Here is a 110,816-nt window from a genome sequence, read left to right on the forward strand (position 1 = left end):
ATCCTTTCTAATAACCAAATGTACTGTGCAGGCAGTCTAAGTCATCCGGAAATGGACAGTGACTTTTGCAGGCCATGCAATACCACGGATGGTTAGTCCCAAAAAATATATATATTGTTTGCGTGGCCAATAATATTTTGCCATTATACAGTTAGGCCTACATTTACAGTTTGTGTAAAAATACAGCCAACATGCAGGAGATGATGCGTTCTCTTCCAGTGTACCTTGACCACTCTGGCCCTAGTGTCTAACCTGCATGAAATAGTTCTTCAGTGTGCAACATGAATGGGTGTGAAATATTGAATAGAGTTTGTGTGCTTGACTGACCCTCTCCACCAGGGCCAGTCGAAGCTCACGTGGAGCTCTAGGCAAACTGCTATCTTCCATAATGAATACATGAATGTTTTAATTCAGGGGTATCAAAAACCACATTTTTCCTATCAACTGGACTCAGAACTACATAGCCTGCTAAAATATGTAATCGTAATGATTGTAAACGAAAATAATGCAATATCCATTACTCACCAGCTTTTCACTAGTTTTGTCCGATGCATAACCGTGACTCTGAAAATAAAGATGTTCCTAAAATTTCATTTTGTCCCATAAATAGCATAATGTAGTGCGTGTTCAGTAATTTAATCAATGCTCACGCTGTCTGCGATGGACTCCAGACTCTCCCATCGCGAAACTTTCCAGGATATTATCAGGTTGAAAGATGAATGATTATCTCTAGATGAAAATTAAGTTTTAGCATAAATTATTACATTCATTGATCGTTGATCGTTTGAATTTTAATTTAGGAATTTAATTATTTAAGAGAAAACAAGCACTTGCACCACCATTAAAACTAAATGTAGGTTTATTTTCTCTATATGAAAGTCATTTTAAATTATATTTATCGTAGACTCAATGCTATGCCTGAGAAGAATGTTACGACCTGAGATCAAAAACTGGATTGTTATTTAATGACGATACTTTGGTTTCAACCAGTGTGGGTATTTGACACGGACTGCCCGGTGGATCGTATGTCGTCATTGTTTCAAGAAGAAGAAGAAGAAGACTGGCATCATGTTACTAAAATTTGGGATTAGTACTACGTACCTCCCCAACAAAGGCAGAACATTCCCAAACACGCATTTCGTTAACTACCATTCTCGTTGTACCACACGAGAGGCTTTCCTTAAAAAACTGAAAAAGTTGCTATTTTGGGGTGGGTGACATCCAAAGCCCGCGGTGTGACTGCATACAGGGCGGCAGCAACCTGGCCCATCTTATCTGACTCGGGAAATCAAATTCCAGCGTGTTTCGGTGTAATACAGCAAACGGGTACAAGGCGTTTCAACACAGCGCGCACACACCGATATTTATGTGTCCATATAGCCGTTATTCTGCAGTTATATATAATGACGTGACTGGTCATTTTTAACGTAATGCTGAACCACTGATGGAAGACCCATCTTTCCGGGAACATCTCAAATAAGACATCAGATCACGGAGCTGTAACATTAGATGTTCTTTGACTTTAGGTTCTTACTTGTTTTTTTAGTGTCCTGTACAGTTTTTGCTCGAATACTTACTGTACTTGCCCTTGTCATTCATTAGAAGCCCAGTCTAGCAGGTCTTATAGGCTACCTAAGCCTGTAAGCCTGTGATATACATATTATCTGCCTCCTATTACGGTGCTTTGGACAAAAGCAACCGTGAAATAAATTCACGTAAATGTAAAGTAAATATCCCTCACACTTAATCAGAGGTGTAGTATGTCTCAAGACCCAGATGAAATCAGGCTCTCGTAACATGATTCCTTTTATGAATTATGATTATTATAATTTGACGTAATATTCCAAGTATTTTCCATCTCTATACTTTCAATGATTTTCAGGAAAATCTGATCTCATTATTGTAATTTGTTCGTCTTCTTAACGTATTGACACTAATGGTTGGAATAAAGGTAGTGACGCAAGCCTCGCCAACAGGTGCTTTTCGCAGCTCCAGGATAAATAAAAGGCGACCCTCCTACCATCCCGTCCCACCGAACATCAGGCGTACGCAAACCAGAATGGAAACGGTCTCCCAGGAATACTCATTTTGAAAGTCTTATTTTACATAGATAATATATTTATGTTTAAGAGATAATCGGACGCTAAAGATTAGACTTTCCTAGTTCAGAATTTTTCTTCGACGGACCAGCTGAAGATCGCACAAGGTGAGTTTGAGATGTCTATTTGTTTTTTTGTTTTTTTTTTAAATAATAACAGGAATACTTAAAGATTTGCTTAAAATTATTCCGATACACAAACTTTATGATTCAATATACAATTGCTGCATATTTCTCTAGATATTACTTCTTTTCATAATGAAATTTACTGAATGAAAGACTTGACTGCGCTTCGTCTTCTTTTCTCACTTCCGTAGATGCAGAAGTCTGTTGGTGTTGTTTGCGTTTTCCTTGTCTTTTGCGCAGCGCTGTCGGAGACTATCGGATTAGTGATTGCGGTATGATCAATATTACTATAATATATACTTTCATGATGTCATCTCTTTATAAGAACAGCAATATTCGTAATAGAAAGTACTATTCATAACCAAGAAATTATTAAGCTATAAATCATTTCAATTTTCAAACAGGCCTACTAAAGTTTACTACTTTGGTTTGGAAAGAAAAAAAAATTGAATTTAATTTGTTGTATTTGAGCTTTCCAATAATACCACCGTATTCCGTCTTAAAATAATGTATAATTATGGGGTGGTTTAAGAAATGCTACAAAATAAATTGTTCTGAAAGCAAAGATTTTAAAACAAAAACTCTGTGGAGATTGGGACATTATTATTTGCTTCCCTCATGCCAGGCCAAAGAGAAGCGGGGCTGGACTCTGAACAGCGCTGGTTATCTCCTTGGTCCCCGTGAGTACCTCAACGAGTACATGACCTGCTATTTGCAGACAATTGCTGTTGGTGTCTTCTCCTCTCATTCACATCATTCAGCAAGTTGATTTTGTTCTTTATATATATTTTCGGTGATTTTTTTTATTTCCCCAAGAATGCCCGTCTACTTAAATTTTTTAAAAAGCGGACAGTTGCCTATATAATGTGCTATGATGGAGCCTAACTAGAAGTGTCCTCATTTCTCTTCTGTATTTTTTTTAACGTGTATCTATGTGAAAAGTGAACTTCCCACTGTTCATCATTGTTAATCCTGGTGCACAATTACTCTTCCCATGGTGCAGTAGAATCAGTCTCTTAATGAATCTACCGCTGACTTTAAAGAAAACAGAACCTTAACAGAGACGCAATGCTGCCAAGTGGAATTGTGTACACTGTAGGAGTGGAGTTTATCCGAATTCTTTGTAAAAGCAATTTTCTTTTAAGATTTAAGTCCAGAGGATACCATCTTGATATCTTGTTTTCTGATAAAGATTATAAATATATAGCCAAACTGTGAGATATGGGAATAATTCCTGAAATCGAGGATTCAGTCAGTGTGGTTTTGCGTGAACGTAGTTTTGTTATGACCAGCAGTTGAGACAAACAGCCAGCTAATGTCACTGGGAGAAAATGTGTAAAAATCACAAGAACTGCCATCACTGCTTCTCAAAGGAGCACATTTCCAGTAACCTCCAGAGAAGCTGACTTTTGCACTACTGAGCATCTGAATCGGCTCGGTCTCAGTCTTCAAAAAGGACTGAAACGAGTTTTTTTTCTCATAAAACGCTAAAAATACAAACCGGAGGAAGTGTTTAAAGCCCAGGTCAAACACAATCATCCCTTTGTTTCAGGTCGTATTGAGCACCTAATACAGATTAAGGATACTCCCAGTGCAAGGGGGAGAGAGGAGCTGCTTGGTGAATGTAAGATGCTCCTGCAGGTCGCTTGAAGTCAACAGAGAAACTGTTCCATGATGCGCTGCTTTCTGTGTCTGTTATTTAGCGTGTGTGGCCCGTGTTACATGGAGCAGGTGAATCACAGCCCAGAATCCTTAGGGGTAAATTAATAGAGATGGTCGTCTAGAACACACTGATGCATAGTACACCCCCTGTATATTTTCAAATGGATTTAATGTTTAGGCTACGTTTGTGAATGTATACTTCTGACAGCTCTTATAATAAGATAAACCATCAAATGTTTGAACCAGAAAAAGCATTTTGAGCTGGAGGGGAAACATTCACATTTGGTGATGCATTAAAACAGCAGCTATGTGACTGATTAAGACATTATTTAGCGTTACTGGTACTTAATCGCTGTAATTCTCTGTCCTAATTTGGGTGTCATACTCTAAGGGGGTTAAACTGGGGGGGTTACAGATTACAACTTTTAATGTTCAATAACAGGGAGGTGAGGATTTGCCTGAAAGTGTAATTCCTAGTTTGTGAAATAAGGATGCAAAGACGGCTACAGTTGTCTGGTTTCCTCCAGACCTTTGTGCCTTTATGTGTCCATCAAGAGGGTGAGGTTCAGGTGGGACTTCATGTCAGGTATGCAGTCCTCTCGTGTTCCGTTTGCCCGGTTCACCTCAGTGGAGCGTTTTTGCTTCTCCTTGTGTGTGAAATCCTTCCTACACACCCTCTGTCTGTTTCTGACGTTTCCCTGCATCCTCGCATCCCGTAGTCTGAACGCTTTTCTTTGACTCAAGGCCTGCAGGTTGCTTTGTCCCCCCCCTTTTTCCTAAAATGCTGTCTGAGGGTCATGGGTGCACAGACAGAGCAGAGGGATGGGGGGGGGGAGGTGGGGAGAGAGGTGGTGTCACCAGGTGGACCAGGTGTATTATCTGTGGCTTTGTTTTGGGGACAGATGCCATCGACAGCCACAGAAGCCTCAGCGACAAACACGGCTTAGCAGGGAAAAGGGACCTGTTCACAGAAGACGACTTCAAATCAGGTGAAGGGGAAGAAGCTGTGCTGAGGGACACCTATGACATCATTAATGTGTGATTTTAGGCCAATATTTATGGTAATATTGTGATGTTTGTACAGGACCTTTGAGAATAGCAAATGAGAATGAAATACACACCATCATTGACTTCTTATCCTACCTGAGGCTGAAAGGTACGATCACTGCACCTTCATCACTATTGTCATCATCTTTAAGTGCATGTGGAAAATTCCATAAGTTCACAACTTACCACCAATACTGTGACTTTCCAGATTTAACAAAGGGCCATTACACACTGACCAGTTTGGTTTCCCTTCTATCATAGAAAGGATGCCAGCAGTACTGTACATGTTGTTCTGCATGCAGATATGTGCAAAGCCACTAGAACTTTGAGCATGAACATCTAAGAACAGGAAGAGACAGTGGCAGGAAACCAAGGCCTGCGCAAGATCATATTGCTGATATTTTAACCACCTTCATCCGACACATTTACCATAAGAGTCACCAACCCGCTTGTTCCTTTTCCTCTTTCAGAAATGGGAGCCCTTGATAATTTGCCCTCCTCGCTCACATCAGATGAGATGGGCCAACCCTAGTCTGGTGCCAACCTGTACAGAGCTACTCCAGACCTCGGATTTCACTGCTTTGGCTCCACGCCATCTGTTTGTTCCTCTTCCTTTCATAGTAAAAGCTGCTGGTGCCTTCACTACCGTCTCTATTACCATAAAGAGACAGTTTTATTGATTTATTTTTCTTCGGTTGATGCAGAGGTTGAAACATCAATAAAAACTACTTAACAGCACTGCCTCCTTGCACTGCTTTTTTCAACATTTTTACAAAAAATGTAAACAATCCCAGAAGTCTCTGAATATCGAGCCAGTTTCATTTATTTCACAATTACAGGTACAGCATTAAAGCAGGTTGCAATAAAGAGGATGCAGGATGCAGCCAAAGGAAATATCACCAAGGCAGTGTCTTCCCTGTGTAATCCAGATATCCCCCGTGATCCTTTTCAGACAATCCAGCAAGCAGACTCAGGACTGAAGAAACACTCTCCTCCACACTCAGGTCAGCCTAGAAGCAAAAAAAGCCCCACAACCACACAGGATACCCAGATAGACTGTGAATTACGCCTGATGCTCACTATCAAGAGGGTCCACACATGAGCAAAATGACCTCAAAAGAGCATCCATCACTCACCCGTGGGCCCCCCATGTCAGTGCGCACCCAGCCCGGGTGAACGGCCACGCAGAGAATTCCCTCCGACTCCAGATCTACGGCTAGACACCTCGTCACCATGTTCAAGGCTGCCTGTGTTAGGAACCACATCAGAAGCGAGACAAAGCAGGTTCTGATCAGCTTAAGAATATTTCTATGACTGTGTTCCAAATGGTTCACTCATTCACTCAATATCCTCTACACAGGAAAACGTAATTTGCTACATAGGGAATTGGTGAAAGAAGACAACTTGCTAGGGATCCCTAGAATTAAAGTTATTAAAATCTTTGGAGCCTTTGACACAGTTGACCATTGTATTAAAACAATCACACAACACATCAAAAGTCACAATTCATTCAAGCTAAGCAGGCAGGTGAGGGGCTCAGATCTGCTTCTGGACGGTTAAGAACTTACCTTGGACACCTTATAGGGATACCACTTAAATTCTGCCAAAGGACCCAAAACCGAGCCAAAGTTGAGTTGGACGGAACCAAGAACAGTGGACATGTTGATCACAGCAGCTCTGTGGATCCCCATCCCAGAGCCACGTGTCGCAGCTGCTCGCAGAAGCGGCAAAAAGGCCTGCAACAGGAATATAGCAGCCTTAAAAATCAGAAAATTAAATGACAAGAAAATACCATTATCGACTTTTGGTAAAGAAAGAGCTGTCCAGTTCATTAAGTGTTGGGAAATTTGAAAACATTTATCTATATTAAATAGACCATTCAGTACATTTTCAGTTCAGTACGCACAATGAAATGAATGAATACATTTATGGACAGGCAGAATCTAAATGTACAGCACAGAGAACATTATGCTAATTGTGGCTGATTTGGTTATGGCTAATGCTGATTACAGTCAGTCATAATTGGCAGTTTGGGAACATTTTGATTTTCCAATTTATTACACTAGCACTGGAGGAAGTAGTTAAGACCAAGACTGTCTGTTGGCGCTGTTATACTGATCTGGATGTTGCTGGAAACACATCCAATGTGCTAACTCATTTGAGACAGAACCATTCAAGTGTGTGTACGACCGGAACAAGGCAAAAACGGCCACTGAAAGTTAGTTTCCCGGGGGCATTAAAGGCACTTTTGCCAGGAAATTTAAACTAGGCTGAAAAATACCTACAGACTACAGATGTGTGTCCATAGTCAGCAGCAGAGAACACAGAATTTAACAGGATGTAGTTCAGTACATTTGTTATACATTTACCTTCACAAGTGCAAATAAGCGTGTCTTAGTTTTATGATTCAAACTCATTAACTTTGGATTACGACTGTTTCTGACTTTTTAATTACTAGAAGCAAACATATTTCAAAACAAATCGCTTTCCCTGCTATACTGAAATTGCACCAAACAGTGAATTTTGTGTACCACAGCCCTAGTCACCAACCTAACTGCATCTCTCTGGACTGCATAAGGAAACCTTTGTGATGCTGAGAGAATATGGGAATTCCATACAGAGAATGAAGGTGGGATTCAAATCCCCAACCATGGAGGTGTGAGACCACAGTGCTACTCACAGAACCACTGTCGCACAAAACATACATCTATTATTGGTGTATTATAAAATTTCCAGAGGATCATATGACTTTTTACCTTAGTGACCATGAGAGGGGCCACAGTGTTACTTTCATATGTCTTCAGCATCTCTTCAGCTGTCACCGTCTTGAGGTTGATAGTCTTGCCAATGGCTGCATTGTTTATAAGGCAGTTCAGCCCCTCTGCCCCCACCAAAGGTGACACCTCCTCAACAGCAGCATCTATACTGGCTTGACTGGTCACATCTTAGAGGACGATAAATCACATTCATTTCATTCTTGGTGACTCAAAAACCTCGTACAAAGGTATTCAGCACAATTCTAAAATATCAGTATAAAAAAATAAGTCTTACAATAGTCTGTTAAAAATATACACTAAACAACAAAAACAATGATATGGCAAATGTCAGTTCCTGAGCTTGCATAATGAGTGGCACACTTTGTACTATTTCTACTTGTTACGCAATTACACTCAGTGACAAAATAAAGTTAAGCACCCAGAAGTAATGGTCTGATTTGGATGTAATCTGGGACATGTGCAGGCCAGCGATGGGTATGTGAATGATTTGATTTCGACGTCTAGTCACCAGACACAGAGGATGCCTCGTAGACGCATTACACAGCATTACCAGCACTTGATGGAGTCTGACAGGGGTCGCATTGTGGGTTTGCATGAGGCTGGGTGGTTGTATTGTGTAATTGGCCAGCATGTGGGGCATGCAGATGTCCCAGTCGCCCGATGTTGGAACCAATGGGCACGTGAGGGCACCCACACACGTCGTGAAGGTTCCGGTCGCCCAAGACAGACCACACCAAGGGAGGATCGTCGTATTGAGCGACAAGCATTACTGAACCCCATGACATCTGTGCCTGCCCTCCGGACACAGGTATTGGACTCTACAACACCCTGTGTCATCCTGCACCGTGACTCAATGACTGGCATCAGCTGGACTACGGGTTCACCATCCCATGCGTAGGCTGGCGTTAACACCAGTGCAAATGTCTGCATTTGGAGTGGTGCCGTAACCGGGAGGCATGGACTAATGAGGAGTGGCATTATGGTGTGGGGTATGACTTTAGGTCATCTCTGGTAGTAATTGGCGGGGGGGGGACCCTGATGGCACAGCGCTACGTCAGTGACATCCTGCGTCCGCATGCCTGACCCCTCCAGAGACAGCACCCTGGTATCGGCTTTCAACAAGACAACACCGGTCCACACATGGCACCTGTGTCTATTGCCTGTGTCATGTTGAGGTCCTCCTGCATCCAGCCAGGTCCCCCGATCTGTCCCCAATCAAACATGTGTGAGATCAGCTCAGATGTCAACTCAGATCCAGTGCCAGTCTGCAGGATCTCGAGGGCCAGTTACAGCAGCTGTGGGCTGACTTGCCACAAGAGGGGATACAATGGCTGTATGACTCCCTTCTGCAAGGAATCACCACATGTATCCAGGCCCAGGGGGGTGCCACACCCTACTGACATGGTGCCCATACTGCCAACTCTGTTGCCCATTTGATCGGATATTATAATCACTGAGATGGTTACATGACCTTTCAGCACATGTAGATTCATTTAATTTCCACCACTCCATCTGGATGCTTAACTTCTTTTCACTGAGTGCATTTACTTCGCGATCTCTACTATTAACTATCCGATTTAAACTACTACAACCACCATTAATGCATGTATAAAATGAAGAATTAAGTGCAAGAAAGGAGGAAGTGTAAGAAATGCACTTCAAGATATTTAGCTATCCGGTAAATTCAACTATCCTTTGGGTCCCTCCTTTGCCAGAACCTATGTTGGACAGAGCTGTTTATAAAACTAAAAGGAAGGGAAATCAATAGCGGGGGCAGCACAGAAATGCATTGTTGGCACAGTTCTCACATCTCTGGGTCTCTGCCAGGGTTCCATGTGTGTGTGGTTTGCATGTTCTCCCCGTGTCATCGTGGGGTTTCCTCCTGATACTCTGGTTCCCTCCCCACAGTCCAAAAACATGCTGAGGTTAACTGGAGTTACCAAATTGCCCAAAGGTGTGTGAGTGAATGGTGTGTGACTATGTACTGTGATGGGTTGGCACCCCAACCTGGGTTGTTCCCTGCCTTGTGCCCGTAGCCCCCCGCGACCCCGAATAGAACAATCGGTTGGATGGATTTCAATAGCATCTTTTTCAGGATAGTACGAGTGCCGATGCACCACTTACGCCATCTGCTGGCAGGATCATCTTACCAAGCGTTAGAACGTGGACGCCCGAGTACTCCTTAGCAACTCTTTGAAGTTCCTAAATCGCCAAAAAAAAAAAAAACGTCTTTCATTATATATTTATCAAGGTTGCGTGAAAAGATCAAATATCGGCCTAGTATTCCATACGAAATGAATGCCTTATACATACTATTACTCCGTATCTCTATTATTTAGATGACCGCAAACAATAGGCCTACATTCTAATATTAAATTCACGTTACGCCGTGACAAACGTGACCCACTAGAACATAAAAGTGATTAAAATATATAATCTAGAAAAAGTAAACACTACCATTACCCTTCTGAGCATGATCGATTACACAACAGTGATGATCTGTATGTTAAAGAGAAATAGTATAGTACCTCTGCAGCCGCTGGGTTACGGGCAGTCGCGATAATTAGCGCCGGCCTTTCGGTCTTTTTAGCCAAATCTTTAGCCATTTGCAAACCGATGCCCCTGCTCGCCCCGGTTAGCAGCACTGACCGACACTGGCTTAATGCTCCGCTCATTATTGTAATTGTACCATGCATACACTGCACTCGCAATGTATAGTTACTGCGGACCAGCCACAGCGTACTACTGTTATGACGTAATTTTCGTCACAGGGGTCGGCGCGGAGACGGCGTTTGTAGGCCGCGCGCCAGGGCAGTCTGATGGACAAGTCTAGATTTGGCAGATGCCAGAAGAACGTTACCTGACTGACTGCATTGTGCCAACTGTAAAGTTTGGTGGAGGAGGGATAAAGGTATGGGGTTGTGTTTCAGGGACTGGGCTAGGCCCCTTAGTTCCAGTGCAGGGAACTATTAATGCTTCAGCATACCAAGACATTTTGGACAATTATATGCTTCCAAGTTTGTGGGAACAGTTTGGGGAAGGCCCTTTTCTGTTCCTGCCTGACTGTGCCCCAGTGCACAAAGCTAGGTCCATAAACATATGGTTAGGTGAGTTTGGTGTGGTAGAACTCGACTGGCCTGTGCTGAACCTTGACCTCAACCCCATCTGACACCTTTGGGATGAACTAGAACAGACCTTCATGTCTGACACAAATGCTCTTCTAGATGAATGGGCAAAAATTCCCACAGATGCACTCCAAAGTCCTCTGGAAAGCCTTCCCAGAAGAGCGGCAGCTGTTATAGCTGCAAAGGGGGGATCAGCTCCATATTAATGTTTATGGATTTAGAATGGGATGTTATAAAAATTCCTGTAGGTGTAATGGCTAGGTGTCCCATTACTATTGCCCATATGGGGTATATATTAAAAATAAGTATTTTACTAAAACAAGCCTCACTTGTACGTCGCTTTGGATAAACACATCTGTTAAATAAAGCAGACGTAACGTAATCTCCTTTATTACTTTATGAATGATAGAGTCGCATTTGCTGTGGACCGTCCGCGTTGCGCGGCTTACAAACGCCGTCTCCGCGCCGACCCCTGTGACGAAAATTACGTCATAACAGCGGTACGGTGTGGCTAGTCCGCGGTAATGAACCAGCCTTTATAAACCACGCATACAGAGCAATGGCATTATTTTCTTTGCAATACATTGCGAGTGCGGTGTGTGCGTGGCACAATTACAACGATGAGCGGAGCATTACGCGAGTGTCGGTCAGTGCTGCTAACCGGGGCGAGCAGGGGCATCGGTCTGCAAATAGTTAAAGATTTGGCTAAAAAGACCGAAATGCCGGCGCTAATTATCGCGGCTGCCCGTAACCCAGAGGCTGCAGAGGTACTTTATTCTTTCTCTTCTTTAAAGTACAGATCATCACGATCATCACTGTTGTGTAATTGATCATGCTCAGAAGGGTAATGGTAGTGTGTTTTTCTAGACTATATAATTTAAGCGCTTTATTTTTAGCTAAAAAGATCAACAAGATGACCTGTTTCTAGTGGGTCCCATTTGTCACGGCATATTTACAATAGGTGAATTTGACATTAGAATGTGATGTTTGCGGTCATCTAAGAGAGACGGAGTAACGTTTCATATAAGCATTTATTTCGTATGGGATACTAGGTCCTATTTTTGATTGCTTCACGTAACCTGTAAAATGTGTCTTTTTTTTTTTTGGCGACTTTTAGGATCTTCAAAGAGTTGCTAAGGAGTACTCGGGCGTCCACGTTGTAACACTTGGTAAGTAGATGTTGTCAGCAGATGGCGCAAGTGGTGCATCGGCACTCGTACTGTCACACAATAAACACAAGAAATTGTCAACTAAACAATGGCGGAACAAGTGGAAAGGCGACTAAAGCGTGCAGCTCCGTGGGCATCCTTAGGAACTTGCATTTGTATCGCGCCGCAATGCTTTTCTTTGTATTAAAAACGATCAATATACATTTTTCAACACATGTAAGTTTTTTTGAAAGATTAGTTATGAATCTTTTATTTTAATACCGATTTTTATACTGATATATTAGAATTGTGCCGAGTACCCCAATATTTGAGTCACCAAAAATGAAATGAATGTGATTTATCTTTCTCTAAGATGTGACCAGTCAAATCAGTATAGATGCTGCTGTTGAGGAAGTGTCACCTTTGGTGGGGGCAGAGGGGCTGAACTGCCTTATAAACAATGCAGCCGTCCACAAGGCCACCGACCTAGAAATGGTGACAGCTGAAGAGATGCTGAAGACATTTGAATGTAACGCTGTGTCCCCTCTCATGGTCACTAAGGTAAAGTTGTGTGGTCCTCTGGAAACTTACAACCCACAGAGTTATTCATGTTTTATGTGTTTATTTTTTTCCTCTCTTTGCAACAATGGTTGTGTGAGTAGTGCTCACTGTTTTCATACTCCCATGGTTGGGGATTTGAATCCCACCCATATTCTCTGTATGGAATTTCCATATTCTCGCTGTATGACACATGTTACCTTCTGCAGTCCAGAGAGATGCAGTTGTGCTAATTCATTTCTGAGTTGCCTGTGGCTTGTAACTGCCATCCCATCCAAGGTGTTTCTGTTCCTTATGCTCAGTGTATGGACAGACATTTGTTCTCAAACTTCCCTTCACCAGTATGAACTGGACAGCTCTGTTCACCAAAAGTTGATAATAGTATTTTCTTATTTAATTAGATATTTCTGGGTGCTTTTTTTTTTTTTCCCTGTTGCAGGCCTTTTTGCCGCTTCTGCGGGCAGCTGCGATGCGTGGCTCTGGGATGGGGGTCCACAGGGCTGCTGTGATCAATGTGTCCTCCAGTCTCGGATCTGTTGAGCTCAACTGTGGAGCTTTGACAGAATTCAAGTGCTATCCCTATAGAGCTTCCAAGGTGAGCCTTGGAAGAATCAGATCGGAGTTCCTTGTCCGCCTGCTCAGCTTGAATGAATTGACTCATTTTAGTGTGCTATGGGCTGATTTACTTCAAAACGGCACATGAGATTATAAGCAACCTTGGTTTTCAAATGGTAAACCCCACAAACTGTATCCAACAATATAATGGTTACAGGATATTAATGACATGACATGACATGGTAACAAATCCAATTTTAAAGTAAAAAATTTTGCAGCAACTTTCCAAAGCTTTGTGTTTGCCGACAACAGCAAAAATGTCATAGCTTGTGTTCAAAATCAAGTCACTGCTGCAGATGTGCGACAATATGTAGTGCATTCACTCTTCTGTACTGCTGCTTGGATTCTCAATGGCAAATCTCACTCTAGGCTCCATGTATACCATAATGCAATGCAAAGGTGAGTGCTGTTGTCAACTGGCTACTTGTAATTCAAAGACAGAAAAAGAGAGCAACTTTTTATGCAAATGTAAGCTTTTTTAAAAAAAATAATGAAAGCAAGAATGATATTAATGATTTTTGCAGACACTGAAGATGTTTCAATTTTTAAATTCATATTAATCATGAACAGTACCTTAAATGGGGTGACATCCATATTCTCCTTTCTCGCGGAGTTTTGCTTTTTGAAAATACCAGGAGTTAGTCTTATTTCACCAATTACCTATAAAGTAAATGTTTCCATGTAGTGAACATTGAGGGAACTAATTGCTTGCAATGCAAAGTAGTGCAACAAAGCAACATTTTATACAAATGTAGGCATAATTTACTCTTGGCACTAGTGATCACTGCAGAGACTGAAGATGACAATTGTAAATATTTAGTATTGTTAACTTGAACAAAATGCTCACATATCCATATTCTCCTTTACCCCATTTGTTTTACTTTTTTACAAATGTCAGTTGTCAAAGGTTAGCATCTTAAGATGATTTGGGACGCTACTTCCTGTTTCACCAATTAAATTACATTTCTGCGTATGTAATATTGCATCAGAGTAAACCATTTCAGAACACAAACATAGATATCTTAAGCTGGTCAGAACCTGCTTTGTCTCACTTCTGATGTGGTTCCTAACACAGGCAGCCTTGAACATGGTGACGAGGTGTCTAGCCGAAGATCTGGAGTCGGAGGGAATTTTCTGTGTGGCCGTTCACCCGGGCTGGGTGCGTACTGACATGGGGGGGCCACAGGTCAGTGATACTCTTGAGGTCATTTTGCTGTGTGGACCCTGTTGATAGTGAGCACCAGGAACATCTGCATGATCCACACCCTTATATTCTGTGTGCTGTACTATTTTTAGGCTGACCTGAGTGTGGAGGAGAGTGTTTCCTCAATCCTGAGTCTGCTTGCTGGATTGTCTGAAAAGGATCATGGAGGATATCTGGACTATGCAGGGAAAACACTCCCTTGGTGATATTTCCTTTGGGAATATTTTGTGTGCATCCTCTGTATTGCTATCTGGCTGTGAATGTCCAATTCTGAAATAAATGAAACTGGCTAGATATTCATTGACTTCTGGTATTTATACTTTCTAAATACTGCGAAAAACATGGTAAAGCCATGGTCCATGAGGCAGCACTGTTAACTAGCTTTATTGATGGTTTAACCTCTCCAGCTAACAGGGAACTTTCCCAGAACGTGAGGTAACGTTCTGTGAAGGAACGCTCAAAGTTGGCAGAGAATATAATGCTAATTTCCACGTTTCTTTATGTTTCAATGAAGGTTCTGTCAATGTTAGCACAGCTATTTCCTCAACACCCTTTTAACGTGCTTAATGTTGAAATGGCTTTATTATACAATTATTATGAAACTGCTGTGTGGTTACTGGGAACACCCACCCCAGAGCCATGCTTTGCATGAAAATAAACTGTAGGAATGGGCAATACCACTGATTATCTTCCAGTTTCTTTTTGATTTCAGCCCAAGGTTGCTATTGCTGATCTATCCTTCCATTTCCCAAATGTCTCGGCCCCTTTCCCTTCTCCCCCCTTATGGGTAACCCAGCCAGCTAATAGTTCATTCCCTGTGGCCTATAATATGAACATCTAAATTACCAAGCAAAAATCGATAAGCTGGCAGGTCACAAGCCGCATCCAAGATGTCATGTTTTCATGGGACTGAACCTTGAGTTTCTTTGTATAAACATGAAGCCCTTATTTCCGGTTTCCTTTAGCAGCAAACTGGTTACCACAACAACATGCAGTGCCTCTTGCCCTGGTCCCAGCAAAGGTAGTGCAGCAGCCTGGAGAATAGGTTAAACATCATGCCTGAAGAGATCTTCAAAAGCAGCTTTCACTAGAACTAACATCAGCTCTGGTATTGACCTTAAAAGGAACACTCCTCTCTGATCGCCTTGCCGTTCCTGAGGAACACAACTTCTACTTCGATTTCATGCACAGTCTTTGATGCTGTGCATGCATGTCTGAAGTGGCCCTTCTCACCTCCGGAATGGCGTTTCACTCCATTCGTGGGACCGTGGTGCTTTGGCTGCAATGGAGAGCTCCCACATCTGTGGCACTGTCCACTTACAGGTGTTTTGTGAGGGCTGACCTGTGACTTTGGTTTGCCACCTATGTCTTTTGTTGTTTTGGTATTATTCCATTATTACACACTACCTCCCCTCACGCAGTGCATGTTGGTTTCCTGAGCGTGTTCAGAGTGGTTTCTCGACGCGTCGTCCAACACGTAAGGTGTATGATCCTATTGTTTTGTGTTGCCTGTCACCCATCGCTGTGGAGAACTTAAGGATTCTCTAGACCAGTCAGGGGAGAAGATAGAGGGGCTAAATATGTTGTGGTGAGATCATTGGTTTGATTGTTATGTTACACTTCTGGCTTTTGAATTGTCTTATTCGGTTCTTGTATCATTGGAAGATGATGCATAGCTCTTGCGTCTATATAACTTACACCTGTAGTTGGGCTTTAATTGGAAGCTCACCCTAGCTGCCCTTATGCCTAGTTGGTTCTGGTAGCATGTATGTTTGTAATGCGCTGTTCGCCTCACTTGTACGTCCCGAACCAGGAATGGTGACGTCATATTGACAAAGTGAGTCCTGCAGCCTTCCCAAGCTGATGGGCAATCCCTCTCTATCAGTATCATGGGCACTGCGAGCACTCGTGTTTTGCCCATCAGTAATGACCTTTGTGCTTTGCTAGCATTGTCTGATCATTATAGGTGATCTTACAAAGGAACCAGTTTCACCCTCTGTGCTAGTTTTAGAAAACGCTGTAGTCTTGTCACGGTGTACAATGGCTAAGTCAACAGTATCTTGTAAACATAACATCATACCCTCATCCTCCAGTACTAAGTGTTGGACTGTTAATATAAGTGGTAATGCACTCAACACAGCTCTCCTCCTCACCTCAGCTCCATTGAATCGAGTCCCTTCACTGGAACTTCATAAACTGTTAGAGTTTATGAAGACTAGTTTTTTCCTTTTGTTCCAGAAGTGAGACAACAGCCCCAACCACTACACCACCATGCCACCCCACACTTTCTTTCAGTCCTTCTAAATAATTGTATTATGTACTCTGTTATACTGTAATAGTAGTAACATTCTACTGTATTTCTATCAGTGAAGTTCTGGCAACCACATCTGTCAGTTTTTTTTCCCATTAAACAACAGTAGGATTAGTGTAGGAAAAGCCAAACATAGTGCTAAGAGAATCCAATATAACTTTCGCTAGGGTACACAATTATGGTGGATGTTATTGACACTGGTCTGCTGTGTGAATCTACAATATTCTGAAAACTAACTACAAATACGTGCATCTTCACCCTGTGTGTTCTTACTGTGTTGTTTCACGCAGGCTATAGAAACATGGAAAACATGGTGAAAAATATTACTTCATTACCAAGGTTAGAATTAAATTTTTGCAATTGTACAGTTTTGTGAGTCACAAAACTGGCGGTCACATTGAGAATGGTCACTCATTTTCTCCTTCCTGTCCATACATATTTATCAACATACATCCCAATTATTGTATGAAAGTAATAGTTAAATTATGCGAGATAGGCATATTAGGCTTAGAAATCTATTACATATCATCCTTCTTCTGTTTCAATCATGTTGTATCATCTGATTAAAAATGTTTCATGTTTCTTTATCAAGATAGACAGACTTCTGTTTTGTTTGATATGCTGATTAGGACCTGATATGATCTGTGCTGGTTTTGCAGTTTCAAGCATGCTGAATTAAAAACATGTTTAAAAAAAATGATCTCATATGCCTTTTTAGTGAAAGACAGATTTCCGTTTTGTGATAAATATGCTGATTATGATCTGTGCTGATGGTGCATCACTATAACTATTGGTGCTGCAAGGCATTGTGGGATGGCATTATCTCTGTGAAGGATCGTCCAGTGTACCCCAGTGTGGAGATATTTCACTCAGCCTTCCAAAGCCAAAAATGACTATTAGACTACAGCCAAAATTCATTTACACTGGGATACCTTGAGTCTGACAAATTATCTAGCTAAGCAAGAAATCCTGCTTTGTGATACCAGCCCCCTATCTACGCCTGTTCTTTTATATGTCTTGGGGACCAGGGACCCAAACACAGACCGAAAATGAAGACAAAACGTGAAGAATGAGTCACAGAAACTTCATTAAAGGTCACAAAGCCAGAATGTCAGGCCTGAGGGTGAAGGTAAAGGCAGGCACACATGCAGACATGGGGGAATCGGGACACAGACTCACACCAAGACAAGAAATGGACCACACACTATTTGAGAAGAAGAAATACATGTTAAAGCACACACAGGGAGAATCAAGTACACGAGGAAAGCAGGGATCTGAGATGCTCGGTGATTGGACACTGCTCAACAATTCTTTGCAGTGGGGATACCAGTGAGACTGGTTAAATAGGCTAGACAATGATCAGTACTCTGGGATGAGTGAGTGGAAACAGGGGCGTGGCTGTAGTGCAGATGGTGGGACTGAATCAAGGCATACAATCTCAGGTCTTGGAGGTATTGATTTTCAAGTGTAGATTTTCATCCATATAAAGTGGTGATAAGATTAATGTAACATCCATCCACCCATTTCTGCCACTCATCTGGGTACGGGTTGTGGGGGCTGCAGTCTGAGCAGCGATGCCAAGACTTCCTGCTCACCAGCCACCTCCTCCAGCCCCTCTAGGGGGATACCCAGATGTTCCCAGGCCAGCTGAAAGGTATAATCTCTCCAGCGTGTCCTGGGTCTGCCCAGGGGCCTCCTCCAAGTTGACCATGCCTGAAGCACCTCCCTAGGAAGGTGTCCAGGAGACATCCTAGATAGATGCTCACACCACATCACACCACATCAGCTGGCTCCTTTCAATACGGAGGAGCAGCAGCTCTGTTTTGAGCTCCTCCAGAATGTCCGAGCCTCTTACCTAGTCTCTAAGGCTGAGCCCAGACACCTAGACAGGAATAGGGAAGCTCATTGTTTCTAACCAAAGCTCCTGACCATAGGTGAGGGTAGGAACTTAGATTGGCTGGTACAGTAGACAGGGTAATAGTATCAAATACAGTTATTCCGCTCACAAAGTCTCGCGTCTTATCGAAGTCACCCTTCTGTTTGCTGTCACTAAGAACTGTTGCTTCAAAATTTGAACCGGTCCAGCTCTTCACCTACATAATGTGTCTGAAGTTTGGAAAAGATATTATGCCGACGATCAAGTGAGGCTGTCCTCCTCTTTGATATGTGGTGATGCATCAATTTTTCTGCAATTTGTCTCAAGTCACATCACCCTTACAATATGTCTGCAAAGGTTAAAAAAAGTCTCTGAAATATTTCTTGAGTTATCACACCAACGTGACCAAGTGTCACGTTTTGGCTCTCATTATGCAGCAGTGCTTCAATTTTGGGATGATGTGCCTTAAAACTTGATTAAATCCAGGTCCTAATCCCATCCATCAAATACTTTCTGACCTCACATTCACAAGGTGAAATGTCTGCTTTTGCTCATCTCTTTGATGCCACTAAGTGTCATTGATTCAAACTCTGAGAAAGGTGTCTCCGAACTGCCCTCTTCTTTGCTGTCATGATACGGCGCTGCTTTAAAACAGCAGCCTTTTCACAATGAAGTTCTGTGCTGCTTTGAGCAGCTGTTTAAAGCTAGGATGTTGGACATCTCTGGGTCCACAGTTCTCAAGGCTGATCCTCCGATTAGTTGTGAACCACCCAGTATCACTGAGACTGCACAGATGGTGAGGCAGCTTACCGTGGTATCCGCAGTGAATTTCTCCAGGCCTGTGGTAAGGCCGTCCTCCTGGCGTTGCAGACTATCTTTGCTTCCATTTAATAGACAGATGTCATCCTTGCATCCTTGCTAGGGTCATCCTCAACAAGATCCATGATCACTTGCTCGCCTATCAGCGGATAGCACAGTCTACCATCAACTGCATCCTAGCACTGAAGGTTCTCATCAAGCGCAAACATGAATATCGGTAGAGGTTCTTGACAGCTTGTGTCAATTTTTGCAAGGTGTTCAACTCAGTTGACAGAGCTGCACTGAGGGACACTTCACTGGACCCCCCTGAAGTTGCTAGACATCATGGATGGCCTGTACTTTGGTTACTGTAACTGCTGTACAGAGTGGAGGCAGAACCTCTGCATTCTTTCCAGGGAATTCTGGGGTTCATCAGGGGTGTGTTCTTGCTCTGTTCAATGCTGGCATTGACTGGGTGTTGGGCAGGGTAGCGAAAAATGATGTGATCTTAGCAGAATCAATGTAGGCTCTGATTGAGGCTCTCAAGAGACTGAGCGAGTGCCTGGGTTTGCGAGTGTCCTGGTTTAAAACCAAGATACAGGCCTTTAATAACCTCTTTAGGCACAGTTGTCACCAGTGTGTTTGTCTGCAGAGAGCATGTTGACCTCGTCGGAAGATTCACTTACTTTGGCAGCGACATTCATGTCTCTGGTGACTCTTCCTATAAAGTCAGTAGATGCATCGGGAGAGTGTGTGTGTGTGTGTGGGGGGGGGGGGGGGGGGGTCATATGGTGGCTGTACTGGGTTGTGTGGCGCTCCCAATATCTTTGTAAGAGGAAAAATGTCCAAGTTTTTAGAGTCCTTGTGCTCCCTGTCTTGCTGTACTGCTGCGAGACAGGGACACTGTCCAGTGACCTTGACCACCTTGGGTACACTGGTTTAACATTGTACTGAATGAGCTGTTGCTCAGGGAGGCACATTGCCTACATTGTGAGGGAGCGTCAGTTACGGCACTATGGCCATGTGGTGCAATTCCCTGAGGGTGATCTGGCTCGCAGGAGCCTCATTGCTGAGAACCCGAGTGGCTGGTCCAGGCCAAGTGGACACCCACGTACAGTAACACCTGGCTGCACCAGACAGATGGGCACTTTCAGAGGGTGGGAGTGGACCACATGTTGGCCTGGGGGGTCGCTCACCGGGATAGGTGATTGGTCATGGTAATGCACTGTACAAGTGCGTGCTTCCCAATCTGACCTGAGCTATGTACTGTATATGGTTCAGGTAACTTAGTCAATGCTATGGGCTGCAAATATGTTTCTTTTCTTGATTTAATGCAGGCACTAAAGTACAAGACACAAAGCTTACCAAAATAAATGGAACAGTGTCTATATTGCAGTGGTGGTTATATATGAACATGAACAAAATGGACAAATTACAATATTACTATATGCATAACAATTCTATTGGATAACAGCTCATTAGTAACATTGCGTGCGACTGTGTTCATTAACGTAGGGTGTTTTTGGCTTATGTCACATTAGTCTCTATTGACCCAGCAGGGCACCTGTACAATATTTTTTGCGCTGAATAAAGAGTCTGGATAATTAAGTTATAAAGCAGTTAGTCTATGTGTGAAATGTTTTCTATGTCCTGTTATGAATAAAATATGGGTTTATGAGATTTCCATGTCATTATATTCTGTTTTTATTTACATTTTTTTGGAATTGGGGGTGTATTTTGTTTCTAAGTATGCTTGTTTTTGTGGTTTGCACTCACCCCCATAGTTGGAGTCTGGAGAGATGTAGTTAGGTTGATTTACATTCAATTCACAGTTCAGTTTTCCACAGACCGTGCACAATATGGCATTTTGTCACTGCCTGCAGCCCAGATTTCAGGTGTAGCTGACTTTTTGTGCATAGTCATCACTGTGCATATCTTGTGCACGCAGTTCAATGACAATGGAAATGAAGGGTTAAAAACCACACCAACAGGAAATGCAACATTATATCTGCGTGTCACATAAATTGTGAGTGCAGTGTATGAGTGGCACAACTGCAACGATGTGCGGAGCATTCAGCCAGTGTCGGTCAGTGCTGGTAACCGGGGCGAGCAGGGGCCTGGGGCTACAACTGGTCAAAGACTTGGTGAAGAAGTCTGAAAGGCCGGCTGTGATTATCGCGACTGCCCGTGACCCAGCGGCTGCAGAGGTACTATACCTTTTCTACGCATCAGGGCACTGCACATCAGGGCTGTGCTGAGACTTTTTGGGGGGCAAGTGCTTAAAGGTTAAAATAGGGGCACTCAGTACCAGGGGTGTAAATTGTTCGCTACAAGTCGATTCAATTGCGATTATTGATTAAACGACTAGATGTATTGAAATTCTTTAATTTCTATCCCAATTAGACTTAGTTAATCAATTATTTGAGTAATTTGATAACCTAAATGGTAACCTTTCATTTTTGACTGAAGAAAATTTCACAAATATTACCATGGGAATTTAACTACATTTTATATGCATTAATATTGTACTAATAATAGGCTAAAACATAAATGGATAGGCAGAATGCACTCATTTAATTGTTGATGGTCAGTCTCCAATTTTGCATAACCTTTATATGTGTAATGCAGAAAAACAATGTTGCAGTTGCTGTTTTGGGGTGGTTTTACAAAGTTAGTTCATAGAATAGAGCAGGGTTCTTCAAAACTGCACCTCAATTCCAAATCCAGGCCTTATTTTCAGTTCTCGCAGGTAGTTAGTTTAATAATTACTGATTCTGATTGGTCAGAGGCTTCACACCTGACTGACAGGTAAAGGAAGGCTGGAAAACCAGCAGTGCTCGGACCTCGAGGACCGTGATTTAAATAATAGGGAAATAGAGAATAGAATAGAATAGAATAGCCACAGTATTGTTATTCAGAACATTAACAACCGGTTAGTGCACATCAGAACAAAATTACATTGCATTGACTCACCATTGGCGTAGCAGAGTGTGTTCATATTAGAAAAAACTTAAAAATATAGAGTCTAAATAGAGAATAAATAGGAAATAGAATATACATGAAACTAACATAAAATATATTAATAGCAGTATAGCAGCAAAAACCAGTGTACCTCAAAATTCCTGTTTGAATGTGTCTTGGTTAACTAAGAATCCTTCAGTGTTAAACTCACAAGTTCCAGAAGCTCTCTAGATACACCATCCGAAGCTCGTCGGTGCTCCATGCAGCTACCTATCTTCTGCTAGTCCTATTAGTACTAACAACATATTTGAATCTTTTTTCCCATAAAACAATCTGATCTTTTTAACTTCATTCCTGCTGCAAATCCTGTACTAGCCTTGCTGACCCAATTCCTACTCAACTTCTTCAGAAGACTGCGCCATTGATTAGTACTACACTGCCACTGATCAGTACTACACTGCCATTGATTAGTACTACACTGCCATTGATTAGTACTACACTGCCATTGATTAGTACTACACTCTTAAATTCGTTAAACTTGTCTCGTCGGTTTAAATATGTTCCAAAACCTTTTTAAAGTTGCTATTATTAGACCTGTTCTCAAGAAACCAAATCTAGAGTCTAGTGATGTAGAAAATCATCGACCTATCTCAAATCTTCCTTTTATTTCTAAGATCTTGGTTTGCTTAAAGTTGTTGCTCCTCAATTGCCTTCCTTTCTACAGAGAGACAATACCAAGGAATAGTTTCAGTCTCAGTACAGATCATGGCTGTGATCAGCTGTGATCAGCTTATGGCTTCTGATTGTGGCTACATACACTATATGGACAAAAGTATTGGGACACCTGGCCATTACACCTACAGGAACTTTTATGACACCCCATTGTAAATCCATAGGCATCAATATGGAGCTGGTCCCCCCTTAGAGGCTATAACAGCTGTCGCTCTTCTGGGAAGGCTTTCCACAAGATTCTGAAGTGTATCTGTGAGACTTTTTGCGCATTTACCCAGAAGAGCATTTGTGAGGTCAGGCACTGATGTCCTATCTCAGTGTCCTCCCTGACCTAGATTATCTGGTCATCCTGGAACTGTTACAATCTTCATTTTTTCACCTACTTCACAACTTGTCTTCTCTTCTTGCTCTGTCTAGCCTCTTAAGCACAGAATGTCTCAAACCACTTCCTCTGCTACACTTGAAAGGAATAATATTCAATTTAATAATATATATATTGCACTTACATCTCATTTGCATTTTAAGATATACAGTAATGTGAAAAAGAAAGTACATCCACTTTCAGTCCAATTCTAAAAAAAAATCGTCTGGTCCTTACCAGGTTCTTAAATGTACTTGAATCTAACCTCAGGTTATAAAACAACACAAATCAGATTCCGCCATTTCATTTTTTTTTTTTTTTAACAAAAATAAAGCGAAATCGGTGAAGCCATGTGTAACAAACTAAACACACCCCATGATTCAATAACTTACAGAACCACCTTTAGCAGCAATAACTTGAAATAATTGTCTTCTGCGTGGCCTTTTCAGTCTCACATTATTGTGGAGGAAGTTTGGCTCAGGAGTCTTTCCTTATCACTGTCACCTCTGACTTGCTTTCTGGCAGGGATAATGTATAGCGCATTGAGGCAATGTAACGTTCTGAAAATGCATTATATAAATACAATTGAATTGAAATGTAAAAATACTGTAGAGTACCTGTAGAGCTCACGCACAAATTTACATTAAATAGTTTGGGCAAAACGGGCGGGGGCTCAGGCACCCCCAGCCCCCAAACCCCCCTCCGTGCATGTTGCACATCATTTACGGGTGTCAAGGGAGGAGCTATCAATTTGCCGGAGACTCCCTGAACTTCCAGGAGAAGTGGGAGAGCACAAATTAATACGGCATAATTTTTTTAACACAACATGCCAAGAGCTCCATATAAGGGGCTTTTTAGTTATCTGATCACTGGATAAATGTATCTTGAATTAGGTTTTTTTTTTTTTTTTTGCAATTTTAGGAACTTCAGAGGGTTGTTAAAGAGCACTCCGGCATCCATGTCGTAACACTCGGTGAGTAGAGGGTGAAAGTGGCGCATTGGCACTTTCACCATCCTGAAAATGATTATATTAAACTCCCTTCATTTGTTTGCATAAAATGTTCTTCCAAAATACAGTAAGACCCAGTCCCAGGTCAGGTCCTCTCAGCGAATGAACCGCACTTGGCGCTGGCCCCTTTAAAAGCCTGAAGTAAATGGTGTGTGAGTAAATGGTGTGTGAGTAAATGGTGTGTGAGTGCGCCCTATGATGGGCTGGTGCCTCATTCCGGGTGTTTCACTACCTTGCACCCGTTGGCTCCAGACAACCTGAACAGAACAAGCAGCTACAGAAGATGGATGATGCTCAAACTATTATGTGTGCAAACTTCACATTTCTCAGTGTGATAAGACCATTTAACTGCTGTCTTCTCACAGCAGATAAACTTTTTAATTTTCTGAATAACTCATACAGTATTAAAGAAATGATAATTCAGCTTCTTTTTATGTCACAACATAATGCATTTCCATTCCTGTAAAGAAGACTGAACAAGGTGGGGTGAATGTGAGTCTGTCTCAAATCTTTCTTGTGAAAATTATCTTCAGTTTAAATGCATAGGGCCTGTTGTGAGGGTGACTCAGAGTGAGTGTAACGCGTAATGAAGGTGGGGTCTCGAGAGGATTGCTTGGGATTCAGCCTTGGAGTTTTCATATCCTGCAATGTGGAGCCCAAGGCACTGGCAGATTGTTGAATGTTACTCGTGAAAAACACTGAATTGTAACACATTAAGAAAGATTTAATGAAGACAGCACCAGACATTCATATGACAGTAGTCAGTGTTGTATGTTGGCAAAAATCTGGGAAATGTTATTAAATTTGTGTGTGTGTGTATGTGTGTGGCAAAATGGGCAGGTGCTCAGGCACCTCCAGCCCCCAACCCCCCCCCTCCACAAACTGTAATTGGAATTGATTGCAAAGGTAGGGAAACTAAACTCAGATTCAGTTTTTAACAGTTTTGGATCACCTGATATTTGAGTCACTATAAGAATGTAATGAATGTGATACTAATTATCATCCTCTAAGATGTGACCAGTCAAGCCAGTATAGATGCTGCTGTTGAGGAGGTGTCACCTTTGGTGGGGGCAGAGGGGCTGAACTGCCTTATAAACAATGCAGCCGTTGGCGGGTCCATCAACCTCAAGACGGTGACAGCTGAAGAGATGCTGAAGACATATGAAAGTAACACTGTGGCCCCTCTCATGGTCACTAAGGTAAAGTTGTGTGGTCCTCTGGTAATTAAGAAAGCGTAATTAACTGATATATGTTTATAGTTTTTTGGGGTAGCATTGTCATCTTACCAGTGGTGTCAGCAGAAAATTTTGATTGTGGTAGCCATCAAGGGCCAGTTATATTTTTAGGAATGGCTGCACTGCACTACAAAATAATGCATAGTTTTTTTTATATTATTTTGATATCTGGTGGCAAACGGGGGGGTTACTTATTTACTTGTCCCTTTGATCCAACGCTGCGTCTCACAGCTCTGTGACGGGGGGTTTGAATCCCACCCACAATCTTTATATGGAAATTCTGTTTTCTCCCCATTGAAAGGTTTTCTTCTGCAGTACAAAGACATGCAATTAGGTTCATTAGTATCTCTAAGTTGCCTGTAGCCTGTGATTGTTTGTGTGTGTGAGCTGCAATGGACAGGGTGTATCCGCTCCTTATGCTCTATGTATTTAAATGGACTAATGTTGATTTTTTTTTTCAAATTTCCCATCACTTGCATGAACTGGACAGCTCTGTCTCTACCAAAACTTGATAACAGTATTTCTTGTCATTTAATTTTCTGATTTTTAAGGCTGCTATATTCCTGTTGCAGGCCTTTTTGCCGCTTCTGCGAGCAGCTGCGACACGTGGCTCTGGAATGGGGATCCACAGAGCTGCTGTGATCAACATGTCCTCCATTCTTGCTTCCATTCAGCTAAACTCTGGAGCTTTGGCGGAATTCAAGTGTTATCCATACAGGGCCTCCAAGGTGAGCGCTCAACTGTTCCAGAATCAGATCTGAGCACCTCAGTCCTCTGCTCGCCTTGAATGAATTGTGACGTGTGTTTTGATGTGCCATGTGCTGAATGTTCTATCACAAGGATGTTACAGCTGCAGCATGGATGAGACTGGTTTGATGTAGACGTAGAATAATTTGTGTTCCAAAACAGTAACTTGGATTATAACCAAACCCAGTTTTCAACTTATACCGTAATGCAATGCAAAGGTGAGGTCTTTCAATGACTGACCACTCGTAATACAAACAAGATGGCGAAAGAGACCAACCTATTATACACACGTAGGAATAATAAAAAAAAAAAAAATACTAGCGAAATTTTTTCATTTTGAAATAATTAAAATAAATAATTAAATGATAAGATAAAAATAGTATGTTGTACCTGTATTTTACTTTTTGAAAAAGTCAGATGTCAGGGGTCCAAGTGTCTTGGAAAGTTGTGTCTTGAATCATCAAATTACATTTTTAATATAAAGAACATTGAGTGAAGGAATTAAATATTTCACACTACAACCATAAAATTTTTCTTAAGCTGATCAGAACCTGCTTTGTCTCCCTTCTGATGTGGTTCCTAACACAGGCAGCCTTGAACATGGTGACGAGGTGTCTAGCCGTAGATCTGGAGTCGGAGGGAATTCTCTGCGTGGCCGTTCACCCGGGCTGGGTGCGCACTGACATGGGGGGCCCACGGGTGAGTGATGGATGCTCTTTTGATGTTGTTTTTTGCTCATGTGTGGACCCTCTTGATAGTGAGCATCAGGAACTTCTGCATGATCCACACCCTTATATTCTGTGTGCTGTACTTTTTTTAGGGTGAACTGAGTGTGGAGGAGAGTGTTTCCTCAATCCTGAGTGCGCTTGCTGGATTGTCTGAAAAGGATCACGGGGGATATCTGGACTATGCAGGGAAAACACTCCCTTGGTGATATTTCCTTTGGGAATATATTGTGTGCATCCTCTGTATTGCTATCTGGCTGTGAATGTCCAATTCTGAAATAAATGAAACTGGCTAGATATTCATTGACTTCTGGTATTTATACTTTCTAAATACTGCGAAAAACATGGTAAAGCCATGGTCCATGAGGCAGCACTGTTAACTAGCTTTCTTGATGGTTTAACCTCTCCAGCTAACAGGGAACTTTCCCAGAACGTGAGGTAACGTTCTGTGAAGGAACGCTCAAAGTTGGCAGAGAATATAATGCAAATTTCCACGTTTCTTTATGTTTCAATGAAGATTCTGTCAATGTTAGCACAACTATTTCCTCAACACCCTTTTAACGTGGTTAATGTTGAAATGGCTTTATTAAACACTGCCTTGGTGATATTTCCTTTGGGAATATTCTGTGTGCATCCTAAAGTCCTCTTTATTGTAACCTGGCTGTAATCGTCTAATTCTGAAATAAATTAAACTAGCGAAATCTTTCTTCCTTTCTGTGTAAGTGATGTGATGGAGTTTAGCACATCGCTCTCAAGCTCCTTGGGGTGACTCTTGTGAAAGACGTTATATAAAAATTCATTGAACTGCAAAGCACAAGCAAGTCTAGAAAACTGAAGCATGGATGGGTGGATGGGGGTTGTTATTTACAGAGGTGGAGATTTCAGGTTCAGAGAGTACAAATCCAGACCAAGATTTTGTTTCAACCAAGCAGTTGAGTATAAAGAGTCACAGTCACAGAGTAACTCAGCTGGCTGGTTGAAAGAGGAAAAGGAGCAACTCGGCTGGTGACTGTTTTACAAGTAGAAAGGCAGCCTTATGATTAAATAGGTTATAGTAAATGTGTCGGATGAAGGTGGTTAAAATATCAGCAATATGATCTTGCGCAGGCCTTGGTTTCCTGCCACTGTCTCTTCCTGTTCTTAGATGTTCATGCTCGAAGTTCTAGTGGCTTTGCACATATCTGCATGCAGAACAACATGTACAGTCCTGCTGGCATCCTTTCTATGATAGAAGGGAAACCAAACTGGTCAGTGTGTAATGGCCCTTTGTTAAATCTGGAAAGACACAGTATTGGTGGTAAGTTGTGAACTTATGGAATTTTCCACATGCACTTAAAGATGATGACAATAGTGATGAAGGTGCAGTGATCGTACCTTTCAGCCTCAGGTAGGGTAAGAAGTCAATGATGGTGTGTCACAAAATTACCATAAATATTGGCCTAAAACCACACATTAATGATGTCATAGCTGTCCTTCAGAGAGGCTAAAGCAGCTCATAAGAGAAGAATTGAAGAACACTTTAAAAACAACAATCCAAAGTCTGCTTGGCGAGGCATCCAGCAGATCACAAACTACAGAAGTAACAGCAGAATGATTGACGGTGATATCTCCCTGGCAGAGAGATGAAACTATTTTTTTGCCAGCTTTGAGGCAAGCAGTGTGTTAAAAGAGGCAGCCATTACCTCTTCACCTACCTACAACAATGGGCTAACACTCACTGTGCAGGAGTATGAGGTGAGGCGAATACTTAGTAAAGTCAACCCAAGGAAAGCTGTAGGTCCAGATGGAGTCACAGGAAGGGTTCCAAGAGACTGTGCTGAACAACTCGCAGGGGTTTTCACAAGAATCTTTAATCAGTCACTCTCCAAATCTATCGTCCCATCATGTCTCAAATCTGCTACAATAATTCCCATACCCAAGAAAACGCCCATAAGCAGTCTTAACCCTCTGGAGGGCCTTTTTGTCCGTCACTGAGCAGTTGGTGTACCGAGTGGATATGCAGTAAGTCAGCACACTCTCAATGGAGCAGCGGAAGAAGGACACCAGCAAGTTCTTTTCCAGGTGGTTTTTCCTGAGGATTCTCAGGAAGTGTAGTCGTTGCTGGGCCTTCTTGACCATAGCGGTGGTATTGGTGGTCCAAGTGAGATCCCCCTCAATGTGTATGCCCAGAAACCCATTCCACGCACTCCCCATTAATGTGGAGTGGATCAATATCTACCTTTTTCCTACAGAAGTCAATGATGAGTTCTGTTGTTTTTGATGTGTCCAGGATTAGATTATTGTCCGTACACCACTCAGTCAGTCTGCGGACCTCCTCCCGATAGGCTGACTAGTCTGACTAGGCTGAGCGGTCTCCAACACCCAACTCCAGGGACTCCAAAAAGGGTGGGTATTCTGAACTGCCACTTGGCACATAAGCGCAAACAACAGTCAGGACCCATCACTCGACGGTGAATGGAGGCTACCCTCTCGTCCGCTGCGGTAAACCCCAATGTACGGGCGCCCAACCAGGGGGCAATAAGTATGCCCACCCCCGCTCGGCGCCTCTCCCCGCAGGCAACTCCAGAGTGGAAGAGGGTCCAACCCCCCTCAAGGAGACTGGTTCCAGATGCCAAGCCGTGTGTCGAGGTGACGGGGAAGGAGCCTGAGCTGGTGCACGAGGTTGTCAAGTTCCGACTAGATATATGTTTATACTTGTAATAGCGTCACTGGTTGAGGACCCTCTGTTCATCTCTCAGAAATCGGAGCCCTTGATAATTCACGGGACATTCTACAAGATACGTACATTAACTGTCCTGGATTGTATCACTGCAAAAAACTAGTATAATCAAAAACTGTCTAAAACTAACTGGATTCTTTATTTCTGTGAGTGTTTCTGTAAAGGAAACTCTTTGCAAGAATAAGAAAAACAATATGTAGGCTTTATTGTCACCGTTCTTCCATTTGATCAAATTTTGGCCACATTTCTTCCTTTTGCAGCTCATTTGATAAACATAGATTATAAAAATTGAAACAATGGAGATATGAGAGTAGACATATAGGAAGCAGTAAACAATTTGAGCAGCGGATTCTATAAATATGCGGGAAAATAGGTTACAGTGTGTTGAGTTGTGGTATTTGCAACTATATTTACAATATTTCCTGAGAAGCAAGATGTTGGTAAGTTTGCAGAGAGGAGAACAGACCTCTGGGAAATAAAGAGTTTCTCATTCTGTTTGTTTTATATTAAAGTTTATAATAATGATATTTCAATTCTTGTATATTGTCGTGACTCATTTCTGATAGAATGGCCCTTCTTCTGGTGACAGCCTGTACGGTGACAGACCTGGTGACAGACCTCGGATTTCACTGCTTTGGCTCCACGCCGTCTCTTTGTTCCTCATCCTTTCATTGTAAAAGCTGCCAGTACCTTCACTACCGTCTCTATTACCATACAGACACTGTTCTTATTCATTTTTCTTTGGTTAACACAGTGGTTTAAAAACATCAATAAAAATATTTAATAGCACTGCCTTGTGTTCCGTGGGTTTTTATTGTTTTTTTTTGCTGTATTTTTGAAAGTAAAAATAACACACAGAGGTCACTGAATATCTAAACGTTTTAATTTCAGTAGTTAGACCACTCACAGCAAGACTACAGCAAAGAGGACTTTATAAAGGATGCATAGAAAAATCCCAAAGACAATATCACCATGGCAGTGTATTCCCCGTGTAATCCAGATATCCCCCGTGATCCTTTTCAGACAATCCAGCAAGCAGACTCAGGATTGAAGAAACACTCTCCTCCACACTCAGGTCAGGCTAGAGGAGAAAAAAAAACAGACACACACACACACACACACACACACACACACAGAGAAAGGTTGTGAATCATGCTTATATTCATAATGCTCACTATGATAAAACTCCTCACATGAGCAAAATGACCTCAAAAGAGCATCCATCACTCACCTGTGCCCCCCCCATGTCAGTACGCACCCAGCCCGGGTGAACGGCCACGCAGAGAATTCCCTCCGACTCCAGATCTACGGCTAGACACCTTGTCACCATGTTCAAGGCTGCCTGTGTTAGGAACCACATCAGAAGTGAGACAACAAAGCAGGTTCTGATCAGCTTAAGAATATTTCTATGACTGTGTTCCAAATGGTTCACTCATTCAAACACTATTCCCTGCACAAAAAAAAAAAATTTGCTGTATAGGGAATTATGTTAATAAGAGGATAATTTGGAATACAACTCTCCGAGATGCTGACACCTGACATTTTCAAAAAGCAAAATTCATAAGCAACATAAATGAAATAATATAGAACATGGATGTGTGATTCTGGTAGGTTATTGTTTCATATATTTTTATCATATTGTACTAACTATTATTTAAGTAGTTGATATGTTATCTTCAGTAATTGCCAAGCTTGCTAGTATCATCATCCATCCATCCATTTTCTATTCCTGCTTATTCTACGCGGTGTTGCAGGGTCCAGAGTCTAACCTGGATACTATGGGCACAAGGCAAGGAGTAACTCAGGACAGGGTACTAACTCATTGCAGCTAGTTCTTAATGAAATAAATGTTATAACTGGCCAATGACATAATGTTTTTTGAATCAGACATTTTGTTATATTATTGGTAAGTTATCAGATTTTATTACATTAAGAATGGAACAATTATTATATTCCAGTTATTGCCTTAACAGTAGTTATTACGTTTTTGGCTGCCACACCAAAGTCACAATTCATACAAGCAGAGCAGAGGACTGAGGTGCTCAGATCTGATTCCGGAACAGTTGAGCGCTCACCTTGGAGGCCCTGTATGGATAACACTTGAATTCCGCCAAAGCTCCGCAGTTTAGCTGAATGGAAGCAAGAATGGAGGACATGTTGATCACAGCAGCTCTGTGGATCCCCATTCCAGAGCGACGCGTCGCAGCTGCCCGCAGAAGCGGCAAAAAGGCCTGCAGCAGGAATATAGCAGGAGGAAAAATCAAAATGAACTAGTAACTGCAGGCAGTAACGAACGGGTCCAAAGCGTAGGATGATCGTCCTGGTAGGACAAACAGTAGAGGAGGGAACTAACAAGTCAGACAGAAGTACAGGTCAGCAGATGTCAGACAGAACAGGACTGGTTTGGGTCAGATGGTCTGAGTAGTAGGTAGAAATCAGAATGGAGATTGTTGAGTGTCGGTCTAACAGGTCAGCAAATGTAGGGCAGAATGTAGAACCTTGTGGTGGAGTGCCTGAGCCTGACTGAATGCATGGTTTGGGTCCTATGGTCTGAGTAGTCGATAGATTTAAGCACCTTCATACCTGATCTGGTAAGTCTGGATGTTACAGGGTTGCTTTGTTTATACTGCCTGTGTTAACATGGGCTGTGTTGCATATTCTTAACAAAGTGCTGAGTTGCGGGACTGCTGCATGTAACAGCAGTGATGTCATGCTGTATCCTATTCTAGGCTGTTCATTTACACAGGAGAAAGGCTGGAAGTATTGAATGGCATTACTGAAATAGAGAACTGACTAATTTATTAAAAAATTGTAATTGCTGCAGTGTACACAGCCTGAAGTATCATTAAAGTTTGATAAATTTCTAAAAGTCATGAAAAATGAAAGTGAATGAAAAATATGGACTTAGATGAAGGGAAAGGTGATTAATCTTTGAATGTTTGATGAAAAATAAGGACATTTCAGCTGCATTACCAAAGGTGGGTCTTAGACATATTTGGACAGTGGCTGTAGCGCCCTGTTTTACCAATCATCACCAAAGTTGGAGGGTCTGTCTGTAGTCCAGTGATACAGAAGTGAGTCAAATTTTGTGAGGATTGGATGAAGCATGCCTGAGATTTAGGTGTTTGAATGAAATGGGCATGGAAATGGTGCGGCCAGCAGGTGGAGCCAGCGCTCCATTTGATAACTGCTGTTCAATACTGAGTCTGATAATGTTCGACGAGGCAAATGGGTGAAAAATGAAAGGAAATTAAAAATATGGACTTAGGTGAAGGGAAAGGTAGCAATTCTTTCAAGGTTTTATGAGAAATAAGGGCATTTCAGCTGAATTTGCTAAGGTGAGTCTTAGACATATATGGACAGTAGCTGTAGCGCCCCCGTTGGACCGATCGGCACCAAAGTTGGAGGGTCTGTCTGGGGTCCAGTGCTACTTTAGTGGGTCAAATTTGGTGAGGATTGGCTAAAGCACGGCTGAGATTGAGGTGGTTGATTGAAATGAGTATGGAAACAGTGCAGGTTGGGTGTGGCTGGTGACCATACTGTACAGGCAGGTCAAGTTATTTTTATAAATTATCCATAAGGGCAGTGTCTTGATTGATTAACAGAATGACCTAGGTGGGGTGGACATTGTAGGAGTTATAGGAATATGTCATTTATGGAGTTTTTAAACATCACGAGGGATTGCAAATCACTGTCATTGGACGGTACATATATCTTGATTTGGCATCATTCACAGAACTTGGAGAGTATAAAGGGTTTTGAGCAGAAAAGTCCTGTTTTCAGACCTATATAAATTATGCAAAAACGCAAAGATGGTGAACCAAGTTCTACATGTTGTTTGATTTGGCATGTCAAACTGAATTGGCCTGGTAATAAATGTCAACTGTAGGCTTGACAGTTTTGGAGAAATAGGCAGAAACACAAAAGTTGTCACTGTAGCGCCTCCATCTGGCAGACTGGGGTTCCCTTACCAGGGTGAGGTCAGGGTCTGTAGACACATGGATCATCCAGATTTAGTTGAGATTAGTGATTAGTAGGCCTGTCAAATGCATCCTTGAATTTCATTGGCTAATTATGGCCACCATTGTATGACTAATGACTGCCATACTACGGATCTGACTTCAGGCTTGGCCATAGTAGACATATGCCAAATTTCACTTGGATAGGCCAAGCAGTTCAGGAGATATTGGAAGTAGGTATTTGTAGCGCCCCCTATTGACTAAATGCGGGCAGCTTTGTATGGTGTCCCCAGAATGGAGCAGGGAGGTATGATTGTAAGTTTGGTTAAGGTAGGCTAAGGCAGGGAGAAGTTATAGCAGTCAGACTGAAACTGGCCAAATTTAGGTTGAGTTTGGGCGTGGCAAATGGCCGTATGATACAGAAACGTCAGACTTTTTTTTATAACAATTGATCAGCTCAGGGGACTGATCGGTTTGACACCTCATTTGTCTGATTTGGTCAGATAGTGTAGGACTTTAAGGCAGAAGTAAGTTTTGTACATTATGCAAATTAGCAAAAAATCTAAGTAGGCGGAGCCTAATAGTTTCACTCTGAAAGTTGTAGGAAATACCTGCATGCATCTGTAGAAAAAAAGAATTTTGATTGTAGGACTAACAGGACAGGAGATATTGGCCGAAAAGTGTATGGGGGCGCATCTGACTGACTGACTTGGGTTGGAGGGTCTGAGTAGTGGGTAGGAATTGACATCATCCTACCAAGTTTGGTCGGCCTCAGTCTTACGGTTTAGGCTGTCCATTCAGTTTTAGGGCAGAAAAATAATAAATACTCCTAAGAAAAACAATAATGGTCCATAGCACTTCGTGCTTTGGACCCTTAATTAAATAACAATTACTGTCATGACCTGCACATCCAGTCCTCGTGTGTGCCACGCCCACCTCGTTAACCGCGTGTGAATTCCCATCTTATCAGCTGTCTTGCGTTTATTCTGATGTCATGTCCTGTATTTAGTCCGCGTTCAAGTCTGTTTCCCCAGGTCTGTCATTAATGTTGCATGTCTGGAGTCTGTTTCCCTGCCAATAAACCCCGTTTTGTAGTATTTCCGGCTCCCTTCGCCTGCTTCCCCGTCCCGACACAACAATTGCCGTTATCAACATTTGATAAACAGAGCTATTCAGTTCATGCAGACAATGGGACATTTGAAAACAATAAATGTCTTTGAGGGAGAACATGACAACTGCATACAGAGAATGCGGGTGATACTCCATCAAAAATGTATGTATATAAAAAAAATAAAATCATGATTTCTTCATTTGCAGAGGATCGTACCTTTTCGGCTGCTACACTGAGTTTTTTTTTTTTTTTTTTACCACGGTGACCATGAGAGGGGACACAGTGTTACTTTCAAATGTCTTCAGCATCTCTTCAGCTGTCAAAATTTCAAGGTCTGTGTCCCCATCGATGGCTGCATTAATTGTTTATAAGGCAGTTCAGCCTCTCTGCCCCCACCAAAGGTGACACCTCCTCAACAGCAGCATCTATACTGGCTTGACTGGTCACATCTTAGAGGATAAGTATCACATTCATTACATTCTTAGTGACTCAAATATCAGGTGATCCAAAACAGTTCAAAACTGACTCTCAGTTTACTTTTCCCGACCTTTGCAAACGTTTCCAATTACAGATCACATTAGCAAGATTACTTTTTATTTAAAATCAGCTTAACAGTGATCGTTTTACTTAACAGTAAAACACTTTGTAATAAACATACATTTTCATTTGAAAATACTATTCATTCCCTTATCTTAAGATCATACACACCCCAAAATTAAAAACTTTTCTCAGATTTTTTCCCAACAAATAGGCCTATTAACTATTGTTATTTTAACATCCTACGCTGATTACGTTAAATCGTTGCTAAGCTTTCTAACAAAAAATGAACTGTTTTAAGTGTGTTTGAAAGAGAAGTAATCTATAAAAAATGAAAAGGAACGGAACTGAAAATTCTTTTCAGGACAGTACGAGTGCCGATGCACCACTTGCGCCATCTGCTGGCAGGATCAACTTACCAAGTGTTACAACGTGGACGCCCGAGTACTCCTTAGCAACTCTTTGAAGATCCTAAAATCGCCAAAAAAAAACGTCATTCAGTATACATTTATCAAGACTGCGTAAAGCGATCAAATGTCGACCTAGTATCCCATACGAAATGAATGCCTTTACGAATTATTACTCCGTGTCTCATTTATAAAAACGCATTCCAAACATCACGTAATATTTACTATAACCAATTGGGCCTGCTGGAAACAGGATAACATCTTCTTTAAATCTGCATTAAATCATGCTTATGCCATAGTACTAACCGAACTCAATTTGAGCAAAAAGTGGACATATATTTAGAAAGCATTTTAAATACACAACCTAGAAAAATGCTACAAAAACGCGCGTTACCTTTATGATTATGATCAGTTAACAAAACAGTAATTATCAGTATATGACAATGAAGAGTAAAGTACCTCTGCAGCCGCTGGGTTACGGGCAGTCGCAATAATTGGCGCCGACCTTTCGGTCTTTTTAGCCAAATCTTTAACTATTTGCAGACCGATGTCCCTGCTCGCCCCGGTTAGCAGCACTGACCGACACTCGCTTAATGCTCCACTCATCGTTGTAATTGTACCATGCATACACTGCACTCGCAATTAATTAATGTTATGCAGGGAAAATGTTGCAATTGCTATTAAGCATTTCAGTGAAAATGACGTCTTTAAATGATATAGTGTCATAGATTTTTGCGTTGATTAGCTTGGCCGTAGGTTAAATAAATTCACTGATGATAGATAGGCCTATACGGATCCACAATGGAAAATGTAAAAAATGCTCGATGTAAAAAATAATAGAAGTTATAATGCTTAAGTATTATGCTGTAAAGCATGCAAAATAATACAAGAATAATAGTAATAGTAATAATAATTGAAGAAATTATAGATAATATTAATAATCATCTGAATGCAGTTTAATGCTTTATGTTAAAAATATATAAAACTGTATTTGTTATGACGCTCTAAGACCCTTGATAAATGTGCATAACATTCCACTATTACATCATTTATACAAAGTGGTTCATGAAATGGGAAGGGGGAAAAAAGAATGCCAGAAGACAATGCGATAGAGGAATGAAAAAGTCCTGAGTAGGGAGAAAAACAATCTTCTGGTGGTTCAAGTTTCGCAGGCTGCTCAAAAGCCTCTGGGCATGTTAACACGATAGAAAACAGAGAAACTGGGCCTGCTTTAATAAAAGCAGGGTGTAAACTATCTCACAGTCGATGTCCATGGATGAGTTACTTTTCCAGGTAGGTCTGTGCAGGCTGCATCCACAATGAAACTCTCTCATGGAACTGAACCTTCTTTATGTGTCTTTGTATAAACATGTCCTGTTTTTTTTTACTAACAGATATAATTTGATTTCCTATATTGTCACCAGGTCAATAGTCAGGGAAAAGTTATGGCTTTTCCTTCTTTGTTTCTCTTCCTGCTTCCCACCAGGACATACGTGTCCCAGCTGCCTTTTCGGTTTTTGTCCCCTGTGCTTCTACCAAAATTTGCCTTATTTTTGTTCCACCCCACTGCTTTTGTTACACCCATTTCCACTGCTGTCCCAAAATAAAACTCCTGTTTGTTCCTCCTATTCCTGCGTCATGTTGCTTTGTTTGCCTTAAGGTCACTGCAGTTAATGTTGCAGACTAGTCCTGGATTCCTGTTGGAGGTTTTTCTGGAGACCCTGCATTGGTATCAGTGTGAACCAGACCTATATCTAGTGGCTTACATATCAGTGGAAGCCCAGTATAATTTCTAATGTATGTGCCATATGTCTAATTAAACAAGGCGAAGGAATGTTGTAGCACTTCATCTAAGAGCACTTCGCTGTCATGTTGTCATGGTCGGTACCTGTCTGGTCCTCTCCCATGTTACATCTCCCCATTTGGCCAGTAGTTCTCGCTGGCCATCCTGTTTGGTGTTATCCTAGTGTGTTTCCCTGCTTCTTGGGACACCATGTGGCTTAATAGGCTAAGTGGTCGGCTGTTTGTCTAGACTCCCCTTTTGATTATGGGTTCAAGGCTGTTATTTTATCATTAATCAATTATGACATTTCATGTATTCCATGCTGGAACTATATTAGTTAATTATTAACTAATTACTTAACTGCTATCTATTTTTGTTCCTAAATGGAATACATGAACCGTCAGGATTGATTAAAGATTAAAAACCATGGTATCAGTGTGTAACTAACACTCAGTTATTGGTTAATTAATGCATTTAGTAAGCATATACTACTACATTATTTGTGTCCCCTCAAGTAGTGACAGGCTGCATTAAATCATGCTTATGCCATAGTACTAACTGAACTCAGTTTGAAGGGTGATGATTAATTTTCTATAACTGCACACGTAGTTCCATCCAGGTGATTCAGAGTAGTAAATCAATGCGCAATTAAAATCTTTAATTGTAACGTTACTGTTAATTAACATAAACTATCAAAGCAAAGAAACTGCTACAAATCACTTACACAACAGCAGTGCTTCAGGCTGAATATCAGGACCAAAATTACTATTACTAGTAACAGTGTAGGTGCATATGAAGTTCAAACTGAAGTTGCATAGTTATATTTGTATTAAATAAACCTCAACTGCACTACTCAATTGTTCTAAGAATGCAGTTCATGTCTTGGAGCAAGAAATGGATTGGTGTCAACCCGTACATAGCTACAGCGATCCTTGGATTTCAGCCACTTTCCAGTCAGGCCTGAAGTTCACCTTCCTTTCACAGTAACAGCTGTTGGTGCCTTCATTAGTGTCGCTGTTAACATACAGAGACTTATTTTTCGTTTGTTCATGCACAGGTTTAAAAAACATCAATTAAACTAGTTAACAGCACTGTCTCATGTTCCTTGGTCTTTTATTGTTTTATTTTGCAGTATTTTTAGAAAGAATAAATAACAATCCCAGAGGTCACTGAATATCTAGCAATTTGATTTATTTCAGAAATTAAACAGTCACAGCAAGATTAGAATAGATGACTTTTTAAAGGATGCACACAAAATATTCCCAAAGGAAATATCACCAAGGCAGTGTTTTCCCTGTGTAATCCAGATATCCCCCGTGATCCTTTTCAGACAATCCAGCAAGCAGACTCAGGACTGAAGAAACACTCTCCTCCACACTCAGCTCACCCTAAAAATAATAGTACAGTACACAGAATAAATGGATAGGGCTTGAATTATACAGATATTCCTGATGCTCACAATCAACAGGATCCTCACATGAGCAATATGACCTCAAAAGACTATCACACCGCAGGAACTTTTTTCAAGAACCAGAACCTTTTTTCCTTTTGTTGTGTTCACACTGTAAGAACTGGCAATATAAATAAAATATAAATAAAAGGCTGAGTCCCATTTTTATCTTGATCGATCCCCCCAATAACTAACTAATAACTAATGAAACGACTTGTTTATCCTCTGTTGTTTTTGGTGATGTAGTTTCACATGAAATTATGTGTGAAGTTTAACCTATGACATTTTTGCATCTTCCATGCTTAGCTAGCATAAAGGTCCCAGTTCTTGTTTTGTGATGTGAAAGCGACAGACAAAAGTGACCCGGAGCTATAAAAGTCCCCAGTCAAGATGGCCCAGGAACTTGTAAACAGGGACCAGGTTCCGGAACTTCGGCGTGAAAGAGGCTTATCACTCACCCGTGGGCCCCCCAAGTCAGTGCGCACCCAGCCCGGGTGAACAGCCACACAGAGAATTCCCTCCGACTCCAGATCTATGGCTAGACACCTCGTCACCATGTTCAAGGCTGCCTGTGTTAGGAACCACATCAGAAGTGAGACAACAAAGCAGGTTCTGATCAGCTTAAGAAAATTTCTATGGCTGTGTTCCGAAATGGTTCACTCCCTGTCTCCCTATTCCTTACAGAGAAAAATGTAATGAGATGATTTGAGACACAACTTTTCAAGACACCTTGACCTTTGACACCTGACTCATTCGAAAAGTACAATACAGAAACTGGAAGAGAAGACAGGAGGAGATAGTAGAGTAAGGCTTTACTCGGATCCACCATTTGCCCCACAGCCACGCTCTTGTTGCCAGTCGCTCTCCCCGGAGTTCTGACAGCTGTAACTTATTGTCCTAACAGTCAAGGCTATTTAACCGGTCTAGCTGGTTTCCCCTGTGTTAGGAATTATGGTTTACTAAGTGTTTCAGATCTCTGCTTTTCCACAAGTCCTTGATTCTCCCTTTGTGTGGTTTGACAAGTGTGTTTCTCCTGTTACCCGGCAAGTGTGTGCCCTGATCCCTGTCTCAGTGTGTGTGCACTGTTTATTCTATGTGTTCACGTGTGCCTACCCTAGCCTTCACCCCCAAGTCTGACCGTCAGGCTTCGACAGCCTTAGGTTCTGGTTCTAAGACTCCTGCTTCGTGTATTGGTTTCCTGTTCTGTGTTTGGGTCCCCTGTGCCTGAGATATCTCGTTAGAGAGAATATGAAAGTCTGGGCCTCTTGTTTAAGTTATCGTTTAATATTATTTTTATTGTTTAATCATTGATACGATAACACTTTACTTGATGGGGCACAAATAATACAGTATTATACTATTACTTATGCATTAATTAACCAAGAAACTAAGTCTTAGTTTCTGATCTCATGTTAATTAATCATTAATGAATCGTGATGCATGTTATGTGTCATGATCTGCTCCGTCTGATCCTAATGTGTGCCATGCCCACCTCATTACCTCGTGTTCATCCCTGATTGTTCTCACCTGTGGCTCGTTACCCTTAGCTTGTCTTTTGTATTTAGTCCCTGTCTGAGTTAGTCTTCCCAGATTAGTCACTGATGTTGTCCTGCGTAGTGCCTGGTCTTGTCCGTGTCTGCCCGTCTGTGACCAATAAAACCACGTGTATTAGACTTCACGGCTCCGCTTGCCTGCTTCCCCGTTCGCCTGCATGCCGGATCGTGACATTATGTCTCAAGCAGTCACTATATCTGTTAATTCTGTAAACTTTTCTGAATTACTGAAGGAAATACTGAAGGAACTACTAAGGAACTGCTGAAGGAACAAGTAATGAATGATGCAAGTGAAATACTGATCATGTTTGTACATCATTTATGAATCATAACGTATCTTTTATCTCAAGTAGTGACTGTATCTGTTCAGCATTTGTTCATAATTTGTATTTCAGTAGTAACTGAGTAATTGTGCCCCATCAAGTAACATGTTACCATCAATACCTATTATTCAAAACTGAAATGCCATCTTCAGTGATTGCAAAGATCATGAGTATCATCATGTTACTTAATGTTTTATAATTATGCCTGTATTTCCACCATTTTGTTTGTATAACAAGTAGTCTGTTGACAAAAGCTGTCACCATTGCAATGCAATATGGTATTCATTGAACATGGGGTCAGATTTGCCTAAGCAGAGGAGTGTGGTGCTCAGATCTGATTCTGGAACAGTTGAGCGCTCACCTTGGAGGCCCTGTAGCCATAGTACTTGATGTGCGCTAAAGCTCCCTGGTTGAGCTGGATGGATCCGAGACTGGAGGACATGTTGATCACAGCAGCTCTGTGGATTCCCACCCCAGAGCCACGCGTCGCAGCTGCTCGCAGAAGCGGCAAAAAGGCCTGCAACAGGAATATAGCAGGAGGAAAAATCAAAATTAAATATCAAGAAATCATGATTTCATCATGCTTTCTTAATTACCAAAGGACCACACAACTTCTTTTTACCTTAGTGACCATGAGAGGGGCCACAGTGTTACTTTCATATGTCTTCAGCAAATCTTCAGCTGTCACTGTTTCAAGGTTGATGGACCCGCCAATGGCTGCATTGTTTATAAGGCAGTTCAGCCCCTCTGCCCCCACCAAAGGTGACACCTTCTCAACAGCAGCATCTATACTGGCTTGATTGGTCACATCTTAGAGGATGATAAATATCACATTCATATTCAGATTATCTTAACAGCAATAATTTTTTAAAGAAACATTTTGCTATAAACATATATTTTCATACATTAATTTTCCCAGTTTTAGATGATACACATCCACAAATTAAATTCAAATTTAATAACTTTCACAGATTTTTGCCAACATATAACATTAAGTATTGTTAAAACAACAGTCCATGCTGATTTTGTAATATTTTTGTTGAGCTTCTTAAGAAAGATTGTTGTAAAAGTATTCCCTGCCTTGCGGCCTTAGCTTCTAAGATAAGCTCTGGATCCCAGCAACCTTGCACAGGAGAAGCGGGTACACAAAATGGCCGGATGGATGGATGGATGGACAGAGGGAAGGATGGATTGAAGTTGGAAAAGGGATCCAGAGCTTATGAAAATCCGATTCAGGACAGTACGAGTGCCGATGCACCACTTGCGCCACCTGCTGGCATGATCTACTTACCAAGTGTTACAACGTGGACGCCCGAGTACTCCTTAGCAACTCTTTGAAGTTCCTACAATCACCAAAAAAAAAAAACGTCATTCAAGATACATTTATCAACGTTGCATCTAGCGATTAACGCCTTGCATGTAGGCTAGTATTTTATTTACAAAACTGCATTCAAACATCACATCAAATTCGGAGGCGGTTCTAAGGACACGGGGGGGGGGGGGGCTCCACAGACATGACAAAATGTATTACCATTATTTTACCGTATGGTCTAAGTTAATAATATCAACAGATATTTTTCTGAAAAACAGAATACACAAATAAAGCAGATTTGTCGTGGCAGTGTACTATGTAATCGGCCGTCGAGGGGGCCCTCCCAGCTTGGGGCCCCAGGCAACTGCCTCCCTTGCCTGTCCAGTCTCTACGCATCTGGTCAAATTCACTTACCGCGACAATTGTAACTTCCTGAGGCCTGTATCACAAAGCAGGATTTCTTGCTTAGCGAAAAGACACTGTCGAATTTAAGGTAGTATCAGCTAAATGTATGTCTAAGAAAATGCAAGAAATCCTGCATCGCGATACAGATCACTGGAAACAGGTCAATATTTTGTTGATCTTTTAACTATTTAATGGACTTAATCAGAAAGCGTTTTCAATACATAGGCTAGAAAACCGCTATATAAAAAACACGCCTTACCTTTCTAATTATGATCAGTTATACAACAATAATTATCAGCATATAATAATGAAAATATAGGATATACTACCTCTGCAGCCGCTGGGTTACGGGCAGTTGCGATAGTAATCGCCGGCCCTTCGGACCTTTTAGCCATGCTTTTAACTATTTGCAGACCGATGCCCCTGCTCGCCCCGGTTACCAGCACTGACCGACACTCGCTTAATGCTCCGCTCATCATTGTAATTAAACCATGCATACACTGCACTCGCAATGTATCTGTTATGAAGAGAAAATGTCGTAATTGCTGTTTAGGCGTGGTTTTTATACTTCATCGACATTGTCATTACGTTGGGCGTACATAAAATGCACAGTGACGAGTAAGATGTTATCCTGGGTTTTTACATTGAACAGTTGTGCCCATAACATCTTAATGCAACAAATCTGCCTTTAAACCTTAAAGTTGCGTGTGATTTTAGCGTTGTTTTACAAGGCCTTATCTTAAATATATGTATTGATGAGATTTGTAGGGAACTACATTGGAAAATAAAATGGGAATAATCTTCCATAGTTAATTCATCCAGATTAATCCAGAAAAGCGATATAAAAGTTTTATTGTTCAAATATTATACTATTAATAATACAATAATAATATTAGATATGTAAAACCATATGAATGCAGTTTAACAGATATAGTAACAAATATAGTAACTGCTTAGAATAAAAGTTACATCATTTTTCACTAATGAACAAATATGAGATCATTATGTAACTTGTATTTTTCATGACTTGTTCCTTGTTCCTCGTGACCTGTGCCCAACGTCATGCAGGTGCTCCAATACAGGCCAACAAGTTCATAAACAATCACAACACATCTCCCTTTCTAGAGTAGAGTGGACCGTCTTTGTCTCAATAGACCTGTCTCTGTGGCAGGAAGGTCTGATCCTGCCTGAACTTGAAAATTAACCTCAATCTAGAAAAACTCTTAACCAGGGGGTCACCAACCTTTTTGAAACTGAGCGCTACTTCATGGGTACTGAGCCATACGAAGGGCTACCACTTTAAGTTTAGGTCCTAAACTTATGTAAACTTCATGTATAATAAACATGTTTTAAATGCTTTTTAGATATTGTCATTTTCAAATTTATATAAATGCAAATGTGATTTAAGAAGAATAACAACAGGATAAAATGAAATTTTAGACGCTGCTCACTGGTGAGTTGCGCTATTTTTAGAACAGGTGACCCCTGCTCTTAATTAACTCATTGTTCTGTACCACACTGTACCTACCATGATGGCCTGGGGTCCAACCATTCATTGTTCAAGGTGAGCAATACAGTACAATGATTGTCCAACATACACTCCATCAACCTCTGAAACATGGTTCTGAAACATTTCAGAACCCGAACAGCACCGACTGGAGGTGCCATAGACTGCAACTGATAGCGAACAGGGCCTTTGATGTTGGAGGTCTGGAGAGCTAAAACACGTCGACCTGACAATGTCATCCAGTGCATCATCGATCTGGAGCACTGGTTATGAGTCTTTCCAGGTCACAGAAAGTATGAGGTAGTATGATGATGCAATGATACAAGTGCAAACTGGAGAAATACAATGTCCAAATTGATCAGTTGGTGTAAACAAATGAGCAGACAGCAAACAAAAGCAATGTTCAGTCGAAGAACCAAGTTCTGTGTGAAGGGTGGCGAGGTGGAGATTCAGCGTTGCCCAGTATTATTGTCAATCACATTGACAGCTGAGGGGAAGAAGTTCTCAGCCTAACCCCTAAATTCCATCGTAGAATCAGCCTTCAGGTGAAACTTTGTGTGGCTACTTGTCAGAATATTCTCAAGATGGAATGGGAGACATTGTATGGCACTTTATTACAAAGAATTGTGCGAATAAATTTATTACCGTGAAACAGTGAAATAGCATTCACGTACAAACATGTGCGAATGGCATGACCGAAGTCTCGTCCCCAGCATGAAGTAAAATTTGATCAAATCATGTAAACGAATGAACACAATATACCCATTACGTCATAAGGAGAAACATTTGTCATTTAACAAAATAATTTAGATTCTCATTTTAGCACGATAAATTAGTATTGTTATAACGTAACCATTTCTCGTTCTGACCTGACCCCTTCTAGTTATAACGATATACTTTGGTATATTGAGGTCGTTCTCACATTTTAATGGTGGTAACAATACGCTCGATCCAGCCCAAAGAGTGGTCAATACCACTAATTTTCTTTTCGATTCTATCCAGCACCACGGTGGATGTTGAGGATACCGATATTCGATACCATACAAACCCTGGTGGGGGTGGTATCGATTATCCTATTTCACTAGTCACTACTGTCTGCATGTTTGTTGTCCTGATCTCTATAATAACATATACATATAAATAACAAGGAAAATAAACATTTTATCGTTAAAATCGATTCTCAAAGTGAAACACTGGGGTCGAAAAAAATCTTGCTTTATGACATTTCAGCGATCGATCCACGTATCCTTCCTTTTCAGTCGATAGCACGTGACGACGGTTACCGGACGTCAAGTCGTTCCAGCGCACGAAGGTTACGCTGCTTACGAATATTTTAGGCCTTCTGTACTGTCACAAGCTGCATCATTTAAAAATATCATAACTGCCAGGCCATCGATTATCACCACAGTAACAGTTTTGTATTGGGCCTGGTTTATTCTATGAAACGAGAAAAGCCCGTCCATACTTATTTTGGTGATTAGCGATTTTTTTTCATTTCGCTGGCTTACAGTGGATAGCTGAACTGCTAATCTGCCGATAATCGTGTATTTCAGTAACCACAGTATAAGTTCATTAATAATTATCTAATTATTTTACAGATTTTGACAGCAGTAGATTATGAAGTGAATATATCCTGTGCTAAGTGTATGTGTAGGACGTTTACAAATTATCGCTAAACAAAATAATCGCATGAAACTAACACGACGTGTGTGTTAAGTTGTTATTAACAGCATCTACGAAACATTTCAGCAATTGAAATCTGATGAGATTTTGTTTTCAGACGAGTAGAATGGAGAGATCTAAAGATCAGGAGTATTATGGCGTCTACAGTGATATGTCCCAGACCTATTTCATATTTCCCTATGAAGACGACGGTATTCTGACCTGTTTACAAGCTTTCATCGATGAATCGAGTGGGACACATTCAGATGTCAGAGCAGATGGAGATCCCCATACCAGTGTAGCTGAACGAGGTGCAGTGGGTGAGACCCTTTATAAGCAATGTGGTGGATGGCGCTGAAGGAAATATTCAAGTTTCACAAATTGCTTCCAAAAGATTCCCTCTCTACACTGCTGTTTGCCACCTGTCAGCCTTTTCAATAGCATCTCAGAGCACCATGTTCCTCTGCTTCTAGAACCTGTAACAGAGCTGGAAAGCAGCACTGCAGCTGGTTGTGCATGGACACCTGAAGGGGAGGGTCACTATAGCTTGATGTCAGTAAGTGAAACAAATCTTGGGAGAAACATATCATTCGTAGTATTTTAAGAAAACAGAGGTCACGTGTAATATCCTTAAAATCATAGGATTTTCAAAGGCAAATGTGCATTAGTTCTTCACTTAATTTTATATACTTATATATTCTGCATGGTACATTATCGCTAAGCCATAAAACTTGAGAGAATTCAAATTAACATGGAATTATTATTCTTCAGGTTGTAGTATCAAACTTGAACTTGAAAATTGTTAGAATAATTGCAAGTTATTTTGGGTTATTTCTCAGATTTTATGATTTAGTGTCCATATAAAGTAGGTGTTGCATGATATGTGGTTGCAAATGTTTTTTTGTTTTCTTATTCAAATGTTATTTCTGCTGATATGCTGTAAGCTGGATGGGATAGAGTTGTATAACTGTTATCCATTCAGGGAAGAGCGCCTCACTTGACGTATTGTATGACAGTTTTCTGTGTGTTTTCTTTATTCAATTCAATTTGTCCAAACTTGTATGGTGTATGACATTACTTTCTGCTTGGGGTTGCTTGTTATCCAGCACTGTGGAGCACTTTTTTTAGAGTGTCTAGACCAGCCGGGGGAGAAAATAACCACACAGGGGTTGAATATTTGTCAGGTGAGCTCGTGTTGGTTTGATAGCATTCAATTACTTATCTTGAGTAGGTCCAGGGAAAGTTGTAATGGTGTGGGTTCTTATTGGACAGTCGTTAACATGTTTGGATTTCATTGGTTGACACTAGGTACTGTATATGCACAAGGGAGTTTGTTAAAATCTCAGTATTTCATTGTTGATTTCAGGCTGTTGGTGGAGGTAATGGGCCTGGACAGACTGTGGCTCTAAACATCTGCGATTTGAGTCCCCATTCTCTGCGATCTGGGCAAACCTTTCCTGTCACAGAGCTTCAGTTTGAGTCGATGTCCCAGGAAGAAACAACAGAGCTCAGTGCTACTCGTGGAAAAGGTCAGCACCACATTAAATCATACATGTTTAATTGCATCAGTTAGGCCTGTTATTACTAATGACAATATTGGTGCACATAAATTTAAACTTTCATGTATTTGTATAATTATAACTCGGTGTAATTGGATTCCTGATATCAGAAATTGTATTTTCAACTAGTTTAAATTTAATTTTTGACATCAACACTTGGCATTACGACTAGTTAAAACTGAATTCCTGATATCAGAAACTGATATTTCAACTAAACTTAAATTTATGATATCAGAAATACACAGTTTAACTGGTTAAAATTGAATTTTTGATATTAAGAATTTGTATTCTAACCAGTTACAACTGCTTTCCTCTAGAAATGAATTAAAGCGCAAACTAATGTGCTATAACAATGTGACTCCAACCTTTCCTTTGGCCTTATTGTTAGTGTTTACCTTATTTATTTGAAAGTTAATTGTCATTCGATATATTTATCTGTCACCCAGTAGTAAAAGTGTACCAAGCAGGCAATGTGTGGGCTCATCTACGAAAGTAAAAGACCAAGATGTGAAAAACTGTAGAAAATGACATTTCTCAGACCTATACATTGTAAATAAATTAATAGAAGCAGCATAAAATATACACTCAGCACTGGAAATTAGTTTGGTATCAGGAGAAAATTTTTATTTTCTTTAGCAATTTTCAGTTTTTACAGGTATTTTAAAAAGAAAAAATAGATTTTTGGGGTTACCGCGGGGGTGCTGTGGTCATTGTTGGAGGGGCTAGAGCACATTAAAACTTCTCCCTATCGCTGCCACTGGCTATCAGAAAAAACTTAACTGCGCTGTTCAGTTGTTGTAATGCAGGCTCTATCAGAGCAAGAAACCTACTGTTGACTCCACCAAGTGGTTGTATAATGTACTGCAGTTAAGCCATGTTAGCTGTTTTTTTTAACTAAACCTATATATAATCATTTTATTTTTCCATTTGTCTGTCACATGAACAGTTATGACTAATTTAGAAAACATTAAAAAGGAAAACCTACCAGCAGAGGGCTCCACGATGGCTCCACCCTACCTGCCTCCATCCATCATCCCCCCCCCGCAGCCTGGGCCCGACTCCCTCTCCTCCACATGCTTTATCCCACCAGTGTCTCTTGGAGCAGAACTGAGCTACAGTACCCTGCCCAGGTCCTATGTCCCTCAGGTAGCTTGTGTTCCAGAATTGAAACTTGTTGTGCTCACATGTGAGTATTCTTAAACATTCAGAAAATAATGGAGATAAAAACATATCCCTTAATTAAAAAGTCGCTTTTCTGTTCCTTTGAACCATTCCAGCAGACTCCCTGTGCAGTGTACGACAACTCAGTAGTACTAGCAACACAGAGAAAGCCCGAAACATCACTTATTCGGTGAGAATTACCTGTGCAGAAACGTTTAAGCTCGTATAAATAATTCCAGTTTATAGTAGCAGCAGAGAGAGTTTGACTGAAATAAATGTTTTATGAAAGAATTTCAGAATTTCCCGGGGACTCCAGATCGAAAAGGCCGTGCAACTGCACTAAATCCCAGTGCCTGAAATTGTAAGCATTTTTTTAACCGATGAGTTGTAGTTTGTTGTGTGTGTAGGTTGCTGTTTTCAGTCCGCCAGTCGATATCTAGCTTCATGTCAGGGCTTATTATGGAGTTTGGGGATAGGGACACAGCAGGTGGATATGACAACAAAAATGAGGTTTTTCTCCAAGCTGAACGTGTAATGGAGATGCTGAATGACTCTGACTAAGTGTTTTATGTAATCATGACCAGTTAGCTAATTACTTATGATTTGCACAAATGTAATTGTTCACCATTGCCATGTCCCTCATGCACAGAACCTGATGTAACTATTACTTAGTTATTACTTTATAGTAACCCCAATAAAGGCTCATTAATTATGACTTATGAGGCTGGAAAAACTGCATTGACCAAGTGTATAACTTTGGATTGAGTACTGGGGGGGTTGAGTAAGGGGGTCCAGTGGGTGATATTGGCTGGTTTTGATGATCTCCCCCATAATTTACAGCCATGGCGTCGGCGGGGGAAGTTGTGTACTACCTTTTTTGTTGCCAGAATGGAGTATTTCATTGTTAATGTTAATGAACCTTAACACATTTCTTTATATCCTAAAGCTACTGTGACTGCTTTGCAAATGGGGAGATCTGCAGCAACTGCAACTGTATCAATTGCCACAACAACACTGTACATGAGTCAGAGAGAATTAAGGCCATCAAGGTACGACATGCTTGTGTCATGGTGCTGTGCTACTGTTTGGCTTATACATGTTTCTATAGCATGTTCTACTGACCTACCTGACCTGTACACCCTTGTCCTGTATTGCCATATCATTCGGTGCCAAAATCAGATCAAACCATTAATGATATATCTTTATGTAAAGTTATTTATATTTTGCATTCTAAAACAGCAGTACGTAAGTGTTGTTGTATAAGGAATAATCAAACAGAAAATACACTTTGATAAGAAAAACACTTTGGTGGGAAAAAAACCCCTAAAACCATTGCTCTAATACTAGGAATCTAGTATCTGAATTACTATTACTATTACTGTTTATTACTGTTTATTATGTAAAGTGTCAGACAGTGTGCAGTTATTGTAGTTAGTTACATACAGTGTGCAGTTACGGTAGTTAGTTATATACAGTGTGCTTTTCTGTCGTCTTCCTTAAAATCATGTTTCTTTGGGAAACAACACCAGACATATCTAAAGAGGAATCCGGAGGCCTTCCAACCAAAAATCGCTAGTGGAATCCTGGGGGAGCTTAATGGCCGTCATAACAAGGGCTGCAATTGCAAGAGATCTGGCTGCTTGAAGAACTACTGTGAGTGCTATGAGGTGAGGGGCCATGTGCCAGGCCAGTTGGGAGTGGGTATGAGGGGAGGGGGCGCGTGCCAGGCCGGGCGGGAGTGGGTATGAGGGGAGGGGGCGCGTGCCAGGCCGGGAGGGAGTGGGTATGAGGGGAGGGCGCGTGCCAGGCCGGGCGGTAGTGGGTATGAGGGGAGGGGGCACGTGCCAGGCCAGGTGGGAGTGGGTATAAGGGGAGGGGGCACGTGCCAGGCCAGGTGGGAGTGGGTATGAGGGGAGGGGGCGCGTGCCAGGCCAGGTGGGAGTGGGTATGAGGGGAGGGGGCGCGTGCCAGGCCGGGTGGGAGTGGGTATGAGGGGAGGGGGCACGTGCCAGGCCGGGTGGGAGTGGGTATAAGGGGAGGGGGCACGTGCCAGGCCAGGTGGGAGTGGGTATAAGGGGAGGGGGCACGTGCCAGGCCGGGCGGGAGTGGGTATAAGGGGAGGGGGCACCACTGTGCATTCTGCTGACTTGTATGACTTCCTACAGGCCAAGATCATGTGTTCCTACATCTGCAAGTGTGTCAGCTGTAAGAACTATGATCTGCGTCTAGAGCGTAAGATGGGCTTTTCCGAGGACTGGAGCAACAAGCAGGACACCAACCTTTACGGTATAGACACAGATCAAAGATGCAAGTAAGGATCTTGTTTAAAAATATGTATTTTATAGTGACAACCCTCTCAAGATATAACGGACAACATAAACAAGTTTTTACTGTGTTAATGTCTTTAATTTTTTTCTTTGATACTTGTCCTCATCACCTCAGTATTCAGTAAGTATATACACTATTTACAAATGTATTTATAACATAGCATAATCCACACCAATAGCTATGTAGTAATATAACAGATTTGAACCCCCCAGCAAAATCTGCGGGGCAGGCTACGGGCCAACACCACTGGTGTCAATCTAAGGTGGGGGGAGGTGGGGAGGGGGGGCAACAGCAGTACAGCTAGAAGGAGAGAACCCAGAAAGATTATATGGCTGAGCAAAACACCCAAAATATCAAAGATCATGAACATCTTGTGATGAATAAAACAAACCATTACACTGAAATTACACATACTAGTATTCAGCAATAATAGTATCTGTATGTGAGAAGAATGTAGGTGTGTCCATAAAAAGAGTAGCTCAACCAGTAGTATAAAAACAGCAAATCAGAATTTTGTCATGAAGTGTTACAGTAGGAGAACAGAAAGGACATGAATCTGCACAGTTTATTCATGTTCACTCATTTGTTTTAGTCTTGCAGTTTTCAACTTGTCAGCTCCACCCTCTATATTACTGTTAAGGACAATCTGAGAGATGTCAGACATTGTTGTGATCTTCAAGGGGATTTTTTACTGTTTCACCAGTGATCTGATTCTCAAAAATATCCTGTTATATCAGCAAAGAACTGAAGAAACCTTATGAGCCGATTCAATGTTTTGTAGTAATTTTCATTGATTCAATTGGGAAAATGTTGTTGAGGTTCTTTGGTGTCTTCTGTGTTTTTTCATGCCGCAACTCAAGTGAACCTGGATGAATTAATTAATTCATTAATTGAATGGCTTGACCGTTAAAAAAATTAAAATAATTTAATACTTCTAGAAAGGCTTGTATGAGTCCAAGGAGTAGAGTGATTGAATAATATGGGATTAAATGTGTTGTTTATTTTATTCATCTCTGAGCTGACAACTTGAATTATATACAGAAGTACAACAGCACATGACGTTTAACAGTATAAATGAGTTAAAGGTGTGAATAAATGAAATACATGGATTACAAAAGGATGGAGTCTTGCACTAGCCGTGTTTGATTTTTGATCTTTTTCTTAGTGTCCCAATCAATGGATTGCAGATGATGGCAGGTGCATCCCTGTTTGCTTAGACTTCATCGATCGCTGTGTTTAACAGGTGTCCTCTGGCGTGTGTCACGCTCGACGCCGTAAAAGCGACATGTGGCTGCCTCATCGCTCGAGCAGAGGAGGCAGAAAAGGAAGGCTTCACTTTGCCTCAAGCTGAGGCAGTGATCTTGTGGGAGTTTGGCCAGTGCCTGATGCAAATAATCCAGTCAATTTTTAAACACAAGGACCTGCAGGTCTAGTTTGAATGGATGCAACATGACTGGTTTCTTTAAAGCATTTAATTCATGAGAAGAGCCCTTCTTATGCTTTAAAACACTTGTTTTATTACTTATAAGAAAATGTTTGCTGTACTCTGTATTATTTGTTTGTAACCATACAGTGTTTTGTTAGTTATTTATTTCTGAATGTAACTCTATGCATGTTTTATTTATTCCCATTTAATCAACATGCATGTGCAAGATACATGTGCAATAACACAGATTTTCACTTTTAAAATAACTTGCCAAAGTATGTTGTTTTAAGAAATTCCATTTTTTTTCCTAACAAGGATTTACTAAATTCCACCTTTGTAAAATTGTCTTATCATATTTATGAGGTAGATAGTGCAGTAAAGTTCAATAAAAATATTGAATTCAAAATTATGGTTGAATATTTATTGCATCAAATTTTCAGTTTCAAGAAACTCCAACAAGCATTAATTGCTAATAACTTAGGAATTCTTTCTTATATTCCTATTATATATTAAGTTATATTGCATTGGAATGTCGAAGCTAGTTCCCACGTATCTGTGTGTGTTACATCCCAAGACCTACCGCCGATAGCCAATGGCCGATAGCCAATGGCCGATAGCTGCAAATACCCGAAACCGTGAATAAAAGCGAACTATCTGAGGACCCCATATAGAATGTGATTTTTGTGTACTTACATATGGAAATTGATCAGTCACATACAGTAAGACATTATCAACAAATACAAATTACAGTACTGCAGGCCAATTCTCTCATATGAAAGGGATTGTGACGTTTAGCCTAATTCTCAACAGATAGTACAACAATGAAGAAGTATGTATCAAGGGATGAGGGAGCAATGAAAATCATGCTTTTTATGCCTCTTAAATGACAAAGTAACGATGAAAAAACATACTGTTACACATTTTACAATGTGACACTGGATATAATGGTACTACTGTATTCAGGATTTTTCCACTACTCCTCCTAGTGGCCAAGACTATTATGCATCACTGCTGAGAGTACGCCCATCCATCCATCTTCTAACTGCTTTTCAACTCAAATAGAAGTTCATTTATGCGCAACAGTATAGCATATAATAGTAGATGCTGGCAATTAAATATTAAATAAGTTTTTCTTTTTCCTAGTACGGACTGGGGGGCGGTGGTCTTCAAATTATCCAAACACTCGGGCACAACATAAAGGAGTATCCTGGATGGAATCTCAGTCTATCACAAGGCCTACACGGTATGAGCAATTTAGAAACACCAGTTCCTGTAACTGCGGGAGGAATCCCATAATACATCGGGAGAACATGAAAAATCACACGTTCACACACCCAAAAGTGCAACCAATAGAGCCACGTACTCTACTATTATAATTAGAACCTCTTACAGAGCTCATTCAATGTATGCAATATGACCTTCATATTTTTCCAGCTGATGATCCAACAATATTTGACAATTGCCAAATTAAAAGGGATAAAAGGGAGAAAGTAGAAAAAAACAAGAAATTACTTCAAACCCTAAGGTCACGCCATGCCATGTATTTGGATTAAAATTTATGGATGAAAGATAGTCTTGCTATGTTAAGCACATGTATACTCTTTTTCTTGTTAAATATAGGCCTACAAGTAAAAATATAGATACATTAATTTAATCTATACTTCATTAAATTATTAACCTGGCATTTTGGCAGTCAAAATATCTGATCTGGTGATCCGCGTACCAACACAGAATAATATTAAGACTTTTTGCTTTTTGAATATTAATTTCTTTAGGGCAATACATAACACAAATATATAACTTCATGCATTAAAGTTCGTTATATTGCAGTTGATCTTTATATAGTTACGCTGTTTTTCTTTTCCAGCACTTTGGAAAAGTTTACTGAAGGCAAATACTGGAAAATCGTTATGTCATTCGTTTTCATTACCGGCATTATGGATTTGACGTTAGCTTTTGTTTTCGCGTTTCCCCACCTGAGGATATGTGCCTTCAAGACTTACCGCGCACGGTTGGAGGTATTGAACCCGAGATCCCGTTGTTTTGAGTCACAAATGTGAATAAAAAGCACAACCGCTGGAAAGCAAGAGATTATTCCAGTGATCCAAAACAAGCGTCGTTCTGGGAGAAATGGTAAGTGCAGTGTATGTACTGAGTAATTAGCAGTGTACCTACTGAGTAATTATAGCAGTGAATGTACTGAGTATAATTAGCTTTGTGGGAATGTTCAGATATGTTAAATTTCATATAAAGTAGCCATATCTCTTTTCAGAAGACTAGGTCAAGGTTGATGTTCATTTGCACAATAATATTGGTTTTCCTGGTGGTCCCTTCAAACTCAACACCGAAGGTAAAATATTAGAATTAAAATCTGAAATAAGTGTAGAATTTGTGGACTTCGTATAACTAATACTCAGAAACATAATGATTAGTGTGCCGTGTGTGCTTCCAGCAGAGTAAACTGCACGTAAAAAACTGGGGCCCGCAGTCAATGATGTATCTCAAGGGAAAATGTAAGTTGCACCTCTTACATGTATATTGTGCTTCACTGTCAATCACTAGCCCTACATCACACAGTAAACCTCTGGAAATTATTTTTTAAAGTACTTATTTACTTACAGATGGCAGAAGATATGTGAATGACTACGAAGAAAATAATACGTACAGATTAGGACTGAATAGCTGGTATACGGTTCTAAAAGGTAGGAACCCCAAACCTACATTGTTAATCGAAAAAAATTACGTATGTCCATGATACTTTTGAGTACGGCATTGCTTCACGACACCTACTTGATGTTTTCAACATTTGTTTCAGGACTTAAAAATGTGAAACCAGTGGAGATCAGAAAAATCCGAAGACTGCTGACGGCAGAAAATGTAGTGTTCCGCTATTTATAGAATTAACTTTCATTTATGGTTAAAATGTATGTACGTCTTCACTATTAAATTCACAACGGGACTTCATTGTGTCAATGTATTGTTTTTGTGCTCTTCGTACCGTAATTTTTACAGTACCGAAATGAGAGCATCTTTTTTTCCTCATAGCAACAGATCAGCCGTGGCGATTCTTACATAACCAATTAACTTGAACTTTGAACATTTTGGGGTTTGCATATACTGTGGGATAGGGGATCGATTTGTGAAAATTCATGCATTTATTAATTCAGTATCTGGCGATATAGATATGTATATATGTAGTCTCAGAAGAGCAAATAAAGTGAAACTGTTCTCGTATAATAATTAAATAACTGGTCTATAACCTAGAACATACTGACCAATTAAAATGCAGGATACAGTTTAACCCGTAGCCGAATGGGATATAGAGGCTGGGCTTTTTTTTATCTTGACCTTATATTACACTTGGCAGATAAATGCTAAGCTGTTTTTGAAGGGCATTCAAGCTCTCCGACAACTGGTGGGAGCCGCGATCCTTCACGCTTCGGCCTTTGGTGTTAAAACTGAACGAGAAACGCTAGTGAAAAGGACCATGTCTGCGTTCAGTCGCTGCTTTTTCTTTCTCCGACCTACTCTGCGATCCCTGATCGCCTCCAAAGCCGGCATTTCGTCCAAACCTGCGAAACACAACTTAACAGTCGCTGTAAGTAGCCCGGCGCAAGTTTCTCAGTGGAGTTATTGCGCATGTTCTTAAAGTGGAGAAGTGCGGTTTGATCAGATGTTTACGAGTTCGTGCGGTTTTTAATTGCTGCTTTTGGATACATAATTTATTAATATTTCATTTTAGCGTTTATTTTTTCCGGCTGACGTCTAAAAATAGTTTTGAAACCTCTGACGTTTCCAAAATACGATTTTAGTACCTGCTTATGTAGAGATATAAATGGTATCTTCATTTGGGCGAAATGCGTCTGGAACTCTGGACATTTACAAGATGCCAGAATACGCGTAAACGCCATTGCATCTGTATTTCACGTCTGCCGAAAGCACCAAAAAAACAAGCTTTGTGGAAATTAAGTATATTCCCTAAATCTCATCGGTTCTTCTGAAATGTTAGTTTCGTTTAAACTTAAGAGTTTCCTACAATTGTGCTGTTGGAATTTAATATATGTGCGTGTCTTCCGGCGTGGTAGCTTACTGCTGGTGAATTGTGTTGATCACTATAATGACCTTGCAGTATAACTTTTTTTTTTTCGTTAATTAATTTAACTTTAAGATTCAAAAACCTTAAATCGACCGTGATTCATTGCATTATAACGCATAACTTATCAATTCCATAAGATCCGCACAACCTGGTGCGTTATCAGTGTGATTGCGAGAGACGGTGTATATAACATTCGTTTGGCTTTATACATAGAATTTTACTTGTATTACAGAAACGTTACCAATCGTGCTTACCGCTGCCAATATCTGCCCTCCAGGAGCAAACCATTGCGATGGTTTCCTTTTTTGCTGCAGTCATGGTTCCCTCGGGATGGATCCTGGCCAACTTGGAGGAGTACAAAAAACGCTGAGGAAATGGAATGACGGGAACCCCAACAAGATCCCCCCCCTGAAGTCATTTCTCCAATAAAAAAGCGAATGCTTATGCACCAACTTTCTAATAAATGTTCCTAAAACAGTTTCTTGCTTGGGTTCATTGTCAGTTTTGAATACCTTGCTAGGTGTTTGTCCTCTCAGGGGTCTAAATATGATGCAAGATTTGACCTAGTACAAAATTGATAAATTGTGTTTCTGGCAACATTTCTAGATGGTGAGACCTAAAAATGCCACATAGGGAGCTTGAACTATTCTGCTATATTGATATAGACAGTTTAGATACACGAATCTACATGGTTTTAGACTGAAAGACTAACCCAAAGACAGCAAAGATCAACAGGCATGAGAACAAACTCCTAAGTGTGATTCAACCCCCTAACTGTCAGAGTAAGGCTATAGTACTGCCTACTGACCCACTGTGTCTATTTCCCAATAGTTAAGGATATCTATTTTAATTAGATGTTTTTTATATATATGGTCACCCATTTAATTATAATTTGAGCTATAGTGATTCATTTAATTTGGCCAGTTTGTTAGTGGACGTGAATCGGGTATCTCCCATTGAAATGGTCCTATGATCTTAAAATAGATACTAAATAAAACATAATACTCAAGTAAATAACGGTGACATGAAGTAGGTTTCCTTTATTGAATCTGGGAAAAAAAACAACATTCCCTGTCAGTAAGTGGTGGTTTTAGCAAACTGACTTGCTCAGTACAAAAAAAAATAATTACATATTTTAGTATCTATCTTGAACTGAACATGGGCAGTTACCGACATGAACTGTATCCGCAGTAATGAACAGATTAAACACTGGGCTGCGTATGTTTTCAGTAAAATGTGGTTGGCTGTCTGATTTTAACTGGGCAAAAAACACATGGATTAAAAAAAAGAGATACATGGTCCAAAACATTTTTTTTAAAGAAATAAAAAAAAAAAAAAAGAGTAAAACATGGCACCCAACTTTAAATATAAAACAGTACTCAGAAGAGTTTAACGTGTTGGGTGCTGCAGTTCCTCTTAGTCACTATTCCAAAATACAGTCAGAGATGATGCCCCAGGGGTTGTTGAAGAGGTCTGAAGGACCCAGGTAAAAGCTGGACAGCCATGCAGAACCTGCAGGATGCCTGCTCTAGGTGAGAATGTCGTGGGCCTGCTGCTCCACCAGCATAGCCATGTTCTTCACATCGCCACACCATAAGTCCAGGCGATCCTTCATGCCCTTGATCTGGAGCCGCAGGAGGGAGAATCGAATGTCAGGGGAGGCGCAGAGACCTCTACACAGAAACCTGTACCTGGAGCTACAAGCTTACCTGTTGCAGATCCAATACCCTTGGCTGTACCCAGGTCATCTGAACCCTTTGATCCACCTCGTCGATATTGCCTTTGATCAGCCCCACAGAGAGAGCCTTCATCACCAGCAGCTCCACCTGTGGGCAGTTGGACAGAAGCACTTGTGCCGTTTACATGTTCGACACGCTTGCGACCACATATTAAGTGAGAGAACGCCAAGGAAATAAACCAGTATACATGAGAAGAGAAAAAAAAAAACATCCAACTTAAAACGATGCAACTGACTAACCTCCTCCACTGGGATTTTGGCACTGTGTGCGATTTCATGGAAAGTCAGCTGTCTGTGATTGGCTGGACGCGTGAACGTCATCTTGAAAGAAAGAAAAAACAAGTCAGGGACCTTATGTAAACCGAGATTAAAAAATGAAACCCCTTAAAAAGTCCAAGTACCTCCATCACACAAAGGAGCTGGATCTTCTGCATTAGCTTGTGTTCCTGTGCTGCCAGATCAGGCTGTGGAGAAAAATGTATTAGTAACATTTATACAAACACATAACCTATGAGAATTCTGCCTTGCTATGGCATGTATAAAAAATGAGTACAGACGCTCCTCTGCTTACGAACTTTCAGACATACGAACGAAGAGGACTGTAAGTTCAAATTGTGTTCGTGGGCTCCCATTTCCTGTCCGCAACATTTTTTTTTTCTGCGCGCTAATTCCACCTAGTACGACTTCTGGCTGCTGCTCCCGCCGTGCAGCAGCGTAGCGTGCGTACTCCCAGCATCCTAGTTCTTTGTACTTGCGCATAGCCTTAAAATGATGTTGAATAACGACTTACGAACATTTCAAGTTACGAATGGCCGTTTGGAATGCAACTCGTGCGTAAGTAGTGGAGCGTCTGTATATGCTTCCATGCAAGGTTTTTGACTTTGGTGCAAATGTCTTGTTGCTGTAAAAAGACCCTCCCTCACCTGTTGACCCCAAGCAGTCTTGTAGGCCTGGAATTTCTCCACATTGCCCGCGTTGAAGGCATAAAGTGTGTCGATCAGCCACTGCTTGTCTGTATTCCTGAGAGACTCCAGCACTGGATGCATGAGCTGCAGGGAACAGCACACGTTCCACCACTGCTCATATCACTATTAAAAGCACGGCTTTAAAACACGCCATAATTAATTCCGGAATACTGGCTTCAATTACTCCATATTAATCAACAGTTGGTTCTGACCCCGTGGGATTGATGGGCCAGGATTTGCAATATTAAGGCTGCCAAATTCACTTCAGAGGCTCTGTTTTTATCGCCAGTAGCAGGTTCTGATGCAGATTCATCGAATGCTCTTAGCATATAAATGGATCACATTTTGGATTTTTTTTTTTTTTTTTTTTTAAAGTGATTTACCAGTTCTCCAAAGTTATAAACTCCCTCTCCTAAGAGTCCTGCCAGCCCCAATGTGAAGGCTCTCTCCTGTTGCTCAGCCTCTGTGGGTGGGAAGAAGGGGGGGTTCTAATAAATCATGTACAAAACAGTTCTTCCCCATTTTAAAGCAGCCAGTCATACATTTAAAACACATAATAATACAAAAACGAGCACAAGACTGATGTACACCAGCCCAGGCAGTATTTACATTTGCACTAAAATCCATTTCTCTTCTCTGGCTACCTGTAGGAATAAATTACCTGAAAGGTCCTTAACATCCACACATCCCAGGTATCGGAGAGCATCTTTGTAGTAAGACGCATGGTTCCCGATGATGCGGTAGTACTTGCTGGAGAGGTCGTAGAAACGCCCGTGCACAGATGTCACGCCAGGCAGGTTATTCAACATCTCCTCCACCTCCTCAATTAGTTTCTGGGGGGGGGGGGGAAGCAAAGAACATTTCAAAATACATTTAGAATTTGCAAGAAATATGTGGTACAAGTACAGGCCGGAAACTTTAAAAACAATTGTGGGTGGGGGGGGGGGCTGTTACCTTAGTGGCGGGAAGGTCATTTATTTCCAGCTTGAGACTACCAATGGAGGTCTTACAGAGGATCACAGCTTCGTCGCTGCTTTTCACCTAGTTGAATGAACAAGGCATACTGAATGGCAGGCTTTCGAAGACATGTAACAATACAAAATCTCACGCCACATGCATGCTGTATTTAATTTAGATAACAGGCATAGATCATAGTCGTCATAGTTGTTATTAATTAAAAACAAATCACCTTTTCCTTTGTTTTTTCAAGGAAGGTGATGGCAACATTTGGATCTGTAAAGATTCACAGTTCAGCATATTGTTTCACGGCATGTAATAACGTCAAAGTCTATGTAACAAATGAGAGAGAACGTCTGCATCCCTACCTATCATCTGGCGGGCTACATGGAGAATGATTTCCACCAGGGACAGTGGGTTGATTCTGAATTCATGAGAATAGAGAAATCACGATTATGCCATTGAAAATGGGCAAGAGAAAATGAGCTGCAGTTTCCTTTAGTTTCAAACTACTGAACTGCCATCAATGTGCATCTTAAGCCTTGGGCCACATGCCTGCTATCCCATCTGACCAAAATTACAGACATGGGTACTTTAGTATCAGAAGGATGTGATTCCTTAGTAGTAAACTAATCAGATGTTGATTAATCAGGACTGACTAACCTGTGCTCAAAGTCACTGAGGAAGTTTTCATACAGCTGTAAGAGATTGAAAAGACAAGAATAAGCCAACCGCCGGGGGTTTACTCGAAAAGACAGGATACAGGAATTTGCTTCATATAGATATGAGAGGCATTTCTATGCCCTTTCAAGTCCTGCACTTACCTGAATGAGTCCATCACCAGTGGCAAAGCAAGGCTCCTGTACAAAAACCAGTAGCTTCAGTGTAAGCTGGTGCCACAACCTGATTATTTCAAAGAAAAAAAGTAATACTTCAGTGAATTTGTCTTCTTTGTCACAGACATCATACTACGGTGTTCAAGTAGTCAAATAAATACAACTTTGAGTCTTAAGAAAAACTCAGTTAAGACAATTTTAGATAATAGTGGGAACATCTGCATTGTTATTGATATAATCCATATTTATTAAAAAAAAAAAAGTCACTATAAAGGACAACGTAAAATGTTGCTCATTACTTTCAAAGCGTTATAATTTATGAAAACATATATTTAAGGGAAAATTGGTTTTCAGAGGAACACCAAGTCAATCGAAATACGCCACATAATGACAATATTGCACTGAATTAATTTTGCATAAATAACCGCGTCTTAAAAAGTCCACAACGAAGATCCGGACAAGCAGAGTTTGTCTGAAGCCAAGCGACCGAAAGCATTAGGCAGTGTGCTGGACCGCAACACAGGGGCCCGTGTGATACACCAAAAACCGAAAACTGCATGTCTTGCAGAGTCACTAATGTAGACAGTGTTCCTAAAATGTCTGTTGCAAGATCAATCAAGTAACACATTAACAAAGTCAGTGGGCCTGCTCATGTCAAGCGGCTTTTCTGTAGCTAGCTACATGACTCAGCGCATGTTTCTGACTGTGACAGAAGTATATTTGCCTTTTCTACTCCTTACTTTTTGTTGTAAAGCTCCTCCAAAGTGTGCCATTCCGTTGCCATTTCTGGCGTTGAGCTCTTGCTCTGCTGCTGTTTAAGGTACCCGGTGACATCTTTCATTGTAATCGCCGGTCTGTTACAACGTATCGCTCCGTAAAATTAAAAAGAAAATAGTACTGTATCTCAAACATACACACGGCTTTTGCAATGGTCTCTGGGTAATGACCTGGCAGCCATTACTACCGTAGTGTAGGCAATATAGGGGAAGAAAATAATTTGTTTAAATTGTTCCTCCTAGGTTTGTGTTGTTCTAAATAAAAACAACAATAAATAACGAATACAACAACTAAAACAACAGTAACAGTAGCACTTAACATTAAAATGGAAATGGAGAAATAGTAATATATAATTATACATTTCATTTCCCTGAGATCAAATTAAGGGATATTACGGTATTTATACTATTTTTGTCCCTTGGTTTAGTGACCCATCTAAGAGCGCAAAAGCTCTGTTTTTGTAGTTGCGTGAGTATTTTATTTTCCTCGTTATGGGGTTCAATCTAATTCAGTAAAGTCCAAGTTTTGTAAACTAAATAAATTATTCTATGAATAAATGAAGCGAACATGATGACTTCCACGTTGATTCGGCTTCCGCGCTTAAGATTTTGTGAAAATATAAGGTCAAAGGCAATACGAATTTCTTCTATGAAAGGTAAAACATATATGACAGTGTGTGTGATTTGTGAAATATATATAGCCTTGGATGACATATGTATTGTATATAATGATCAATGTAATAACTGTTAATATTCCATTTTTCATTTTATAATGCTATTGTAATTTGTGGTTAAACACTACAGATATATTCTACTTAATTTATACCTTTAACCTCGACAGTATCAGAATCAAATGTATTCACCAAGGATATTACACATATATTCGAGGGATTTGTTTTGGTGACGTCCTACATTAAATGCAGAACAAAATAAATACAATTTATTAGAACACTACACTGTATCAGTATTCGCCAACAGGTCGATGTCCAAGGCATCTCTAATCGATCGCGATACAACTTACAATCAATCCCACCCCCCCCCCAAAAAATAAAAAATAAAATAAAAAAAATACCGAGGGACCCCGAGTCGTGGCAAGCCAGGGTATTTTCTTTGCAAAAGTAGCTCATTGCAAAAAGAGGTTGGAGACCCCTTAACTGTACAGTTCTCTATCCTCTCAGGGTACACTGCTTAGTAGTGCAAAAAGGAATGCAGTTTGGCCCCCAGGATGTCCATATGCATGTTGCACTGTGGTCGCCCTAATTAGAATCCTGGCCAGTTCTGCTTAATTAGAAGCTCAGGCACGAGGGAAGAATCTGTTCCAGTGGCAACTTGATTTACTACTTCTGTTCTGTAGGCGTTTACCAGAGGGGAGTTTTTGGAGCGGGTGTTACTTCTCACAGCAGATATCAGCCATGCTTTTCCCAGTACACCTCCTTATCCTGTATTCATACAGTTCCTGGATTGAAAGAAAGCTGCAGGTGGTAATCATTTCTGCAGATCGGACAACATGCTTCAGAGGAACATTATATGCTATTGTGTTTTTGTGATGATGGTGATGTGCTTATCCCTCTTGACTGACAGTGTTCAAGAACTTGAATGACTCAACCAGGATGGCAGATATTCCACCTCTTGTCAGTATATGGAATCATCCCCATTAGAAATAAAGTCTATCCGAATGAAGTCATCAGCACATTTCAGCAGTGTGTCAGACTGGTCACCAGATATTCAATCATTTGTGTACGGAGACAAAATGAAGGTAGAACGCACATACTCCAGCATCAGTTTGCCCAACCACACATATGCTGTCCTGTCTGTCAGAAGCCAGATGGAGCCTAACATGTTTAGCTGAATAAGTTTCACACTTGATAGATATAGAGTTAAAGTTCATAACAGGACCCTTGCATGCCGTTCTGGAGGATGCAGTGCACACCCCGGTATCTAGGTCATCGTTTTACCCAACCTTTCACCTGCCATGGTACACCGTCCATAAGGCAGCATTTTTCAGCTGCTGTAAGAACACTGATTTATGTCATCCCTTGTTAACATCTGTGTAGTGTTCAGACTGCATGAGTTCAAGAAGAAAATTGTTTTTTGCTTTGAGGTACGGCAAGATGTGACGCACAGGTGTCTTTGTCATTTCTTTATTATTTATATTCTAGGGGGCCATAAAAGTGTCAAGTCAGGGGCCCTAAAAAATTGGAACATAATTTCATTGGTCTGCATTGGGGGCCCAATATGATATGATTTCATTGGGCCCAAAATAGCACGGCTGTCTATGTTTACATACATCCTGAAATGTAAAATGTAACTGCTTTGCTCCTCCCTGAACTAGAATGTTCAATCTTCTTTTCAGAATCCACTCATAACCCTCACAATCCACCTCTGTGTTTCAGAACATCACTTTACTTTTGCGGCGAAGCAGAGGGGGCTGTCGTGCTTTGCGTCAGAGAGAGCTACTGCCCTTCACCTTAAACATGACTGCTTAGGAAGCTTAGGAACAAGACTTCGGCAGCTTCTCGCTCCATCTGATGGGTGTGTAGCCGCCAGCTGTCAATCTGCAGTTTGATCCCCCCCCCCTTCACTTTTGCTGCATTTGAGATAACGTGTAGCAAGCAGTCCTCTCTTCATTCTCAGGAGGCATTTTCGTTTTTGGAGCTGCGACCGGGGACAGTTCACACTAGGAGGTGGTACCCCCCCAACACAGAAAACCTTGGAGGATATTGCCCGGGGCATTAGAGAGCGGGAATATGAGAAGATAGTGGTTATGGTGGGAGCGGGAATCAGCACACCAAGCGGAATCCCAGACTTCAGGTGAATATTCTCCTTTAATTCCTCTATATAGTGAAATGACTTATGGATTGCATGTGGATGTGTTTGGCCAAGCCCCCATATTGAATTATAAATATTATTTGTATTTTTTTTATGCGTACAGATCGCCTGGCAGCGGTCTGTATGACAACCTGCAGCAGTACAACCTACCATACGCTGAAGCCATCTTTGATATCAGTTACTTCCAGCATAATCCCAACCCCTTTTTCGCATTGGCCAAGGAGCTGTACCCGGGGAACTACCGGCCCAACGTGGCGCATTACTTCGTGCGACTCCTGCATGATAAAGGCCAGCTGCTGAAGCTGTACACGCAGAACATCGACGGGCTGGAGCGGAGTGAGTAACCTGCCGCAGTCTGCAGGCGTGTGCTCCAATAGATAGGTAGATATACAGATAGATAGACAGATAGATAGCAGTAAAACAGCTCGCTAATTTATCTGTTTTGGACTTTTGTTGTGCTGGGTGTCAGTAACCATTTATTGTATTACTAATATTCAGTGGAATTCCCACCTAAGCCATGTGTGTAAAATATGCCGTGTGATTGCAGTGGCTGGGATACCTCCTCGGAAGCTGGTGGAAGCCCACGGAACATTTTCCACAGCCACCTGCACTGTTTGCCGGAAGGAATACCCCGGCGAGGAGCTGCGGGTGAGTGTCCCGTGCGGTACTGCCCCCGTGCGGTACTGCCCTCGTGTGGAACTGCCCCCGTGCTGTACTGCCCCCGTGCTGTACTGCCCCCGTGCTGTACTGCCCTCGGATGCTGGTCGCTGGGTAGAGGGACGCCCTGGCACCAAGCCTATTTCAGGCGAAATCTGGGATTCGTAAAAATGATCTTTTGCAGTGGCATTATCCCACCTGTCCACCATCCAGTGCTTATGCAGTACAGGGCCCATGGAGAATGTTTAAAAATAACCACAAACATCGAACTCGTTTTTCCACCTATGTAGTTATGCAGTCATTTTTTACCGGGAGGCGTAAGAGAACATTAATAAAATCATTCAAATCAGCTTTTAAATCAAGTGTGGAGTTTAAATGTTCAAATTGTGAGTTAAATAATTAAAATGACTTACTTGATTCTGTACTTGTATATATTTTTAAAAATATTTAATAACTACTTCTTCTTCCTGATGCCTGACAGCCTGGCATAATGGCAGGGACAGTCCCCAAGTGCTCTACCTGCAAGGGTGTCATCAAGCCCGATATCATTTTCTTTGGTGAGGAGCTTCCTCTCCAGTTCTTCTCGTACCTCACCGACTTCCCCGTCGCTGACCTACTCATCGTCATGGGGACAGCACTGGAGGTGAGTCCGACCAGTCAAAGAACCGTGGAGTTCAGGAAGAAAATGGAAAACCTGAAGTTCACATTATAAAGAAAGTTCTGGAGACGGCAGTAGGTCATGATTTGTGAGCACTGGGGCCTCAGCCATTAACTGATACCATCTTGTAATGATCTGGTGCAGGTGGAGCCTTTTGCCAGCCTGGCCTATGCCGTTCGCAACTCTGTGCCGCGTCTCCTGATCAATCGAGATCTCGTAGGGCCCTTTGCCAGCCGCTCCCCTCGGCACAACGACGTGATCCAGTTGGGTGACATCGTGGATGGAGTCCGCAGGCTGGTGGACGCTATGGACTGCAAGGAGGAGCTGGATTCGCTGATGACTAACAGCAATCAAAAGCTGTGATGCTCACACACACACACACACACACAAACACATGCACCTATTAAGGCATGTAGGCATTAAGGTGCTGCACACCCTGAATGGATGGCCAGCCCATCATGTGATACTCTTACACTTTAGCCATTTTCGATTCACCAGTTCACCTGAACTGAAAATCTGTTGGCTGTGAAACTTGAGTTTTTGGCTGTTTGTTTTATTTTGTTAGTTGAACCTGGGGCCTGTATCACAAAGCTGGATTTCTTGCTTAGCCAGATGACTTGTTGGATTTAAGGTAGTCTGGGCTAAGTGTAAGTGAATGAGGAAAAAGTCCATTTAAACTGGGGTACCTTAAATCCAACAAGTTATCTGGCTCACAAAGAAATCCTGCTTAGTGATGCAGTCCCTTGGTAGAAGATTCATGTTTAGACACACTTATGTTCCTATAGGGAGTGGTGTGTAGTTCAGGAGGCTAACACATACTGTATCCTTGGACCCTTGAGTGAGGCCCTTAACCCCCAGCTCCAGGGGTGCTGCTCACTGACTGACCCTGTGCTCTGACCCCCAAGTTCGCTCTCCCCTGTATATGTGCCTGTGTGTCTCATCGAGAGCAAGATGGGGTTTATACTGATGAGTATTTAATATAGAATCCCATATGTAAATAAAGACCTTGAAAAGCTGAGGAAACCAAGGAAATAATGTTCGTGACTAAATGCACTTTTCTCATTTGTCCTAATCGAGGCTAAGGATGTACAGGATATTTGAATTTTTCTGTATCTGTATTCAGTCCCCTGGGAAGCCCTACACAAGCGTTTCCCAATCCGATCCTCAGACACCCACAGTCGATCCATGTTTTTGCTCCCTCCCAGCTCCTTGCCAGACAATCCGCAATACATGGGCTGTCTGTGGGTCCCTGAGGGCCTGATTGGGAAACTCTGCCCTACACAATCTATATTGTCCATTTGTGCTACCTACAAATGGCAACCAATCACCAAGCATCCTTCTCTGAGCCCCAGACAGGAGGACATTGGACTGGCCAGCTCCCTCCGTGTCTGAGCCTGCCATGCTGTCACCCTGCACACCTGTGACATGTGCATGTGACACGACTGTCCATGATGTGGGAAGAGCTGAAGCAGCCCCATCTCCGCAGCAGGGATGCACCTGCTTGGTCCAGCTTTAAATTATTAGTAATTACTGATAACTTTCCACCAAGAATGTTTCTCTCCTTCAGTAGCATTTCATCCAAATAAATGCAGAATTGGTCATTATAAATGTTTAAACTGCTGCTTTAATCTTTTATTAGATCAGGAGAAAATAGGAATGTGAGGTGACAATTCTGAAACTTTTTTCAAAAGTTTCAATTAAACATAAATACAGATATTTTGTCTTTTACTATATTTTCCTCATCTTTCTGCCTTTAGTTTTTGCCTAATTCCTGAATTATTCTAAATAATACAGCTCCCAAAAACATTTTGATAAAATGAAATTCTTCTGAGATGACTTAAGTTCAACACTTCACTAAAAATATTAAACGTTTTTGTTCTGTGATATTTCAAGAAACAAACAGTAAATCGATAACTCATTTTAAAAGGGCTAAATTGTGGATTGTGTGTCACCTGCTTCATTAATTTATTCATGTATCTGAACTGAAGATTAAACTCAGTAAAACCTGATCATTTACGAACTATGCAAAATAAGAGAAAAAGAAGTTGGACGTTGAATTACCAGTGCTGTTCTAAAGTGCTGCTTGTGGATAGCCAATGGGAGCACAGCACTGGGCATGCTTAGCCAATGGGACCACAGTAAGAGGGGAAAGGGGGAGGGTCAGAGGTGTTACACTTTTTACCGTGTCATTTCTCTGTCTGTTCTGAAAATGAGGTGATTTCTTGGAAACAAACAGTTTTTGCACAGCGAAAAAGAGATTATCTAGTATCTTTTTGTCCGATAGTCATATTCACGCTGTGCAAGAGTTCAGAACCCAGTCTCCAGGCTGGTGACATAAGCACAACAGTGTAAATCTTTTTTTTTTTTTTTTACATAGCTCTACCTAATACAGCATCTGATCTATTTGAGGAAAAAACCCCGAGTCCCTCCCCACTTCCTAATTGCTGTCCTCATCACTGACGGAGTTGTGTGGCCTTGGTTGTTGGGGCTTCAGCATCTCTAAGTCGGCGGCTTCCAGGGCAGTCATTTGTCCATCAGCTGTCAGTTTCATGGGCTGGATCACATGACCTCTGCAAATATAACGTCACAACTTGATTAAGTCGTGTATTAAGTCATGTAAGCCTGTATCTAGCCAGATTATGTCTATTCTAAGTAATTTTTCATTTTCAAAACACCACAGAATGCTTGCTTGGCCACCATGAAAGGAAGACATAGGCTTTCGGGTTCCACTGTCCTCAGTGCTCTGACCTCTGGTGTCCAGAGAGGGAACTGCGTCGAGCAGATGGCCTATTTTTCACACTGCAGTTCACATGACAGTTCACATGATCTAGAGAGGAGCCCAGCAGCAACTTAGGGAGTGTTGTTTTTCCTTCCCTCCTGGTGACCGGACACTGTCAAGCCCACGAGTCTGTAGGAAGGCGCTGAGAAGCAGTTGGCCAGAAAACACCCGCCCCCCCCCCCCCCCCCGAGGAAGCTGGGAATGCAGCACTGCCACGAAACAAACAAGCGTGACAACTGAAGCGTTAGGGCTGAAAAAGACCTGCCGCACTGGCTGAGCCACTTGGGGGCACATAAATCAAGGCATACAGGGTTGTACTTACGTCTCCTTGCAGAAATGCATGCGGATATTTTTAGCAGTTAGGGGCTGGAGCCCACAGAGTTGGTGTATGGAAGGGGAGGGGGTGGGTTTGTGCGCATGTGCTGTTTGAGGCCCTGTCAGCCACAGCCCGTCGATTGGCTCTTACCGAGAGGCAGGGCACGGGCCATGAAGGGGTGCCTGCGTGCCTGTTGGCATGCTGCAGCTCTTTGTGGCACCGCCCGTAATCCTAGAGCATGTGTCCTTATCGCACTGGCATGGACCGGCAGTCAGCCAATCACCCTAAAGACACTGCCCCTAGTGTTCGGAGGATGAATGGCTACTGAATAGTCAGAATGTGGATAAATTACTGGAAGTGTAATAAGTGCTGTTATTGTCATGAGGGCCATGTGTTTCTGGACACCACACAGAATTCATTGATGTCTCAAATTGTGCCCAGGTGGTTAAAAATGACCTAAATAACAGGTTGACCAATAACTGAAGATTAAAGTGTGTCTGTCGAATCAGAAAGGAAGCCAAAAGCAGCGAGTCCATATGGTTGGGCTGCCCTGGGGATGGAGGTGTCCTCTCACCTGGACAGCTTGTCAAACATCTTCACTAGCTTCATGGCCTCCAGCTCCTTCTGCTCCTCCGTCATGCCCTCCATAGGGTTCGGCTGCTCGTCCTCCACGCGCCCGGTCACAGGGTTTATGCTGACGGGGAAGGAGGATGAGGCAGAATGACGTCATGACAGGAACTTCCGGGATCCAACAGTATCTCCTGGATGTACAGTGACCCCCCCCGACCCCCCCCAACCTTACACACACATGATGTGATGTCACTCACTGGGGTTTGGCCTCCCTGTACTCCTCCGTGTCACTGTCGTCATCCTCAGAGTAATGGGTGGGGTTACTTCCGCCTCGCATCAAGCCCCGAGCTGCCAGCAGTCCAGCTGCATTGCCGTAGCCCGTGTACTTGATGAACCGAGATACTACAGTGGGGATGGGGGGGGGGGGATCCAACACACAGCTGAGTAAAAAGTGCCACAACACGGAACTGGAAAATGGTCATTTATGTTATGTATCCCATAATACATATCACATATCAGGGCAACTGTTATAATTTTACCCACTTACAAAACTGAATTGTTTTACAAAAATTTTAAACCGCAGACCCCCCCTGCAATTTAATCCGACATCATTGTCCGTGTTCTTGAAACTGAACTGTGCAATAATCTGCCTGTGCTAAGGAAAGTTGGCTGATGGGAACCCTGTGCTGCCCTCCCAAGGCTGGGGTGCCAGTCCATCACAGGCCACACACTACGGATAATTTAGAGGTGTCATTTCGTGAAATTCATATCTTTGGACTATAGGAGGAGGTTGGAGTATGCAAAGCATCATGGGAAAAGCATCACCACACACACAGTAGGAGTGGGATCTAAACCCCAAACCCTGGAGGTGTGAGGTTACAGTGCTGTCCACTGAGCCGTCAGCTGATCACTCTCAGAAGTTGGGCGTGTCATTTACAAAATGCATTTTGTGTGTGACAGAAAACCAGTTCTTTTCTAAACTGGAAGAGGTGTCACCGTTGCCATGCGACCGCGAGTCCTGAACCAAGGCGGCACCTGCGTACCGCTCTCCTTGCAGAGTACGAAGAGGAACTCGGCGGCACAGTGCTTGACGTCGGTGTCAATGTAGGTCATCAGACGCACCAGCTTGTTACGCGGGGCGCTGCCCACCTCGGGCCGGTTCTTGACGTCGCGCAGTGGGGGCAGCACCTGCTCACGTGCACGGTCCCACAAGAAAAACAAGCATACTCACAATAGCACGCCGTATCTACTCACAGCCAGATACACGGAGTAGGTGGGGGATAGTGTAGTAGGCCCCACCTTCATCCTCAGGAACTTCCTGGTCTCTCTGTGGATGCGGGCACTCTCTGTCAGGAGATTCAAGGAAGGTAGAAGGGTCTCTTTCACCTTTTTTCCCTGGAGATAAAACATACAGCACAAAAAAATACATTTTATGATCTGCTGCAGAAAATGGCAGAAATGGCCAATTCATAGGCAGTGGCTTAAGCTCTGATGGTGGTGATCATACACCAAACTCCTGAAGCTGTACCTACTTGTTCCTAGTTTTATGCTCCAGTCTTTGGATGGAAACTGTCAGCAGCCCTGCGGCCAATGTGACTGTCTTAGCTTGTCTACGGTGTCCCCAACTTCAGTCAGATGACTGGCATGAGATCTTCAATTCAGGCAAGTCTGCACACACATTTACATGTCTGTAACAGTTTTATTACCTTATAAATAGCCTGTAGGGTTTGCAAACTACCCTAGTGCTTTTGATATAGCAAATTTTACATTTATAATGGAATAATATAGATTTGACATTGAGTGAGTGTCTGAAAGCCTGAGTGTCTCGCCAGACGCGTGACAGCAACCATAAATCTACCACCCTGCATTGGTAACATGGCCAGCTGCGATCTACCTGGGCAATCCCCTTAGGGCGTTAAGGTATCTTTCATAATACGTTTGAAAACAACAACAGACAGCCTAGCTCCTAACCCACAAGCACCTTGCAGGTGTCTGCACAGATAAATAACTAAAAGTTCCTCTCTAAGGATTGGGGAGATGGTGATAGCAATACTGAAAATGAAGACAGTGTTGTAATAAGCATATTACCAAAGTACTGTGACTTAATGGGTCATGCAATCAGACTAGAGTGCACTAATCCTTGAGGGCCTTACCGCGGCTGCCAACTCGCTCACATCTGCCATGACACGCATGCTTTCAGATACTCACACTCACGTAAGAAATCTTACGGCAAATCTATATTATTCCATTATAAACCTAAAATTAGCCACACCAAAAGCGTTGGAATAATTTGCAAACCCTACAACTAGGTAATAAAACTGTTACATACATGTACATTCATGCGCTAGTGTGTGCAAACTTGAATATCTCACCCCAGCCACCTGACCAAAGTCGGAAGCCTGGCCTTTTGGTTACGACACACTCGCTTGTCATGTGCAAAGAGCCTCCAGCGAATCCGGACTCTGCTGTCACCGATGATGCTCACCCGATCCAGCCTCTTCTCCATGAACTCCAGTAGCATGTTGACGGTATCCATGTTGACGCCCATGTACTCGATGGAACCCTGCTGCACCTTGGGAATGAGTAGCACATCCAAACAAGGTAGTGGCAGGTTCCCCAGCAGATTCACCGTGTGGCTGTGAAGGGGGACGGAGACGAGGTCACACTTCAGCAAGGTCACACACACACTGGCATTGCATGTTTGGCTCAGGCCAGTTTAATCCAACAAGGCATCTCCACCGGCTAATTTTTTAGGTTATTACCGTGAAGCAAATGGCCAGTGAGTCAGTCTTTGTAAATGTCTAGGGATCTTTTATTTTTACAGATCACATTTGAGGAACTGCAGAAAGCATTTTTATCCAGTTTCTTTAAATCAACTTTGTGCTTTCTGCTCTGCGATTCAATATAAATGATGATTTAATATAAAAAATATCTATCTTCATACCAGTTGATAGAAATGTCATCAGACCAAATTGCTAATATTTGTGAAAGGTTTTAGGTAAACATAATATAGTTAATTTATAATTGAATTCTGAGAAATTCTAGACCGATCAACAAATGTGTGAAACGGGTCTTGGTGTTAAAGACAAGCGGCACGAATACAGCGAGCACAGAAAAGCCACAGCACTGGATTCCATTGACTCACTATCTGTTGACTCACTCCTTCATCGCTTGGCAAACAGGAAATAATGCAAAGCTGTCGGTGAGGGATTGTGGGCCCCCCTCGGCGGTGCTGACGACGCGGTTCCTCAGCACGACCGAAACCCCAGCCAACTCTGTGTGCTCTTTATAACGGCAATCATATTTCGATTGGGAATATTCCCTTTGAGACTGCATAATAGAGTCTCGCGAGCAAATCTCCATAGACATCCAATTTCCTCCGTTCCAATTTTCAGGAAAGACAAACGCTATAAATGGTGACAAATTGCTCCCTTTATAAGAAACCCCACAATGGTGGTAAGTGTGACTGTCGCATCTGTGTTTCCCCCACCTATGTAAATCCTCGGTGCGGTCCTCCCCGTCAGCCGAGCTCATCAGGCAGTGTCTGAGGATGGCTCCAAGGTGCCTGTACGTGGCCGCTTCCTCCTACCAAGGAAATGAAGAGCCAAAAACCTAATCAGAAGTACAATGTAGGAGAAGATCCCCACAATGTGGGATTTTATACGCAATGGGCAGATGGATGCTACCATACGAGTCTCACCTCGTCTACCTTGCGGCGGTTGGTGTCGTAGGTGATGTTGAAGAGAATCTTGAGGATCTCCATCGTCCGCTCTGTCTCCTCTCGGCCGAGCAACGGGGGCGGGGTCCCTTCCTCCGCATCGACCCGTGCCACCTCGAAGGTATCCACCCAGCGCAGGCCCAGCGTGGCATCCAGGGCATGCGCCAGGAGGCTGACCCCCCGCAGCTCACGGGCCAGCTGAACGCGGGCATCCACACGGAGAGCCGTCAGCAGGAAGGTCAGCCGGAGGTCGAAGAAGCGTACCTCGTGGCTCCACTCCCGCCCGCGACACTGCTTCAGCCGCTCGGCCAGGCTGCCCATCAGGCCCAGCCGGGCTCCAGCCTCCTGCGCCGCCTCGCTGTTGAAGACCACGTTACACAGGCACTTGAGGGCCTCCACGATCACGTCCAGGTCGGGGATCTCGAGCGTGGCGCCCTCGCTGTGCGCCAACCCCGCGTGCCGACTCAGCGTCTGGATCGCGCCTCTCGTGACGAAAGGCCCCAGACTGTTCTTATCCCGCGACAGGATGCGGATGGTCTCCAGGCAGGCCAGCTGGCAGGACGGCTGCAGGTCCCTCCCCAGGAAGCCCAGGACCAGCTCCCCCAGCCGCTGAGGGCACAAGCACAGTGGTAACCATCCCCCTCATCCCTACTACCAGCACAAGGGAAGTGGAGAAGAGCTAAGTAGAGATGGCAGGAGGCTGGGCAAAGACCTTGTTTTTAAATGGCTCAGATCGATGTCAGATCGATGCTTAGGGACAAAGAGCTTTCAGTGATAATGTCCCACAGCCACAGCAGTTGTACCTGGGGGCAATATGCTATTTAAGGACTCGATCATGAAAGCACCTAGTGACAGATTCATGCGGACAGTGCCCACTGCACTGGCTTTAAGGTTTAGTCAGGGCAGATCTTTGACTGTTAAGAATATGGTGAAAGTAAGACAGACCGTCTCAATGGCCTACAGAAGTGATTCACTTAATAAGAGCATCTTATACAATCTGTTCTAAATCTTAAAGCTCTATCATTCTTTATGCTGAGCTTCTAACTTCCTTTCAAACCAGCAGTACCCATGCTGCATCAGTATTGCTGCTTTGCATTGCTGGATGAGACTGGATGATGAAATTTCTGTGCATTTTCACCTTCTCAGTGCTGATCTTAAGCACTGATTGGCTATGAGTGAAAACCGGTGTAATGCCGTGAATATCAAAACACCAAGCCTTGTCATTTTTGAGTTCTCTCAAAGGCTGTTGAAATTGTTGCAAAAATTACAATTAGCTTCTAAAAGGGTACTGTGGGCAGGACCATTGGATTGATGAAGTTTAGCTCTGTGATTGGAAATTTAGCTCTGTGATTAGTAAACAGACTGCCTGAAGCTTCAGAAGGGTTTTTTGGCAACTGTTTCCACCATGACTGGGGAAGGAGACAGGAAGTGCTTTGAAATCCAAGGAAATCTAAACCTTGGTCTGTCTTTCTCTTCTTCTCAGGCTAACTTGTATCGTTGCTGTATGGGACTGAAGATGGCAGAACAGTTAACTACTCTTGTTCCAGATAAAGCTCTGCTGCAGGAAATTTCAGCAAAGCATTTATAATGAATGACTTCAGTAAAATGTGCAACTCAATAAAGACTGTAAATTGTTTTGTGGGGACACAGTGTCTGCACTTATCTTGTATTGGAAAGATCAGTCATTTTTCTTGTGGTCACACTAAGCACATGCGGAACAGAGGAGCAGATATTGATTAGAGGGTTATTTGTAGTAAATTAGAATTTACATTTCTCCTTTGCTCAATTACACACCTGTCATCTGTGGATTCTGGTTTAATTGATGTTTGTGGATGTGTTATTCCAAGCCATAGAAGAGACAATACCACAGAGAACAATACAACAGGTATAGAGAATAAAATGCTAGGACATCCAGCTCTGCTTGGCTCTTTGTAAATCATTGATGTCATTCCAGAAAAGCCAGGCAAGAAGCCAGAAACGACTTGTGGGGCATCCAGGTTCCCTACTGATGTAAACCCAAAGCAAGCCAGATCTGCTAAGCTGCTTTGCTTAAACTCCTAGATTAGAGAGACCAAGTAGACAGTATCCTGTCTTTGGTTAACCTAGTAATCATTTTGTTCATCCTCTGGATTTTAGTGCACAGGGGAATTAAAAACTGCAGATGAATGACAATCATTCAGTGCGGGTGACAGTAGCTGACGGGCCGAATGTGTCAGGAGTAGATTTTGAGACAGGTGCTGAAAATGAAAGAGTGGGTCGCTCCTTATGCGTTAACAGAAATCAGCTAAATCTTTTGCTAGCTACAGAGGAAACGTGCTCCAATTATGTTTTGATAATGAAAATACCCTGAAACAAAATTTAACAATTCCATTGTGTAAAGACGCATTATAAAACTTCCATAGAGCCTATAAATAGATTAGCTTGGACTATTTGAAACATAGAAAATATAACGTAAACCTAGGGCTTATTCATTTTGCTGTGTAATAAAACCCTCTGGTTCTTATTCACAATTTCAAAAAAGCCAATCGTGGTCAGTATTCCCATAGATTTTGAATGATTCGCCATTTTCTCACTGAAAGTAAAGCCTTACTGTCATTCTGGAATAAGCCTTGGGTTTTACAGCCACGCTGAACTACAACGTTAAACATCTTCTACTTTTATACCTCTTGCAACTGGCCATCCTAACACAAAGGCAGGCAAGAAAGGGGTAAAGATGAGAAGAGAGTTAAAAAATAATCAACAGTTGAAACCATTGATAGTTATTACAGTACTCATTCTAAAAACATATTTGTAAACCCTTATTTGATTATGATTTCCACAAGAAGTGCCAACATGTGCAGGACTCCCTAGTCCTGTCCATCTTATAACATTTCATGTTCCTGCAGTTATAAAATATGATGTGTTTCAGACTGACTTAAACTCAGAACCTGTTTCTGTGGAAACAGGCTTAATGGCCAAATTCCCTTTTCCAAGAGTTCTGATACTGTAAATGAAATATGTTGCTTGCACATAAATGGAAATTTCGATGAATATATCCATACCTCTCTCTCTTCTTGTTCGTTAGTGTTAAACATGAAGCACTGGCTTTTCTAAAAGAGACACACAAAAAGAGAAAACCATCTGTCAGTAAATTGCTGCTTGTTTGTGGATTAAATCATTCAGTCAGGTTATTTAATGAGAAGTTTTGCCGTTATATTGGTAATTAATGAGGCTCACCACTTTTGTCCCTGAGCTGAATGTGTAGCAAACAGGAAATGGCGTGTGAGTCAGAAAAATACTTCGAGGCCACAGACTGAGTAACCTCCTAATGAACATTGGCTTGTCTCATTGCATAGTCCTTGACTATCCAGGGAGGTTTCTATAAAAGAGGCATCAGTTGGATCCCGGCAGCATCCAAAATTTGATAAAACCATTTACCTGACAGGATGCTCGTGATGAAAAAGCTCACTTACTGGGCTAAAACGGGTGACGGTCAGGCGTGCAGGATTTAGTAGGGCCCGAGGAATTATTTGTGCTGATCGTTCAGCTTAATCCAATTGTGGTGACACCACACACTCAAAGGTACATGCACAGACACACGGATGAAAGGACAGATGGATGGCCCCAGTGACATCAAGTTTCAAACAGTCATTTCTCTCTGTTGGTAGATACAGGATTTCCAAGAATGAAGCCCGCAATGGAAAACTGACATAGTTTGCAACCATAAAGGTGCCCATCCATTATAGCACAGATAAGATCAATTTCTTTGGAATATTCCTTTTAATTAAAAGTTAAAACAATTTTAAATTAGATTTTCATATTACAATATGCCACTAAAAATATTTTATTATTCCCATGTGCAAAACATATCCACCATCCTCATGATGCTGCTGCAAATTAACTAGGAGTCATTAGAATGACAATTTCTTGAACTGCTTCTCCCGTTATTACAGATATATTAATCAAAGAGTTGGAAACCGAGTTAATCAAAGGATACCGTAGTAAGAGTATGGTAACAGTACGCTACTCATTTTGTCATCAAGGCACCGCTGCTGTAGCCTGTACCGCCACAATAACAAGTAGAGTTTAGATTATAAACATTATAATATATAGATAATAATTTTTAAAAAAATCATGTCCTGCTGTACTGTTTACTAGCGCACATAACGTGCCGTATCGTCGTTCAACAAGTTACACCGATTCTACTCTAAAAACCTTTATGCGGCTTCGGCAGAATTAATTTTTTACAATAAGGCGGCACAAAAATACATAGGCTATTGACACGACTGTTAGCCTACGTGTAGTTATTACAGTTCTGTTCATTTCAGTAAACATTGTTGTGTTACATGACAGCACCGATAACTACATCATCTATAGTTTATTATAGGCTATATAATGCATCTACCCTTGCGTTGAAGGCTAAAACCGGCATGGAAACAGCTGTTGACGAAGGCAAGAACAAGGAGAGAAAAAAAACTCAGAATAAACACAATGTCTCTTACATTAATGATCATACATTGTGCAAAACATGTTTACATGTAGCGCATGATATGCAGCTACGATGACATGTTGCTTAATGTAGAATTAACAAATAACGCGATATCCCTGTCGTTTGCGGTCGATTATATGTTTTGGCAACACAATTCTTTTAATGAAGACTACTTTTCGTTTAATGTTAATTTTGGGTCAGTATGATGTTGGAACTTAATACGTGCCAATTTCTTAGTAATTAATCTGCTTTGCTTAGTTGCTGTAAGATTTGTATATATGCATATATAATTCTCCACAGTGTATTTATTTATGGTAATTTATAACCTACATGAATTTTAAACACAATATAATTAATTGCAAGTTAATAACGCACATTTACCTCCTTATTATACGCCTGCAATGCCATCAATGCGGCATCTTGTTCGCCAGTTTTCATCTTCTCTATAATGGTATTTAAGTCCATTTTCATTGCTCTGTCTCAGATTCAGCCCTTTTCCCCAGCTCGATCTAAATCTTGCAAGATCCCAAAGCAATAATACGATTCGCTTATCTTCACTCTTCGGCTCTGATCCATGGAACTCAAAAGCTCTGGGATGATGAGATTAGTGGGGTTTTACAGAGGTGCATTCTGGGAGATGAAGTTTTCCTTATGTCTTAACGTTTCCAGTACCAGGACGTTTCTCAATAACGCCGTTTTTTTCTGCATAGATCAGAAAATCCATTTGATATGTTCACCACACGCCCCAAAAAGATAATCCTTTAGACTTAAAAACTATGAGCAATGGCTTGCATTCAACTGTCTGTCACTTTCATTTTCGAATTATATCTGAGTGGGGAACAGACTGCTTATACACACCTGTAACATTTTTAGTGTTACATTATACAATATTTCTTACAAGCAACGGGAATGTTTTACATGCCATTATTGCACTGGCATTGAAAACTTGACACTCACTGACTATATTAATGTATAGACAGGTAGACAGCACACCACCTGCTCCTTTGATTGGGAGGCTTTATTTTAATACCATTTAAATCATATTAAAAGATTATTTGGGGTCAAGTAGTCATATATGATAATTATTGTTTTTCTGGTACAGAAGAGTAAGCAAGGCTGATCCCTTTGGTGGGTCTCATCAAGTGCTGAGTGTCAGAGGCAGTAAATATATCATTCTGAAAAGTTATTAGATTCAAGATTCAAGAGGTTTATAAAATAAAAAATATATGAAACATACTCACCTGTACATAATCTCTATACAGCCTGATCAGAGCGATCAGGAGGGTGTCTGAGCTTGGCTGCGCCATCTTGAAACTTGGACTATTACTCAATATATTTAATATATATATATATATATTAATGATGCAGAGGGAAAGGCTTTATATTAAGAAAGTTTAGATGAAGTGTTGCAGGAAGTGAAGATCATAATATAACAGATATTGAAACAATGATTTAACGATGATCATTAACATTGATTCAGGGTGGACTCTTTGGTCAGCTGGCTGGAGTGAGATTTTCAATTTGAGATAATAATTAATTATTAACCTAGGCCAAAATACATACACATGCACTTACATGTATGTAAGAGTTTTATTACCTTGTAAATAGTCTGTAGGGTTTGCAAACTACCCCAATGTTTTTGTTGTAGCTAACTTTAGGTTTTTAATGGAATAATACAGATTAGCCAGAAGATTTCTTGTGCGAGAGTGAGAGTCTGAAAGCATGAGTGTCACGCCTGATGCAAGAGAGTTGGCAGCCCTGTTGTATCATTTTTCTTGATCATAAATATCACCAGCTGTCTCATGACTTCGTATTGCTATCGCTTTGTATCGTCTCTTGTTGTTTTTGTTCTATCAATTGATGTTTTCATCAATACAATAGTTCTTTATTATGTGAAATACAAAGAAAAGAGGGTCCTCTGGGTCATTTACAGATTCTTTTTCTTATAATTCCCATTAAACTCTGGTGTTATGAAAAGGTAAAACTTAATGCTACCTATGTGACTAGATTTTGAGAGGCTGAAAACCTTTTCAGAACTGTGATGTCCTATGTTTCAGAAGCCGGGAAAATTATTATTTTATTATTTTCCCAATGTAAAAATGTTTTGTTTAGTGTAACATCAGGTATTTTGGGGACAAATATGAGAAATAACATGAAATCCTCTTTTTAGTATTGGGCAGCATGGTGGCTCAGTGGCTGTACTGTTGCCAGGGTTACAGAGGTGAATCTTCCCCCTGTTCTGCGTGTGGAGTGTTACATGTTTGCCTGTTCTCCACGTGTTGAACAGGCTTCCTCCGGGTACTCCAGTTTCCTTCCCCCCCTACTGGTGCAACTGATTAAATAAATCAAATGGACAGAGTAATTACGCTGATATGTATGGGCATTATCTGCCAGAAATCTTCCATTTCTACATGGAAAACGGACATGTAATAAGTAAGTTTATAACTGGAATCAGTATTATTAATATACAAATCCAGAGCACCATATAGCGTTTCATTATTAAAACATTTCAAATGATTTTGGTTGACTCTACTTTTAAAAGTACAAATGTAGTTACTGGCTACTGTGATGTCAATATAATTGCAAATATAAAGTAAAGCTGCACACTATTAAAGGATTCAAAGGATTTGAAGGGTTTGCTGTTGTTTGTACTAATACCAGTACCGAGTACAATTACATGGCTACTTCTGTTTCCTGCAGCCTGGCAGAGGGTAAGAAGACAAGGACACTCAGTTACAGGACACAGGACAACACTTAGGAAAAATTCATATAAGAATAAATATGAATATGAACATATAAGCAGGATATGGGGAATTTGCATGTTCTCCCCATGTCATCATGGGGTTTTCTCTGAGTACTCTGGTTTCTCCCCACAGTCCAAAAACATGCTGAGGCTAATTGGAGTTACCAAGTTGCCTACAGGTGTGCAAATGTGAGCGAATGGTGTGTGAATGTGCCCTGCAATGAGTTGGCAGCCCGTCCTGGAGTTGTTCCCTGCCTTGCGCCTTAGTCTTTGAGATTTCCTGCGACCATTAATAGGACATGCAGTTACAGAAAATGGATGGTTGGAAGCAGGATATAGAAATATGAATGTATCTGGGCAATTAAATATGGTATGTATAATACACATGCATTGCGGCAGACAATAGTGCAAACATAGTGCAAGGCCGGAAAAAATTGGGTGTTCTGGGTTGTAAATACAAGAAAACACCTTACAGAATGTAAAGCATCTAAAATAAAATACTGCCCTTTACAGCTATTTCTAAAGATTTGGGTCACTTATATATGTGCTGTTTTGGCAAGTTGGAAACCTCCTATTTAAATAAGACTGTAGAGACCCCATTTTGCATAGCCCACCAAGAAATTATTAAATTTAGGTCCTTATATGTTAGCAGTTCTGTGCCACTGAATGATAAATTTCTTCATGATAAATGTGAAGTCCCCTACACACCCAAAACATGAACATATAATTTATAAATGAGTGTTGTGAACCTGACAAACAAATAGGCTTACTTAATAGCTGATAAATGAGCTTTAATATTTTATAAAACGGGTGCCTTGATATGTCGCTGAATAAGTGTCATTATCTACATTTCTCTATGTTATAAAACAAAGTGCTGGTAGCCTGGAGACTTTGCACATGGACAACCGGTAAGGTCTCTACTATTGCGAACTTGAGAAAATAGTGCATATAAAACTGATTCAAGGTAGCAAAGGTGCCGTGTATAAAAACGTCCGCTAGCATAAATTATATCATTTTGATTTAAAATAATTGTAACTGAGCAGAAACACAAAGAAACTGCCGTTAAAGAAATCTCGTGTCATTTCGTTTTCTTTCGACAATTTCCGTTCCGCCTCCTTCCTGTCGGGCCATCGGCAGCAACAAAAAGGGAGAAGGAAGCCATTAAGCCATTGCTTTTCGACTTTCATTTTGGCGTACAAGTATATGATATTATATTTTAACAGGCTGATTCGGTGAGAGTGTTTTTTTGTGGCTTAATTTTTTGCGGTCCTTAATTTGCCAAGCCGCGTTTGCAGTCTGACGACTTTCCCCTCGGACGCTTTCGGCCCAAATCGGCAGAGGCCGGAGAAATGGACGAGTCCGAATCGGCGGCGAAGGAACTCGGGCTGGAGGAGGCGCCCGAAGCCACCGCCGTTGTGCCGGGAGAGGAGGGGGAGAACTCGGATACCGAGTCGGAGGCCGAAGTTACTACGATGGCCGTAATGGGGGAACCGGGGAACATCGAGATCGGAGCCGAGTCCTTGCCGAACCCAGACGAGGCCGCGTTTGCAGGAAAGTTACGAATTGGCGGCGGCGTGACTGTGAGATCAGTACGCATAGGCTAGTTTAAACACCATTATAAATCAGCCCGTACACCGATGTTCTTAGTTTGTTTCTCAGCTGTGTGTCTGCATGAAATATGAAATTAAATAGCCACACAATTAGATTATGCACTCTCACAAAATTAACCTTAGTGAAAGTGTATTAAACTGACTGAGCAATAAATTTAATTTGTTGCTAAGTGGTCAGCTAGTTAGCACAACAGCGCGCGTTATATAAAAAATACAGTGCATATTGCAGTCAGTCAGTGTTTAAAGTGTTACGCATTGTAGGAATATTTAAATTTGGTTCAGTTTTACAGGGTTGGTTATTTATGCATTATTATGAGTAACCGGTGTGATTAATTCTGAATGCAAATTAATGTTTTTAATTCATATTTAATACATATTTCATACCTCAGAAATTTCGTTGTATGTTTTTGCGAAATTCACGCATTAAGAGAACTTGTTAAAATATATCCCAACAGATATGAACACTTATCCATTACAACAACTCAGTTATTGTTAAAATATAATATATATTGTTAAAAAAAGAAAGAGTTTATGGCAGTTCCATGCATTCTAACCATTTATCCTGGTGAGGGTCATGGGTTAGCCTGAAGTTTATCCCAAGCAACAAAGGACACAAAGCAGGGGTACACCCTGGATATATTTGCAGCTCATTACCCCTGGGCCTGGGACAGACTTAATTCAACCCCCATGATGCACAACACGTCTCACTTAGGCCAGGGCTTGGGACAATTTCCCCAGTTGTCCCCCCGAGACGGCAGGCACCTGTATGTGCATGATGGTGATATGAGCTAAGTGTAATTTCCATGTTCTAAGCAGAAGTGACAACAGTGACGATGGGGGATGTCCAGGGCTCCGGGGACAACGTATTTACTACATCTGTCGCCACAGCAGCTTCTCTCTCAGAACACGTCCTTGTAAGTAGTTCTTGCTTCCTCTTGGATGACAGTCTCACCAGCTTATAGTCATTTTTGGAGTGTGAACAGTCTGACTCCATTTACTCAAGGATGATCTGGGTCCAGGTTCTTGTATCGTCTGCTCTCTGTCTTTTTCTAGACCGGCAGGACCACCTTACAGATTGCGGACAGCCTCAACACCCAGAAGGCCACCCTGATTGTGGTCCACACTGACGGGAGCATCGTGGGAGCTACGGGACTGAAGGGGGCAGCCACACCCATGACCCCTGGTGTGTGTGTGTGTATATATATCCACACAGACAATACTGCTGTTTTGCCTATAAATCCATAATGCTTAACTCTATAGTTATTAATGCAAGGTTGACAGAAATTAGGAACGTTTAGTAGAGTTGTAGTAGTAAGTGCTTTGAATTTTTATTTAATTTCAGGTATATTTAGTACATTTTGATGTAATTCCCAATAAAACACAATTAATGAAAAATAGCGGATACATTTATTTTGTAGTTAAAGAAACAGAGTATAGGTGAGGCCTCTGTGGAGTAACATCGACGTTAACGATCGGTGACCACCTTGTCCCTGCAGGTCCCCATATGCCCACGACTACTCTGCCTCCCGAGCACGAAAAGGACGGCTCCAAGTATAACTGGGACCCCTCGGTGTATGACAACGAGCTGCCAGTGCGGTGCCGAAACACCAGCGGCATCCTGTACAAGAACCGGCTGGGCTCAGGTGTGCTTCCACGCGGCCTTGGCTTGGCATGCAGGAGCTGACATGGGGGAGACTTTAAACATCTGATTGCATCTGATTCAGGCATTCATGACAAAAAGCTGATCAGAAGTGTCCTTACTGCAAATTTGGCTCCTTATTAAATTAGAATGTTTGTTTTAATTAATCACTTGGATGTAATATTATATCCCTGGTTCTTTACGAAGCACAGGTGGGAAAGGGCGATGCATCAGGCATAACAACAGCTGGTACACACCCACCGAGTTTGAGGGCATGTCGGGCCGGGCGAGCAGCAAGGACTGGAAGAGGAGCATCCGCTACGCAGGCCGTCCGCTACAGTGCCTCATACAGGTGGGGGGGGGGGGGCTGCCCTGCGTGAGCCTGGCACAGTGTTGCTTCACAGATCCCTTTATAGTATGAGAAATAACATCCATCCATCTACAATAACAGTAACAATGACGTCATAGGGTGGACCAGAGCCCCCTCGCTCCTGTGTGGACCTGGGTCCAGACCTGGAATATGGTTGCATGTTTGGGTGTCTGAGGTATTTCTCATAGTGTGTTCTTTCAGGAGCGTATCCTAAACCCGCACGCAGCCTCCTGCACGTGTGCGGCCTGCTGCGATGACCTTTCCTTGGTGAGTCCGTTTCTGATGGCCCTGATACCCCAGGTGAACAAAATTCATTGCAGAATGAAAAAATATATAAACCCTAAAAAGGATTATATAGAACCTACAAGTTTGGCAATTGAGAATTTTGTCCTATCCCATTGATTAACTTTTAAATATTTTTAATCTGTTTATGTACTTTTTTTGAACTATGGTTTCTGTCTAATTAACGCCATATAAAAACTTTGTAAGCGTTTTTTTGTAAGCATTTTGCATTATGACTTGTCGTCCAGTAGAGGGGGCTAGACTCTTTGTATTTTACATTTGTCTGAGCATAGCTTCCACCCTGGTTTAAAAAGTGACTTCTCCAGTCTTGTGTTGAGGTGACATTCTCCAAGGTTATGGGTATTTTTCTCTGAGAAAACAGTCCAAACGTATTACCCGCAAGATTGTCTTTGCATTACAGTTTCAGAAAAAAATCTGATTGTCTGCCTGCCTTTGCACCGATGAACAATTCTCGATGTAAAATTCTGGTCCCACACATTCCTTCCTTCCCCTTATACTTCCTCTCTAATACTTTTTCAGTGTGCCAAGGATGGGGCGTCTTTCAGAGGGGAGAACGTAAATATGGTAATTAGAATCTGTGACTTAATTTCTTGACCTGAAAAACAGACTTGTATTGTATTGTCCCTTCATCCACTTCCACGCACGTCAGTGATCGTTAGGGCCTGATAGACCTTTTCTCACAGCGACCAACAGCCTCGAGTTGAAGGTTCTAGGTCTAAAGAAATGTGCTGTGCTCTTTATAATGGAAGCGTGTGCTATCTCCCTGGGCTTGATGCTCGTTTGCAGATTACAGATTAATGGGGGGTGGCAGCTGCCACATTTCTGGAGGCAAGACACCTTTCATATCATGTCTCTGTGACCATCCATTTTTGGAAAAGGCAGGTATAAAATTGAGAGAATCTTGTGTGGCCCGGCCCGGCACGCGATAATGAAGCGTCAGACCTCTCCAGATTTCTGATGTCGGTCTCACTATCACTATTTTTAAATCACGTTTTTTTTTTTTTTTTTTTGTGCAAGAACACTGTGTCGCAGTTCATCTTCAGATTCTAGAGATGTTTGTTTCGGCGCTTTTTGGCAAAAACCCTGCAGTGGACCCAGCAGCAGAGGGAAGAACAAGGCTTCAAAGACCTATATTGGGCGGAATAATAACGTTGGTTAAATTAGTCACAAACTTATTTGACTGGCTAGACACCAATTATTTTACAGGTTGCCATTGCAACAAACCTGGATTGTAATGGACAGCACTATGTAATCCCATCCACTGGGGGGGTTCAAAACCTTATTTCTCCCATTGCTGGTCAGCAGTATTCAAATCAACCTGCTAACGTTAACCCACGGATAACCTTAACACTTGAAGTGTGACATTTTCTAAGGAGCCCGCATCACCGCTAAGATTATGGCTGTATAAGCTGTTGGTGTTTTTTCTTGGTTTATTCTGTTTCCTGCAGTGAGAGAGATCACTATGTCCCTCACCCCCCCCCCTCCCCCATTTAATTATTATTTTATTTTTTTTACAGACCGGCCCTGTGAGGCTGTTTGTCCCCTACAAGAGACGAAAGAAGGAGAGCGACCGGCCTGCTACCCCCGAGAAAAAGGACATCCAGACTCCAAAGAACATCACCTTCGCACCTGGTGCCACCAGTGAGTGGACACACACTGATTCACTCACACACACTCAACACACGCCAGTGCACACATTCTAACACACAGAGTCACGCATCTTCGTGTGCTCTCATGGGGAAGTAAAAAACCATTTGTGTTTGGAAATAACTGCCTAGGGAGTCTGTCTGTGGCTCAGCTGGGCTTGTCAACGCTTTCGTCACCGTTTCATGGAGAGACGTCTGCCATTCTAAAGCCAGAGGGCGCTGTGTAGCCCTTACGTTCCATGCTAGATGCCCTTCGTCAGTTCAGAATAATTTGGGTCTTGAGACCAACTGACAAATTTCATTCCCCAAGAGGTAGCATAGTTTTCGGAGCCCTCTGATAGATCCCGTTGTCTTAAGTAATCACCTTAAGTCTTTGCTAAGGGAGCTTGGGGCAAGGTTTTGTTATATTCCACTGTGGTGTAAGTGTAGCTAATGGACTTAGACGTCAGGCATATGAGTCAGACTGGGAGCTATGAAGAATGTCAGCTCTATGTAATGTGGGCTCAAACTGACCAAATCACTTGGGATCCTGACTGAAATCCGAAGTCCAGAAAGTCCTTAAAACGTGGGCTACCCCTGTTTTTCCTCCCACTTTTATTTTGATATCATCATCCACAGTCTCTTAGTTATATATCCAGGGGTTTTATTTGTAACATGCAAAGCAAATAGTCCAGCCATAACCTGCAGTGAAATGCAAGGCGATCAACTGCGCCATTTAAAAAAAAAAAAAAAACAGTGAAAGCAGTAACACATAAAAGTTAAAGTATAGTAAATATGCAATAAATTAGGAGTAGTAAAGTTATACTGAAAAGAAAGAAAAAATAGAGATGTGCAACATAGATAAAGTGCATGATGCATGAGTAAGGAGCAGGTGTTAAATTACAACTGTCAGTTAAGTGTTAGGTATTCTGATGACTTGAGGATAGAGAATCCATATGGGCCTCTCAGTTCTCACTGAAACAGCAGAAGTGCTTTCTGGACCTTAGCCTGGTGAAGAGGTAGTTGTTAGGTTGGGTACATATAGCTAACAAATGAATGTACTGTATGGCTTGAGAAATGAGGCAAGTCCTGGGGTGAAGATAGGACCTCACCCCTCGAGGGGTTTGTAGAACGAGAGAGGGCAAAGGATTCATTTGAAGGTGAGACTGGCAGCAGGGCTCACCCTGGAAACTCATCCCAAAGGCAAACGTAAACGCCGGAGGGGAATGTGAAAGAGCTGCCCTGGCGTATCCTGGACTCGGCTACACGGCGGCTATGAGACAGCCGAGTGTCAGGGAGTAGCACACTCGCTCTTGTGTTGTCGCTCTTCCACGAGTGATTGTGCCAAATGAGTAAACTCAGCAGAGGCAGGCGTAAACATGGAGGAGACGTCTCCTATTATTGGCTCTCACGCTTCGTTTTCTCTCAAGGCGAAAGCTGTTTTTTCTCTTACAGGTGTTATGCATGTGACTTGGCATCAATGCAGAAGAGCTGCTTCACAACTAGCAATTTTCAATGTGATTTTTTTTTTTAAATTCATTAACAGTCATTTAAAAATCTTGTGATTTCATGAAAAACATATTCTTTTAGCACAGAGATAAATAGTTACTAAAGTTATTCTAAGGTTCTGCTGATGAGCATATGCTACGCTAGTGTATGCATGGGTTATTTGGATTAATTGGTGTTTCTTCTCCAGTCACCGTTTCGCCGTCAGGGCAAATCACCACCTCTGGCACGCTGACGTTTGACAGGACCCCGGCAGGTGATGCTGCCACCATAATATCTGAGAGCCCTGCCCAGGCAGATGTCTTCACCAGTACAGCAGGTGGGTCAGGCACCGGGGGCCCACAAAGCCATGGTTCCTTCCCATGACCCTCACCCTGGCAGAGCTATGCCCACCCTCCAGCTTTATAGAGCTTCTATTCAGAGTTAAGGCCCAAATGGGGCCTCAGCTCGGGGTTAAGGCTCAAACAGGGCCTCAGCTCGGTGTTAAGGCCCAAACAGACCCTTAGCTTGGGGTTAAGGCCCAGATGGTACCTTAATTTGAGGTTAAGGCCCAAACCAGACCTCATCTCAGGGTTCAGGCCCAAACGGGACCACAGCTTGGGGTTCAGGCCCAAATGGAGCCTCAGCTCGGGGCTAAAGCCCAAATAGGGCCTCAGCTCGGGGTACAGCCCAAATAGGGCCTCAGCTTGAGGGTAAGGCCCAAACGCGGCCTCACATTGAGCCTTTGTGAGCCTACTGTGTAGCTTAAACTGCCTGGCTTGTTTTTGCCTGTCGCTGTACTTGGTATCGTTTGTTATAGTTTTCTTTCTGTACAGAGTGATGTTTGTGTGGTGTTTCCTTATTGAGCAGAAAAATGGATACATTTCTACAGGTAAAACAATTATTTTGTGCTCCTTTTTGTATCATCCTATAAACTCTGGGGATTCCGTTTAACTAGGCCATGTGCATCTATCAGGATCTGGTGTCAGTGATACCATATAACTAGGGCTGGGCAATATCACATCAATATTATATCGCGCATGCGCAATAATCACTGGGGCTTCAGATGACGAGCAAAACATCTGGCTGGACGCCAGCCTTTCGGTACTACAGACGTTTATTTACATCTATAATTTGGTAAGCAGATTAGTAGTGCACCTAAAATATTAAGAGGCATTTTATGACACCCCAAAGTTAGTAATCAGTATAAATTCATATCCTTATGTTTAATAACCGTGTCAGATTTCAAACTGCAAAAAGTTCCAGCACACCACTGATGTCTTTTTACCTTATTTAACCAAAAGATCTCCTCTTTTAAAGGTTGTCGTGGCTGCTGAGCTGTTCCTTTCTTCACTGGCACTTCAGTGCATATCGCATTGAAGTATACCAAACCATAGTATACCAGAACAGTATTATGTGGTGTACCCCGCTACAGTGCATATCGCATTGAAGTATACTAAACCATAGTATACCAGAACAGTATTATGTGGTGTACCCCGCTACAGTGCATATCGCATTGAAGTACACCAAACTATAGTATACCAGAACAGTATTATGTGGTGTGCCCCGCTATGGTGCATATGGCACTGAAGTATACCAAGCCATAGTATACCAAAGCAGTATTATGTGGTGTGCTCCACTAACCGAATTTAATAAACATAAAGATACACCAAGTTTATGCAGATTACTAACTTTTGGGTGTCACAAAACATCTGCTCAACAAATTGAAGGTGTAAAAAAAAACACGTATAGCACAGAAAAGCTGGTGTCCCGCTACGTGTTTCTGCCGTCCTCTGAAGCCCTGGTGATCATTGCACATGATCGTTGCACATAATATTCATGTGACATCTCCCAGCCCTACCTACAACTACAGTCAACCAGAGCCATTCCTGAAAAATGATTCATTATTTAATCCACCGAGCACAGGAAAATTTGGATGGGACACCAGTTTGTCACAGGACAGCCATCATACTAACAGTCACTAACTATGGGCAGCTTAGAGTTACTGATTCACCTAGTTTGGTGTTTTAAGAAAACCAGAATAAAAAATAAAACTAAACACATTGAGCAGGCGGTGGAATTCAAGCTTCCAGCCCTGGAGGCACGAGGCTTTTGTTTTTATTAATGTTTCATATTTTTAATTTAATTTTAATCTCCGTTATTTAGCTGTAATTTGTTGTCTGTGCCAGGCTGGTCCTTGCCTTGGACCTGCTGTTTTCTGCTTGGACACGTGGCTAAGCAATAGAAAAAGTGGGTTTCGATTCAGGCAAAAGCTTAGTCACTAACGGGTTGAGACACGCGTTCGTGGTGTGAGGCTTCCTGGCTGCTGTAATCTTAGTGGTCTTGCTTTATTTCCTATAAAAGCTACATAAATGATACTTAACAAGGGAGGATAATTGCTTTAGTGTGACTGCAGATGACGTTCCCTGTAACCAGCTGTGACAGGTTGCTGTAGACTGCGTAGGAGGGGGGGGGGGGGAAGCGTGTAAAAGAGGCTCACATAGATGCTCACAGGCAGCAGGTGCTAGTCTGCTGAGGCTGAAGTTCATACTGAAATCCAACAGGGGAGCCTGTTGTTGTACCGTTAGATGGGATGCTTATGCTCGAGGCCCACCAGTAGTGAAAAGTCCTCCATTCCGAGGCTGCGGCGGCTCACAGCCGTGCAGCAGTCCTGCGGTGTGGCCACCCCCCCGCGGCTGCTTCATCCCACACCTGCCGGAAATCGCTTGACACTCTCATGTGACCCCGCGATTTCACCGCACAATTTAGTGTTACAGCCAAGGCTTCTTGGTCACGGCCCCTCACCAGTTTAATCACAGTTTGCCTCCTTCCTAACCTGTTTAAGCCCTGATGCACATAAACCCTGTGACAAAGATGGATGTTTTGTTATTTTTAGGAGGAAGAGGAGGTGTATTCTGTCTGCGTGTGTGAGCGTGCGTGTGGGGGGCTGGGTAGTGTTTTCGATGTTCTCTGTCTCTGATGGTGTCATGTGTGTAAGTGTGCGTGTGTGTGAGGGGGTGTGTTTGATGATCTCTCTCTTTGATGGTATGATGCATGTAAACATGCGTGTGTGTGAGGGGGTGTTTTTGATGATCTCTCTCTCTCTCTAATGATTTGATGCCAGTGGCCTGTGTTGCAAATGAAAATTACAGCTTCGTAAAGCAGCTTTTGTCTGAACCTTGGAGTGGAATGCGGTGCGGATTTGACAAACGGCTGCATTCAGACGTTCAGACTGGTCGCTTTTCGTCTGTCGTGCAACCTTTCAGCACGACAGACTGTGGCACCTGGAGCCCGATAAGGGATCCGAGTGAATGGCGATCAGTGCAGACAGCAGCCGCTTTGCCCCGTGGCTTCAGGTCTTGTGACGAGCTGAGAGAAGCCTGGACCCATCGTGTCGCTCTGCGTTCCCCTCATTTCACTGTGCTGGCAGCAAACAGGGTCAGCGCACTGACTGTTTTTTAGATACATTTCATACAGCATGCAATTCAGTTCCTCTGTCTCTTCCTGAGTCATTTGTCTTGCTGTTTTCTGGAAGTTTCCTGGAACCATTTGTTTATTAAAGCAGACACATTTAATATGATGTGGTGGCACAGTAGCCCAGTGGTTAGCACCATTGGCTCACACCTTTAGGACCTGGGTTTGAGTCTCCGCCCACAGTTCCTTGCTTTGCGCCTGTAACTTCTGGGATAGGTTCCAGACCCCCTTTGACCCTGCATTGCACAATCAGGTATAGAAAATGGATGGACGGGCCTTAACTACATCTTTAAAAATAACTCACTTTTCATTTTTAGAGCAATAGCAGCTTGCTTATCTCTCTAGCATTTTCATATTTCTAAAAGCATTTAATTACCGTTGAAATGTCACCACAGAACAACTACTTAGAAGACAAAATTGATTGCAGCGACACCACTCCTGCCTCCTCTTAGAATTACAAGACCTACAATGCATTCTAAATTAGAGTGAAGCACATCACGTTATACAATGACATTTCCAGTGAAGACTGTGTTCCTGTTTGTTGCGGGTACATTGTCCATACAGGGACTGATCAGAGTGTGTGCTTGAGGATGCAGGTATTTATTGTACTTGTTAAATATGGTGTGGGGACTGTTGACCTTCAGTTTTGTTTCAGGAGTGCTGAATTCTGCTGTTAAATGCTAAGTAATGCTAAAGCAGCGTTCCCTGGTCATTTTCAGCTTTTGTATACACATGAGAGCAGGGATTTCAGTGTATCTCTCTTCCAGTGAGACTGACACTCCTGCTGTTTCCATCTCCCTCCCGCCTCCCAGTCGCCGTGTCTCCCTTGGGCCTCCTTGACATCGTTCTGTAGGGTGGATGGGGATGTGTATGTGGCTTTCTGGAGTCTTTTATTTCCATTCCCACTGCGCTCACGCAGAAGATGGAGAGATCTGGACTGGATTTCGGAGGTGCCTGATTAATGCCGTCGGCCTGCAGAAGTGTCCCTGTCCTCGGCACCGTTTTCAGACTTTGTGTCCTGATTGCATCGTGTTTCATTTGAAGACATTGAGCTGGAGTGAGAGAGCAGAGCCCCAGCAGATGCAGAGGGTGTTGTTCAGGCCTTAGCTGGGCAGCTGTTGTTGTTACAGCCATACTGTTCATAAAAGATGATTTCAGTGCTCAGTAGACAGTATATCAAAATGAATTGAAGTGAACAGATTTGAACTCTCCCTGCACTGTAAACAAAATGAATAGTAGCTTAAATAAACCGAATAATCGGCCCTCTGCTGATCCCAGTGTGCTGATCCCTTCGCTTTCCCTTCCACAGTCCTGACATCTCTACCGGCGCTGGCTGTGGCCCCCCAGCCGGTCCAGGCCAAAGCTCCCTCCCCCGGTCTGCCCGGTGGGCTGGAGACGGGGGAACAGCGCACCTGGCTGTACCTGGAGGAGATAGCCAACAGCCTGCAGAGCAGCGTGCAGCAGCTGAAAGCACTGATCGACCACGCCAAGCAGGCCAGCCAGGCCGGCCAGGAAGCCCTCGTGACCCAGGACAAGGCATCTTCCGAAAGGAAGGAGGTAAGGGCAGCTTTATTTAATTGTGACTTGAATTCAATGGCAATGCCAATGCCAATAGTAATTTATTTATAAAGCACATTTACAACAGTAACCATGGTGTCGTACCCAAAGTGCTTCACAGTCAGTAACATAAAAAATTAAATAAAAACCACAGCAATAAAAAGCAATGAAAAACACCACTGTGATACAATTAAAAAGAAAACGCCCAAAATAAAACAAAAACCCGCAGCATAACAGAAGCACGATGTCGTCAAGACGGAGCAGCATTGAAGATCACAAAAGGCTGTAGAGTAAAAGTCAGTCTTTAGTTTGGTTTTAAATTGTTTCCTTGTTGAAGTTGGGATGGGAGTTCCATAACTGAGATGCAACAGCCACAAATGCCTGTCCTCTGTTTTTCACTTAGTTCGCTAACAATCTAACGATCAGTAAATAACGATAAGACCAGATACCCTGTAGCAGCTTTTCCTTATTTCCCTGTTCATCCTTTCCAATTTTTTGCTATATTTTTACTTACGCTGCCAACCTGTATCATCTCTGTGCATCTCTCTAAGTTTTATGCTATAGGTGTTGCTCTCAATCAGAGTGAGCTTGGAGTGATTGTTCTCTCTCTCTCTCTCTCTCCCTCTCCCTCTCTCTCTCTGCAGTCTTTCCCAGGTCAGCTATCCTTCCAGCATGCAGATGACCCCGAGGGGAAAACAACAGAGATCATCATAAAGGTAAAAGCAGCCGCCACAGGCTGCAGGCCTGTTTACTCTGCCTGGGGATTTCTGGAGGGCTTTAGCCATTGAGTGAGTACTTGTTGGTGCCCCTGAAGTTAGGCAGGCTGTTTTCGATGCGTGAGATGGGCTAACGGCTAACAGCCTTGGAGGAACAGGACACCTTGCCTCGTCTTGATGATGAACACACCTTACTGCAGATCTGTTGCTTTGGGGGAAAAAATATCCGCTATGACAGTCGTCACATGCTTTGCCCCACGGAGATCTTTGGGAACAACACTGTTGTGACACATTTTAGCTCTGCCCTGTTAATGACTCAGTGTCAGAAAAAAAAAATCTGACTTATGAAGGCCTTGATATATATGTCTGTGTGAGGCATCAGGGGCGTGATTGGCTAAGGTAATTTCTTGTCGTAATCAGCATGAGGGTATTTGTTCAGAAATCTCATTTGTCTTACTGAACACTGCTGGTGATTAGGGCTCCCGTGGGCTTGGAATGCTAACATGCTAACGTGGATTTTTAACGTAATCGTGGATCTGTTGCCATAAGTAGTGGCCCTGGCAGACTTGGAAGGAAGGTTGTATTATTTTTGCCTGTGGAATTATGGCTAGGTTGGGGAGGGGACCCCGATATAATCATTCTGTCTTTGTCTGTGTTGGAGTGGAACAATAAGCTTGAAACACATGACTGCCCTGCTTCCCAGTCATGCCTGTCATTGTCACCAAGGGAACCCAGCCGACCTGAGGGCTAGCTAACTTCATGCAAAAGAGAGCATCTGGAGCTGACGACATCGTCTGGCTTAGTAACGAGTTATTTAATTGTATTTTTGGCGACTGCAGCAAATGTGCGTCAACTGCGGAAGGGAGGCCATGAGTGAATGCACTGGCTGCCGGAAGGTCAACTACTGCTCCACATTCTGCCAGAGAAAGGTAAGTGCAAGCTGAAGAGATACAGGGGCCCTATTGTAGGGCATGGCTCCAAATGTCAACCATGGAGGTGTGAGCATCCATGCATAGTCAGAACTTGTTTCCATAAATACCTTAAAAATAAATAAATACTTAAATTTAAAATTAAAAAAGTAATTAAAAATTAAATACTTAAAATGTTGTGATAGCATGACCTTCTCGGATTAGTCATAATAATTAGCAGTTTCAGTCAGTTAAGTACAGCATGGGCAGAGGTGGAGATTTCAGGTCCAGAGAGTACAAATCCAGACCAAGATTTTGTTTCAACCACCCAATTGAGTATAAAAAGTCTCAGTCACAGAGTACTCAGCTGGTTGGTTGAAACAAAATCTTAGCCTGGATTTGTACTCTCTGGACCTGAAATCTCCACCTCTGAGCATGGTTTCAGTCTCAGTTTTGCGAACCCAAGGGGATGGTTTGGCATGACAAAATGGCTAAGATGTTTTGGTATAAACTGAGATACTCATGACCTCAGGGTAAGGCTCAGTGCAGGGTAAGTCAGATCGGTCTGCGTGTTTTTCTGTTGTTGTGTAGGAATTTAAGGTGCTATTGCTTTCTTCTCATTCCCATTCTGTGTTGGGTTTCCCAGGACTGGAAGGACCATCAGCTCTGCTGCCAGCCTGCTGCTGCTGTGTCTATCCAGGGGGAGGACCAGATGCCCCCAATGGACATGGAGAAGGTTAAGGTGTAACGTGCTGCTGAGGCACGTCGGTGCCCATGGCAACGTGTGACAGCGGACAGGCGTGTGGGAGCCACCGTCCTGATAAGCGCACAGTCCTCACTGTCCTGCTAGCAAAGACTTTGATGAAAACCCCGCATCTGGAGAGAGGATTACATCAGCCCTGTCAGATTTTGTTAGGTATAAATTTGCTCTCTTTTTGGGTGCAATGGAGGCAAGATAAAGTTCATTGCCATTTGGGTCGGTATGCTGGATGATTGCCTCTCTTCATGAAACAGAAGTTTCCATATTTGACAAGCTTTGATTGGATATCTGGAACCCATTTTTCCTGATCAGGAAAATTAGGTTTTTTTTTTTTAAAAAAGCTTTACGCATTTGCTGATTGTTGACTCTCACCTACTTGACCCTCACGAAAAGGAAGCAATTTTCTCATCCCCTGCACATATCGTAGCAGTACGATGCTATGACTCATATTCAGACAAATGTCCCAGACAATCTGAGCATGGGCTGATCATCTGGAACACACTGCACTATTGATCGGAACACAAACGGATCTGTGCCATCTGACAAGCAGACAGAGCCAGTGCGGGGCCTGTTTCTTGGAATTTACTTTGGAATTTGGAACATTATTTTTTTAATGTATTTATTTAAGTGAAATATATTTTCTACAGTTTATTGGGGAGGGATTAATCTTTGAGGTATGACTCCTTGTGACCAGAATTGGTTTGTGGTCGCCTTGGGTCTTCTGTGTGTTCTTCTGTTGATCTGTTTGGAAAATCTACCAAAGAAGCGTAGTGTTACGCTGAAAACAACGGAAGTGGTGAAAAGTGAGGAAAAAAACACAACTGACACTTATTGAAATTAAAGAAAACCATGTGAAACATTCTTTGTGTGTGTGTGTGTGTGTGTGTGTGTGTGTGTGTCGAACTGAGAGTGTGAAAGCCTCATTGGTAAGTGTGTTAAATGCTTTCCACTGGGAAAATACTTTAAACGATCTGTGTGTGTATGGGCATGTGCGCCAGATCAGCGAAAATGGGTATTCATTAGATAGAAGATGGACAACCCCAGCTACCCAATCAGCTACTCCCTCTTTCCTGGTTGCCTGCTCAGAATAAACATGTATCAGTATGATCATCACAATGGACTGGACAGGCCCTGTTAGCAGGCCGCCTTGAGGTGCTTTCGGTGTTCGCACCACACATGCTGTTCAAATTCTGAACTAACTCCTGAAGTGTTACATTTGGGCCAGCAGGGGTCCAGTGTCACCCCATCAACTCACTTGTGTGCCAAAGTCTTGACTTCATCTCCCAGCCCAGCTTGGCTCCAGTGCTTTGCCACATCCAGCAGTCCCAGTATATGTATATTTTGGTCAGTATCGCTGTGCAGATTCAGAAGTTGCGCGGTTAATGCAAAGCAGATACCTCAGCTTAATATGAACTTGCATTACATTAGCAGTCTAAGTCAGGGTTAGGTAAACCTGATCCCGGAGTACTGGTGTTCTATCCTACCTGATGAGTTACTATCTGGCTGAAATCAGGCGTGGTTCATCAGAGACCCCTGATCTAAATAAATATTTTTGCCTGATTCCTCACAGGCACATTTTGCATTGTTTTCAGGACTGAAGGGTTTTGAGTGAAGTCTTCTGACCTAATTTGGAGTGCCTAAATATGTGTCACTGCACATGGCAACCTTGACGCTTATGTGTAGCTCAATAAAAAAAAAAATCGTAGCCTATTAGAACTCGCCCTTGCATATACTGTAGTACCAGGCTAAAAACAGCTTTGCTTCTCCTGCCCTTCTGAAAACTTTGGGAAAGTTTGTCATCTGACCTATTTATTTTTTGGGGGGGGTGGGGAATAGCCTATCCTTTTGAAAGACGAGAGCTGATTTCTGTTTCAGACTGCGAGTGTGTCGCCTCAGTCCGTGTCTTCCCTGCTTTCTAATCTTGATTAGCTGTTAGAAGTTTGTCCCTCGACCAAAAATATAATGAAACTAGTGGTACGGTTGGGTTCAGAGGGTGTTGAAAGAAGCTCCCATCAAACTTGGGCTGCATGAAGGGCACAAATGAACAGATAGTGGCTGGTAGCTGGGCACATTCAACTGGATCTGCCCTCCCTGGTTGGCATAGTGGCACAGTGGTTGGCACTGTTGGCAAACACTTCTAGAGTCCAGGGTTAAAGTCTCTGCCCTTGCTCCATGCATGTGGAATTTGCTCATTCTCCCTGTGTCGTCATGGAGTTTCATCTAGATACTCCAGTTTCTGGCCCACAGGTTAAGGTGTATTGGAGTTCACACTGTAGGTGTGAATGGGGTATGAGTGTTCTGTGCTGGGTTATTGCCGGACTTGTGCCTGTAGCTTCCGGGTTAGGCTCCAGAACCCTGTGATTCTGCATATTTTAGTGGGTACAGAAAATGGATGGATCTACCTAGCCTGTGAGTGTTCTTGCTGTATACATAGTCACCTGAAGTTATAAAAGGGCAATGTCTTCTGGGTTCTTCAATGTCTTACTTAAAGAATGTCAAAGTATAGATGAAACCAGGCACTTCTGACTTTAAAACTTGTAGTGCCTAGAGGAGTGTAGAGCCAAAGCTTTTCTGAGCTGGTGAGGCTGGATTTTTGTCTTTGATACCCTTTATCGCAAGTTCTTTTCATTGTCTCATCCCTCCTGCAATCAATGGATTCGTTGTTTCAATACACCTGCAACATTCTGATTAAATAAAGCTGTCCTTATAACACAAACATTTAGAATGTAGAGGAAGTCGACTCATTGAGGTATCTAATTTTGATTAGATACCCGACTATAAAGGCCAATGGGTTTACGAACACAAAACATGCAGGTATAATGAATCGTGAACCCAATTTGTTCAGGTGAAAAGGCATGACCCATCAAAAGTAGTCACTCCTGACCTCTAGGGAATGTAGAAAATATAATACAGACACCAAGGTTACTGTCTGATATTGATGTCCTCTGTTTGTATTTGTAAGTGCTTTTCAGAATTCATGTATTTAAAAGCACAACTGGTCAATTGCATCTGTCTAGAGAAGATGAGATATGGCTGGCATCGTCAGAGGTTGTTTGTCTGTCTGCATTAGCGGGGATGCTGACAGTTATCGCTAGGGAGTGGATTCCGGAATGAGCAGGTCTCTCTGTGGACATTTAAGCATCTGGCAAGATATTTGAAATATCTTCTCTTTTTCTCTCCAACACAAGGTCAAAATAGCTCCTCACACCTTTGACGTAAAAAAACGATGCTAATCTGCATTCTCTTTTCATTCCTCATGATGAGAGGTGAAAGACATTATAATTACTTTAGTTTTGTTTCTTTTTCTCCAGGAAAAGGTGATATTGAAGCTTTACGGTTTCAGCAACCTAAGTCAAGTTTCTGCATAGCTAGGATTAGGTGCACCTTGTCACGGTTCAACGCTTATCTGTGACCAGTCTCTGGATGAGCTGGTTCAGCTTTGTTACTCTAAAACAGGAGTGGCCAATCTTATCCAGAAAGGACCGTTGTGTATGCGGGTTTTCACTGCAACTCCCTAATTAGATTGCTAATTAGAGGACTGATTGGCTGCAGAGCCCTCACACCTGGGTTTGAACAGCCGACCTAAAGACCCTTTGCGGATAAGATTGCCCACCCCTGCTTTAAAAGGTCTCCTGGGCTAATGTAATGGTTTTCAATCCTGTTCCTGGCACCCCAAGGGGAATGTGTTCATTAAACGCCATCAACCAGAATTTTTCTTTGACCTTTACAATAAACCAAACTATTACGCATAGAATCTTAGAGGGATCTTGGGTGGGCAGGAGATCCTGTCTTCCATATTTTCTGTCACTCGCTGGCTCCTTGGGATGATGTTCCTTCCTTTGGTCCATCTCTGTTGGCACAACAAAGCAGTAAAAGATGACTTCCACTAGGAGAAGTTTTAACGATCGTTTAGTGTGACCTTACTTTGACCCACAGTGCTCTGTATAATAAACGTGTTATATGCACTGAATAGAAAGTGGGTGGTGGAGATGAGATACAGGGCCGTCTCCTGACAGTTGGTCAGAGACTTCAGGGTTTTTAACTGTAATGGAAAATAACACACTCAGATTTGGTTTAAAGCCTCGTGAGGAATGATCCACCCTCCTATCTGCTCCCATATAATTGCATTTTACAAGTTAGAAGTGGGATGAGGGTGTCTCTCCCCCCCCGTGTCCTTGAGTTTGCTTCCATCCAAGTGGTGAAAATATAAAATGTGAGATATATATATATCCCAGCAGGTGACGGCAAAGGAGGAGGGCTCCTATTGGAAGACCTGGAAGAAGCAGTCTGCCTGGTGACCAATAGAGACGGCCCTCTGAGTCACGTAAGTAGCATGGTGGTGTGCTCTGATTGCTGTGTTGATGCCGCTGGCACGGTAATAATGCTACCCCCAGCTGTAAGATGGGAAAATGTCTTACGTCTCGTTTTGACATGAGTGCCGCATGCCTGCGCTGCCTGTGGTGAGCGGCAGGCTGCTACACAAACTTGGCTGTTTGTGAGTAGAGATTAGCTGCTGGATGCTGTATGATAAGATGGTGCTTCTGCTGGGTGTTTTTCAGTTCCATTCATCTTGCGGCTCTGCCAAGACCTTTTGTTTCCCCCCCAACTTCTGTTAGCCTAATTTGTGCTTCTGAGTAATTTGGTGGAAGCTATTTTTTTTTTTGACGGGGGACACATTAGCATTTGAGAGGTCTTGCCAACAGCGCTTTACTGATTTTTTTTAAACTAAGAGGTCTTAGAAAGATCTGGCACAAATGGGTAGGACTTGAGGCGACTAAACTGTTGAGAACATTGTTTGTCATTTTATGTCATGTAAAACGTATCTGGCGCAGTTTAATTACAAAACGACTGTGCATCATGGGACCGTGTTTATGACAGATGACTGCTGTCTGCTCTATGCCCCCCCCCAGCTTTATACAATTCTACTCATACACTGTTCAGGTTTGTTAAATTCTTTTATTTTAAATATCAATTTTGATTCCAAAGTATTAACATAAAAAACAGTAATGTTTTGTCTCACTAATGTACATTTGATTACACAGTGGAATGGGTTTCCTTGCTGGGAAAATTTCCACATATAGCATGGAGATTAGAAAAACTTCTGACGATGTCAGTATCCAGGAAAAAAAAACGATATCCATACAGTAATGCATGATTATTTCAAGAAGTACAAAATAACAATAAAAATATAAGAGAATTTTAGCGACTGTTTGTACAGTATAGATAAGTAATACAGTGTGTTTTTGTTGTGCTTTTCCCATCCAGCTGTGGTTAGCAGCAGCTAGGAATGAATTTACGGAAGAACTTCCTGAACTCCGTGTTGAAAACCGTGTAAATGACAGGGTTGATGGCGCTGTTGACGTAGCCCAACCAGGTGACGATGCTCATCAGGTGGGGAGAGATGTCACATGACTCACAAAGAGCTCGCATGGTGTGAACGACGAAGAATGGTGTCCAGCAGAAGAGGAAGGCACCTGGAATGAAAGAAAGGCATTATCAGCATAGGTATTGAATCAGCCGGCATTCCTTTGGGTTTCTTTCCAGCCTGAATCATCCCATTTTCAGAAGGGCAGAGGACATCACGGCATTTCCAGGGCTTATTTAACACTGAACCTGACTTGTGGTTGTTGGATTATCCTTGGATGTTCAGATTAGCCTAAAGAGTCTTTTACACTTTAAGTGAAACCGTAACTGACCAGTATCTTTTGCCTGTTGCTATGATCTGCCCCAAGTATAATGTTATTTTCTCTCTGACTCAGTCATAGTATTTCCTTTGTCTTCTAGAATAACATCACAGGAAACATTCTTTCAAAGGTAAAAGATAAATCTGTCAATACAAATGCAAATGCAGATGATCCCAGAAGTAAGTCTGAAGTTTCTATTTTCTTGAGTTATGAGACTTTTACTCAGACAACCTTTTCATTATGTGTTATAAACGTTCGAAGTAAATACAACGGACTTGAAATGGCTCCCAGCGGGAATTCAAAACTGGTAAACCTTCAGCTGCCTAACATCTGTGGACATTGATCTACAAGTAAGTACACTCCTTGATATAATTGTTTTAGTCATAATAGAGACGGTGTACGTGAATGGAAATGTAGTCAGGCAGGGAATTTTGTACACATGTCCATGCAGATTAGGAATCGTGTGGTATCCCCTACCTTGGTGAATAATTGAAGAATGCTAATGGGTTTTCTATAAATACCCAGTAGAAAGGCTGAGATTAATGGATTAGAAAACCTGTTTAGTTTTGGGAAACTCACCTCTCCTTCGAACATGCATATTTCAGCCTAAAAAGGAAAGCTATAGCTAAAGGGGCGGAGCTGAATCACAAACAGAAATGCCCCTTTATGTTTTATATGTGTCAAACAGACAAGCAACACTGGTTTTCCAGAAAAATAGGATTAAGCTTCGTTGTGAGGCTTCAAATCAAAATATACAGGCTCTACCTACTTAGATGAATGATATCATTGGTTCACAGACAATATCATAGAACTGAAGTACAGTGCTCTTCGACTTACGATGGGGTTATGTTCTGATGAACCCGTCTTAAGTGGAATATATTGTAATTTGAATATGATTGTCAAAGAATGTGAGCAAATAAGTAAAAAAAAGAATTATTGTCAATGAATAAGTATAAAGATATCATCCACACCGCTTGTCTTATTCAGGGTCACAGGGCTCTGGACCCAATAGGCAGGAGGCAGCAACCAACCCAGGGTGGGGCACCAACCAATCACAGGGCACACTCACAATTTGGTAACGCCAATTCACCTCAGCCTGCTTTTGGACTTTGGACTGTAGGGAAAACCCCACAATGACACGTGGAGAACATAAGAGACTCCACACACAGAGCCGTGGCAGAGACTCAAACACCGGTCAGAGGTGTGAGGCCACAGTGCTAACCACTGTGCCACTAACTGATAACATATAAATGAATACAAATTTAAAACACTGTACGATACGTTAAACACTGTATGAGATGTTCACACTTGCGACTGCTACACTGTACTTGAAGCGTTGCTGCTTGGATGCTTGTACGCTTGAACTCTGATGACTTGCATTCTTTTTATTATCTCTCTGCCATAAGTTTAAGACAAACGTTTCAGCATTGGGCCGGCATCCGGTTTAAAATTTTGGGCTATTAAATAGACTTATTGATTGATCATGTACTACAGGGGTTCTGAAGTTGTAACATCTGGAAGACTATTGGTGCTAGACTAGGTTCTAGGTGCAGGGGAGATCCTGTTAGCCAGAGCCACTCTGCCCTCGAGGTCTCCGACTCATCACTGCCTCGCTTAATGAGATTTGGCTCGACACCACGTGGACCTCTTTGTGTAATGCCTGTAAACCATTATTAAACTGCTGCTGACGTGCGAACGTGGGGTGTGGGCGAGTGAGGCTGACAAGAGAAAAGCATTGAATAAGCTAACAAAATGGCGATGATGGACTACATGGCCTGCCTTTCAGGTCTCCCCGTCCTTCCTTTGAGCGCCTCCATTGAGGAAGCTGAATCAAACCCGCGACACTTGTTATCACAGGACGTCGTTAACCCTTGCCTGAGTGACCTGCCGTCTGACGCAAGTGGCAAAAGGGGCACGCTTCCAAAAAAGAGAAACCTGGACACAGACAATGAGCTTAATTCTAAGTCAATTTCCCGTTGCTGCCAGTCGGTTAGGCCCGGACTCTGAATGGAAGGAGTTGTTGCTGAGTGCGTATTTCCACAAAGATGCTGACAGATTTTCATCTGGCATTCATGCACAGGCTCACAATGGGTGTTTCTTCAGAAATTCGGCCCGGTTTAATCCGAGCGTCGATGTAATTCTAATGCACACCACTCTGAACTCCCGCTGAACTTGCGCTTTGCATTCCTGGTCCATCAAACTTTTCCAATTATGTAAACCATTGGTTGGCGCTGCGTTGACAGTGCAGCTGCTTCAGATTCCAGTTGAACAGATTCAAATCCTCTAATGGCTCTGGAGGTGATAATGTGGCCCTGGCTGGCAATAAGAAATGTCTGGAGCACATGCATAGCCTCTGACTGGGGTTACTGGATGGGGGACCTCAACTTGGAATGAATTACCAAAGTCCTTCCCTGTCATGTCACGCCTGTCCTGGTGCCATTGCTTCATCGCCTTGCTTAAATCTCTTTCCTGGTCCTGTGTTCTGTTTATGTTCATGTAAAGCACTGCCCATGTGTCGAATTTAGTGTGTGTGTGTGTGTGTGTGTGTGGGGGGGGGGGGGTGTAAACATGTGGCTCAGAATTAATCAGCACAATTTTCCATCTCATCCCCCTTTAATTAACCCTTCATTTGGTGCAGGTGAGTGAACTTCAAGTGTGTCACTTTCCGGTACAGGTGGGGCAGCTGCATCATTAGCTTATCAGGTTGAGCAAGATGAGAACTAATCACAAATTTTCAGTTCCCATCAGCAGAAGGCGGCAGCCTTAAATTGCTGCTTAATTTGCTATTCAATTAGTATTCAAGCTGAAATGCCTTCGAAATTGAATATTGAGAAACGTGCCATGCCTTAAAAGTATGCAAAGAAACTTACATTATGTTCTTTTCTTGCCTTGACTATGCATTATGGAAACATCTTTAAAGCTTAAATCGACTTTAGGCAAATCTTACATAATAATTGGATTGCATCTGGGACTGGCCTTCGAAGCTTGTTAACCTGGGCTTAGAGTACTCCATGCAACTATGTAGACCCATTTTCACCATGTTGATAATACACAGACAAACTGACAGCCTTTATTTAGAGAATATTAATGAGCTGAAATAAGAACTTCTACAATAGATCTGTCCACTGCATGAAATGTCAGTGGGTTGATGTATTGGCCTGGTGCTGGTAGCACTTCACTGTTTGCAAAACAGTGGCTTTCTAAAGCAGAAAGCCAGATCTCAGCTGGTCAGTCAATCAGATAGTGCTTTGGATGATATCGCCAAAGTCATATTTCACAGGGCGGGATCGGAATAAAAACAGAAGGACGTCTGGTAGCTTTCTGATTATGGCTATTTGGTTTTCCCTAGTATGCAAATATTCAGGCTCACAAGGTTATGACTTAATATTATCAGAATCAAAATCGAGTTTATTGCCAAGTACGTTCACACATACAAGGAATTTGCTTTGGTGGTTGGTGCCAGACTTCGAGAGATGAGGTGGTTAATATATAAATATATATACTGTACATGGAGTATGTTCAGGTACTAATATAAATATAAATAGTTAGTCTATGTGGAATATGATACAGCAGTGGAAATATATACATATTTAGGACAGTGCATGCTTGTGCTAGGATGGAGAAATATACTGGGTCAGTCTTTTGACTAGTGAAAATCCAAAATGTTGCAGCCAATCAAATGCACTTGTCATTTTTTTATCTACAGACTGTCAATCTAGCCATTTCTTAGTCAAAGCTTATAAAAGATGACATTGACATCTTGAGAACTGGCAACTCTTGCACAGACTGAGATAATACTGACTTAATGGATATCCAATTGTCTCTGTGATTATTAATATGACAGCCTCATTCTACATGGCAAAGCTGCTATTTCTGATGCTGACGATCTGCTGAGTTTAATTAGTGCAAAAATGGAGTCTCACTCACCTACTACAACAGGAAGGACCTTCATGGCCTTCCTCTCCCTACAGTTGATCTTAGCCCTCGTCTTTTTGGGAGGGGCTTGCGCGTACACAGAGTCCGGGAAGGCCACTGTCTGGACTGTCGTGCTCTTGTACCCTGCGGGGAACGGGGACCCCGGCTGCGAGTAACACTCCCCGTCCTCAGCCTTGGCGTCCGCCAGCTCGCGTTCAATGACGGGGGGCATCGGCGGAGGCAGAGCCGCCAGGGGGGGCAAGGCGGCAGTGGCCGCCTGCTGCAGTTTGCGGCAGGCCAGGATGCTGTTCCGCAGCTTGGCCTTGCGTGCTTCCTCCCAGCGCCGAAGGCCCCGGAACATTCCGCAGTACAGCAGCAGCATGATGGGGCAGGGGATGAAGAAGGAGCAAACGGAGGAGTACACCACATAGTTGTTGTCCTCCAGCTGGCACCTGGAGGCATCCCGGTGTGGCACGTTATTGATGCCGAAGATGACGGGGGAAGCCACCGCCAGGGCCAGTATCCAGGTGGCCGAGAGCAGGATGACCTGCCTCTGGTCGATGTGCTTACGGTTGTAGGCGAGAGGAACAGATACCGCGATGAACCTGCCGGCATGGAGAAAAAGAGCTTTACTGTGAGCTATGAATTAGTGGTCAGCATTTTGTATGGATAATGAATTTCCTTTTTTTGACACAGAACTGAGCTACAACACCTACACACATTATGTATCCATCTTTGATGGGACCGTCCATTCATTTCTATGGGAAAAACCCTAATCCCAACAAGGACAACCTTAACCCCTACCCAGCCCTAACCATAACCACATGTAAAACAAAATACAAGACTTTTGGCATTTTTAGTTTTTAAATTGTAGTCACGTATTTTCATAAATTTGAGCTTCCCCTGTAGTGACCGAAAAAACGGTCACAATAACAGGTTTTTAATTACATTGTGGGGACATTTTCGCACACACATAACCCATACACATGCTTGTAATTATATCTTTGTGGGGATCATCTATCTACATACATACACACACACACACACACACATATGTGTTAGAAGCACACTCCCATAAAAAAATTTGTTCCTACTAAATTATGATTTGTTTTTTATCCCTTCTTAGTGACGTCCTCGGCTTGTTAATTATATGACGCTGGGTGCATTATTAATTGCATAATTATGAATCATTATTCGTGCTCTGAGCAGAGTGATACGTTTGTTCCATCATGTCATGACCTCACGGCGTCGTCAGCGGACTGCTAACGACGCAGAAGCTGTGCAGCACCCACTGGCCCTCGTGTGAAATGGCAGCTGTTGGTAGTGACGTGCGTAATGTGTTGTCCCATTTTGTGTTTTTATTCTGCTCTTCGGGACTTTGCCGAAGAGGAGAAAATAAGTGGGCCCCTTCTGTTAGAAAGCGTGGCCATTTTTCATAATCACTTAACTGAACCCGCAACCATCTGGGCAGAGAGGTACAGAATAGAGGGATGCGGCGTTTCGCTCCCGTGAGGATGTCCTTAATCAAGCAGCAAATTGACAGCTTCTCCACAACGTTACAAAGAGAAATCCTTGTTGTCTTTCTATGTCTGCCTTTTTTTAGATGGCTTGGAGGTTAATGTTCAGAGAAAAGGCTTTAAAGTGTAAATAAAACACTCATTTTAGATATTAAGACATTTGCAAAGGGTTATTTTGACCCTACTGACTTTCACATTTTGCCTAAAATACTTCCAGGAAAATACGTTTAAGGCACTATTGTGCTTTCCTATGACGTGGCTCTGCTAACAGCCTCAAAGGATTCTAGGAAGATTCTGCATGTAGTCAGAATCCAGTGCTTTTACAAGAACAAATGAATGAACGTGAAGTGGTGAAGACTATGTTAGATATGATGTGAATATGGCTGCAGTGTTAGCTCCCTTGTGTCAGATGGCCTCTGCAACTAGTGAGGGTTTGAAATCCATGGAGGGGAGGATTAGGCACTACCTGGTCACACATGTCCTTACAGCCGTCCATCATTCATAGCCAGCTATCCAGTACAAATCTGGCTCTCGCTTCCAAATCCAGGTCATGTTTTCAGTTCTCCCAGGTAGTTAGTTTATTAAGTACTGATTCTGATTGGCCAGAGCAGCTTCACACCTGGCTCACAGGTAAAGGAAGGCTGGAAAATTAGCAGTGCTACAGTGATTTGAATAGCCCTGCAGTACAGGGGCATGATGAGCATGGACCCTATAACAGGAAACACGAGGCACTGTACACTGGACAGGATGCCAGTCCATCACAGGGTCCACGCAAACGACGAGCAATTTAGAGCAGTGTTTCTCAAACCAGTCCTTGGGGACCCACAGATGGTCCATGTTTTTGCTCTCTCCCAATTCCCTGAGAGTAACACTGATTAGGAGTAACACTTTCACTTTTCTTGATCGCAGGAGGAAAACTGGAGTACCTAGGAAAAGCCACACAAACTGGGCCAGTGGGATTCAAACCTCCAGCACTGCAGTGCAAGTGCTAACCACTGCAGTTGAAATTTCATACTAATCCCATCTGTCTTGGATGATTCCAAAGCCTCACTTCTCCCTCGTCATGAACCTCAAGCACTGTTGGGGTGGAAAGTATATAGCAGGTCAAACAAAGACAATGGCTTATAAATTCAGAGTCTAGGGCCCACCTGTCAACACTGATAGCACATAAGTTGAATATGGAGGCTGTGCACAACATCACATCCATCGTCATCAGTCCGTCGCAAATCACCATGTTCAAGGCCCAGACGCCACCCTGGAACTGCAGAGAGGAGAATCAGGCCGGTCCGAAGCACAGGCGCAAGGGCTCCGCATATCCTAGAATAGCTCCTTGTCAAATAAATCATTCTCTAGTATTTTTCTTAACTTTTTTGCAAGTGTACCTGTTCAAACAACTTCTGTTTTCACTGAGATACATTTACAACAAATTTTAAGTGATGGTTCTGGTTCAAATCCTAAGAATGATGTAACTGTAATGTTTAGATTTATTGTCATGTAGTGACAATATTGTTACCAGGAATGGTAACCACCTCAGCTTTACACAAAAAATAAAATAGAGCAACGTAATTAAATAAACCGTATTTATATTGTAATTAATGGTCTTAGGTCTTAGCCCTTTGCCACTACACCACTGTCTACCATCACGGTTTCCTATGTTGCCAGTAGTAAGCAGCTAAACTATCATCTCCAGGTACTGGAGAGGGGCAGCCAGAGTGTGTGGTGGGTGTGTAATACCCTTCAGCTTCGGATGGTCTATCTGGCCTGGAACTGTACTTGGAGACCCAGAATTTGGGACAAGTATCTGTTATGGGCTGTGTTTTGGAGTGTGTGGGACCCACGTGGACTCAAGCGTTAGCTGCTGACCTATAATACACAAAAACACATCTCCTTCTTGTGTTATTTTATTTTTTTGGCTGATTGTGTGTTTGTAGTTGAGACCATAATGCCAAATTCATTGCTACCCATTGATATAAATGTATAACAGTAACAATTAAATATCTGTATATGAAATTGTTACAAAAGCAAAAAAAAAATTTTTCTGATCGTAAATAAATGCCCTTTTTAATTCCATTGCATCTTAAAAATGAACCAGAAGACTTCACAAGGCGTCAGAAAGGGTTTAACGTGTCAGCAAACGTATTTCAAACAATGGGTAGTACTCCAAACAGCTCAGTAGATTAAACAGCTATTATGACCACCGAAGTAAGTAGATAAGTGTCTGGAATTAGGGCGGCTAAGTCTGACGGACCGTGCGGTACAGCAGTTTATATGAGCCTGTGGTCCAACCTTTCAAATAAACGTCCTAAGTGCAAAGTTACTTCATCTCTGTTTTCTGACCGAGATGTTGATACGAATCATCATACCAACTTTGAGAGAATTTTCCAGTCTTCGTTTCTCAGCCATATTCTTGAGCACTAACATTCTCAAAGTGTTGGGGCTATAATACATTGTTTTACACTTATTAAAGCTAACAGACAGCCTTAATATTCTATGTATATAATTTGTAGCAGGGAAGCTCACTGGTTAGCACTGTGGTCGCACACCCCCAGCACTGGGGGTTCATATCCAGCACCTGTTCTTTGTGAGTGTCATTTGCATGTTCTTCCTGTGTGATCTGCAGTCCAAAAACATGCACTTAGGTGAATGGAGGTTTCCAAATTGCCCATCATATGTGTGCCCTGTGAAGGACTGGCATCCTGGCCAGGATATACCCCTTGTGTTGTACCTTATGTCCTCTGTGACCCTGTACTGTATAAATGACAATAAGATAGTTGCATAATTTGTGGTATTGCCTAAGGGATTTATCTAATTTACGTATTTACAATATCCTTGTTAATTGCACTGTGAATTCTTGTGTATTATTGTGAACATATTAATACATTTTCATATCCTTATTTTTCTAGCCGTCTGTATTCATAGAACTATAGTTAGTACAACATAAAGAGCGCATAATTTTTCTCATTTCCAAGTGCCATTAAACTTACAAGACCTGGAAATTTGCTAGAGATTAGATGGGAAGCGGTCATAATCAACGGTCTAGTACTATGGCCAGTCTTAACATTAAGATATGTTTAATACCATGACTTTCGGAAAAAACACAAGCAACCTTCCAAATTATACAGGATGACCGGGAAATCGCAGAAACTATCGTGTCCAGTTTGGTGCGTCCTTGATCAGACTTTTAATTCAATATTAATATACGCCTGCGCACCATCGGCGTCGCACAGACATATGTAATAATACATAATATACAAGACAATGTTACGATAGTATTTTTTGTCATGTACTCACCTCCGCATATACATAGAGTGGCAAAACCAGTATTGCCAACAGTAAGTCGGCAACGGCCAAACTGACTATGAAGTAGTTTGTTGTTGTTTTTAAAGCTTTTTCCGTATATACACTAAGGCACACGAGCAGGTTCCCGCAAATGATCACGACGATGAGCAATGTCCCAAAGACCAGAGCGGGAAGATTATAGCCTGGGTCCGCCTGCTGCGCGGTGCTGTTGAAAGCGGAGAGGTTTCGGTGCATGTCTGCAAACGGCCGCCTTCGCGCCGGTCGGAGGTCCAGTCCCCGCTCCGAGCGAAAGCGGATCCCTTGCGACGAGTTTTCATCTAGGCATATTTTCCAGAAACCCCCCAAGTGCTGGTCATCGACGAGTTTTCTTAAGACGACTGATTCTGTATCTGTGTTTTAGTTGAACATTCAGCACCGTCAGCGGGGACAGAGCTCAATCCCATCCCTACCAGCTTCCCTCCGAACAGTTATTCCAAAACTTCTAGTTGGTACTTGATTTCCCTTTTCGTGTGATCGCAAGAAAAAAATCATTAAGGTTCTAGAAATATTTCTGTTAGAATGAATGGAGCATATAAATCTCCTGTAGCCACAAATTAAAAATAAAAAGTCTTTACCTACAAGCGGAGGTACAGCATGCTTTAACCTGCAGTGCGCTATTAATGAACAGCGAAGCTGTAAAGGCAAAGCACTAAATCCAGCGGCTCAAATCTGCTTACAGCTCTGTTTACTGTAACTCGTCTCTCCTTGGAAAGGGAACTGAGGTTGGAGTGAGAGGAACCTCATAAGTAGCATCCACTAATTTCGCTTGGATCGCCCTGTAGCGCCACTAACGAAACGTGGGCTGAGGAAAACCCCTTAGTCACACAGACATTGGCTACTATAATTGTCTTACCAATTATTAACCAATTATTATTGTCATCGCCAGCGGAGACGGGCGAAGTTCCCGTCGCCCAAGGCATATTAATCCTCAATGGAGATTCTTCCAACCAATACCATTCGTGTAATGTCATAATTACGACAATGACTTGTCTGCTTCTTTAACTATTCGCGAAGATTGTAAGGATTAAAATAAGACTATAAGTTATTGAATTGTTAGGCTATATAAAGCGGTAGGTTACATGCACGCGGTGATAAAGTCAAGAAATCTACAAGTTGAGCATTTAAGTCAGTCATTGAAAGCTACATGTATTTATATACAATCTATTACAGCCGTTCGTTGCAATAACTGAATGCATTCTAAATTTGGATACGTTTTATCTCTCGGTTTATAAATTTAGTTGTTGGAGCCGGGTGAGTCTGTACATGAACGCTGTTTCAAAATACCTGTGGTCTTTCTGTCTATTAAATAAAGGAGTGCTATTATATCACAGGCACCGTCATTTTTGAACATATCGCCTTAAACTGAATTTGTGACACCCTGCGAACTGTTTGGTAAATCGGGAACACTCGCCCGATTCAGTTCACATACCATTAGATACTTTGCTGATAGTAAACGTTGCTGTAAATAGAACAATTACAGTTTGTCGAAAG

At 42.1% G+C, this 110,816-nt stretch overlaps 10 protein-coding genes, 1 long non-coding RNA gene and 1 pseudogene across 24 annotated transcripts; 7 read left to right on the top strand and 5 right to left on the bottom strand.

Annotated features, from left to right (window-relative positions):
- Positions 1–1,999: 1,999 nt before the first annotated feature.
- gal (galanin/GMAP prepropeptide) lies at positions 2,000–5,671 on the top strand. Of its 2 annotated transcripts, XM_023842070.2 has the most exons (7): positions 2,000–2,206; positions 2,416–2,496; positions 2,850–2,904; positions 3,777–3,848; positions 4,789–4,875; positions 4,971–5,042; positions 5,404–5,671. In XM_023842070.2, the coding sequence occupies exons 2-7, from the start codon at positions 2,416–2,418 to the stop codon at positions 5,463–5,465; spliced, it is 429 nt and encodes a 142-aa protein (XP_023697838.1). In that variant the 5' UTR covers positions 2,000–2,206; the 3' UTR covers positions 5,466–5,671. The 2 variants fall into 2 exon arrangements, with proteins under 2 accessions (XP_023697838.1, XP_023697839.1); XM_023842071.2 differs by lacking the exon at positions 3,777–3,848 and having other exon boundaries at positions 2,005–2,206.
- Positions 5,672–5,738: 67 nt separating this feature from the next.
- On the bottom strand, positions 5,739–10,457 carry LOC111859499 (C-signal-like). The gene is made up of 6 exons (XM_023842238.2): positions 10,239–10,457; positions 9,861–9,912; positions 7,690–7,877; positions 6,502–6,669; positions 6,070–6,180; positions 5,739–5,943 (listed from the first exon to the last, which is right to left on the bottom strand). Exons 1-6 carry the CDS (start codon positions 10,404–10,406, stop codon positions 5,830–5,832), a joined length of 801 nt encoding a protein of 266 aa, XP_023698006.1. The 5' UTR covers positions 10,407–10,457; the 3' UTR covers positions 5,739–5,829.
- An 888-nt stretch (positions 10,458–11,345) lies between these two features.
- LOC111859500 (C-signal-like) lies at positions 11,346–14,656 on the top strand. Its single transcript, XM_023842239.2, has 6 exons — positions 11,346–11,602; positions 11,953–12,004; positions 12,357–12,544; positions 12,981–13,136; positions 14,232–14,342; positions 14,453–14,656. Exons 1-6 carry the CDS (start codon positions 11,456–11,458, stop codon positions 14,564–14,566), a joined length of 768 nt encoding a protein of 255 aa, XP_023698007.1. The 5' UTR covers positions 11,346–11,455; the 3' UTR covers positions 14,567–14,656.
- Positions 14,657–21,386: 6,730 nt separating this feature from the next.
- LOC111859501 (C-signal-like) lies at positions 21,387–27,820 on the top strand. 2 transcript variants are annotated; one of them, XM_023842240.2, is made up of 6 exons: positions 21,387–21,552; positions 24,321–24,372; positions 25,420–25,607; positions 26,216–26,371; positions 26,979–27,089; positions 27,211–27,820. In XM_023842240.2, exons 1-6 carry the CDS (start codon positions 21,406–21,408, stop codon positions 27,322–27,324), a joined length of 768 nt encoding a protein of 255 aa, XP_023698008.1. In that variant the 5' UTR covers positions 21,387–21,405; the 3' UTR covers positions 27,325–27,820. The 2 variants fall into 2 exon arrangements, with proteins under 2 accessions (XP_023698008.1, XP_072554786.1); XM_072698685.1 differs by having other exon boundaries at positions 25,513–25,607.
- A 2,873-nt stretch (positions 27,821–30,693) lies between these two features.
- Positions 30,694–43,236, bottom strand: LOC111859448 (uncharacterized; annotated as a pseudogene).
- Positions 43,237–45,406: 2,170 nt separating this feature from the next.
- On the top strand, positions 45,407–52,723 carry tesmin (testis expressed metallothionein like protein). Of its 7 annotated transcripts, none has more exons than XM_023842232.2 (12): positions 45,407–45,493; positions 45,962–46,163; positions 46,317–46,399; positions 46,950–47,027; positions 47,210–47,372; positions 48,349–48,548; positions 48,680–48,753; positions 48,853–48,924; positions 49,510–49,612; positions 50,093–50,230; positions 50,729–50,874; positions 52,135–52,723. In XM_023842232.2, exons 2-12 carry the CDS (start codon positions 45,971–45,973, stop codon positions 52,322–52,324), a joined length of 1,440 nt encoding a protein of 479 aa, XP_023698000.2. In that variant the 5' UTR covers positions 45,407–45,493; positions 45,962–45,970; the 3' UTR covers positions 52,325–52,723. The 7 variants fall into 7 exon arrangements, with proteins under 7 accessions (XP_023698000.2, XP_023697998.2, XP_023698001.2 ...); XM_023842230.2 differs by lacking the exon at positions 45,407–45,493 and adding an exon at positions 45,500–45,654; XM_023842233.2 differs by lacking the exon at positions 45,407–45,493 and adding an exon at positions 45,500–45,654 and having other exon boundaries at positions 48,683–48,753.
- Positions 52,724–57,427: 4,704 nt separating this feature from the next.
- psmd13 (proteasome 26S subunit, non-ATPase 13) lies at positions 57,428–61,858 on the bottom strand. The gene is made up of 13 exons (XM_023842045.2): positions 61,650–61,858; positions 60,898–60,976; positions 60,737–60,771; positions 60,442–60,497; positions 60,306–60,349; positions 60,071–60,157; positions 59,778–59,949; positions 59,500–59,579; positions 59,075–59,200; positions 58,553–58,615; positions 58,392–58,472; positions 58,123–58,239; positions 57,428–58,037 (listed from the first exon to the last, which is right to left on the bottom strand). The coding sequence occupies exons 1-13, from the start codon at positions 61,748–61,750 to the stop codon at positions 57,942–57,944; spliced, it is 1,137 nt and encodes a 378-aa protein (XP_023697813.1). The 5' UTR covers positions 61,751–61,858; the 3' UTR covers positions 57,428–57,941.
- A 241-nt stretch (positions 61,859–62,099) lies between these two features.
- Positions 62,100–66,852, top strand: sirt3 (sirtuin 3). Of its 3 annotated transcripts, XM_023842210.2 has the most exons (8): positions 62,842–63,163; positions 63,267–63,441; positions 64,079–64,217; positions 64,320–64,496; positions 64,618–64,850; positions 65,062–65,162; positions 65,653–65,814; positions 65,974–66,852. In XM_023842210.2, exons 2-8 carry the CDS (start codon positions 63,282–63,284, stop codon positions 66,190–66,192), a joined length of 1,191 nt encoding a protein of 396 aa, XP_023697978.2. In that variant the 5' UTR covers positions 62,842–63,163; positions 63,267–63,281; the 3' UTR covers positions 66,193–66,852. The 3 variants fall into 3 exon arrangements, with proteins under 3 accessions (XP_023697979.2, XP_023697978.2, XP_023697977.2); XM_023842211.2 differs by lacking the exons at positions 62,842–63,163; positions 63,267–63,441 and adding an exon at positions 62,100–62,341; XM_023842209.2 differs by having other exon boundaries at positions 62,842–63,441.
- Positions 66,853–67,430: 578 nt separating this feature from the next.
- On the bottom strand, positions 67,431–78,282 carry ric8a (RIC8 guanine nucleotide exchange factor A). 2 transcript variants are annotated; one of them, XM_023842204.2, is made up of 11 exons: positions 78,062–78,282; positions 76,254–76,301; positions 75,876–75,893; positions 73,195–73,821; positions 72,985–73,079; positions 71,980–72,130; positions 70,794–70,889; positions 70,538–70,682; positions 69,752–69,896; positions 69,499–69,618; positions 67,431–68,399 (listed from the first exon to the last, which is right to left on the bottom strand). In XM_023842204.2, exons 1-11 carry the CDS (start codon positions 78,149–78,151, stop codon positions 68,267–68,269), a joined length of 1,668 nt encoding a protein of 555 aa, XP_023697972.1. In that variant the 5' UTR covers positions 78,152–78,282; the 3' UTR covers positions 67,431–68,266. The 2 variants fall into 2 exon arrangements, with proteins under 2 accessions (XP_023697972.1, XP_023697974.1); XM_023842206.2 differs by lacking the exon at positions 75,876–75,893.
- A 3,252-nt stretch (positions 78,283–81,534) lies between these two features.
- On the top strand, positions 81,535–95,731 carry deaf1 (DEAF1 transcription factor). Of its 3 annotated transcripts, XM_072698188.1 has the most exons (14): positions 81,535–81,655; positions 81,762–81,970; positions 82,846–82,947; positions 83,087–83,216; positions 83,530–83,676; positions 83,885–84,024; positions 84,244–84,342; positions 84,865–84,909; positions 85,863–85,986; positions 87,667–87,795; positions 92,239–92,486; positions 93,131–93,202; positions 94,042–94,131; positions 94,757–95,731. In XM_072698188.1, exons 2-14 carry the CDS (start codon positions 81,773–81,775, stop codon positions 94,856–94,858), a joined length of 1,626 nt encoding a protein of 541 aa, XP_072554289.1. In that variant the 5' UTR covers positions 81,535–81,655; positions 81,762–81,772; the 3' UTR covers positions 94,859–95,731. The 3 variants fall into 3 exon arrangements, with proteins under 3 accessions (XP_072554289.1, XP_072554288.1, XP_072554290.1); XM_072698187.1 differs by having other exon boundaries at positions 81,541–81,970; XM_072698189.1 differs by having other exon boundaries at positions 81,541–81,970; positions 84,244–84,309.
- A 3,313-nt stretch (positions 95,732–99,044) lies between these two features.
- On the top strand, positions 99,045–100,816 carry LOC140578160 (uncharacterized). Its single transcript, XR_011982204.1, has 3 exons — positions 99,045–99,194; positions 100,136–100,375; positions 100,655–100,816. It is a non-coding gene; the product is annotated as an uncharacterized lncRNA (long non-coding RNA).
- Positions 99,981–110,127, bottom strand: drd4b (dopamine receptor D4b). Its single transcript, XM_023842069.2, has 4 exons — positions 109,278–110,127; positions 107,135–107,247; positions 104,482–105,074; positions 99,981–100,344 (listed from the first exon to the last, which is right to left on the bottom strand). Exons 1-4 carry the CDS (start codon positions 109,518–109,520, stop codon positions 100,142–100,144), a joined length of 1,152 nt encoding a protein of 383 aa, XP_023697837.1. The 5' UTR covers positions 109,521–110,127; the 3' UTR covers positions 99,981–100,141.
- Between the last annotated feature and the right edge of the window lie 689 nt (positions 110,128–110,816).

The sequence above is a fragment of the Paramormyrops kingsleyae genome, chromosome 13, assembly GCF_048594095.1.
Source record: "Paramormyrops kingsleyae isolate MSU_618 chromosome 13, PKINGS_0.4, whole genome shotgun sequence".
NCBI classification, from domain to species: domain Eukaryota; kingdom Metazoa; phylum Chordata; class Actinopteri; order Osteoglossiformes; family Mormyridae; genus Paramormyrops; species Paramormyrops kingsleyae.

Bases quoted from the DNA above. Each gene is read 5' to 3' on its own strand.
- LOC111859501 (XM_023842240.2), top strand. From the start codon at position 21,406: ATGTGCGGAGCATTCAGCCAGTGTCGGTCAGTGCTGGTAACCGGGGCG. The intron at 21,553-24,320 runs GTACTATACCTT...TTGCAATTTTAG, and splicing joins GTGACCCAGCGGCTGCAGAG to GAACTTCAGAGGGTTGTTAA. The intron at 26,372-26,978 runs GTGAGCGCTCAA...TTCCTAACACAG, and splicing joins ATCCATACAGGGCCTCCAAG to GCAGCCTTGAACATGGTGAC.
- deaf1 (XM_072698188.1), top strand. From the start codon at position 81,773: ATGGACGAGTCCGAATCGGCGGCGAAGGAACTCGGGCTGGAGGAGGCG. The intron at 83,677-83,884 runs GTGTGCTTCCAC...TACGAAGCACAG, and splicing joins CAAGAACCGGCTGGGCTCAG to GTGGGAAAGGGCGATGCATC. The intron at 87,796-92,238 runs GTGGGTCAGGCA...TCCCTTCCACAG, and splicing joins TGTCTTCACCAGTACAGCAG to TCCTGACATCTCTACCGGCG.
- LOC111859500 (XM_023842239.2), top strand. From the start codon at position 11,456: ATGAGCGGAGCATTACGCGAGTGTCGGTCAGTGCTGCTAACCGGGGCG. The intron at 12,545-12,980 runs GTAAAGTTGTGT...TCCCTGTTGCAG, and splicing joins CCCCTCTCATGGTCACTAAG to GCCTTTTTGCCGCTTCTGCG. The intron at 13,137-14,231 runs GTGAGCCTTGGA...TTCCTAACACAG, and splicing joins ATCCCTATAGAGCTTCCAAG to GCAGCCTTGAACATGGTGAC.
- drd4b (XM_023842069.2), bottom strand. From the start codon at position 109,520: ATGCACCGAAACCTCTCCGCTTTCAACAGCACCGCGCAGCAGGCGGAC. The intron at 105,075-107,134 runs GTGGGCCCTAGA...CCATGCCGGCAG, and splicing joins TGTGCTATCAGTGTTGACAG to GTTCATCGCGGTATCTGTTC. The intron at 100,345-104,481 runs GTGAGTGAGACT...CTTTCATTCCAG, and splicing joins GGTCCTTCCTGTTGTAGTAG to GTGCCTTCCTCTTCTGCTGG.
- tesmin (XM_023842232.2), top strand. From the start codon at position 45,971: ATGGAGAGATCTAAAGATCAGGAGTATTATGGCGTCTACAGTGATATG. The intron at 47,028-47,209 runs GTGAGCTCGTGT...TGTTGATTTCAG, and splicing joins AGGGGTTGAATATTTGTCAG to GCTGTTGGTGGAGGTAATGG. The intron at 48,925-49,509 runs GTAAGCATTTTT...TATATCCTAAAG, and splicing joins AAATCCCAGTGCCTGAAATT to CTACTGTGACTGCTTTGCAA.
- gal (XM_023842070.2), top strand. From the start codon at position 2,416: ATGCAGAAGTCTGTTGGTGTTGTTTGCGTTTTCCTTGTCTTTTGCGCA. The intron at 2,905-3,776 runs GTGAGTACCTCA...CCTTTGTTTCAG, and splicing joins TGGTTATCTCCTTGGTCCCC to GTCGTATTGAGCACCTAATA. The intron at 3,849-4,788 runs GTAAGATGCTCC...TTTTGGGGACAG, and splicing joins AGAGGAGCTGCTTGGTGAAT to ATGCCATCGACAGCCACAGA.
- LOC111859499 (XM_023842238.2), bottom strand. From the start codon at position 10,406: ATGCATGGTACAATTACAATAATGAGCGGAGCATTAAGCCAGTGTCGG. The intron at 9,913-10,238 runs GTACTATACTAT...TTGGCGATTTAG, and splicing joins GTAACCCAGCGGCTGCAGAG to GAACTTCAAAGAGTTGCTAA. The intron at 5,944-6,069 runs GTGAGTGATGGA...TTTTGCTTCTAG, and splicing joins CTGACATGGGGGGCCCACGG to GCTGACCTGAGTGTGGAGGA.
- psmd13 (XM_023842045.2), bottom strand. From the start codon at position 61,750: ATGAAAGATGTCACCGGGTACCTTAAACAGCAGCAGAGCAAGAGCTCA. The intron at 60,977-61,649 runs GTAAGGAGTAGA...TGAAATAATCAG, and splicing joins GAGGAGCTTTACAACAAAAA to GTTGTGGCACCAGCTTACAC. The intron at 58,038-58,122 runs GTAAGCTTGTAG...CTGCGGCTCCAG, and splicing joins GGGTATTGGATCTGCAACAG to ATCAAGGGCATGAAGGATCG.
- ric8a (XM_023842204.2), bottom strand. From the start codon at position 78,151: ATGAAAATGGACTTAAATACCATTATAGAGAAGATGAAAACTGGCGAA. The intron at 73,080-73,194 runs GTGAGACTCGTA...TTTCCTTGGTAG, and splicing joins ACCGCCGCAAGGTAGACGAG to GAGGAAGCGGCCACGTACAG. The intron at 70,683-70,793 runs GTGGGGCCTACT...GCACGTGAGCAG, and splicing joins GGAAGTTCCTGAGGATGAAG to GTGCTGCCCCCACTGCGCGA.
- sirt3 (XM_023842209.2), top strand. From the start codon at position 63,282: ATGACTCAACCAGGATGGCAGATATTCCACCTCTTGTCAGTATATGGA. The intron at 64,851-65,061 runs GTGAGTAACCTG...GTGTGATTGCAG, and splicing joins CATCGACGGGCTGGAGCGGA to TGGCTGGGATACCTCCTCGG. The intron at 65,163-65,652 runs GTGAGTGTCCCG...GATGCCTGACAG, and splicing joins ACCCCGGCGAGGAGCTGCGG to CCTGGCATAATGGCAGGGAC.